At 53.1% G+C, this 121,849-nt stretch overlaps 5 protein-coding genes, 1 non-coding gene and 1 pseudogene across 10 annotated transcripts; 4 read left to right on the top strand and 3 right to left on the bottom strand.

The window, feature by feature from the left end:
• Positions 1-1,261: 1,261 nt before the first annotated feature.
• LOC122901480 lies at positions 1,262-1,377 on the bottom strand. Its single transcript, XR_006383498.1, has one exon. It is a non-coding gene; the product is annotated as a U5 spliceosomal RNA (small nuclear RNA).
• A 33,835-nt stretch (positions 1,378-35,212) lies between these two features.
• LOC122899072 lies at positions 35,213-40,616 on the top strand (annotated as a pseudogene).
• Positions 40,617-41,554: 938 nt separating this feature from the next.
• NPPB (natriuretic peptide B) lies at positions 41,555-43,030 on the top strand. Its single transcript, XM_044236282.1, has 3 exons — positions 41,555-41,778; positions 42,010-42,265; positions 42,827-43,030. Exons 1-3 carry the CDS (start codon positions 41,662-41,664, stop codon positions 42,841-42,843), a joined length of 390 nt encoding a protein of 129 aa, XP_044092217.1. The 5' UTR covers positions 41,555-41,661; the 3' UTR covers positions 42,844-43,030.
• Positions 43,031-52,258: 9,228 nt separating this feature from the next.
• NPPA (natriuretic peptide A) lies at positions 52,259-53,544 on the top strand. Its single transcript, XM_044236739.1, has 3 exons — positions 52,259-52,378; positions 52,480-52,806; positions 53,533-53,544. The coding sequence occupies exons 1-3, from the start codon at positions 52,259-52,261 to the stop codon at positions 53,542-53,544; spliced, it is 459 nt and encodes a 152-aa protein (XP_044092674.1).
• A 2,336-nt stretch (positions 53,545-55,880) lies between these two features.
• Positions 55,881-87,176, bottom strand: CLCN6 (chloride voltage-gated channel 6). Of its 2 annotated transcripts, XM_044237174.1 has the most exons (23): positions 86,907-87,176; positions 86,042-86,101; positions 81,004-81,069; positions 80,610-80,675; positions 77,963-78,029; positions 74,572-74,678; positions 73,883-74,009; positions 73,162-73,229; positions 71,897-71,955; positions 70,755-70,887; positions 70,052-70,165; positions 69,566-69,732; positions 68,891-69,017; positions 66,465-66,591; positions 66,020-66,173; positions 65,756-65,915; positions 65,558-65,664; positions 64,384-64,570; positions 63,385-63,542; positions 63,058-63,214; positions 61,203-61,310; positions 60,971-61,096; positions 55,881-58,808 (listed from the first exon to the last, which is right to left on the bottom strand). In XM_044237174.1, exons 1-23 carry the CDS (start codon positions 86,991-86,993, stop codon positions 58,728-58,730), a joined length of 2,613 nt encoding a protein of 870 aa, XP_044093109.1. In that variant the 5' UTR covers positions 86,994-87,176; the 3' UTR covers positions 55,881-58,727. The 2 variants fall into 2 exon arrangements, 1 of the variants encoding a protein (XP_044093109.1); XR_006383116.1 differs by lacking the exons at positions 55,881-58,808; positions 60,971-61,096 and having other exon boundaries at positions 61,224-61,310; positions 63,058-63,180.
• A 98-nt stretch (positions 87,177-87,274) lies between these two features.
• Positions 87,275-101,378, top strand: MTHFR (methylenetetrahydrofolate reductase). Of its 4 annotated transcripts, none has more exons than XM_044237172.1 (12): positions 87,275-87,366; positions 89,933-90,178; positions 91,932-92,170; positions 92,944-93,054; positions 95,529-95,722; positions 96,428-96,678; positions 96,972-97,106; positions 97,316-97,496; positions 97,739-97,921; positions 98,877-98,978; positions 99,884-100,003; positions 100,330-101,378. In XM_044237172.1, the coding sequence occupies exons 2-12, from the start codon at positions 89,946-89,948 to the stop codon at positions 100,543-100,545; spliced, it is 1,965 nt and encodes a 654-aa protein (XP_044093107.1). In that variant the 5' UTR covers positions 87,275-87,366; positions 89,933-89,945; the 3' UTR covers positions 100,546-101,378. The 4 variants fall into 4 exon arrangements, with proteins under 4 accessions (XP_044093107.1, XP_044093105.1, XP_044093104.1 ...); XM_044237169.1 differs by lacking the exon at positions 87,275-87,366 and adding an exon at positions 89,544-89,659; XM_044237170.1 differs by lacking the exon at positions 89,933-90,178 and having other exon boundaries at positions 87,313-87,366.
• A 5,119-nt stretch (positions 101,379-106,497) lies between these two features.
• Positions 106,498-120,808, bottom strand: C2H1orf167 (chromosome 2 C1orf167 homolog). The gene is given in 13 exon segments (XM_044236738.1): positions 106,498-106,834; positions 107,695-107,839; positions 108,272-108,324; positions 108,791-108,931; positions 109,644-109,798; positions 109,907-110,093; positions 111,643-111,829; positions 112,373-112,617; positions 116,833-116,969; positions 117,638-117,845; positions 118,439-119,004; positions 119,006-119,751; positions 120,739-120,808. Coding segments are annotated over 13 exon segments (3,177 nt in total).
• Between the last annotated feature and the right edge of the window lie 1,041 nt (positions 120,809-121,849).

Genomic DNA, 121,849 nt, shown 5'->3' with positions numbered 1-121,849 from the left:
ACAGATATGGTTCCCAGATGTTTCTTTTCCTGTTTAAGCAATTTGTTAGCTGGGCCATGGTCCTCTATACAAAGGGGCATCAAAGGGTTCCTGGGTGGCTCAGTGGGTTAAGCCACCAACTCTCCGGTCTGGCTCAGGTCAGGATCTCAGGGTCATGAGACAGAGCAGCGCATGGGGCTCTGAGCTCAGCGTGGAGTCCTCTTGGAACTCTCTCTCCCTTTTCCTCTACCCCTCTCCCCTTCCTCTCAAATAAATAAATAAATATATCTTTAAAGGGGGGGGGCATCAAAAGTGCCCAGGAAGGAGGAAGGACGTACTGGCCTGGGAGGTGGAGAAATTCAAGGAGGGAACTTTGGGATGCCTTCCCTCCCGCGCTTGCTGGTCCAAACACTGCTAGTTTTCTTGCCCGGGATTCACCCCCTCCCTCCTGGAGTCTCACACCATGAGCAGGCCTCAAGGCTGCCTTGGGGGAAAGACTACATTTCCCAGCCTACCCCACACCCCGGCGGGATCCCAAAGCTAAACTCTGGCCAGTGGGATTGGTTAAAACATTAGCTTCCTCTCGAGTTTAATCAAATCCATTCTAACCACGATTGAAAGCCTTTCTCATTCAGAGTTTTCACAAGTGATCCAGCGCTGGTTTTAATGAACTTATCAGGAAAACCAAACCGACAGCAGTACTTACAAACCTGTTATAGGAAAAACAGCCAATTACGCTTCAGTTGTTTGAAGCTATTTCTTGGAAAGCTCACAGTAAACGCGACCCTTGCAGCCAGGATCAGAAAGGTGCTGCGCCTGGACGGCATTCCCCTCCTCGAAAAGCGTGCGAATAGGTATGCCGCGGTCATCTTTTACAAAAAAGCTTTATCCAAAGTCCGGGCAAACCAGGTTAACTGGGTGTTCTCTGCTGCGCAAAAATGCCTGTGCCAGCTTCCGCGGGGGGCCCGGGAGCGGGGGCACGTCGGCGGTTTTCTGCAGTTGGGGTCCGCTCAGAGGATGAAACTCAGATTTGCACAAGGGTTGTGAAAAGAAATTGTTGAGAATCTCCAGCAAGCGCGCCCAAGCACGCAAAGATCTGAAACACCGGGAAAAACCACGTAAAAAAGTAACAAATTTTAACGTATAAACTCCTTAGCATTTACAACAACAAAATTTTTATTACTAATAAGCTAAGCCGTAGTGCAAAGATGCAAACAAACCTAACAGCCAAGTTGTAGCACCTTTTAAAAATCAGGAAGGTCTTTCATTGAACAGCATCAATAGCCTTGCAAGCGCAAGGCCTCAAAAAATTGGTAAAAAACTCAGAATTGTTCCTCTCCACGGAAATCTTTAGTAAAAGGCGAAAGATTTATGCGATCTGAAGAGAAACCAGAGTATGCCCTCAAACCTCCGCACACGTTCCTCGGGTAACTGTTACCCCGAATACAGTGATGGTGACTCTTTGCTCGAAAGAATTACTGACTTCTCTCTTTTTTTCGGACCATTTTGTGACAGTAGCCTTATTCTGGGGGAAAAATAATTCAAAGAAAAAGTGAAAATCGAGTCATTTCTAAGTGAGAAATTGTCCGGTGTGCAATGCATTTTGGGTATGCAAATGACCGTTCGCCGTCACGCCCCCGTTCCTGGAAATGCCTTATTTAACGGCACGTTCGTTTTCCTGCCGGGACTGGGACTACCGCCAGGGGGCAGAGCGGAAGACAGATTTTCGGGATTATAGATTTGAGTTTGATCCAACTAGAAAGTCTGACTCTGTTTTATAAATTTTGACTGCAAGTAAAAATGTCTTTTGTCCTCAAATAAAACAAAAATAAAATAAAACGTGGAAATATTTACATTCATTCAACCACAATTTGCTGAGAACTGCATTACACTTTGTGCTGGACTCAAGGAATAGAGTGGAACCCCGACGTTTCATCCGCAAGGAGCGCGTATGTGACGGCGGAGCCAGGTGTGCATGGTGACCACTGGTGACGGACTGTTCAGTGCCATCTGGGCAGAGCATTCCACGATCCACAGAAGTAGGGCGGTGAGGGTTCTAGGCAGTGCAGAGAGGACAAGTGCCAGACGGCTGACATTGCAAAGGTGTGAGCTTGGGTTTACCTTGAGGGCAACAGCGAGGCACTCAAGAGTTTTAGGAGAGGGGCGCCTGGGTGGCTCAGGTCAGGATACGGGAGTTGTGGGATGGAGCCCTGCATCGGGCTGCCTCCTTGGCAGGAAGCCTGCTTCTCCCTCTCCTACTCCCCTCCCCCCCGCCTGTGTTCCCTCTCTGGCTGTCTCTCTCTTTCAAATAAATAAATTCTTTTTTTTTTTTTTAAGATTTTATTTATTTATTTCACAGACAGATCACAAGTAGGCAGAGAGGCAAGCAGAGAGAGAGGGAGAAGCAGGCTCCCCGCTGAGCAGAGAGCCAGATGTGGGACTCGATTCCAGGACCCTGGGATCATGACCTGAGCCCAAGGCAGAGGCTTTAACCCACTGAGCCACCCAGGCATCCCAAACACATAAATTCTTAAAAATTAAAAAAAAAAGTTTTAAGAGAGACCAATGAGATCAGATAAGTGTTTTAAGGCAGAGGTTCCCTCCACGTGGTTCCCAGACCAGCAGGTCAGTGTCACCTGGATTCCTGCCAGGGTCCCCAAATTCTTGACTCTCTCCCCAGACCTGCTGGATCTGAAAGGCTGGAGGTGGGGCCCTGCAAGCCGGGATTGCACGAGCCCCCCCACGTGACTCTGATGCAGCCTTGGCTGACAACCACTGTGGGACAACCATTCTGGCCATTGTGGCCACCCTAGAGACAAAGAGTTTGGGGGAGGTGAATTAGGGAGCTGAGCACTGGGGGTACCTGGCTGGCGCAGTGAATTTTGCATCTCTTGATCTGGGGATCATGAATTCAAGCCCCACGCTGGGTGTAGAGATTACTTAAAAGATAAATAAAATCTTAAAAGAAAAAAGAAAGGAAAGCTGAGCATTAAAGCCAGACAGAAATGCACAATGACCGACCTGGGGGGCCATGCCTGGGAACGGGGTTGGTGGAAGAAATCTAGGTGGGTCTTTGGGGGTTGGTGGCATGAATGAGGGGTAGGTGAGGCAGGAGCATGTGAAGGGGATTAGGAAGACCCCAGGGGAGGGGTAGCATCACGAAAACCAGGAATGGGGGCTGCACAGAAGTCAAGGGCAGAAGGAAGCGGTCTGCTGTGGGAAGTGTCCACCAGAGATCAAGTAAGGTGGGGACGGCAAAGGCCAGTGGGTATCATGGCAGGGAGGTCCGTGGCCTTGGACAGAGACCATTCGGAGGAGTGGGGGTGCTGGAGACTTCCAGCAGCGGGGAGCTGATGAAGGAGGGAGAGAGGGGCTTGGGTGGAGAGTGAGGACTCCACAGGGACAGCTGGGAGGGGTGTGAGGTCAAAGGAGGTGCTTCTATTTCTTGGTTATCCTGGGAGTGCCCTTTACATTTCTCCCTTGATGTTCTCCTTCCTGGTTCTCAGTCTCTAGCCCTGATCTTTCCCCAGGGATTTCTCTGAGCCAGCAGAAGCCTTTGTCTTCGCACCCAAAACTAGAAGCCAGAGGGGTGTTCGCCCCCTTTTTGTGCCTCCTCCCATCCAAGGCTGACCCACTTGGGTTTTGTGCCTCACCCCACAAAGACCCTGCCCCTCCCATCAGACCCCCTCAGCATCACCTGTCTCCCCTCCCTGCCATTGGATACCCGGGTACCTGGATACCTGTCAGGGCTTCCTTACATCCCAGCAGGAAAGAGAGAGGGGAGACCAGAGACAGAAAAACTCCCCAGACCCCATCATGCTTTCCTCTTGTGGAGTATAATAACCACCACCAACAAACACCACCACCACGACCACCACCACCAACAAAACTCCTTACTTTGTATTTCTCTTTCAGAAAAAAAAAATCTCTCAGAAATCACTTTATTAAACCCAACTTATGCTGCTTTGTACCTACTTGGATGGCAACAGTAATAATAAAGGAAATGACATGTTGGCGAGGATGTGGAGAGATTGGAAACTTGTGCTCTGTTGGTGGGAATGTTAAATGGTGCAGGCGGTGTGGGAAACTTTGGAGGTTCCTCAGGAAGTTAAACACAGAGGTCCCTGGCAGGCTCAGTCCAAGAGGCAAGTGACTCTGGATCTCACCGTTGTGAGTTCGAGCCCCATGCTGGGCATAGAGAGTACTAAAACAAAACAAAACAAAACAAAAAAAACTTAAAAAAATTTAATTCAATATGCTCTCCTAGGTATGCATCCAAAGATTTGGAAACAGGGACTAAGGCATTTGTACCCCTATGTTCATAGTAATAACATCCATAGTGGCCAAAATGTGGAAACGACCCAAGTGTCCACCAACAGATGAATGGATAAAATGTGGTGTCTCTATCTAATATTATTCAACTTTAAAAAGAAGGAAGTTCTGATCATGTTATGACAGGGATGAACCTTGAAAAGATGTTTGGGGAAAGAAGCCAGACACAAAAGGACATATCGTACAATCTCTCTTCCATAAACTATTGAGAACAGGCAAATTTATAGAGGCAGAAAATGGATCAGAGGGTTTCAGGGACTGGCATAAGTGTGGGGCAGGGGGGATAAGGAATTAGTGGGTAACAGGTACAGAGTTTCTGTTTGGGGTGATGAAAAGTTTGGAAAAAGTGGTGATGTTTGCACAACATTGTGAATGTATTTAATGCCTTGAGCTATACACTTGTTACAATGTATAAATTTTGTTACAATGACAAATTTTGTTACAAATTAAATTGTTACAAAGACAAATTTTGTTACATATATTTTACCACAATAACCAAAAAACCCCATACCCTCCTGAAGCCACAAGAGAACAAGTCAACCTATTCATTTTATTTTATTTTATTTTAAACATTTTATTTATTTATTTGACAGAGAGAGATCACAAGTAAGCAGAGAGGCAGGAAGAGAGAGAGAGGAGGAAGCAGGCTTTCCACAGAGCAGAGAGCCCGGTGTGGGGCTCGATCCCAGAACCCTGGGACCATGACCCAAGCCGAAGGCAGAGGTCTCAACCCACTGAGCCACCCAGGCACCCCTATTCATTTTATTTTTAAAAATATTTTATTTATTTTTTTGTCAGACAGAGAGAACCAGCACCTGCAGGGGGAGTGGCAGGCAGCGGGAGAAGCAAGCTCCCCAGCAGAACAAGGAGCCAGATGCGGGACTCGAGCCCAGGACCCTGGGATCAGGACCTGAGCCAAAGGGAGCCACTTAACCGACTAAGCCACCCAGGTGCCCCCAACCTATTCACTTTAAAATAAATCTTAAAAAAAGAAAGAAAGAAAGATACTTACTAACCTTTACTGTCAATGCATTTACATCAAGTAGGACAATATTGAATTACTTTTCACATTAAGACTTTTTTTCTAAATGGCTTAAGTAATTAGACAACACTTCCCAATCTTAAGACAAATTCAAGCATCAGAGTCTTGAAACGTGCATTTTTCATTAGGTGAAACTAATGGCTATAGCGAGAGGGTTCTTATTTTCCTTTTCATCTCCACTTCCTCACTTCTTTTATTCATTAAAAAAAAGAACAATCAGAGGGCACCTCGGCGGCTCAGTCAGTTAAGCATCCAACTCTTTAAAGATTTTATGTATTTATTTGACAGAAAGAGACAGTGAGAGCAGGAACACAAGCAGGGGGAGTGGGAGAGGGAGAAGCGGGCCTCCCGCCTATCAGGGAGCCCGGTGTGGGGCTCGATCCCAGGACCCCGGGATCATGATCTGAGCCAAACGCAGACGCTTAAAGACTGAGCCACCCAGGTGCCCAAGCACCTGACTTTTAGTCTCAGCCTGGGTCTTAATCTCAGGGTTATGTGTTCAAGCCTCATGCTGGACTCTGCACTGGGATTGGAGCCTACTTAATAATAATAATAAAAAAAACCATAACAAAATATTTCTAATTCCACTGAAAAGTATAACAAACAAAATGCACTTTGCACTTGGATCTAAGAGGTGTCAACATTTTTCAAATGTGCTTTAGGTCTGTTTTTATTTTATTTTTTTAAAGATTTTATTTTATTTATTTGAGAGAGAGAGACAGTGAGAGAGAGCATGAGTGAGGAGAAGGTCAGAGGGAGAAGCAGACTCCCCATGGAGCTGGGAGCCTGATGTGGGACTCGATCCCGGGACTTCAGGATCACGCTCTGAGCCGGAGGCAGTCGTTTAACCAACTGCGCCACCCAGGCGTCCCAGGTCTGTTTTTAAAAATAAACAAAATCTGGGGCATCTGGGACTCAGTCGGTTAAGCGTCTGCCTTTGGCCCAGAACTTCAGGGTCTGGGATCAAGCTCCACATCAGGCTCTTTGCTCAGTGGGGAGTCTGCATCTCCCTCTCCCTCTGCCTCTTGCCTCTCTCTTTGACTTGTAGTATCTCGCTAATAAATAAATAAAGTTTATTTATTTATTTCTCTTAAAAAAAACCAAAAATAGACAAAACCATATGTATAGCTGAATCCTGCATTTGCGCTTCCCCATCTCATTCGCTCCCGTACACTGACGTTGTGCTTTTTAAAGTAATGTTTATATTTAAATCCTTTTTCAGTTTGCCTTCTTCACGTAACATTATGTTCTCAAGATCTATTTGCGTTGCTATCTGTAGATCTAGTTCCACTTTATGTATTTTATCTGTTGAATCTTTTGAGTATACCCTAGTGCCCAAGTAAAACAGGACAAACAGGTCAAGGCAGGCAGTTGCTGACCAGATTACATCTTCCAACCCCTGTACCCTGATTTCAGGTCTCATGGGAACAGTAGGAGCGTGTGGGAGGCTGAGTAATAGTGCCCATGATCTCTCTGGGTTCTGATTCCTGGAAACTATCACCTGTTCGCCTTAAAAATAAAGCTGCCAGTTATTTTACCAGCAAACATGGGCTTATTAGGGAATAGCAGACGATCACAATCTGGGACAAGCAAAGCAGGGCAACACAGTAAGCACGCCTGGAGAACAAAGAACAGGACCTCTCCATTGGAAAGGATGCTCTAAAGGAAGTCTACTGGAGTAACCGGGAGTTGGAAATATAGTGGCTTGTCATTGGCTGAGCCGTGACAGTCTTTCATTGGCTGGGTTGTTGCCAGGGGCAGGGGAAACCTTTCCTGCTCCTGCTAGGGTAGTAAAGCAGAGCTCAGGTGGTTTGGACCCCTAAGGTTCCTTTCTTCCTACAGGGTCTGCAATTGAGGAGCAGGAAGGCGAGAGCTCCCCCTGCTGGCATCCCGCCATTCTTTATTTTTTATTTATTTTAAAAATATTTTATTTATTTATTTGACAGACAGAGATCACAAGTAGGCAGAGAGGCAGGCAGAGAGAGAGGAGGAGGCAGGTTCCCTGCTGAGCAGAGAGCCCGATGTGGGGTTCGATTCCAGGACCTTGAGATCATGACCTGAGCCAAAGGCAGAGGCTTGAACCCACTGAGCCACCCAGGTGCCCCTCCCGCTGCCATTCTAAACAGGTTTTCCCCTTTACTAATTTTCACATACCTCATACAGCAAAGGGGACTCCACAGATGCGATTATGTTAAGGATCTTGAGATGGTCCTTATGAGGAGGGCATCAGAAGGAGATCTGACCACAGAACAGGAGAACACGGTAGCAGAGATGGCCGTGATGCGCTTGGAAGATGGAGGAAGGGGACGTGAGCCCAGGAACCCAGCGGGGGCCACTAGGAGATGGAAAAGGCACGGATTCAGCCTCGCTTCCAGAAGAAACCAGCCACACCAACAGCTTGACATTCGCCCAGTGAAACAGATCATAGACTTCTGACTCCAGAACTGTGAGAGAATAAATTTTAAACCGCTAAGTTTGTGGTCACTTGTTAGAGCAGCAATCGGAAACTAATGAAGACAGCAGGGGTCCTTTTTCCTGATGCTTAAGAGTATACATTTTTTAAAGACTTATTTATTTAAAAGAGAGAACAGAGGGGGAGGAGGGAGAGGCAGAGGGAGAGAATCTCCCACAGGTTTGGACCCCACAATCCAGAGATCATGAATTGAGCTGAAACCAAGAGTCAGACCCTTCACCGGCTGAGCCACGCAGGTGCCCTCACTGCTTTCTTATATGTAAAGTTGAGCACCTTTTTGTATATTTAAGGCCATCTGCATGCATTTTAAGTTTGTGTCTTTGCTCATTTTCTATCGGGTTTCCAGTCTTTTTTCCTCTCAGTTTTTCTTGGAAACCTGCACTACCATCTCGTAGCTTCACATTGCAGAAAGGGAAGGTTTCCCCATTCACTTTACAGAACTCTTTATTATGGATGTTGGTCTTTATCTGCCAGGTAACTCACTAGTATTTTCTTATTTTTTTTTTTAAGATTTTATCCATTCATTTGACAGACAGAGATCACAAGTAGGCAGAGGCAGGCAGAGAGAGAGGGGGAAGCAGGCTCCCCGCTGAGCAGAGAGCCCAATGTGGGGCTCCATCCCAGGACCCTGGGATCACAACCTAAGCCGAAGGCAGAGGCTTAACCCACTGAACCACCCAGGTGCCCCTCACTAATATTTTCTCCCTATTTTTTCATTTTCGCCAAGCAAAAATATTTTTTATTTTTATTTATTTATTTATTTATTTATTTTTATTTTTTAAAAGATTTTATTTATTTATTTGAGAGAGAGAGACAGTGAGAGAGAGCATGAGCGAGGAGAAGGTCAGAGGGAAAAGCAGACTCCCCGTGGAGCTGGGAGCCTGATGCGGGACTCCGGGATCATGACCTGAGCCGAAGGCAGTCGTCCAACCAACTGAGCCACCCAGGCGTCCTATTTATTTATTTTTAAAAGATTTTATTTATTTATTTATTTGACAGAGAGAGATTACAAGTATGCAGAGAGTTAGGCAGAGAGAAAAGGGGAAGCAGGCTCTCCGCTGAGCAGGGAGCCCGATGCGGGGCTCGATCCCAGGACACTGAGATCATGACCTGAGCCGAAGGCAGCGGCTTAATCCACTGAGCCACCCAGGCGCCCCTTATTTATTTTTTTTAAGAGAGATGGAGAGAGTGAGTGCAAGTAGCGGAGGGGGTGGTGGTGGGAAGGTCGGGCAGAAGGAGAGAGAGAATCTTAAGCAGGCTCCACACCCAGTGCAGAGCCCAATGTGGAGCTGGATCTCACGACCCTGAGTTCAGGACCTGAGCTGAAATCAAGAATCAGATGCTTAACCAACTGAGCCACCCAGGCAGGCCCAAAAGTATTTTTTAATGGAGTCAAATTATTATTTATTTTCTATAGACTTTGAGTCATAGTTAGAAGGAGTTTCCTCAGGCATATTATAAGAAGAATTCACTCATTTTCTTTGTATGGTTTCTTTTTTCCTCCATTTTGTTCTCTGTGTGTTTGAAGTTTTTTCTGATATGTGGTGTCAGGTACGGATCCAATTTTTTATTTTTCCAAATGTCTGGAACTGCCAGTAGAAGATAAGCTACAATATTCCTAAAAACTTTGGTAGAATGCACCCCTAACCGTTCTGGCCTGGGGCTTTGGGGCTGTAAGTACTTGGACTATCATATTAATTTTTCTTATTGGCTGTCAATCTACTTTACATGGTTAGTTTTTCTTACGCCAGTTTTGACATTTTATGTCTGGATTCTCAAATTATTGCTTGTGATAGTATTCATTCGATTTTAAAAAATTCATCAGCGTTATTCTTCACAGCATTTTCCCCATACAATCCCCATCCCTACCAACCCATTCCCCGCCAGCAACATCCTGCATCAGAGTGGTCCAGTGGTTATGATTTATGAACCTCCTGCTGCTAGGAACCAAGGCGATGCTGACACCGATCCTGGTTTTTGGGGCGCGCTGCTGTCCAGCAGGATGGAGACCCCTCTGTCTGGTGGCGCAGGGCAGGGTGTGTGTCCGCATGCCTGATGTGAAACGGAATCAGGCTTAGTCTGTGAGCTCTGAGTGGAGACGGCGGCACAAAGCCTCCATGTGTCCTTGGAGTCACTGCCCAGCTTGCAGTCCTCAGGCATCATCTCTTAGCTGCTTTGGCTCCTGGAAGACCTGGAAGAATCCCTCCGAACTCTGAAGACCAACCCTGATTTAACTCCCTTGGTGGCCTCGAGGTTCCTCCTCCAGGCTGGGCAGCTGTGCCCACGTGGTGTGAACAGCAGGATCACGGTGTGCTGGACCACGGTGCCCGCCTTGGCTATGCTTTGATGGTTTCTGCGGCACTTGAGGCTTGCTGGGGGGCGGATGTCAACCTCCTCTGGCCCCAGTTCAGGGGGCAGCCTCATCTTCCTGCTTCTTCCAGTCTTTTCATCGCCGGCACTGGTGGGGGTATGGCTCTGTGGGGCTGGGCAGCAAGACCAAGGTCAGCCTGTTGGTCAGCCTGAAGGTCAACCTGTTCCTAGTGGCCTGAAGGTCAGCCTGTTGCTGGTGGCCAGCCTCCTATATCCGATCATTCTGGCTTCCTTGGGGGAAGAGGACCCATTGGGCCAGGCCTGCACCCAGGGCCTCTGAGCACTGAGGTATTGAGGTGGGAGTGGGGGCTGGCTGCCACAGGGGCGTTTCAGTTCTGTGGCATGCAGGAGAAAGCACGTGGTGGCCAAGATCTAGGAGCGGGAGAGGCCACGGACACACAGGGCGTCATGAGCATGGCATAGAGGAATAAAACCCAAAGTTTAACAATAATCCAAAACGTTTCACATCTGCTTCTTGAGTCCCTAGGGGGCACAACGCACAAAGTCTCTCCTCTTAGGCTCTCTAGCCACAGCCCAATCCAGCGGAGCGCTGCATCTTTCAGTTTTCAATCCCAGGCCTGCCTGTGGTTTGCCAGACAGCTTAGGGCAAACGTGCCTGTTCCTCACTGGGTCTCAGGCTCCTTGGTTGCGAAGGGGGTGGACCTCCGAGGTCATGTCCAGCCTCGTGTCCCTTCCTCCCTCCAGTGACCATCCTCTCGGCCATCGTGGGCCGCCTGCACACTGCTGCAGCTGGTGGAGATGCTCAATAAGCAGGACGTGCGCTTCGATCCCGTTGTCTGGTCCTAAGACACCTGCTAGGCAAAAGGGGCGGGGCTGGGAGGGCGCCGGGGCGGGGTCTAAACCCGAGCACGGGATCGGGTGGGTGGGGCTGGGGCTGGGGCCAGAGGCGGGGCTTGGGGCGGGGCCAGGGGCCAGGGGCCAGGGGCGGGGCTGGGGACCAAAACCTCAGCGGGTCCCTGGAGCCAAGCGCCGCTCGTCCGTTGGCGGGATGGTCGGCGTCTCGTCCTTGTGAGCGGCCTGCCTGAGCCAAACGGGAGTCACGCGCCGACGAGGTCTCTGAGATGGCCCTGGACCTGGTGGCCGCCGTGCGCCACCGGCCATCCGAAAGGCTGGAGGGGAGGCGAGGCCCACTCGGGTGCGACCCGGTGCGAGGGCGCGCGGGGGAGGTGGGGAACGTGGGCAGGCGGCCTTCCTGACGGAGCAGGGGACACCCCCGGCCCCGCGCTGCTCCGGGGCCTGCAGCCCCTTGCTCGGACCTAAGCCGGCTGCGCCGCGGCCCCCGCTCCTGCCGCGCAGCCCCCCACCCCTCGCCGGGCTCCCCACCCGCCCTGCGGCACCCGATCGTCGTCCTCGCCTGCTGGCCGCAGACCGTGGATTCCAGAAGTAGAATAAATCACTTTGTCATGTGCTGTGTGCCCTTGGGCGGCTATTTCTCTTCTCTGAGCCTCAGTCTTCTCATCCGGGATGAAAACGTGTTTCACAGACCGGATGTGGGGATTACGTGAGGAAAGTCATCCAAAGCGCCCAGCAGAGACCCTCAGGAAATGGCAGATGTGACTGTGGTTCCCGGGGAGACTTTCTCTGCCCACTCCCACCGGGGGGACCTCTGCTCAGTCCTCCCCCACCCAACTTGCTCTCAAACTCCCCCTCCTCCCTCTGCCAAGCTTATTGGGGTCCTGTCCCCCTCTCTGGAGACGCAAAGGGACCTTAAACTCAAGCAGGCAGCACCCATTGGCCTTCTCACCTGTCTACCTGCTCTCATCTGCGCTGCCCCTACTGCCAGAAAAGCACCTCCTGAAGCCCACTTTGCCCTCAGAAGGCTTCTGCATACACGCCCAGCAAACCCAGCTTGATGGTTCATCAACTGCTAATATACGGCACTCTCCTAATATACGGCACTCTCCGCTCTTCTAGACCAGCCTGTTGTCCCAGGGTCCTGACTGCTCCCTTCTGCTCTCCTTTCTCATGGCATCCCTCCCTTATCTCTCTCCCGTATAAATTCCACCCTGCCCCTGAGGCCCAGCTCACGTGCCTCCTCCTCCAGGAAGCCATCCTTGGCCCTCTAGCCCAGGTGTTCTTTTTCATGGCCCACGTTTGGCATGGAGCATCTGCTTCCTGGCATTCTTGGGATGTTCCTGCTGTGTTCTGTCTCCCCAGAGAGGGAGCCAGAGGCCATGTCTTCTCCGTCTTGGATCCTAGGGACTGAGCATATGCCCCCACACAGCGTAGGAGCTCAGGAGCAGGTTTGCAGCTGCCACCTTGCTAATAAAGACGGGTATCACCCCAGACCTCGTTCTGCACTCTGGGATGATGAACCCCTGGCAGATGTCCAAGGTTTTTATCCCCTGGATCACTCTTACCACAAAGCCTGCCCCTCCCTTGGTGGCCTCCTTGTTGGGAAAACCCTGGGAGTCTCTGGCCACCTCCTCCCACTCCCCTTCCCCCCTCTCCCTTCTCCCAGAAAGCGGACATTTTCTAGCCACACCTGTTTGCCTCGGTTGGTAGAACATGCGGGTTTGATCTTGGGGTTGGGTATAGAGATTGCTTAAATAAATAAACTTGAAAAAAAAAAAAAGGAAGCTGACGGAATGGGCAGTAAATGAGTTGGTCAGTATGGAGTTTCTCCCTCTGTCACGGCAGAGGCTTCTTGGCAACAAACATTATAGGGTCCAGAACGACATCCCAAGCCCAGATTCAAGTCCCTCAGGGGCACACAGTCCCTGGTCAGCAAGTGAGGGGGGCTAGGGTTAGCTCAGGAGGACATTGGGCTGAAAGCAACTGCTACAAAGAAAGGGGCAGAAAGTGGGGAGGAAGCGAATCCACCATGTACTCTAACCCTGGGTCCAACTTTCACATGCATGTGGGCCGCCTGGGGAGCTCATGGGTGCATTCGGATTCAGTAATTCCTGGTTGGGCCCTGATTCTGCATTTTATTTTAAAAGATTTGATTTATTGGGGAGAGGGAACATCCGCATGCCAGAGAGAGCACAAGCAAGGGAGAGGGAGGAGGAGGCTCCTGACTGAGCAGGGAGCCTGATGCAGGACTTGATCCCAGGACCCCGGGATCATGAACCAGGCTGAAGGCAGACGCTTAACTGGCCGAGTCCCCCAGGTGCCCCCAGATTCTGCATTTCTATTATTCTCCCGGTGATGCTGCTGGCCCATGGGCCACTTTTCGAGCATGGCATTGTAGTGGGACTATCTGAAGACCACTTCCTTTCCTTCTGCCCAGCCCTCTTCCTCCATCGAGATGCCCACCCTCTCTGTCCCTTGGAGACCCCTCAGCTTGTGTTGCTAGAGGGGAGGTTTTTAAAAATTTCATTAAGGGGTGCCTGGGTGGCTCAGTGGGTTAAAGCCTCTGCCTTCGGCTCAGGTCATGATCCCGGGGTCCTGGGATCGAGCCCCGCATCGGGCTCTCTGCTCCGTGGAGAGCCTGCTTCCTCCTGTCTCTCTGCCTGTATCCCTGCCTGCCTCTCTGCCTACTTGTCATCTCTGTCTATCAAATAAATAAATAAAATCTTTAAAAAAAATAAAAAAAGTAAAAATTTCATTAAAAGCCAACTGTTTAGGGTGCCTGGGTGGTTCTGTCAGTTAAGCAGCTGCCTTCAGCTCAAGTTGTGACCCCAGGACCCTGGGATTGAGCCCCGCATCGGGCTCCTTGCTCTGCGGGGAGCCTGCTTCTCCCTCTCTCTCTCTGCCTGCTGCTCCCCCTGCCTGTGCTCATGTGCGCGCGCTCTCTCTCTCTCTCTCTCTGTGTGTGTCCAATAAATAAATAAATAAATAAATAAATAAAAACTTAAAAAAAGGCAACAGTTTAAAACAAAAGAAATGGTTTGTATTTGGGAGTTTATAACATAGGAATGAAATATACCACATTAATAAAGAGGGAGGTTAAACGGAATTAAGTGTTTTAAAGTATTTGCCTTTTACCTGAAGTGGTAAAATATTGATTCTAGATGCACTCTGGAAAGTTAATGACACATATTATAATCCTTGGAGCAATATAAAAAGGGATAGTTTAAAAAGCTAATAAAAAGAATAAAAATGGAATATCAAGTTATTCGATTAGCTTTAAAAAATTCAACAAAAGAGTAGCAAAGAAGAAGAGAGGATAGGGGCGCCTGGGGGGCTTATTGGGTTAAGCCTTTGCCTTCAGCTCGGATCATGATCTTAGGGTCCTGGAATCAAGACCCGCATTGGGCTCTCTGCTCAGCCTGGAGCCTGCTTCCCTCCCTCTCTCTGCCTGCTGCTCTGCCTACTTGTGATCTATCTTTCTCTGTCAAATAAATAAAATAAAATATTAAAAAAAAGAAGAAGGATAAATAGAAAACACATAGCAAACGATGGACTTAAATCCAACAGTATAAGTAATTGCATTAAATCTAAATGAATTTAAGACCAGAGGTTATCCAATAGCAAGACTCAATGATATGTTACTATACACAGTACACTTGATATGTAAAGACACAAATAGGCTGAGGCTAAAAGGATGAAAAATTAGGTACCAGTAAGCATTATAAGTCTTGTGTCATTGTATTAATGTCAAACAATGTAGATGTTAAGATAAGGAATATTGTCCAAGATATAAAAGGACATTCTATGATGATAAAAGGGTCAATGCACTGGGGAGACATAACAATCCTAAATGATGATTCACAGAGTTTCAAGGAGTAATGAAGCACAAAGTGACAGAATCAAAGGGAGAACACTAAAGTCTTATAGGGTATGTTGTCTGACCATGAGAGAATTAAATTAGAAATCAAAAACCTTAAGTTATCTGCAAAAGCCCTAAACACTTGATAATTAAACAACACCCTTCTAAATGAGTCCGTGGTCCAAGGAGAAATCAAAAAGGAAATTAGGAGCTATTTTAAACTCAATGGTAATAAAAGCTAAAGCATAAAAAATAGTAGGATGTGGCTAATGTCCTTAGAAGGGAGTTTACAGCTTCAAATGAAAGATTTAAAAATAAATATTCTAAGCTTCCACTTTATGAAGCTGGAAAAAGAAATGCAAATGAACCCCAGAGTAGGGATTAAGATGGGTCATAAACCTAACCATAAAAGCTATGATCATAAAGCTTCTAAAAGAAAACATAGGAGAATATCTTCATGACCGTGGGGTAGGTGAAATTTACTTAGAGTGAGCAGCAAAACACACTGCATATAAAAATAAATAGATCATTTGCATTCCACTAACCGTAAAAATGTCTGCTCATTAAGCCAGTGAAAATAAAAAAGCAAGCCACAGACTAGGAGAGAACATTCCCAATCCACACATCTGGCAGAGGACTTGCATGCAGAATATATAAGGAAATCTGTAAGTCCATTAATAAAAACAGAACCTAATAAAAACTGGGCAGAAGATCTGAATGGACACTCCCAGAAGATATAGGAAAGCCCAATAAGCACATAAAAGGTCCTCAGCATCATTTCTCCTTAGGAAAATAGAGATTAATACCACAGTGAGGGACACCTGAGGGGCTCAGTCGGGTGAGCATCTGACTCTTGATCTCAGCTCAGGTCTGGATCTCATGGTCCTGAGTTCAAGCCCCGCATTGGGCTTCATGCTGGGCATGGAGTCTACTTTAAAAAAAGAACAAAGAAAAACAAAACCACAATGAAATGCTACTTCACACTCTTGAGAATAGCTAAAATTAAGAATGCTTCTCCAAATGTTGGTGAGGACATATGGTATTGGCTAAAATAAAGCTGTGTGTGCTCAGGCTCAGAATAACCTCCAGTAATGGAAGCAGTGTGGTATTGGTCCAAGGAGAGACAAATAAACAAATGAAACAAGACGGTCCAGAAATAGAGGTACACGCGTAGTCACCCGATGTATAAAAACCCATAATTGACAGCTCATGCCTTTTTTTTTTTAAGATTTTATTTATTTATTTGACAGACAGAGATCACAAGCAGGCAGAGAGGCAGGCGGGGCGGAGGGGGGGGGAGGAGAAGCAGGCTCCTCGCTGAGCAGAGAGCCCGATGCGAGCTTCAATCCCAAGACCCTGAGATCATGACCTGAGCCGAAGGCAGCGGCTTAACCCACTGAGCCACCCAGGCGCCCCTTGAAAAAAATTTTTTAAGGAGGACTCTAAAAACATTTTTCCATGAAGGTAAAGACCAACAACTTCATTTAAAATATTAAAATGTAGTCCTAATAAGACTCCATGAAGAAAGTTAAAAGGTAAGATCACCAGGTGGAAAAACAAATTTGCAAAATATAATGGGGCAAAGGATTTCTATCCAGAAAATATAAAGAGTGCTTACCAATCAATAAGAAAATGGCAATCGTCTACGGCCATACCACCCTGAACGCGCCCGATCTCGTCTGATCTCGGAAGCTAAGCAGGGTCGGGCCTGGTTAGTACTTGGATGGGAGAAAATGGCAATCTACTAGAAAACCGGGAAAAATTTTAAAAATTTTAATTTTTTAAATTAAATTTTAAATTAAATTTAATTTTAAAATTTAAAATTTTAAAAATTTAAAAATCTTCACCACAGAGGATATCCAAACGGCCAATATGCACATGGAAAGTGTTCAACATTATTAGTCATCAAGGGTATGTAAATTAAAACCACAATGAAATATTGTTATGCACTTAAGGGAATGGATGAAATGTTGAAAAGCTGACAATAGCAAGTGTTGATGAGAATGTGCAGCACCTTGAACTCGACTATGTTGCAGGAGAGAGGGTCCACTGGTAAAGCCATTTTTGACAAAATATATGGAAGTATACATTCTGCTTAACACAGACATACCCCATGACCCAGTGTCTCCATGTGCACGGGTACATAACCCAACAATGTGTGTGTGTGTGTGTGCGTATGTACCAAAAGACATGGACAGGCATGTCCATAGCAGAATTATAACGGAAGACAACGCAGATGGTCACCAACATCACAATAGACAAACAGTACATTCATAAATTTAAACATCAAGAAAGATGGGATCCCAAGGCACGAGACTATGTGGATGAACCTGATGAACTTGACATTGAGAATAAGGCGACAGACACAAGAGTTTGCCCTGAGTCATGCCATGGATGTAAGTTCCCCAAACAGGCAAAAGCAATCGATGATGATACAAGGCAGAATGGTGCCTACCCTTGGCTGGGAGGGGCCATGAGGGCTGCTTCTGGGCTGGGCTGGGGATGCTGGGAATGTGCTGTCCTTGAGCTGTCTTGTTCACTGCAGAAAACCACTAAGCCCTATATCTTGTGTATGTTTATTTCAATAGGAACGTTTTCTACATGTATAATGCTTGAACAACCACAAAAAGTTTAGGTGAAACAAATATGGCAAAATGATGATGGGTTGACGAGGATTCTTACGCTATTTTTTTATTGTTGTTTTTATGATGTTTGACATTTTTAAAAAGATTCTATTTATTTATTTGACACAGAGAGAGCACAAACAGAGGGAAAGGGAGAACCAGGCTCCCCGCTGAGCAGGGAGCCTGACGTGGGACTCCATCCCAGGACCCTGGGATCATGACCTGCGCAGAAGGCAGACATTTAACTGACTGAACCACCCAGGCACCACTGTCTGACATTTCTTATAATTAAAGTCAATGTCAACTACCATATGGCACAGTTATGAGTCAGAATTGGTGTTGGCTGTGCCAGCCGGGGGACCCAAGAGGCTTGGGTAGGTTTTGTTACAACCCCATATCACAGGTGGGGAAAGTGAGGCTCAGAGAGGTTAACTAACTTGATCCAGATCACGCTGCTGTTAGATGATGGCCCAGGCAGCTGGCTCCAGAGGCTGCCCACTTACTCCCTCGCTCCCTGATGCTCCTCCCTTTGTGTACTAAACAGACTAAGGCAGTCAGCAGGACTGGGTCCTGGAGATTTCCATCTGGACAGAGGGCTCTTGATGCTGGCGCCTCCCCCTGGGTTAAAGCCTCTCACCCTCCCTCCCTCACTGGTCACAACCAGTGTCAACCAGACTATATGTGTAGTGTGCTGGGTGTAGGATTTGGCAGAAAGTGTATGTTAACTGTGGCAACAACCCTGGGTCTCTTCCTCTCCCTCCATGGGGCTGAGTTGCCCTCTTGTCCCAGGTTCCCCAGGGCCAATGTAACCCCAGGGATGGCAGTAGGACCCAGCTGACCCCTCTAATCTTGCTCTTTGGAACCAAACAGCCAGGGCATTGTTCAGAAAACTGCAGAAAATTGCTCTGTTGGGGGGCCTGCCTGGCTCAGTCAGGGGAGCATGTGGCTCTTGATCCTGGGGTTGTGAGTTCGAGCCCCACATTTGGTGTGGAGTCTATGGAAGGAAGGAGGGAAAGAAGGAAGGAAGGAAGGAAGGAAGGAAGGAAGGAAGGAAGGGAGGGGGAAGGGACAGAGGGAGGGACAGAGGGAGGGAAAGAAGGAAGGAGGAAGGAAGGGAAGGGAAAGGAAGGAGGAAGGGGGAAGAAAGAAAGAAAAAGAAAGAAAGAAAGGAGAGAAAGAAAGAAAGGAGAGAAAGAAAGAAAGAAAGAAAGAAAGAAAAAGAAAGAAAGAAAGAAAGAAAGAAAGAAAGAAAGAAAGAAAGAAAGAAAGAAAGAAAGGAAATAGCTTTGTTTCCATGCTAGAGTGATTAGCCAGCCTTCCTTCTAGCCTGGCCTTCAGCTGCAGACACACCTCCATCCATCCATCCATCCATCCATCCATCCATCCATCTGTCCATCCAATCCTTCCTTCCTTCTTCCCTTCCTCCCTTCCTTCCTTCCTTCAGTCCAGCTCCAGCTTTGAGCCTTCCAACTATAATTTTCTAAGTTTGTGGAAGGAGGAATACCCACACCTGTTTGTAGAGTTAAGTATAGGAGCTGCTACTGTATGTCCAGCAGGTGGCGCTGAAGGCTCTCCTCTCACCTGGGTGGCGCTGCCAGCTCTGTCTCTGGGAAAGAGCCAGTGGAGGGGCACCTGGGTGGCTCAGTGGGTTTAAGCCTCTGCCTTCAGCTCAGGTCATGATCCCAAGCTCCTGGGATTGATCCCCGCATCGGGCTCTCTGCTCAGCAGGGAGCCTGCTTCCCCCTCCCCCTCTCTCTCTGCCTGCCTCTCTGCCTATTTGTGATCTCTATCTGTCAAATAAATTAAAAAAAAAAAAAATCTTAAAAGAGCCAGTGGGTCAGTCTTGGGAGGAAGGCGGGCTGTGGCTCAGCCAGAGGCGGACTGGGCTCTTCTCCACCCCCTACCTCTAGGAGGCAGGTGAGGCAGGGGACTCTCCTAAGACATCTTGGTCCTTGTGTGGGTGTTTGTAGGAAGTGCAGGCGGCCTGGCCCCCTCTAGCCTGGGATCAGCTGCACAGGGGTCCAAGCCAGCCTCATCCTGTCTCCCCTGAGACTCCTGCTTGGTGTCTTGGAAAGGGCATAGAACTTGCATTAATGTGGACCCAAGTTCAAATCCCAGCTAAGCCTGTTGAGGGCTGTGTGACCTTGGGCAAGTTGTTTCATCTCTCTGAACCTCAGTTTTACTCATCAGTAAAACAGGGTAACAGTGCCGAAACTCAGGTTGGCATCGGGGCTAAAGGGTCAGCTTGCGAAAACTCTGGATTGTAACAGGTGGTCAGCAAGTGTTGGTTCCTTCTCCTGGAACCCCATAGGCCTGGAGTTGGTGACCTGTCGGCAGTCAGAGCCCCGCCCGGGGCTGGGTTTCCTACTTACTCCACACTGTTCCCTGAGCAAGGACAGAATTGGGGTCCTGGTAAGGCGGAACTGCGGGGTGGGACAGGGAACATCCCAGAAACTGCTTCCTCCAGGGCACTTACAGTCACACTGATATCTGTCCTCCTCTTGAGGGACCGAGCTGGGGCATAGCATCCTGATTTTCTGATCATCCCAGCTTCTTTTATAACAGGGCTGGAGGGAATTCTAGGGAAATTCTACTTCAAATATACTTGCTTTTCTAGAACAAGCTTGGCAAGACGAACATCATAATGTCTATATATGTGACCTTAGAACAGAAAAGATCAGGGATTTTTAAAAAACAACAAAACCGAGTCCTACAGGTGGGAGATTTCCGTCTAGTTTGCTTGGACAGGCTGGGCCTGGCCTGCGGCAAACTGGTGGCCGCAGGTTTCTGAGCAGGGGCAGCAGAATGTCAGGGGCTGGGCAGAGCCTCTGGCGTGGGGAGACTGACAGGACCCATGTCCTGAAGCCCTCCTCCTGTATGGGGGGGGCGGTGCTGAGCTGGTGGGGGAGGTGTGTCTTTGGTCCCAAGTGGCTTCTCCTGGGTCTTCTTTCCTGCACCAATAATGCCGGCTGGTTTCCAGTAAGGGTCTGCAGCAAACCAGTTTGCTCCTGCCCCATGGGATGGATGAGCCCAGTGGGAGGCATCTGTGCTGCCTGCCCTTTCCCCACAAGGGATCTCCAGTCTCAGGGCTTTGGAACCCCAAGAGGCAGGCAAGCCCCAGTGATGTGAGGACCCCCTGGGACGTGAGACCCAGGGTGGTGGAGACCCAGGAAGCCTCCAGATGGAGAAGGTGGCCTTGGAGGTAGGGTGGGGCTCAGCCTGGAGCTCCTGGGATTGACGCTGGCCATGTGCCCGTCACTGACGCCCTGTCCATCCCCTGACCCTTTTCTGCATTCCACCGGCCAGACCCAGGGAGGGTGGGGCAGCCTTCGGAGCTGCGAATCTCTGTGTCACATGCTCCACCGTGTCACATGCTCCACCGGCGCCTCCATAGTCTTATCCCTGCCCTCAGCTTTTCTGGGGTGTGGAGAGCCTGGAGCGGGGAGTTCAGGTAACAGGGTAGGGTCAGCTCTCTTGGTGCAGAAGTGTGGTCAGTGGCTCCCACTCCCCCACTCCTTCCCTTGCCACACAGCCGTGACCTTTCCGAGCAGAAAGAGCACCCCTTTGGCAATCAGAGAGATCTGATTTTAAATCTGTGCTCTTCCACGGCCGTGTGACGTTTGCAAAGTGCTTTATTCACCCAGGCCTCAGTTTTCCTCATCTGTCCGATGGACACAGCGACCTGCTCTGCCTGCTTACAGGGTCAGGGTGACAATTACACAAGATCATGTGCTTTGTCAACAGGAAATGCTCAAGCTCACAGCCCATGCTGCCTCCCCAGCCCTCTCCACGGCTGGATACCACCTGCATACACGTTTGTTAGAAACTCAGCACTCAGGAAAAATGTTAAAATGTTTGGCGAAGATTTAAAAAATCAGAATTTTGCAGGAGATTTTGAATATACCACTGCACGTGCTAACACAGGTGTGGTCCCCCAGGAGAGTACTCAGGTGCCACTGAGCTCTCCCTGTGAACAAGGTTCTCCAGGTCCCCACACCCCTTTGTGCAGCCTATTGTGTCCCCAGCACTGAGGTCAAGGTCAGGTGCTGTTTGTCACCCGGCTGGCTTTGGTCCTTGCACTACCCGACTAGCCTGGTTAGATGGGTTTGCAACAACTGTATTAGTTACGTGGGAAACACCATCAGTCCCTCTGGACAGGTTTTTTTTTTTTTTTAAATTTAATTTATTTATTTGAGAGAGAGAGAGAGGAGGAGGAGTGGGGGGGAGCAGAGCGAGAGGGAGAAACAGGCTCCCAACCGAGCAGGGAGCCCGATGCTTCCCGGGATCATGACCTGAGCCAAGGGCAGACCCTTAACTGACTGAGCCACCCAGGCGCCCCAGAAGAGTGGCTCTTTATCGACTTTTTTTTTTTTTTAAAGATTTTGTTTATTTATTTGACAGACAGAGATCGCAAGTAGGCAGAGAGGCAGGCAGAGAGAGAGGAGGAAGCAGGCTCCCTGCTGAGCAGAGAGCCCGATGTGGGACTCGATCCCAGGACCCTGAGATCATGACCTGAGCCGAAGGCAGAGGCTTTAACCCACTGAGCCACCCAGGCGCCCTCTTTATCGACTTTTTATTGACTTTTATCTACATTCATTTTTCTTGTCCTGACAGTCAAGGCTGCTTGGATGAATCTAGACACTTTGGGGGTTTGAAGGAGGTTCCCAAGGCCCGATGTGTTCTGCTCTGGCTGGACGGAGCGGCCTGCGTGGTCTGACTCAGTGCACTGCCTGACCCCCCGCCTCTGTCTTCCCTCCCAGCTCTACCCTGGTCTGCACGTGGCCCAGGAGCCCACCGCAGGAGCTGGGACTCGGGCCCCAGGAAAGAGCTCCCAGCGCTCGTGAGCTCTCTGGGGAAGCCCGTGGTTGTGGCAGTTGGGCTCTGGCTGCAGTGACAGGAGGCCTAGGAAGGCCCGCTCTGGTTTCCTTCTTTGTGACGTGTCCACTCCCAGCAGGGCCGTGGGTCCTGCTGGAGAGTGCCCCGGGAGGCCTGCCGAATCGTGCTTCCCAGCAGCCCGTCACTCAGCCTGCTGGTGCCTCTTTAGAAAGCTCTTCTGCCTCTGAGCACATGGACCTATCCAGGAAAGGGCAGCTGGCCCAGCTGGGCACACACCTGCCTGTTTCCTGGGAGCACCTTCCTTGGTCTGGCTGTGCGCTGAGGCACGACTGACTGACTCCCTTGACGAGGCTGCAGCTCCCTTCCGGGAATGCCCCCTGGATCCTAGAACTTTGGAGCTCTCCGTCTTCTCCCAGATGGGTTTGCTGCGTGACCGCAGGCAAGCAGGAAGCAGGATGAGCCCTCTGGCCTGCTCTCCTGGGAAGCCTAGAAGAATCTGGGACGGGGGCTGGGACAAAGGCAGTGGAGGCAGGGCTGTTCTGAGGATCCAAGGAGGACCTGGGTTCAAATCCCGTTCTACCCCTTGGCGGCCCCACAACCCTGGGGACAATAGCAGCATTCCCCTCACTGGGTGGCAGAGAGGATAAATGGAACCGTGACCACGAGGGCTTGGCTCCACAGTGAGTGCTCAGGCAATAATAGTAATCATTGTTATTAATACAAGGATGGCAGACCCCACTAGAAAGGACGATAGAGGCTCCCCTGGGTCAAAGGATCAGCTCACCCACACTCCCTACAGGTGGAGGCTGGGTAGGGTTAGTCAGGCTTGATTTCAGGGTAGTAGGGACCAGCATCTGCGTCACACCGGAGCACGGGTGGGCGGGGACAGGGAAGGGGCGCCAGGGCTGAGCTCTGGCAGCTGCTGCTTCCCTGGCCCGGTGGGCGCTGAGCCGCTCTCTCCAGAGGCCAGTCCTCTGGGTCGGGTCACATGAAACACACAGCAGGGGACTCAGGTCCCTCCAACAAAACCCATACAAGGCTTTGGGCCTGTGCTTACCGCCCCGGATCACAGGGACGCAGGGGGTTCACCTTCTCCAAGGAAGGGGCAGGGACAAGAGGGAAAACAGGGAGCTATTTCGAGAAGGTGTCGAAGACCGGGACACTAAAATTAGACCCTTGGTTCCTAAAAAGACACTGGCACCAACCAAGGCCCTGGAGAGGGGCTCTTCAGTGCGGAATGTGACCCCAGGAAGCACTCCCGCAGGCCTGGGCAATGAGGTCAACCTGTGGGACCAAGGGGGCCGCCCAGTGGCTAGTGGTCATGGGCCCCCCTCCCCCCAGCGGCCCTGCCTGCAAAATTCTGAGCCGGTTCCAACAGCTTCCTGTCTGCGCCAAGCGAGCCAGGAAGGCGAGGGGGCAGAGCCGCCCGTTCCTGGGGCTGTCTGACCTTCCCAGCTGTGTTTTTCCTTTTTTGACTGTCCCTTTGTCTCCTGTGCTTTCTGCTGCATTCTGGGTGTGTGTGGGGGGCGGGGAACCCCATCTTGGAGCCTGGCGCTCCAGGGGCCTCACTGGGAATGTGAGCCAAAGAAGGGCCTGGGGTTCCAGCCAGGTGGCCCAGGCCTCCGTTCCAACCCCCAGGGTCAGGGAAGCCCCCTAGCCCTGGACATCCTTCCCCTGTCTCCTCCTCAGCCCCCACGCCTCACCGCAGCCCTCAGAGATCTGGCCTCACAGGAAGCTGGTGAAGTCCTAGGAAGCTACTTCCTGGGTGGCCCGCCAGGAGCCCCCCGGCCCCACCACTCTGAGTCGGCTTGTGTCTCCCTCTCCAGCGCCAGGACTTGGTCATTTGCCCTTCCCTATACTCTAGGGTGTTCTCCATGGTGGGGAGGGGGGCAGCTGGGATCCTGTCACCACACACATGGGAATTCCTTTAACTCCTGCTCATGGCCCGCAAGCTACAGTCTCGAAGGCCCCACAAGGTCCAGACGGCTCCCTGTCTCCCCACGGCCCAGCTCCATGGCAATCTCTTCCATTCTGCAACCCACCACGTTCTTTTGATGGAGCCTGCCTCCCTGCTCTCCTTCTTCTGTCCATCTTGCCCAGCCGAGCCCCCTCGCTCACCCTCAGTGGCACTCAGTGGCAGGACTCAGAAAGTCCTGCCCGGGCCAACACCGGGTCAAGTCTCCTTTCTGTGTGTGTGTCTGTAGGGCCCTTTCCCCTGTGGCCTGGGTTCCTGGACTCTCACAGAGCAGACAGAGCAGACAAGCAGGTGGGCCTTCAGGCAACGCGCGGGCCAACCGCTGACATTTTCAAAGCGAAAGTAGGAGAAAGCCATGAGGAAAATGACATGCGTGTCTTCGCCAAAGCCTGGCGCACTGGGTTTCCCCGGGAGTCTCTCAGATTCGGGGACCGATGAGGTGAACCCAGCCCGAGGTGACTCCTACTGCCGGGTTTGCCTAGAACACACAGGCAAGTCTCAGAAAAGATGTGTTCGATTGTCCAACGGCCTCCAACCCAGATTCAGCCGGGTCCTTCCCATGACTCCGTCTGAGACGTGCTTGTCTGGGGAGTCCTGGCTGGGGTCCACCACATTTCATGCTCAAAAGCATCCTGGTTTGGATTTTGTGATGTGATTATGCTAGGAGGTCTATCTATTAGGTCTACATGTCCATATAGAATTGTCTGTAAGATCATGAACTTGAAGCACCGTTGCTTAATGACTTAAGCAACAAAGCAGGAAACGCACAGTCGTGAGCGGACATGAATGTGCTGGTGTGTGAGTGAGCGCTCCAGGGGCAGGGATAGAAGGAAGGATCAGCGCCTGTATCAGCAGCTGGCCCGGGAGGCTCTCTAAGGGGGCACCAGTCCTCGGCGGCCCTCCCTCCCCTTCTGAGAGGATGCTCTAGCTCTCCTGCCAGGACAGCAGGCATGTCCGTCTTGTAACGATGCTGGTGGCTCGGCGGCCGTTCTCCCGTCATCCGGGCTCAGCTAGCGGTGCCTGCTGGGCCACGACGTGTGGCGTGGAGACCATCCTGCGTGGGGCAAAGCCAACCCGTGGGCCGCCAGCTCAGGCTCTCGCCATGCTTGCACCCTTTGACACACCGCCCCCAGTCCCACACGGGGCTAAGGCATCCCTGGAGTGTGGCAGAGCTGCTGACCGCACTTCAGACGCCGCATGTGACCCACCGCGTGGCTCGCTCAGGACCTGGGTGAGAGGAATTGTGCTGGGTGGGCGCCAGCACCGCTCTCCAAACTGTCCAGTGTCTTCTAGCCCAGCTCTGAGAAACCCAGCATGGAGATTCTAAGGGGGAAAGCCAGTCCTAAGTATCCATTCCTCTCGATCTTCCTGGGACAGTAGGACAAAGCCGTCATAATCACGATAAGGGTGGTCACAGGAACACCCAGTTGCTGAGGATTGTGCCGAACCGTCTACGGCAGGCATCATCTCCCTTAGTCTTCGGGAAAACCCCGTGAGGTGGGCACTATTGTTATACCCATTTCATGGATTGGAAAACCCGAGGCTGGCAGATCTGGGGTGATTTGCCTAAGATGGCACAGCAGGTGGGCGGTAGAACCAGGATTTGAACCCCAGTCTGTCGTTCAGACCTCCGGAGCCCAGGGTTCTCCTCCTAATTACTCGTCTATTAGTTTCTACCACCTGTGTGGCCCAAACGAATTACTCTCTCCAGTAACAAGACGAAACAAAGCAGAACAAAAACCCCACCACACCTTGGCATGCGCTTACTTAGACTGATTTATTATTTATTATTATTTAGTATTATTGTTATTATTACTAAGTAGCATTATTTTAAGTGTTATGAGCCACAACCAAATGAAGCTTCTGGAAGCTGAAGCCTTACTTCAAGGTTGGGTGCCGGCCCAAATTTCCCCTGTTTGTAAGGTTAGCAGTTATATTGTAATGACCTCACTTAAACTTGATTATCTCTCAAAGACCTTCCTTATCTCCAAATAAGGTGACGTACTAGGGTTTGGTACGTCACTGGGGTTTGGTACATAGTGACCTTGAGTAAGTCACTTAACAGCTCTGTGCCTCAGTCTCCCTGTCCATGACATGAGGTTGGAAGCAATCTTTTCCTCCCCATATTGTTGTGTATAAAACACCACAAGGAAGAAAAACTCTGCAGGTGCCTGGGTGGCTCAGTGGATTAAACGTCTGCCTTTGGCTCAGGTCATGATCTCAGGGTCCTGGGTTCGAGCCCTGCCTTCGAGCCCTGCGTTGGGCTCTCTGCTCAGCGGGGAGTCTGCCTCTCCCTCTTCCTCTGCCTGCCACTCCCCCTTGCTTGTGCTCACTCTCTCTCTCTCTCTCAAACAAATAAATAAATAAAATCTTTTTTTTAAAAAAAAAAAGGAAGAAAAGTGCTGGTTGGTGCACTGCCCAGCTCCCAGTTGGCGCTCAGGAACACAGCGGCTGTGACTTCCTGGGATGAGCTCAGCCAAGAGGCTGCAGGGACAGGAAGGACCTCAGGGAGCTGCTGGCGTGGTCAGGCCTTTCCAGGGGCATCTGATGCCTGCCCTGGCTCTGGCCCACGCTCAGGCTCCCAGACGGTGCTGGACTTGGCTTTTACGTCTCTGGGTGAGGGATTTGGAGGGCCCACGGCCAGGCTTACCCTCCTGTTGTCCAGCTGGAGCTTCTCAATCTGGGTACTGTTGACATTTTGGGCCAGATCAGTCTTTGCCATGGGGGCTGTCTTGTGCCTTGTGGGATGTTTAGCAGTGTCCCCGGCCGTGCCTCCTAGATGAGGGTAGCTCTCCCTCTCTGGTCATGACAACCAGTGATGTCTTGGACACAGACAAATGTCTTCCAGGGGTTAAGACCCTGCTGGTTAAGCTGGCTGCTTTAGGAAAGGCCCTGATGGTGCTGCATCTGGAATCCCGCGCCCATCTCTATCGAACCACAGTCCCCACCCCAACCAAGGAACATTCTGGAAATAGGGGGGTTGGCCTGCACCGGGGGAAGACAATCTCTACCACAGTGGACCCACTCCATATCCTGAATGAACCATCCTTCCCAATCCGGCTCCTGCCGGCCTGGCTATCTGGGGTCACCTCAAGGTGACTGTGGCCTGGCCTGGGCACGGTGGCCAGGGCTTGGCTGTAAACAGACAACAGGAAGCCCAGAGCAGGGCTGGGCCCAGGGAGGCCGGGCCAGGAGCAGGTGTGGACAAGCCCGCTGACAGGCCGGACTTATCAGGACCAGAGGCCAGGGCTGCAGAGCGGCAGGTTGTGGGGCTTTATCAGCCGTGAGAGTGACAGAGTCCCAAGCAATCCAGCCGGCCAAGGGCGCTGACAGCCAGGAGCTGTGGGACGAGGCTTCTGTTCCCCAGCCTCCGGGATCCCAGCAGGGGCACAGGCGCACTTTGCAGGGACATCTGCAGAGAGGACAGGATGGTGGAGAGAACACAGAGGGAGATGAGCCTTGCTTTTTTCCCACTTGCCTTCAAAGACCGAAGCATGTGTTTGCGGTATCAGAGCTGATGCCTCCTTGTTGCAACAAGTTATTTTAAAAGGGGTTGGGACACAGGGGGGCCTTGGGAGAGAAAGGAGAAGGTGCGTGGGGAGAACGGTGGGGGGAGTGTGGGGGAGCAAAATCCCGTCTCCCTTCCACTTCCGCAGCCCACTGTCTGGTCCTGTGGCCCCTGGAAGAAATGACAGAAGACGCGCTGGCTTAGAACCTTCCGGAGACCAGATGTCCGAAATCCCGATCACTGGGCCTGCAAGGTCCCACGGCCTCCTCCCATTCTGCGTGGTCCAAATCTCCTTTCATCTCCTTCTTGTAAGGACACCCGTGACTGCATTGGGGGCCCACCCAGACGGTCCAAGCTAATCTCCCTCCCCACCTCAAGACCCTCACTTAGTTACATTGTGAAGTCCTTCTGTGCCCATGGAAGGTGACACAGGGTCCGGGGATTAGGCTGTGGACATCTTTTGGAGGCCTTCATCCCCTCTCTCCCTCTCGCTGCTCCAGCCCGCTGGCTTTCAAGCAACTTACCCCTTCCTTCTGTGAGCCCTGGCCTCTCCCCCTTTGCCCAGATCCCTTTTCCCTGGACTCTTGGCTGGTTCTCCTTCTTTGGGACTCTACTCCAATGTCACCTCTGTGGAGAGAACTTTCCTAGTTGCCCTCTCTGCCTGGCACGGAGTAGGCGCTCAAGGCAAAAGTGTTGAATGAAAGAGAGGGAGAGAAACTCCATTCTGAGCACCTACCGGTCCTGAAGGGGGAGCCTGGCTTCCTGAGCCTTGGGCCCTTCTCTGAGCCTTCCCTACCTGTGTTCTCCCCCCTCTGGACAGAGGCTGAGCCCCCCAGGCCCAGCTTCCCCAGCACCGGGAATGCTGGCTCCATGGTGGTCAGAGCCTGAGGCTTCTGTCTACTTTGGCCTAGGGTAGGGGGAGAGAGGGCCTTGGCCTTTGCCTGGCCAGTGCCTCCAGACAAGCACAGTGGGTGGGGAGGGCCCGCACCCATGTCCGCCGTAGGCCCCCGGCCAGCCAAGCTCACCCAAGGACAGTGTCTCCCGCCCAGCCCAGCAGCACCCACTGTTCGTGCCGCCCAGGCCTGTCCTTCAGGCCTGTCTTCCCCGCTCATCCCAGAAGCCCCCGAGTTCTGAGTGATGGGTGACAGCAGACACGGTTGCCACCGCTCACCCACCAGGGCCTTCAGGCAGGGCATCTGCCCTTCCCATACCCCAGAATGATAAACACAAGAGCCAGTATTTTTGGAGCACTGACTTGGTTTCAGGCTCTGCTCATTTCTTCTTCACTATAAGTGAGATGATGATTCCCTTCAACTCATAGAACCGTTCACAGCCCCGGGTATGGGCTCAGTAACATTAGCTTGGCTCCTAGGGCCTCTTAGAGGACTCCTGGTCTATGTATCTGAGCTCGGGAAGTAGGGCAAGAAGGAAGGAGGGAGGGGAGGGAGGGGAGGGAGGGAAGCAAGAAGCTGGCCTGATAGCCTGGAATGATGGCCTTATCTCCCTGGCCTCATGTTCTCTTTCTCTTTAATTGTGGGGGTTGACAGTGGTTGATTTCCCAAGTCCTCTGGTTCACTTGTGTATTTTTGAGGCTGAAAGCGTCCGAGCTGTCCTGGTCTCAGAGACCAGCCCAAGAGATGTGAAAAGTAGTGTCTGTACCCACAGAAGGGGGTGGGTCCTGCGAGTCCCTCTCTCAGGGTGCAAGCGGGCCCCTCTGTACAAGTGGGCTGTGTGGTTCCAGAAAGAAAGAGTGTTGGTCGGCTTTATTCCCTAAGTGCGCCCACCCTGGGGACATCCTTGTCACTCTCCTTCCTCACCAGAGTTTCCTCCTGGGTGACATGTGCCTGACCCTTCCCCAACGCCCCCCCCATCAGAGTAATGGGGGTGCAGCACTGTCTGCCCTGTCCCCAGGTTGCACCCCTGGGAGGATCCGCTTCTCCACGGGGAGTTGTCTCTCCAGCCTCCCCTTTGGGGGTGGGCAGTGGGAGGTGAGCAAGTCAGCCTCCGAGGAATCATTTTGTGCATGTGGCGGGGGGTGGGGGGAGCTCTGGGCACTGGGGTCACAGAATTAGAGACAGATGAATGGAAGTCAGACCTTGGTTGTGTCACTTTGCTATGAGTCAAGACCAAACGACTTCATGTGTCCAGGTGTCATGCTCTGTGAGGAGGGGAGTCCTACATCCCGCGGTTCCTATTTGGTCCTAGGGCTTAGAGAGTGCTGTGTAGTATAGACACCCTATAAGCGGTTGCTGAAGGGATGAATGGATTCCTTACTTTCCTCATCTCTAGAATAAAAACTGTGACGACTACCTGTATTATAGTACACCTGTATTAGTTATCTGTTGCTGCGTAACAAAGTAGCCCAAGCTTACTGACTTAAAAAATAGGTATTGATGAGCCCATAGGTTCTGTGGATGAAGAATTTGGGGTGACTGAGCCTGGCGATTGCCAGCAGGATGTCAGCAGGTACTGCAGTCTCTGAAGGTTTGACTGGGGCTGGGGGATCAGTTTTCCTGCCCCCCAAAATGGGTACAGCTGATTTCTCAGCGGCAGTTATATATAATAACTACATGTTATATATGGTATTTCTAAAAATAATGGGCGGATTGCTCATTTGAATCGAGCATTTGTTTTGTGCAGGTCCTGCGATAAGCATCTTACATATATTATTTTCTTAATTTTTTTAACTTTTATATTTTATTTATTTGAGAGAGAGAGAGTGAGAGAGAACACAAGCAGGGGGAGGGACAGAGGGAGAAGAAGATCCTTTGCTGAGCAGGGAGCCCGACATGGGACTTGATCCTAGGACCCCAGGATCATGACCTGAGCCAAAGGCAGATGTCCCTTACATATGTTATTTCATTTAGTCTCAAGCACCCCATGAGGTAGGTGCTGTTATTACAGACAAGGCAGAAACTAAAGTAGCTTGTCCAAGTACACAGCTAGCATTTGGTTGTCAGTCGCTGTGTAACAAATTGTCCCAAACTTAGTGGCTTAAGCAACACCAATTGTTTTATTCTCTCTTATGGTTTCTGTGGGTCGAGAGTTTGGGAAGGGCTTGCGTGGTTTCAGTTCAGGGTCTTTGATGCCGCTGTGGACGGTGGCTGGAGCTGGAGTGGGTAGAGCTGACCAGGCATTTCTCTCCACAAGGCTTCAGGGTTTCTCCAGGTGGGTTAAGTGGGGCTTCTTCACAGCTCTCCGTCCTCCAGCACGGGTGTCCTGGTGAGCAAAGCAGAAGCTGCTTCACCGTCCATGACCCTGCCTGCAGAGTCAATGTTCCTTCTGTCATAATCACGATCCTGCCCAGAATCGAGGGGAGGGAATGTGGACCCCGTTTCAATGGGAAGGACAGTTCAAGTCCCATCGTGGGAGGAGCATGTCGCGTGGAGATCTCGTAGCCATCTGCCACATTGGTGAGAGGTGGGACAGGAGTACCAGGCAGGCTGACCCCTAGAAACCAAACCCTACCTTGCTCCATCCACAGTGTTGCCCATTAAAGGCTAAGTCTCCCAGAGCTGTCGGCATAAACCCATGGACACAGAATCCAGACCAAAGACCCCTTGTAAGTACAAGATTCCTGTGGCTTCTTCCTGGGCTGCCACAACACAGCACTGCAAACCGGGTGCCTTAGAACAACAGAAATTGATTCTCTCCCAGTTCTGGAAGCTGTAAGTCTGAGATCAAGGTGTTGGCAGGGCTGTGCTCTCTCTGAAGGCTCTAGGGGAGGATCTCTCCTTGCCTCTTCCAGCTTCTGGTGGCCGCTAGAAACCCTTGGCTTGTAGACACACTGCTCCTAGCTCTGCCCTCTGTCTGTATCTGTGTCTATTCTCTTCTTATAAGGAGACCAGTCATGTTGGAATTTGGGTCCACCCTATTCCAATATGATCTCATTGGAACTAATTACAACTGCAAAGATCCTATTTCCAAATAAAGTCGTCTTCTGAGCTTTTGGGTGGACATGAATTTTGGGGGGAGGACACTATTTAACCCAGAATGATGTCCCTGTCTGACTTTCCAGTCCCACACATCATTCCCTTTTAAATGAGGGAACATGGCTCCACCCACGGGGACAGGTCCCTAAACATGTCCAGGAATATGCAGCTAGCTTCCAAGGGCCTGGAACTCTGAGCCCACCTGGGGATGGCCCCCTTCACTGGGGAGGAATGCTAAGGGCAAAAAGCCAACCAGAAGCCTTTGGCACTGTGCCAGCACCTCCCCCTCTTCCCATGGTGGGAAAGTCACGGAGCCACGTCCCACAGAGCCGGCCCTGCTCCTGCCTGACCCTCCCCGAGCACAGGGTGTCCTCTCCTTCAACAGCTCTATTAATAGCCCTCATGTGGATGTTCTGGGGCGGCCATTCATGATCTCGGCCTCACGTGTGTCCCCCACTCCAAGCCATTCATGAGTGTGACCCTCTGGGCTTGGGCGGCTCCCTCCCTCTCTTCCTGTGCCCTTTCTCTGTTTTCTGTTCCTTCCCTCCCTCTCTCCCCTTCGCCATTTTCAGAGCCTGCAGGATCCAAACCACTTAGGAGCTTGTCCTTCAGAGTGACCCCACTGATTCAGAGGCTGCTGTGTTCACGTTCCCATCGTACTAGGAAGAGCACAGTGTCTGCCTGGTGGTGCACCTGTGCAGCCCTCCCCAGGGACTGCGGTGTGAACGGCGCCCCCTGTGGGTGTGCGAGCAGCAGTAGGAAGCCATCCTTTCCCTGCATGTAAAGGCCCCTCTTTTGCAGACACACCCATCGCTTCGGTGAGCCTCCCTGACTCCACTCACCTGACCCTTGGGACAAAGAATGTCAGTGGCTAGAGTCCTGCTGGGGGGGCATCCACTCATCGGCATTGAGACCCCTGAATACGCTTGTGCCTTCAATTCAGTGACTCTTTTTCACGTATGTGTCCCGAGTGAAATAGCTAAAGAAACCAAGTACAGTTTTTCCCCGGCGGACATCGGGCAATGTCTGGAGACACTTCATAATTTTGGTGCGGGGGATGCACTGGGATGTTGTGGGCGGAGACCAGGGACCCTGCTAATACCCTGCAGTACGCAGGACAGCTCCCTTGACCCCGACAAGGGATGGTCTGGCCCCAAATTCTATAGGGTGGAGGTTGAAGAACCCACATCCAAAAGGACAAAAAGCCGACACACGTAAAGATTTTACAGCAGCATTATGTTTTTTTAAGTTTATTTATTTTTTTTTAGTTATCTCTGCACCCAACATGGGGCTTGAACTCATGGCCCTGAGATCAAGAGTTGCGCTTCCGAACAGCCCCATCATGTAAATTAACAAAAAAGAAGTCTAGGGGCGCCTGGATGGCTCAGTTGGTTAGGTGACTGCCTTCAGCTCGGGTCATGACCCTGGTGTCCCGGGATTGAGTCCTGCTTTGGGCTCCCAGCTCCATGGGGAGTCTGTTTCTCCCTCTGACCTTCTCCCCTCTCATGCTCTCTCTCATTCTTTCTCTCTCAAATAAATAAAGAAAATCTTAAAAAAAAAAAGAAAAAAAGAAGTCTAGGCACTCTATATCAAATTAGAAAATAATTATATTAAGAATATTAAATCCAGGGCGCCTGGGTGGCTCAGTGGGTTAAGCCGCTGCCTTCGGCTCAGGTCATGATCTCAGGGTCCTGGGATCGAGTCCCGCATCGGGCTCTCTGCTCGGCAGGGAGCCTGCTTCTCGCTCTCTCTCTGACTGCCTCTCCATCTACTTGTGATTTCTCTCTGTCAAATAAATAAATAAAATCTTTAAAAAAAAAAAAAAAAAGAATATTAAATCCAGGGGCCCCTGGGTGGCTCAGTGGATTAGGTATCTGCCTTCAGCTCAGGTCATGACCTCAGGGTCCTGTGATCGAGCCCCATTCTCTCTCTGCCCCTCCCCCACTCATGTTTTTTCTCTCTCTCTCTCAAATGAAAAAAATCTAAAAAATCTAAATCTAAAAAAATCTAAAAAATCTAAATCTAAAAAAATATTAAACTCAATGGATTATAAAATGACCATTTAAAAGATTAAATGAGGGGCACCTGGGTGGCTCAGTGGGTTAAGCCTCTGCTTTCAGCTCAGGTCATGATCCCAGGGTCCTGGGATTGAGCCCTGCATTGGGCTCTCTGCTCAGCAGGAGCCTGCTTCCCCATTTCTCTCTGCCTGCCTCTCTGCCTACTTGTGATCTCTGTCTATCAAATAAGTAGATAAAATCTTTTTAAAAAAAGATAAATGACAAATTCCTCAAATGATTGAACATATGACCTATATGACCCACCTATTCCACTCCTAGGTATACACGCAAGAGAGATGAAGATGCATGTCCTCGCAAACACTTGTGCATGAATGTTCATAATGCTATTATTATTATTTTTTAAAGATTTATATGGTTTTTTAAAAGGTTTTATTTATTTGACAGACAGAGATCACAAGTAGGCAGAGGAGCAGGCAGAGAGAGAGGAGGAAGCAGGCTCTCCACTGAGCAGAGAGCCCGATGCGGGGCTCGATCCAAGGACCCTGGGACCATGACTTGAGCCGAAGGCAGAGGCTTTAACCCACTGAGCCACCCAGGTGCCCCATAGTGCTATTATTCATAATAGCCTGAAGATGGAAGTAATTCTACAGTGGGTGAATGGATACCCAAAATGTAGTATGTCCACACAATGGAATATTACTTGGCTCTAAGAAGGGTTGACTTTCTCGTCCATGCTACAACATGGATGGATTGAAAACAGTGTGCTAAATGAAAGAAGCCAGGCACAAAAGGTTATACACATATGACCCCAATTTATATGAAATATTCAGAATAGGCAAATCTGTGGAGGTAGAAAGATCAGTGGTTGCCTAGGGCTGGTGAAGGGAGGTAGGGGATAATGGCAAAGAGGCATGGGGTTTCTGTGAGGAGATGAAAATGTCCCCAAATTGTCTATGATGATGTTCGCATGTATCTGTGAATACAATAAAAGTTGTTGAATTGTATGCTTTATTTTTTATATAAATATTTTATTTATTTGAGAGAGAGAGAGAGAGGGAAGGAGCAGAGAGGAGGGGCCGAGGGAGAGAGAGAGAAGCAGACACCCTCTTGAGCAGGGAGCTTATGGGGGGACTCGATCCCAAGACCCTGGGATCATGACCCCAGCCAAAACCAAGAGTTGGATGCTTAACCAATGGAACCGCCCAGGTGCCCCGAAATTGTAGAGGGAGGGGGAAGCTTCAAGGAGTAGCTATTCACCTCCCTCCCCCACTAGGGTAACACAGGGAAATCACTGGGATTATTGAAATTTGGTAGTTTGGAGGAGAAGCCCCCCTGGGGGGACCCAGCCTGCTGAGAATGGAGAACAGCAGAGGTGCCTGTGGCCAGCTCTGGGAACAGGGAGGCCTTAGAGTAAGGGAGAGCACACTCTCTTTGACCTTCAACACTCAATGGCCCTCACGTTATTCGAGGTAAGGTTAGCCAAAGTCCTAGCCAGGAGGCTGTGCTCTGTGGAGCCCACAATACCTCACTGAGCCCATTTCTTATTATTCCCTCCACTCCCAGCGCTGGTCTCTTTGCCATTCCCAGATGTGCCAGACGCATCATAGGACCTTGGGACCAGCTGTTGCCTTTGCTAGGCCCATGTTTGTTTGAGACTGTCCACACTTTTGCCACGTGTGTGGCCATCCAGGCTGTACTGTTCCTGTATGTCTCCAGCTGCCCCAGGATATTGACATGGACTCTGGTGATGGGGTCACCCACACTATGCCCATCTATGAGGGGTACACCGTGCCCACGCCGTCCTGTGTCTAGACCTGGTTGGCTGAGACCTGATGGACAACTTCATGCGAATCTTCAGGGAGAATGACGTCAGCGTCAACACCATGGCCGAGCGGGAATTCCTGTGTGGCATTGTGGAGAAGCTGTGCTACGTAGCTGTGGACTTGGAGCAGGAGATGACCGGCTCTGTGTCATCCTCTTCCGCAGAGAAGAGCTGTGAGATGCCCGTCTGGCAGTGATCATCGTTGGCAGTGAGTAATTCCAGTGCCCGGAGGTGCTCTCCCAGCCCTCTATCCTGGGAATGGAGTCCTGTGGAATCCTCAAGACCACTTTCAACTCCATCATGAAGTGTGACCTCTGTGCTAACATGGTGCTGTCTACTGGGACCATCACGTACCCTGTTGTCATTTTGTCTTGCTCGTCTAACAGGGTTGGGGAAGTCTTGCCCTCAAGGACCCACTTTCCTTCCTTCCTTCCTTCCTTCCTTCCTAGATTTTATTTATTTATTTATTTGTCAGAGAGAGAGAGAGAGAGAGTGCAAAGCAGGAGAAGTGGCAGGCAGAGGGAGAAGCAGACTCCCCACTGAGCAGGGAGCCCAATGCAGGATTCGATCCCAGGAGCCAGGGATCATGACCCAACCCAAAGGCAGACACTTAACCAACGGAGTCACCCAGGCATCCCTAAAGGTTTTATTTCTAAGTAATCTCTATACCCTGAGATTAAGAGTCACATGTCCCACCAACCAAGGCAGCCAGGTGCCCCGTGTCCTTTTTCCTTTCTTAACTGACGTTTTCCTGACAGAATACTGTGGGTTGTTACTTGCCTTGAGTTGAAAAATGGTTTGCTTTTACCCCTGTACATTTATTCCTTCTTTTGATTTATGTAAGATTTTTGTATGCAATTTTCAGTTCTTGAAGACATGACAAATTTTGGTTTTCTACCGTCATGCGAGAACATTTGGGCCCAGCAATGCATCATTGTGGGAAGGAAATAAAGTGCTGCGGTAAACCAGAAAAAAAATTAGACAGCGTTCAGCTCTCTAGACCTTGGGCTTTTACTAAGGGTTGTGATGTCTTATTCTCAAGAAATATTTCTTTTCTTTTAAAGGTTTTATTTATTTATTTGACAGAGAGAGACAGAGAGAAAGAGATCACAAGTAGGCAGAGAGGTGGGCAGAGAGAGAGGGAAGCAGGCTCCTCACTGAGCAGAGAGCCTGATGCGGGGCTCGATCCCAGGATCCTGAGATCATGACCTGAGCTGAAGGCAGAGGCTTAACCCACTGAGCCACCCAGGCACCCCTCAAGATATATTTCTAAAAAAAGGGGGTGCAGTTTCTTTTGGGGACTGGGTCAGTTATGGAGATTTGGGTTGGGAGTGACAAAAATCTAACTTAAATTGGTCTAGGCAAAAAAAGTGGTGGGGTGGAATTTATCAGCTCGCATAACTATGAAGACCAAAGTAGATGAACTTTAGCATTTGTGGGTCCGGGAGTTCCAATGATTTCACCAGGATGTCGGCTAGAGGCACAAAATGAATACAGGCTTTTCTGGAGGTAGTGGGGAGGAACCTGACCTATTCAGATTTTGGTTTCCTTATGAGGTTATAGAAATGAGAGGCAGAGGCAGGGGCGCCTGGGTGGCTCAGTGGGATCTCTCTGCCTGCCTCTCTACCTACTTGTGATCTGTCAAATAAATAAATAAAATCTTAAAAAAAAAAGAAGTGAGAGGCAATCCCTCCATTACACTCAGATGCTTCAGATATTACTGGTGAGGCTGGGCACTGGATGGGAAGAGTTAATAGCTATTTCCTCCCAGGCTAGCAAGCTCAGACCTCCCTCTGATAACCAACAATTTGAAGATGCACTTCAAGGGCAGAGAAGAGCTGCACACTCAGGCTGGTTTCCAAAGCACCCCCAACACACACACACACACACACACACACACACACACACACACCCCTATGCATGCACCTGCATTGACACCACGGCTGTGAAGAGTCTGATGGCCCTTCTGTAGGTGTTTTCTGGCTTTTGAGAAAGTCTGAACATCATAGAAGATTGAGACACTAGCGGGGGCTGGGAGCAGGTGAATAGACCTAACCATGAACTAGGGGCAGCTGACATTTGCAGGGCTTCTGTACCCATGAGAAGTCCTTGTCTAATTCCTTCATTCTACACAAAGGGAAACAGAGTCCCAGAGCAGAAGTATGCCTGGCGTAAAGCCAGACCATGAGATAGCTGTGAGCAGAGATGTACCACCTGTTGACTCCTTGGGCAGTGCTCCTTGCTTCCTCCTTCCCCTTCCCCTAGTGGTCAGTGTTCTCATGTTGCCCTCTATGGCTGCCCAGGGCTGGAGGTAAGAGTCAGAGGGAAACTGTCCCAGACCTTCCCTTTTTTTTCAGCTTCTTCCTTCTGCCAAGAGCCTAGATGTTACAGACTGAATGGCTGTGTTCCTTCCCCCACAAATTCATATGTTGACATCTATTTCCCCAATGTGAAGGTATTAAGAGGTAGGACCACTGGGAAGTGATCAGGTCATGGGTGTGGAGCCCTCACGATGGGATTGGTGCCCCTATAAAAGAGAAATCAGAGAACTCCCTTGTCCCTTCTGCCATATGGGGTTACAGAGGAAAGAGCTGCTTACGAACAAGTAAGAGGACTCTCACCAGACACTGAATCTGCCAGCACCTTGATCTGGGACTCCTAGCATCCAGAATTATGAGAAATACATTTCTTTTGTTTATGAACCACACAATTTGTGCTCTCTTGTTAGAGCTGCCCAGATGGACTAAGGTATTAGAGGTGGGAGCTGTCACCTCTGCTCAGGATGCCCTCCCCATCTTCCTCCTCATGGCTAATTCATTCTTATCCTTCAAAACTTAGCTCAGTACTACCTTCTTCAGGAAGCTTCCTCCTCAACTGAGCATTCCTGCTTGTGCTTACGGAGTGCCTAGGACTCTCCTGTATTGGTTGCCACATCATCCGGCAGAAGGGGCGGTTGTAGTTCTGTGACTGTGTCTTTCTCCATGCACTGTCCCCAAGAGCAGAGTTTGTCTTGTTCATGGTGTTCCTACCTCCTAATGAAGGCTTAGTTTTATCTGCAATGTCCCATTCCCTTCTCATGACAATCCTGTGATGCAGACATGAGAAAACACGAAAAGAGGTGAAGTAACTTGCCCAAGATCATATATGTAGCAAAAGGTTGAGGTGGTGTTGTATGCAGGGAGTCTGATTCCAGAGTCTGGACTCCAGACCATTGTGACCCCCAACCTTTGATAAAGGTTTTTGAATAAGTTAAGGGGCTTATTTCTTTCTCTGCAGTCGGCACCTAGCACCTAGCACCTAAGGTTTGACCCTGGCAAGAACCAATTCTGCCACCACAACCACCTTCACGGAGGGCTTGGGCTTATTAAGTATCAGGTTCTATGCTTAGCATTTTACACACACTGTGTTAATTTTGTATTACTACTGAAACACATTCCTGCAAACTTAGTGCCTTAAAATAGTATAAACTGATTTCCTTATAGTTCTGGAGAGCAGAAGTCTGAAGTATTCTTTCTCAGTGGGCTAAACTCAAGGTGTTGGTAGGCAGGCTTGTGTTCCTTCTGGAGGCTCTAGGGAAGAATCTATTTCTTTGCTTTTTTTAGCTTCTGGAGGCCACTTACACTCCTTGGCTCATGGGCTCTTCCTCCATCTTCAAAGATGCCAGAAATAGTGTAGACTCTTCTCTCATCCCTGACCTGTTTCCATCCTTCCATTTTCTCTGACTCTGATCCTCCTGCTTCCCTCTTATAAGGACCCTTGTGATCACATTAGCCCTCCCCCATAATCCAGGATCATCTTTCCACCTCTAGATCCAAGGTGCAAAGCCCCCTTTGCCATGTCAGGTATTCTCAACATATTCTCAGGTTCTGCGGATTAGGGCATGGACATCTTCGGGGGAACATTATGTAGCCTCCACATATACCATCTCACTTAATCCTTATGCAGTAATGTTGTGACAATGATGGTATGATTAGCTCCACTTAATAGGAATGGAAAGTGCATGGCATACAGTAGGCACTTAATAAATGTTTGTGGGGATGTTCTGGTGTGGGAACTAATTGATAATATATTGTTCTTCACTGGACAGAAGATCCTGGAGGTTGTATCCAGTCCTGTGTCTTCCTTAAAATCTTTTCCACAATCCCATCTGCTGGGGCAGGTGGAGGCTCTGTCAGAGTATCTAGCACTGAATTATTTTCCCTGGCCCGACTCCCTCCCTAGTGGGATCACAATCTCCTTCAGGGTGATTATATTTCTAATTCTTTGAATTTCTAATTCTTCCCATAATGCCATGGGCTTTCACAGACATCATTTTCTCCCTTGTAGTTCTTGAAAGGAGGGAGCATGTGTTCAGTTTGCAGGAGAGTAGGTGAGGCACAGGTTACATGCAGAGTCATTTCTTGATAGGTGACTTCTGACTGATGGACTCTGTCTTGCTCCCAACACTTCTGCCATCCAGCATTAGGGACTCTCTATGTTATCAGCAGCCTCTGACCCTCTGGCTCAGCTCTGCAACTGATTGGATTTTCTTGTCTCTTTCACTGACACTTAATCTTTGTATATTTTTTTCTGTGGTGCATGTGTGAGCTCGCACACACAACTTTCTATTCTGTCAGCGATGACAGTGGATTAATCCAGTTTTTTCTTTTAGTAGGAACCCCTTGCAATGACCCTGGCAGTGATTAAGAGAGTCAGGTCTGGAGTCAGACTGCCTGGGTTGCAACTCAAGATTTACCGTTTATCAACTAAGAAAGCAGATTAATTCCTCTGAGCTCAGTTTCCTTGTTTGAAAAATGAAAAGCAGTAGTATTTTTCTCATATATCAGGCAGATGCTATTTTTCTAAGGTAAGATATCTGTTTCAAGGTCACAGCTTCTGCCCTTTGCTGCCTTTTCTCTATCACCCATATCCCATTCTCTCATCCTGCTGCTTGTCAGCACAAGGCATCTGGAAGGGGTGGTGACATCAGTCATGCATGCTTTAGGGGGATTTAATCTGCTGTGTCTCTTTCCAGGACCATTTTTCTTTGATGCCTCATTTGTAATCACAGACAGGAGGTCCAGACCATCTGTTAACGGGAATTAGGTCATTGGTGATCAGATGAAGGAGGCACTGGGGAGGGGCACGCCTCACACTTCTAGTGTTCCACCAAATAGATAAAAATCTTCCAGTCACCTTTGCTTTTTCCGTCCCATGTTGTCTTGGTGGGGGAGAGGAGGTGTTGGCACCTGGGGGAGATTTGATAGACAGCATTCCTGGGTGACTTCATCTCTGGGCTTTGCCTCTCAAAATTCCAACCAAATCAAGCTCTACCGTTTAAGGGATAGAAGCAGGGTCAGCATTCCAGAAGTTCCTTGTCATGCTCAGGCTTTTAATCAGATGACATTGGAGAATGCACATCCTAGTGCAGGCTGTTTGTGAGAGGGTGGGGAGGGGTCTTCGAAGTCCCTACTCCGTGCTTGTCTTTCTAGCTAGACCTGAACCGAGGAGAGAAAGACCTCCCGGCGCTAGGTTTGCTCAGAGGGATCAGCACCACGGACAGCGGCCGAGCGCACCCTCGGCCCCATCCAGGCAGGCGAGGGGAGGGAAGACGCGCTGCGGTGCTGGGGCGTTGGCTGGGGCTGTTCTCGCTCTGAGTCACCCCGTGTGCCCCGCACTTGCGTCGAGCCGCGGAACGCCGGAGTTGCCTCTGCCCTCTCCAGGAATTGTTGGGGATGGGTAGGAAAGGCCCCAGGAGTGTTGCAGGGAAAGAGAAGCAGGAGGCAAAGGACCTGTTGATGTCTCCCGCGCGCTCCCGCCCCCCGGCCAGGCCCATTTCTATACAAGGCCTGCTCTCCCCAGCCTCCACCCCCGGCGAGTATGGTCGCACGCGCGGAGGGGCGCATTCCCCCGCCCTGAGCTCAGCGGGCGGGAATGCAGCCGATAAATCAGAGATAACCCCAGGCGAGGGATAAAAGGCCGACGTTGGCGAAGGATCCAGGAGAGCGCCCGCGGGACCCGAAGAGGTGAGACGTGACCTGGGACGAAGCGCAGCAGCGGCGGCGACAATCTCTTTCTCCACTTCTCTCCAGCGACATGGACCCCCAGACCGCCCTGCTCCGGGCCCTCCCGCTCGTCCTGTTCTTGCTACTAGGAGGTCGTTCCCACCCGCTGGGTGGGCCTGGCCCCGCCTCCCAGCTGTCCGCACTGCAGGTGAGCTCGGCAGCCGGCCTAAAGACCACGGTGGGTAGTGGGAGTTCAGGGGTCCTTAGCTACTGTCCCAAGAGGTCCTCAGTTTACCTGGGAAGTAGTGATAAGGGAATCAGAAAGTGAATGGGTGCCAGAACTCCATACCCACGGCGGTTGGTTCACTTGGGTGCCGGTGAGGGCGGGTCTCCCCAGGTGCCGGTTCCCTGAGGCTCAGGCTATCCCCACGCATTGCAGGAGCTGCTGGACCACCTGCGGGACACAATTTCAGAGCTGCAGGCCGAGCAGACGGACCTGGGACCCCTCCAGCAGGACTACAGCCCCACAGAAGCCTGGGAGACCCAGGAGCAACCACGTGCCAGGGCCCTTGGGTCCAGTGACAATGTCCTCCAGGCCCTGAGAAGACGACGCAGCCCCAAGATGATGCGCAAGTCAGGGTGCTTTGGCCGGAGGCTGGACCGGATAGGCTCCCTCAGTGGCCTGGGCTGCAATGGTAAAGCCCCCTCCCTGCCTCCTTGGGTCACCCTCCCCCATACCTGTGGGTTTCACCACTGGAGACATTTTGGGGTTTGCTGTCTCCAGGGAACACACTGAGGAACGGACATCTGGACGCTACTCTCTCCTGTTGACAGTCCTTAGGGCCATGGAGTGTCTTTCTAGAAATATTAAATGTGGACACCATTGAGTCCCAACCCCCCTTCTAGCCACCTCCTGCCTCTCTTACCAAAAGGGGCAGAACCACCTTAGGATGAAATCCTGTCATTGTCTGGCAGCCTCTCCTTGGAGCAGAAAGAGTCCTAAGCATTTTCCTCCTGGCTTCCCCTAACCTGTCTATAGCCACAGAGGCAGAGGTCAGGATCACCAGGGCGACGATGATTCTCAGTTTACAGATGAGGAGACTGAGGTCCAGAGAGAGGGATTATTCCAAAGCCTCAAACATCCAGATCAGCTGGGGATGGGGGATGGTGGCAGGGATGGCCCCTGGGGCGGAGAAGATCAGATCCTGCCTCAGTTTCCCTCTGATGCCATCATCACTCTTTCTCTCTTCCCACAGTGCTGAGAAGGTATTAAGAGGAAGCCCTGGCTGCAGAGACCTGCATCTGACTCTTCAAAGGCCCCCCTGAGCTCTTTGAGGCAATTTGTATTTATTTGTATTTATTTATTTATTTATTTCAATCATTTTATGTAAGACGGTTCTGACCTCCGAGCACAAATTTTCCATGGTGAAATAAAGCCAACATTATAGATTCTTTTGAAACTAATTTGTCCCAGTGCATTGAGTAATAAATCATTTAAAAAACAAGAACTAGGGGCGCCTGGGTGGCTCAGTGGGTTAAGCCTCTGCCTTTGGCTCGGGTCATGATCTCGGGGTCCTGGGATCGAGTCCCACATCAGGCTTTCTGCTTAGCGGGGAGCCTGCTTCCGCCCTCTCTCTCTGCCTGCTGCTCTGCCTACTTGTGATCTCTCTCTCTGTGTGTGTCAAATAAATAAACTAAATCTTTAAAAAATGATTAAAAAAATAAAAAACAAGAACTAAAAACCAAAAAACCCAAACCTTTTGTTTTCATGAAGATTCCAAAAGTGTCTTAATGGTGGGGTAGGGAGATGGCATCAGGGCTGGTCAAGCAGGGTTGGGGCAGCCTCTCTTCTCTTGAACGGTTTTCCATGTTCTGAAATGTCTATAAATACCTCAAGCATTCAAGACACTTTACAGAAACTGCTTCTTCAAAGCTGGTAGTTGCTCCCTGGGAGTGGAAATGGGCCTTGATACATTTGTGCAAACGAGGGTGTATGTCAGTATCTGCTTCCTAGTATTCCCTCTGCCTGGAATTCTGCCATCGGAGGTGTTCTCTCTTGGTGATGGCTGTTTCCAGGAGGTCTGAGCTAAAATCTCAAAGATTAGGGGTGGTGTGTGTGTGTGTGTGTGTGTGTGTGTGTGAGAGAGAGAGAGAGAGGCTTATATGCATTTCTAAATGGGGATGAGCCCTCTTTTCTTCCTCGAACCTCAGCTTCCAACATTTAATTCATGATGTCTCCCTGTCAAGACCTTTAAAACTCAGAGTTTAATAGCATTTTCATTTCCCAAGCCCAGAAGTTTAGAAGTGTCTGGCCACAGGCCCACTATTTTAGGGTGCCCCTCTTCTGGGGGATCAACATCTTCACTTCCTCTCTGCCTCAGAGAGAGGAACCTCTCATGCTAGGGCAGAAAAGGGGACAACTACCGGAATCCTACTGTGTTGTTTTATTCAGCAGGGATTCCTATGGGGGTCCCTGCCCTGTACTCTATACACCCCCCTTCCCCTTGCATCCTGTGTCCCAGACATCCCGGGTCACACCCCACGGCTTTCAGGCCTCTCCAGACCTCAGCTCATGCTGTCAGTCCCTTTTGCCCAGGATGTCTTTTATGATCCTAGATCTGCAGAAGGGACAGGACTATTCTTATCCCCACGTGATGGATGAGAAAACTGAGACCCAGAAAACCAAAGCCCCTTAGCTGGCAGGATGCGGCTGAGAATGCCAGCCCTGAGACGTGGGCGGAGAGACGAGTGACTCTTGACCCTGTGCTCTCTCCCTTGCTCCTGGCCTTGAACTTCTCTCTCCTAACCTTCCTGCTGTTCTCAGCCAGTATTTCTTTGAGGGAGGGGAACTGCTGCAAGTGGGCTGGGCTTTGTGTCGTTCTCGTCAACTCAATGTTGGCCGGAGGTTATGGATAGCCACTGATATCTATTAAGATTTTCTCTCTCTTTTTAAAAAAGATTTTATTTATTTATGTGACAGAGAAATCACAAGGAGGCAAAGAGGCAGATGGGGTGGGGGAGGGGAAGCAGTCTCCTCGCTGAGCAGAGAGCCCGATGTGGGGCTTGATCCCAGGACCCTGAGACGATGACCAGAGCCAAAGGCAGAGGCTTAACCCACTGAGCCACCCAGGCACTCCATCAATTAAGATTTCTTAAATGAGCCTTAGGAGTGAGATCCTTTCTAATAAAATCGTGAGCCATCTTTGCCTCGTGTGTCCGACCCGGGGAGGGCAATGAGGACTCAGTGTAGTGAGCTTTCATCAGGGCCTCATTAGGCTCCTGGTACAGGTCTGTTAACTTGTGTAGTCCTTACAACAAATCTACGAAGAACTCTCATTATCCCCCATTTTAACAGAAGGGAAACTGAGGCACAGGGAGGTGTTGTAATTTGCTCAAGATCTTTCAGTTAGCCAGTGGCAGAGCCAGGCTTTAAGGCTACAGAACCTGGTTTAGCATGCAGGTCCCTAACCACAACACCCCTGTCCCCTCCCAAGTCAGTGAATGAGGCTTGCTGGTGGGAGGGAGAATTGCCCTCCTAATGGCATCACTCGGTTCAATTGCCTGTTGGCAACCTCTTCCCTCTGCTCAGGTGATGAAGGCAGACATCTCCCAGAGCACCCACTCCCCACATCCAGCCAGCACTCCAGAATTCTTCCCGGTGAGTCTGGCTCGTCCCTATGTAGGCCTTAGGTGATAGAGTCTGTATGTAGGATACATCTGTTTCTTGGACCTTTTCCCCAAACAAAAGTCTGGGAAGGAGGACTCCAGAGAGACCTGCAAGGGAGCCAGATAAGTCTGCTGGAGGATGGGCATGGGTAGCCCGACGTACCCCACGGAGCCATATCCATTGAGTTCCCCATTGTTCTGCGTTTGCAGGAAGCAGAGCACACAACGCTCTGTCTACAGATGCCCTTTAAACCCTGCCCTCCCCAACCTGTGACCCTGGCCCCTCCAAACGTTCCCCAACATAACTGTAGCCATGGCCATAAGCTCCCTGACTTCCCTACTATTGACGTTGCCCAACGAGCCTGCCAGATTATGTCTCTCCATAAATGCTTGTCGCTATAATCTTCCCAGAAACAAGCACTGGTGATCATAGCGCCCAGGAGGCCTGAGACCCAAGGCTTTGGAGCTGGAGAGAATTTCAGTAGAGGGTGGACAAGCTTTGCTGGGTGCCAAGTGTGGAGGTTACAAAAGTCAGGACAACACTGGGACTTCCTTTCGTGCCACCGACTGTGCACCTGTGACTCTCAAGGGCTCAATGCTGAGTCCTTCTCCATCCCTCTTGTGGCAGCTTTGACCCTTCTGAGAATCTGTGGCAGGAAAAAAGAATGTATTTTTCCTGCAGGGGCAGATCTAAACAGAATCACACTTGGCCACCTGTCTTTGCTCATGTGGCAGCTCTCAGCCTTCCATCTTGGCCTCTGGAGGACTTTTCAGGCACTCCCCTTAGCTTTAACAACCAGTCCTGTTTCACTAGGTGACCCATTTCTCCCATCGGCTCGGGAGCCAGCCCCGTGCACCTGCCTGGATGTTCTGGAACATTTCTACAACCAAACTCCGGACCTGCCCTGGGACCCTGGCTCCCACTCTCATGTGGATAGTCTCCTGTCCTCTGCCTGCTTCTACCCAGCAGCACTGTGCTTTTCTGCCCAGTGATTTTCTCTGGCAGCCCCAAGCCCTCTTGGCTCCCGTCGGGGCAGGCAGGCAGTGCTGGGGACTTGACAACTACCAGGAGCCACACTCACCAACATCTGGCAGCAGGCGGCACTCAAAGACCCCAGCACCATTGATTCGCAGGTGGCATACATCTTATACGTGTTCTCAGAGTGCAGGGACAGGAGATGGAGCTCCGCTTGGCCGTGGTGGTCACTGACTTCCTTCTTTTCCTAGTCACATCCTCATTCTGCTGATGTTTCCTGGGATTGTGTCGGAAGGAAACTCCTTATCTTGGATCCTTCTCTCAGGTTCAGGAGAACCTAAACTAAGAAACTCCCAGACGGTTAAAGCTTCTCCTGGGACTCCGCTTCAATGAGTAGAGCCCCAGGAATCTGCCTGAACTCCGTTCTCTGGCTGAACCACCCTGGCGGGCACTGTGTCCACTCCACCTCATTCCTGGCGTCTCCTACACACAATCCTTCACTTCCGTTCCTGGTCTCTGCTCTCACCACTCACGCTGACATCCGCTCATCAGCTTTCTAACTTTCCTCTCCACTTGTCTGGTTCTTCCTGCATCAAGGGAGAGCCCTGGACCTTCATGTTTCAGCCAGAGGGTGACCCCTCCTTCCCGTGAAGACCCCAGGGAGGGCAAGGAGCAGTGGTGGGCTCTCAGGTATGTACCTTGGAGAAGTGGGTGGGTAAGAGAGGGATTTAAGGCAAACTCTTTGTTCCAATCATTCAGAAATTTTTAAAAAAGAATTTATTTATTTATTTGACAGACAGAGATCACAGGTAGGCAGAGAGGCAGGTAGAGAGAGAGAGGGGGAAGCAGGCTCCCCGCTGAGCAGAGAGCCTGACGCGGGGCTTGATCCCAGGACCTTGGGATCATGACCAGAGCCAAAGACAGAGGCTTTAACCCTCTGAGCCACCCAGGCGCCCCTAGAAATTTTTTTCTAATCAGGGTGTGTCAGATCTGGCTTGGTGCTGGACTAGCACAACCGTGGAGACCGGCTGCGGACAAGTACACTGCCTCACGCTTGGCCTGTATCGCTGGCTTCCCAGAAAATGCAGCAATGGCTGCATTGGATGCATTCGCAATGGCTGACCTGGTTCTCATAGCTGCTGTCTGACCGCCCTCTCCGCCTCCATGTACCACTCATCCCCGTCCCATGGCAGGCGGGATTCCCTGGCAAGGAGAGGTTGCCAAGGCAGTTCATGAGTGGATGGAGTCTCAGGTTTCCCCAGCCACTACCTAAGGGAGCTGAGTAATGCAGCCCAGAGGGAAGGGGAGTTCATGGCTTTGGGGCAGGACTAGGGTGAGGGTGGGCTTGGCACTTGACCAGTGAGAGGCAGGAGTTAGCAAGGACCCCACAGACAAAGTGTCTGTTATGGATTGTGTTCTGTCTAACCAAAAGACATGCTGAAGTCCTAAACCCCCAGAACCTCAGAATGTGACCTTATTGGGAAACAGTATCACTGTAGAAGGAATGAGTTAAGATGAGGTCTGGGGGTGCCCGGGTGGCTCAGTGGGTTAAAGCCTCTGCCTTCGGCTCGGGTCATGATCCCAGGGTCCTGGGATCGAGCCCCACATCATCGGGCTCTCTGCTGAGCGGGGAGCCTGCTTCCTTCTCTCTCTCTGCCTGCCTCTCTGCCTACTTGTGATCTCTGTCAAATAAATAAATAAAAATAAAAATGTTTAAAAAAAAAAAAAGATGAGGTCTGACTGGCGTGGGGGCAGCTCCTAATTTAATATGACTGGGGTCCTTACAGGAAGAGCAGGGAGAAACACAGAGAGGGAGGACGGCCATGCGACGACAGACGACAGAGGCTGAGATTGGGGCGCTGTGTCTACAAGGCAGGGAGTGCCAATGAGCGCCGGCAGGTGCCAGAAGCCGGACGAGGCAAGGACATCTCCACCCTACAGGGTTCAGAGGGAACATGGTCTCGATGACACCTTGATTCCAGACTTCTGGCCTCCCGAGCTCTGAGGCCCCCCATCTCCTGGTACCTGTGCCCTTGGGATGTCCCTTCCAGGACAAGGAGGTTGCGAAGAGCTTACATAAGCTCTCTCTGGACCTGAGGAAGTCAGCTGCATTTCTCCGGAGAGGCCCACGCGGCAAGGAACTGACCTCCAGCCAACGGTCGTCAAGGAGCTGCGGTCTCTCAGCTGACACAGGAGTGAACTTGAAAGCAGATCCTCCAGCCAAGCCCTGAGCCGACGGCAGCCCCAGCTAAGGTCTTAACTGGAGCCTCCAGGATCCCTGAGCAAGGGACCCCAGCTGGGGAGGGCCAGATTCCTGACCCACGGAAACTGTTTGGTAAAAGATGTGCCTTGTTTCAAGTTGCTAAGGTTTGGGGTCATTTGTTACACAGCCATAGTTAAATAATACACACTCTCTCATTTTTCTTTTCCCCTCACTCCTGCTTCTCTTGAATGGAACTGCCCCCACGCTCATAAAGCTTTAGCAACTGGACTTTTGCGTTGGGCCTTGCTTTCTAGCGAACCTGTTGCCAACTTCCAGGGCCAGGGACCTCCAAGTTGAACCAAAGAAACAGAACATCATTTTAAAAAAGATTTTATTTATTTATTTGACAGAGAGCGAGAGAGAGAGAGAACATGCTGGTGGAGTGACATGCAGAGGGAGACGGAGAAACAAACTCCTTGCTGAGCAGAGAGCCCGACATGGGGCTTGATCCCAGGACCCTGGGATCATGACCTGAGCTGAAGGCAGACGCTTTACCGAATGAGCCACCCAGGCACCCCCAGAACATCATTTTCAAAATCAGAAATAACCATCCCCAAATGTGCGTCAGGGTCTTACGAATTTCTCCCAACTGGAGCTTCTGTGTTAGACCATTTGTGTCCGACAGAATCATACCATGGACACCAAGGATTTCTCATACCGATTTTGGACTTGTGTTGCATTGCTGGGACCGAAGCCGCCCGCAGCATCCCCACGGAGGATCCTAAAACGGAAACGCTGAGATGGACACCAAGAGAAGCCGCAGTTCTGGGGTCTCCCACCCATCTGCGACGCTCCTCCCGACATATGACTAAGACAACTTCTTTCCAGTGATCAGGAAATAAAGGCTTTTGATTTTTTGGTTCGTGGGAGAGGTGGGGGTGGGGGGTGGATCTGGTTTTCTGTGCCCTTTGCTTTTCTTCTGTTTCACTCCTCCAGGCTCGCTTCTAAGCACCGTGTTAAAGATCGACTCCTCCACATTCACACCCCCTCCTGCCTCCCCCCCAGGTTGAGCAGGGGCATGGGAAAGAAGGGAAATTTACATCAAGCCATTTTCTGTTTTAGGCACAAATCAAAGGTTTTTCTGGGATTGAGGTAGTAAGTGTATCTGAGACCTGTGTCCCACTAAGTCTCGTCAGGGTGGAAGGGGGTGTTGGTTCTATAGGAAGTCCTCTGGGCAGCAAAACTGAATCTTCTTTCTCTTGCCACTCCCCTTCCACAAACAAACAACAACAACAACAACAAAACCCCCCAAAACAAAACCCAAACGAAACTGAGCAAAACCTTCTGGCTTGTAGAAGAGACTCAGACACTAATGCCCTGGCTTCCGTTTCGGTCTGGAAGAGGGACAGTGACTTTCATAAAAGGAGCTGGGAAATTTCTGCAATTCTCTTCCTGGACCCTAGTGCAGCATTTCTGCTGGTCCTTGGGCCACTGACAGACTTCAGAAGTGGCTCAGGACAGAGGAGCGGCACCGGCCCTCTGGGGCCGAGCCACCTGCCACGACGCCCTTCCGGTAGCCGCTGCCTGTCTGAAAGGGCATCTCCAGGAGACAGGCCGCGTGACGCACGCAGCAAGGAGCATCGGTTCCCCCAGTGTGGCTGCTCACTGAATCCTCTTTGCTAATAATAACCCCCGCCAACGCCAACGGAGCGATTAAGCTGTGAGCACATTCCAGGGGCTCATCAGGATACGAGGGGTTTTAACCCCAGAGTTCGTATTCAGGGTTGCGCCCACTTGGGATTTTAGGTTCGGTTCCGCTGACCCAGGTAAGGTTACTGGAGAGGGCTCCTTTCTCCTTAGGTCTTAGACTAAAACCACCCTGGACACCTCTTGTGACCTCCAGCCACATACTGCCCCAATTTCATGTCCTCCACAGAGCAGCCTCTCTACCTGATCGGCCAGGGAGTGCGTGCAGCCGGGGAGGGGTCGGCTCAGGGCAGACCTGGGCATCCCACACGCATTTCCTGAGTCCCGTGGAGTACGTCAAAACATGTCAGGTGTGCCAACAGATCGTGGGGCTTGGAGGACCCCTTCCTTGAGGTGGTCTACACACACACACACACACACACACACTTGCCAAGGGAGTGGGAAGGGGAAGGAGTTGTTCAGAGGCCGCCTGGCAGAGTGGGGGCAGGAGGGTATTCAATCAGGAACTGCACTGAGAGGGCTGGTAAGGGACCATCATGCTAAGTGACAGCAGCTGCATCTGTATGATGGTTAGGACTATGGGCATCCACGTCAGACGCCGGGGTTCAAGTCCTGGCTGTGTGGCTTAGGAGCCCAATGACCTTGGTTGGGCAAGTGACGTAACCTCTGTGGATGGGAGCAACACCACCTGCTTCGTGGGGCGGCCAGGACAATTAGGTCATGCACATAAAGCTTTCGGTAGAGTTTCTGGCCCGTTACAGTTGGTCAATGAAGGCAACCATGAGTGCCGTCCCGCAGCTAGGCAGCGAGCCACAGCGCGTTCATGCGTTAGTCGCTCAACTGACAACCTGGAGAGGTGGGTAGAGCAGGTTTTTACAAATGGGGGCAAGAAGGCGGCGACGATGTGTGTAACTTGGTTTGTGTGGGGCTGCAGTGAGGTCTCTCGACCTTTCGAATGCATGTGTCGCCCCCCCCACCCAGTACATGTGCATCATATAATAGGCTAGCACGGACGGCTGAGCTTAGGGGACGGGGGCCACACATTAAATGTGGACAGCCGTGCTCCCTGTGATTTCTCCCTGGCAGCCAGGAAAACGGAGGCCTTGGTGGTTCATCACTCACCCGGCCTCGCAGGGGTTACATGGAAGGTGTTAAGGGGAACCGTGTGCCCTCACGTCCCCCTCACTCCATCGGCCAATTCGCCAAAGGACTTTTCCCGGGAGGGTTGGGGGTTTAGAAGCTTCAAATCCAGAGTCTGAGTTTCTACAAGCAGCAAGGGGATGGAATGAAAATGTTGGTGTCTCTAAGTGCCCACCTCCCTCTACATGGTGGAGGGGAGGGAGGAGACGCTTGGCAGAAGGACGGTTCTGTTTCCCAAAACTTCTCTTGGTATTTATATCCGGGAGCGGAACCCTTGGGACACTCATCCCATTTGGTTCCCAGCTGACTTAATGCTCTAAAAAATAACTCCCTCTTCACCTGACCGCTGGGAGTGACTGCCAGGAGGGAGGGCATCCCAGTTGGAGGGAGAGGGCTGCCCTCACGGCTGATGAGTCAGGTGTGAGGCCAGCTCGAGCATCTGGACTAATTTGTCCCGAGCTGCAGGCCGCCTGCCACTTCCTCCCCACCCGCCCTTATTTGGATGCCCTGACAGCTGAGCCGAAAACCAACTGGGGGAGCTGGGCGCGGGCCAACTGTCACCCTCTGTCTCCCTGCCTGGGTCCCGTTGCCGAGGAGAAAGAAGCCCCAGGCATCGATGTAAGATAACCAAGGACTCTTTTTTGCTCTTCTCACACCTTTGAAGTGGGAACCTCTTGAGGCAAATCAACAAGAATGTGGCTCTTGCAGCCGAGGGTCCGGGGCTGTTGGGGCTGCTCAAGGTGGAGGGGAGTGACAGGCTCTGCCGGACTGATAGCTTTAAAAGGCCATCTTCTGCTGCTCCTCATTCAGCTGCTTTATCGCTGTAAGTGACAGAATGGGGAGGGTTCCGTCCCTCTCGTGCTCTTCGAGAGCTGGGGGGCTATAAAAAGAGGAGGCGCAGGGCAGCTGGGAGACAGAGGCGGACGGAGGCTGAGAGGGGAAAGGAGAGGACAGAGAAGCAAGCCGGCACCAGGCCACTCCTTGAGCAACGCCAGCATGGGCTCCCCCACCGTCACCGCCAGCTTCTTCCTCTTCCTGGCATTTCAGCTCCTGGGGCAAATAGGAGCTAACCCCGCGTATGGCTCTGTGTCCAACGCAGACCTGATGGATTTCAAGGTAGGGCCAGGACAGGGGTCCCAGTGTGGGACCAGGGGGCTTTGTGACACTGTGCAGGTCAGTGAGACCTCTCTCTTTCCCTGTGTGTTCCTTTTGTAAAGAATTTGCTGGACCACTTGGAGGACAAGATGCCTTTAGAGGAGGAGGTCGTGCCCCCACAAGTACTAAATGAGCAGAATGAGGAAGCTGGGGCGGCTCTCAGCCCCCTCCCTGACGTGCCTCCCTGGACAGGGGAGGTCAACCCAGCCCAGAGAGATGGGGGTGCCCTTGGGCGGAGCCCCTGGGACTCCTCCGATAGATCTGCCCTCCTGAAAAGCAAGCTGAGGGCACTGCTTGCTGCCCCTCGGAGCCTGCGGAGGTCCAGCTGCTTCGGAGGCAGGATGGACAGGATTGGAGCCCAGAGTGGACTGGGCTGCAACAGCTTCCGGGTAAGAGGAGCTGGGAATGGATACGGGATGGGGAGGAAGGAAGTTGTGGTTTCACTGAGACTCAGACCTTGTCAAAGAACACCACCAGAGCATGCCTCCTGCAGTAAAGAGACCAGAGTAAAGTTTACTTCCTTTGAAATGTTTGTCTCAAGTTGGGCCAATGACGTCATCCTCAGCTACAGGCTGCCAAGGACATGCCAAGGGGAAAAAAGTTACTGCCACGAGCATTGGGAACCTAAAATGTTCATGGGGCCAAGTACCCATCATTCTGTTGATTGGGAGCTCATGTTTCTCCCCAGAAGTGTCAGATCCCAAAGATTTCAATGATAACGACCAGGGCTGGGGCAACTGGGTGGTTCCAGCCCTGGTCATGATCTCACAGGTTGTGGGATCAAGCCCTGAGTGGAGCTCCACACTCAGTGGGGAGTCCGCTTGAGATTTTCTCCCTCTGTGCCTCCCCTCACTCACCAGCACGTGCATGCCTGCTCTCTCTCAATAAATAAATAAATAAATCTTTAAAAAAGAAATAAACACCAAAAACAAAAGAAAGGAAATGACCAGGGTTGATTTATGACTTCTAATGAGCAACTTGTGCCCCGGTTCATGAAAGTTCCAGGGTCGTCAGGCTGGAATGGGAGCGGGTGGGGGGTGAGCACACTCCTGTGAAGTTGACTTTTCTAAGAGGACCACGTCACCAAGCCAAATTTGTCTCTGTTCTCTTTGTAGTACCGAAGATAACGGCCAGGGAGGAAAAGGCGGGCCAGGCCCCGGGGCAAGTTTCAAGTGACCCTCATCCCTTGGGGATCTCTCACTCAACTTCGTCACATCTCATTGCCATCAAGTCGAGCCATGACGAGCACCGTATTCAAGCTGCAGCCTCTTGTCAACGTTTCTCACATTTTATGCTAAATGTAGATAAAGTGGTTTAATTGTGGCTTCCCCACCTCTCCCATCTCATGCACTTAATTTTAGGATAGACACTCACCTGTTACTGAAAGCGGTTTGAAAGTGAATAAAGTTCAGCACCACGGACAGAAGCCAAAGGTTTGGTTGGCGTGATTTCTTTCTTTTTCTCAGTCTAATAACCCGGTTTTCCTTTTGTGGCAGAGAAGAAGGCTGTTTCTTTCTCCTTCCTTTAAACATAATAAGATTTATTTTGGGTTGCAGTTTTGAGTTCACAGCCAAATTAAGCGGAAAGGACAGAGATTTCCCATAGACCCCCTGCCTGCACACACGCAGAGCCTCCCTCACCAGCAACAGCCCCCAGATTGGTGCCTTTGTTAAGCAAAGTGAAGAAAGAGATGTTTGCTTTGTTGACAAACTGGCTTTTGGGTACTTAATTAAAAGGTAGCCACCAGCTTTTTCTAATTCCGGTCCCAGGTACTTGGATGGGTGAGGGGTAGGCTGGTGGGAGGGGGGTGTGGGGGGGTGGAGGGGACCGGAGAAGATGCCATTTCTTTGTATCTGCTTCTAAGAAGCAGAGAATACCAGGCACCAAGTTCACCCACAACAGGAAGCCATGCTCTACTCTACACATCCCCCCTCCATGTCAGAATCTGACATTCTTCCAACCCCCTCCCCTCCTCTGGTCACCGACATGTGCACTTTTCCGGCCCTTGTTTATCCTGTCCCTTCCTCTTGTAATGCCATTTATCCAGTTCTCCCGAGAACATTCTACACAATCAAGGCTCATGGACAATGTGACTTCGTCCCTGAAGCTGTACTGATACTACGTGCTCGGTATGAACTCAGCTCGGCACAGTGGCATTTTGTGTTTAACAATTATAATATGACACAATTTGCCCCGGTAGGTGGTCATTTCTCTGTCCCTGGATTGTAAACTCCTTGAAGGTTAATGCCTGTTCAGCACCACTGCAGGACATGGCCTAGTCCGTGCTTTCTAACATCAGCCCAATTGTCTTATTCTTGCATAGAAGTCAGGAAAAGGGGGAGTAAATAGTCATTCACTCTTTATAGGGGGAGGGTGAGGCCAGAAATGAGTTGACAGGGAGTGGAGCGGGGGTGGGGTGGGGTGGGGTAAGATCTCTAATCTAGGGGCGCCTGGGTAGCTCAGTGGGTTAAAGCCTCTGCAGGTCATGATCTCAGTGTCCTGGGATCAAGCCCCACATCGGGCTCTCTGCTCAGCAGGGAGCCTGCTTCCTCCTCTTTCTCTGCCTGCCTCTCTGCCTCTGTGATCTCTATCAAATAAATAAATAAAAATCTTAAAAAAAATATTTCTAATCTAACCACTTCCAACAAATCTCTTCTTCATGTGGACTTTGAACACAGAAAGGGGTGGGGGGGTGGACCAAGAAGCAAAGGATTGGTATGGACAGGAGCAGATGGGAAAAATTTCCAAACATGGCTCCTGAGGTCCGGGGAGTGGGAGCTGCTAGGAGGGAAGTGTGGGGAACTGGGCAGTCTGCCAAGGGGTTACCGTGACACGGTGGGTCCTCCTCAAATGGAACGGACAGTGCCAAATGCACAGATAGTGTCCCTGGAGTTCAGGAAACCCGAGGACAGGTGGAGGGGGACAGCACTGAGGGAGACCATTTCTAGTGCTGGTGGAATGGCAACTTGAGGCAGATCAGCTGAAGACCAAGAAAATCCGATTTCTGGCAAAATAGAGAGCAGAGACAGATGGCAGCACAGAAGCCAGCTCCAAATGTCTACAGCCTTGGCATTGATTGTACTTCTTCTGGTTGGGTATCAGGGAATCTATGAGTGGGGCAGACTCCTAAACACAGCACTGTCAGAACACACACAGCTCCTCCGTCTCCTGCTGTGGGCAGCAGTAGCTGAGGGAATGGGTAGGTTTTTATGGGAGGAAAGCATCTGCAAATGAGATCACGTGGCATTGATTTGAAGGGGGAGAAGACTGGGAACTTCGTGATTTTTGCTAAGGACTAAGTCGACAGCAGGTGGACCCCCGGAATGAAGTCTTGCTGGCAAGGCTTTAGAAGGAGACCCCTGAGCCTGTCAATCTACTCTCTGGCTTTGTGATGTTTACATTGTGGAAAGCGTAAAATGAAAATCACATACCACTCCACAACCAGCCCCATGGAGACAAGTGGTTAAAGGAGACAGATGAAGACACTTTATTCTGACATGTTACGGTTACAATGAGAACTTCCAAGTTCCAAAAGTTCAAATAAAAATAGAATTTTACAAATTAAAAAAATTACAATGTATGTACACAACAGAATTAGCTAGTATTACTGTCTAAACCAACAGCGCGAACAGAAAGGAAGCCTGCCACGGTCGGAAGCTGTGGGATAATACTGCACATCGGCACTACAGGGCCCCGGACAGAGCTTTCGGCTTTTCCAGGGGCTTGCTTTCTTTCCGACGGCTGTGTCAGAAATGTCAAGCAAGCAGGCAAGCGTCCATCCCAGCCAGGAACTGTTTGTTAAACAAGGTCATGAGCAAATCCTTCCGGAGCGCCAAGGTCCCAGGGTTGGGAGGGACTCTGGCTCCCTACCTCCCAGGCTCCTCAGTTGGGGAACGTGAAACACCTAGCGGGAGACGGGCAGGCACACAGAACACCGGCCTGCCGGCCCGAGCCCCCTGCGGCTGTGCATGTGGGCGTACCCCACCGCCAGGGGGCGACGGGGCTGGTAATAGGTGAGACATGGACAACGTGGGTTTCTAACTATCAAAGGAGTGAGGCTTCCAGTTATTTTTTACAAGTGGGGCAGTGGTTCTCTTTGGGCTAATCCGGTAAGGGCAGACGCCCACGGACGACAAGAAGCAATGTGCCTTTCCAGACGGGCCTGAGTTTGGGACCTCGTGGCCGTGCAGTCAGCTCATGCGGAGGGAGGCGCGTGCATTCTGCCAGTCACCTCTGGGCTAGTCTAGTGGGGATGAAGTGTCTGGGGGCTGGAAGTGCAGGGGCGGTAAATTCCAACAACATTCACCCAGGGCGGCCTCGAGACAGACAGCTGGTGACCCCAGAGCCCTGGAGGCCAGACATTCCCCCCCACGCAGGACCTTGGTCCTGCCAGTTTCACTGAGGTACGGGAAGAGGGGATTCGGTTTCTGTGACAGGCGGTCCTGACTTCTCCTGACTTGGGTTTCCCTCTTGATAACAGGAACGAGTTCCGCGGCCTCGCTCTGGGTGCTGCCTTAAAATGAACTGGCGGCGGGCTGAACAGGATCACATTCAGAAGCGCTTGCCTTTTTGGTCCTTGTGATTTCCCCAACTACTTACTGGGGGCCCCATCCACATTTCACAGGTCAAATGCATCCAAGGAAGCTGCAACATTTAGAAGTCAAAGTATTTTTGGTCAAAGAGATAAGAAAATGGGAAGGATGGACTGGGGGGGGAGGGGGGAGCCAGGTAGAAAGATCCTGAAACAGCCGCCTCACTTAGGGGAGCAGAGGGTGCTGAGCACAAGACCTGGGTCGGCCCTAGTGAGACGGGCGCCTGCTCCCAGACTGCACGGTAGTCTTGGCAATGGAGGTCGGCCCAGGGCAGAGGGCGAGAGGACAGCGCTGTCGAGGGCAGGCACCCATGTTGTCGGGGAATTGCCACAGTTGACAAAAAAACCCGAGGCAAACTTAAATGCAAATAAATGCTGTCTTGAGTCCCAAAGCACATCTGCCACTGGGTGGCATGACCCCAGGCCTAGGGTGTGGACGCAAATCAGAGGGAGGGCACAGAGGTTGAGAGGAAAGTAAGTGCAAAATAGCCGAAACGAAGCGTTCGCTCTGGGGGCCCCCAGCCTGGAGAGACAAAGAGTCTCCTTTTCCAGGGTTTGTGCTCGGGCCTTGGGGCACGTGCTGGTGGGGGTTCCTCCCACCCCTGTCCCCTGGCAGCACAGTTTCCATGGCTGGGCCCCTGAGTGGGCCGGGGATGGCTAGTGGCGGGGGGTCAGACAGGTGTGTGACGGGCACACGCCCTCCTCCTGGAATAAGCCATCTGCTCTGTCCTAATCTGGCTTCTAGGCCGTATCATGTTCCTGTAGTGCTCATTGGCCCAGGACTGGCTTCTGCCCGTCTCAGATTTAACGGTATCATTCCCCAAAGTCGGGTCAAGCAATATCACAGGGTGCCCTTTTATCTAATGGGGCGGGGGGCGGGGTGGAGACACCTGGGCCGTGGCTGCATCTCCAGGAAGACACGCAGAAGAACTCATGGGAAGTCAGTAACTCGGTGCAGAAGGGAGGGACGAGGGAATGGGCCACGGTAAATGCTAAAAACTGGGGCGACTCTAAGTTGGACCATCCCATCAGACTTCTCCTTCAGGGACAGTCCGTGGGACTTGTGCTTCTGGAGGGCGGCGCTTCTGAGGAGGCAAGCCCAGAGCAGCAGCTCCCCCTGGAAGCCGTGTTTCCCTTCAAATAAACTGGGCACCTGTCAAGAGTCCCAATGCAGGAAGGCCCCCGCGACACATGCGTTATCTCAGTGGCTCAGTCTCTAAATTTGGTAATTCCCTTAATTTTGCAACTGGCTTTCGCCCCAGCACTTGCCTTGGCCAAAGCCCCTCCTGTTACAGTTTAAGGCAACACCTGGGTTCCCTAGGAAAGCAGCAGCAGAGGGCAGGAAACTGCTCTGGGCATCACTCCCCCGTGGCTGAGGCCTGATGCCCCCTCTGGTCCTGGCACGCATCGGGTGGAGGGGCCTGGGGCTGGGGCCCAGGCTGGATGGCAAGAGAGCAGGGAGCAGGAAACAGGAAGATACTTGCTGAGAAGATCAGACAGGCCCAGGCTCTCGCGGTCCAACATACCATCCCCAGGACCGCTGACCGCCGAAGTGTTCCATGATCGCAGGCTTTCCGAGCGAGTGGGTGAGTGGGAATCTTCAGTGTCCTGAACAGCCTCAGCCAGCTGTGGTGGCGAAGCATGAGTGAGCCGCCCCCTCCCCCAGGCAGCCCCAGGACAGGGCGGGCTGGCGTGTGGCAGCGAGGCCGAACCGGGCTGTCAGATGGTTTGGTAATGCTGCCGCAGCCGGGCCTGCAGGAATTCGTAGGTCAGGTTGTGTCGAGTGATGATCCCAACGATCTAGGACAAGGAGGAAAAGACCCCCGTCACCGCAGAGCAAACCTGCTGGGGCAGCAACAGAAGCAGACATGGCCGGCCCGGCGCATCACCGTAAGCAGGGGCGACAGAGGCCCGGCCTGCAGAGTGCTGGGACAGACGTGACAAGCCGGTCACGTTGTGCACTTCGAGAATCTCCAGTTTCCAGGTGACAGGAAGATCGACAGGTTAACTAGGGCTCGTCACCTGGAGGCTAACGGGACAAATTCCGCTCCGAGAGAAGTTTTAGTTGGGCCAGCTAAACTCTGAGTTTTCAACAGAACACACGCTCACTAACCTTCTCGGTTCCCACCACCCGCCGCTGGCTATAAGCACATATGCAAGGGACACAGACTGATGCAGGCTCCCGAGCGGCCGAGGCCCCACGACCCCGCCGCAGCTCATAAATACCAGGTCTCAGCACCACCTGAGTCCTTGTGATGCGTGACTTATAACAGTACACATGTACTTGGTCTTCACCCCAGCTCCTGGCGTAAAGCTCTAAAAGCTTGGAATTAAGTAATAAGAGTAAGGAGTAAGGAGTAAGGACGTCCTTTACCGTTCATAACTAGCCCCTTTTAGCTCTACCTGAGCTTATGTGCATGACAAAAAAATTGTGAGAAAGGCCCTAAGGATGCAGCCCCCATCCCGCAGCCCCATCTGTGGGCGGGGAAGGGCCGGAGGCTGACTCAGTCAGTATGGCCATGATGTGATCGATCACGTGTACGTGCACAACAAAGCCCCCGATGACATTCCTCAACTACGGGGTATGGGGAGCCCCACGCTGGCGAACACGGACGGTGCCAGGAGGGTGGGGTGCCGGAGGGGGGCGGGGAAGCCTGGGTCACATCCTTTCGTGGTTCCCGATCATCTGGTAAGTAAACCGATTGCCTGAGTTCTAGGAGCATAGGGTCATGGGAATCCCCAAAGTACAGCCACCTGGCCAGAAACCCAGGGAACAAGCTGGACTGTCGATTGGCATCTGAAGTGGCGGGGGCGGGGGTGGCAGTCGTGTGGGGCTGAGCCCTTAGTGTGCGGGGCCTGATGCCATCTCCAGGCAGATGGGGTCAGAAGGGAGGAAGGCTGCGGGATGTCTCGCCGGCGGGCGGACAAACAGAGCTCTTCAAGGCTGCAGCCGCCGCCGCTCACGTCTCACTGACGAAATGAAGCATGTTAGAAGGGCCCTGCTCTTTCAAGGAACAGTCTGACCCACGGCAACCAAGCCCACGGAAGAGCAGGCTGGGCAGGGCCAGCGTTCTGCCCGAGGACCCCACCCACAGATCTCTCGTGTCCTGGAGGGCAACTTGGCGACAGACATCAAAAGCCTCAAGAGGGTGATCGGCAGTGACGTTTAACTACGCGGCCCCCAGCCGGGGATGGTTGGATAAGCGACTGGACAGCCGGCCATGGGGATGCAGTCGAGCCCACGGAAACACTCTAAGTGAGTGTTTCCTGCCACAGAAAGATCTGAGCCACGAGGGTATTAAACAGTACAGGCAGTGGTGACGCGCTAAGGCGGCACGTAAATCTCCACTTGTAGGTGCAGAGGGAAAAAGACAAAGGAGCTACCTTTGTCTACCTTGGGAAGGCAGAGTGGCTACCTCTAGAAATAAGGGGTTGGTACTCATTTGTCTGTATTTTGCTTTTCTATTTTTTAAATAACCAAACAATAACTGTGTAACAAGAAAAACAACTGAGTTCGAAAAAAAAAAAGGAAAGTCTGCAGCACTGATTACTAATTGTAGGCAGTTGGATCTTCTAAAAGACTCTAAGCATTTGTTTTTTATACTTTCTAAGCATTTTGCTTGAAATTCTCTTATTTAATGTCATAAATCCCCAGAACGGGTGGGGAATGGACCCTTGCTCCAGGAGGCGCAGGCCTGATGGAGGGTAAAGAAGAGGAACCTTGGGGATGACCGGCCTATGCTCTTCTGCAGCAGCCATGACCCTGGCGACACCTGCCGGCCGAGGGGACAGTGTGCTTCAGAAACACGCAGGAGGCAGGGGGTACAGGTCCTCCAAGGGCTACAAAAGAGCTTTTAGGCCGAGAAACCCTGCTGGTTGGGAAGCCTGACTCACATGCAGCAGGGACAGGTTCCTTCTGGAAGGCAGGCGTGGCTGTGGGCACAGCCGGAAGCCGGACTCACCTCTCCCACAGCATTCACCACAGGCAGGTGCCGCAGGCCCATCGTCCTGAACAGGTTGAAGACTTGGGAGACGTGGGTGTTAGGTGAAACGGTGAAGGGCGAGGGGTTCATGTATGGGGTGACATCCTGCAGAGAAGACCACACGAGTCACCCGCGGCCGCCGGCGCCCTTGCCAGGATGAGGCGTGAACGTGCGGAGGAGGACCCCGCCCCAGAGGCCCGGCCCTGCTCACCACAATCATGCGCGGGTTCAGCAGCGTCAGGTCCAGGTCGTGGATGTCGGGGTACCGCGGGTAGTCCTCAGCCATCTCGGCGTAGGAAAGGCGCGGCTGGCTGGCGCTCTGCAATCCCAACAGAGACAGGTCCTTGCACCCAGGACGGCCACCGGCAGGGGCGCACTTACAGCCCCTCCCCTCTACGTCCACACCGCCGGCCACAGTGCCACCTGGCGCGAGGCGGGGCGGAACCGGGGGCTCTGCCATGACAAGCCCTGGTCTGGAGCCAGTTCCCAGCCGGGCCTCGCTGTGCCCCGCTCAGTGAGTCTCATCTCTCTCTGACTCGGCCTCTCCTTGTCGGTAAAACGGACCTGGCTTGTCCTGGAGCCCAAGTGGGAGAAGAACTAATAGGTCTTAGGTTGACGTGTGTCCCTCAAAAGATGTGTGTTGAGTCCTAACCCCTGCTACCTGTGCCCATGGCCGCATGGGAAACAGGGGCTCTGCAGACCCGAGCAAGTTCAGATGAGGTCAGACAGCCCTAGGTTGGGCCCTAGGACCAACGACTGGTGTCCTTCTAAGAAGAGAAGAGGACACAGAGCGAGAAGAGCATGTGACAACAGAGGCAGGGACTGGAGGAACCTGTCTAAGGTCAAGCAGGGCCGGGATGGCCGGCAGCCTCCACAGACCAGCAAGGCAGGGAGCCATCCTGCCCTGGGGCCTCCGGAGATCAAGGCCCTGCTGACGTGCGCACTTGGTAGTAAGACCCTGAGGACTGTGAAAAGAAAAAGTTTCTGTCGTTTGCAGCCTCTGGATTTGTGGCAATTCATCGGACAAAGCAGCTTTGTCACGGCCCTGCATCCCGAGTCTTCTGGATTGCCCCTGCGCCCTCACTGGGCACCTGGACGGCCACCCAGGAGCAAGAGCTGAGCCAGGAGAGTGCTTCGGGAAGGGAAGTCTCTGCACAACCTTTTCAGGTTCCTTCTAAAGGGGCTGAAGTGCGTGTGGATGGGTGGGTCTTCAGGTCACTACAGGGACCACTTTGAACAAAACACCCGCCCTCCTTATCTCTACAAGAACCAAATGGAAGGAGGAAAAAAAAGGAAAATTACAAAAGAATTAATGGAAGAACTTTAAAAAAAAAAAAAAAAGGCCTGTAAAAAAGTTCATTTATACCAGAAATCCAAGTGTAGAAACTACATTAAAAGTCTATAGGTGGGAAGCTGGGTGGCTCCGTCGGTGAAGTGTCTGTCTTTGGCTCAGGTCATAATCTCAGGGTCCTGGGATCAAGTCCTGCAGTGGGCTCCTTGCTCAGTGGGGAGCCTGCCTCCCCCACTCTCTGCCTGGTGCTCCCCCTGCATGTGCTCTCTCTCTCTGACAAATAAATAAAATCTTAAAAAAATAAAAATAAAAACTCAAGAAAAAAAGAAGTCTAAAGGCTTGGGGCGCCTGGGTGGCTCAGCGGGTTAGGCATCTGCATTCGGCTCAGGCCATGATGCGAGGGTCCTGGGATCGAGCCCTTTCAGGCTCTATGAGCTCCATGAGGAGCCTGCTTCAACCTCTCCCTCTGCCCCTTCTCTCTCTCACAAATAAATAAAATCTTAAAAAAAAAAAAAAAAAGTCTCCAAGCCAAAAGGACACTTGACAAGCAGTGCATAAACTAAGGGGAGGGTGACTGGGGGTGCCCCCCACGGTAGAGTCCCCCGGGAGGCACCGAGCACAGCAGGGGCCTGTGGGGCTGCACATGCCACAGCACAGCCAGCCGCCGGCACCGGGCTCCCCGAGTACTAGCTCTCGGCACCCCCCGAGGCACTGGGGCTGTGCTCCCACCACCCTTGTGCCTTCCCAAATCCCGGCACAGAGCAGAGAGACTCACTGACTGGCTTTCCGAGTAGCAAACGCCTCGGACGAGCAGGGTGACGAGCTGTGACCGCAGGATCAGGCCGTGGAAGGTCAGAGGGCGGAAGCGCTCCTCCATGGTCCAGTCTTCGCTCGGGGACTGGTCAGGGTATAGGTTGGGGTAGGGAGTGTATCTATTACGTAGAAACCAGACGCTGCCTAGCACACCCGCAGCAGGATTGCTTCTCGCTCCCCCCCACTGCCCCAAGAGAGCCCCCGAGTCCGGAAGCTCAGGGGCTGTAGCCGCTGGCCCTGGCCCTCCGGGAGCCGCGGGGGCGGGGCGCGCAGCGGGGGGTGCTCTCACCTCCGCTCCAGCATCTGCTGCAGGAGGTCCTCCTTCTCCGCTGGCTCCTCGGAGGGGAGGTGTTCGTCACACACGTTTCGCAGCTCACTCGATGGGTACGACTTCATGGACTGGCTTCGTCGGCGCTGCTCGCCAGCCCGGGTCAGGATGCTGGATTTCTGGGCGTAGGGAGGGGTGACGGGGACAGGGGTTTCTACCGGGCAGGCCGCAGATGGCTGGCCACGGGCACACACCCATGGCATCCACGCGGCTCAAGGATGCGGGCGGCAGTGGAGTCGAGCGCTACCCACGTAGGAAGTGCAGGGCATCTTCACGGTGGCTCGGGGCAGAAGGGCTGCTCTCTGAACCTCAAGGCCTGTAGACCCCGCGGGATCTGCCTGCCCAGCTTCCCTACTCCTTTGGTATGGGGACAGCCCCTCACTCTCCAGGGGCAGCCGCTCTCCTATGCCGCGGCATGGAGGGATTGAAAACGCATGTGCCCTGGCCCCCAAAGCCACAGGGGCTCACGGCCTGACTGAGGGACTCTGCCCGCACCTGGATTTCAACTCAGGAGCCAGAGCTAGCGCCCCTGCCTCCCAACACCCCAGGGTGACTGCGAGCTGCCTGCACACCCGGCGGGCCACCTCTGATCCTCCAGCTCTCCTGTCGGTCCTGCAGCTTCCAGCCGATTTCTTTTTCTGTCTTAAGTAGGCCAAAGTCCACTTCTGTCCCAGGCAACCCTAGAAACCTCCTGATACCACTTACACGCCATAAGAAATGGTGATTAAAACAAAAAATCCATCTGCACGCTTGCTAGGGTGAGATAGGACACATGTCCTGACGGTCTAACGACATCCACACTCGCTATCATGTCTACACTCCCTGCCGCACAGAACAAAGAAGCGGATTCTCCCTGAGAGTCCACCAGTGCCCCCATCTGTGGGGTGTGGCAGGCGCCAGGTCAGCGCGTGCGCCAAAGAGCGGCTTATTTCTCACCCACCGTCTTCTTGGGTGCTGTACCTTGAACTTGATGTTGTTACTGATGAGCTGGTTGCCCTTCATGAACTCCTTCTCGTTGCCGCGGTTCTCCGTGACCACCGGGAAGGCGTGGTGGACCGTGGTGCGTAGGATGCTGACCAGAGACTGGATGCGGGTGTGCGGGTACACGTAGGTCAGGTTGGGCTCCATGATGTCACTGGCTCTCAGCCTGGGGGACGGAGGGAAGCCGCCCCACCTCACGAGAGAGCCCGTGGTATCCCAGGAGCGAGCCCCGGCTCCCCTGGGCGGCCCGGACCACCGCACTCCCTCTTCTGAGCCAGCTCGAATGGTTCTTTGAACACACGCATTCCTCTGCACTTCTAGCTTGTGCTAACGCCCTTCCCTGCTCTGCCAAACTGGTGGGCCTTTCCTCAGCTCGATACGAGATGTCCCCTCACCACAAACCCTATCGACCTGCCCGGTGATTAGCCACCATCTCCTGAGCCCTCCATGGCACGTTCCTCATATGATCACTGAACTGCTAATGATACTACTAGGATTAAGAAAAGAGTCAAGTCCGGGCCGCCCCTTTAAACCAGGTGGCAACCACAGGTCCCACAAACCTGGCCTCTCCCGCTCATTTACGTGTCGCCTCCCGCTCCATCGCGTGGCAGCGACCGAGCGGAGGAAGTGAAATGGCGGCCAGGTGGTCCAGAAAGCTACAAATATTTACCATCCGCCCCCTTACAGAAGTTTGCTGATCCCTCTGTTGGACCACGAGGGCCCTGTGGGATCCCCGCACACAGGAGCCCCAAACCATTTGCGGGCTGCTGGATAAACTGGCGGTTATGCCCAGAAAAATCCCTGATGACATGACATTTCGTGGGGCACGTGTGACGCAGGCTGGCTCTCATTTGTGGGGCTTAGCAGACCCGCGGCAAAAGCGTGCAGTCAGAATACCCCGACTGAGTCCTGCTTTCAGGTCCCACCAGAAGGCCACAGGAGCCACACCCAACGATGCAGGGACCACACCAAACCCACCTCCATCCCCCAGTTCCCCGCCACACCCAGCCACTTCCTGTAGCTATCTACCGGTTCACCGGACCCCTACCCCAGAATCTTCATCACCACTTCCCACCCTGATGCACACAGCCCTCACAGCCCAAGATCATAAACTCTGAAACCAGAACAGACGAGAAGGAAAGCACAGTCTCACTTGTCCATTTCCGCCTCCGTCTCCCATTCCAGGAGTGGGACCCCTCGCAAGCCCACATGGATATCATAAATGCCCTTGTTGAAAAAGTCCCCTGTCCATTTGGCCACCTGAAACACAAAACAAAGACTCAAAAAGAAGCTGCTGGGGGGGGTGCACTTGGCCCTGCACTGGAGACAGGCCTGGAAGGGGAGCACTCACCATCAGAGTGATCATAATGGGGAGCCCGTAAGTAATCTCGTTGGTAGACTCGATGAGGATGACTGTGAGACTGATGGTCATGCGGACCACCCCGCCCAGGAATGCTGCGGCACCGATCAGGGCGAAGGTCCCCGAGTAGATGTGGCCCAGGCCGATGTAGCTGGGCAAGAAAGAAGCCGAGACTGCGGCTTGGAATCACAAGGTTCGTACACTTGCGTCCGTCCACACCCGGGCATGCTCACACGCACACACGCGCACACTTACCTTTTAAGCACATTGGCAACTAAACGTCCAAAAGCAGCTCCACAAAGCAGGGAAGGCACAAAAAGGCCACTTGGAACCGAAATGCCGTAGGTCCAACACGCGAGCAGGAAATAGAGGGCGAAGAACAGGGCCAGAGTGACGGGGCTGAAAGTACCTGCGACGCAAGCACCCACATGAGTCCACCACCAGACACCACCAAGGCCCACCGAGCTGCCCTGACCCCTTCCAGGTCCTTCCACACCCCACCGGTTCAGCTCCAACACTGGAGGCAGACACTCCGGCCTTGTCTGGGTTGCTGGTACAAAGGAAAAGTCCTATTTTGCTCAGAACTGAGGGTAAGCCTGGCTGTGTCTAGAGGCCAACAGCAGGGCCAGAGGAATCATCATCTGTTCCCTGCAGAAAAAGATCAACCACCCCAAGAACGGGCAGGCTCACAGGTACTCACTATCCTGGTGGAAAAGCTGAAGGATGGCAGACTCCTGGGGATTGAAGAAGAGTGTGGCCATGTCGTTGTAGGTCTCGTTGGGACAAAAGAAGGTTTTGATACTTGAGTTGACATCTTCTGATGTGACCTAAGATACAGGAATCAGAAAGTCAGTATGAGGTCCGTACGAAGTCAGAATACTGACCACGGCGCTCAAAGTCTCAGAACGGGAGGTCTCCAGTGAGGTCGAGAAAGTGTGACTTGCAAACTTTACCCAGAAATGAAACAGGTGGCAAAAAATCGATCTCTAGCTAAAGCAGCCAACTGTGAAACTGTATTCTTTACGGTCTGAGAATGAAGGGATCTGGACGAGGGCTCTTGAGCCACCACAATGAAATTCACCACAGATCCGGCTCTGCTCCGGCTCACAGTGCCCAATTTTCTAAGTGCTACTGCTGGAAGTTTGGCCCGAGAGCCCCATGCAGGGTGAGATGCGGATGGGGACCGGCAGATGGAGCCGCCACGAGAAGCAGGGCAGCGCCCCCTCCTGGAGGAACCTGGGAGAGAGGAGCAGCCAAAGGAGCAATGTGTGTGGCTCAGGAAAGAGGCAACCATGGAACGATCCACAACGCAGCATTTCACGGACTGTGTCCGGAGGAATCCCAGCCCTGAGGGCTCCCTGGAAAGAATCCTGCAGCCAAACGGCTGAGATGCATCCTGGCCCTTGCTGGAGATCAGAGAACCAGCTGAAGGCAGAGCAGAGGTTCCAGCATCAGGTGGACTCGCCTCGGACTCGGCAACTGTGGGAGCGGCAGGTCATTCCAGGAAGCTTCGGCTGCCTCCCCTGTGACATGCAAGTAATGCTGACCTCATGGTGTGTAGCACTAGCTCAGATCACGGTCAAGACCTTGTTGTGTGGGGCGCCTGGGTGGCCTAGTGTGTTGTGTCTGCTTTCAGCTCAGGTCACGATCTCGGGGTCCTGGGATCAAGGCCTGCATCGTTGGGCTCCCTGCTCGGAGGGAGCCTGCTTCTCCCTCTCTCTCTGCTGCTGTCTCTCAAATAGATAAATAAATAAAATCTTAAACAAAAAAAAAGACCTTACTCTGTCTCCATTTTCTCCCCTATAAGACGGAGATAATAATACCAGCCTATGGCAGTGGTTAAGGACCCAATGAAGTCACGTCCGTGAGGTGCTTAGTGGCACGGCGGGCACCGACCTGCATCCAAACACTTGTGACACACACAGAACTGTCAGCACCCTCCGCGGGCCTGTACTGGAGCCACTCACTCAATCCTGGCTAACCCATCGGACCACAGGACTCTTCTCCACTCGTGTGTGACTCACGGGCACCAATGCTCCGCAGGACATGTTTGGAAACAGCGCTCTGGTCAAGGACGAGGTGGCCTCAGGACCACCGAGTAGCGGGGTGCTGTGCGATCTCCATAGAGAGCCGCTTTGTAAATATTTTCGATTTTGTACGCCACAGTCTCTGTTGCACCTTCTTCTTTTATCTTCTTAAAATACTTTTTAAAAACGTGAGAGCCATTCTTAGCTCGGGGGCTACAAAAACAAGCAGGAAGCCAAAGGCCAACCTGGCCCGCGGGCGGCAGTCTGCCAAGCCCTGATCTAACCCACGCTGCCATTCGTGGACGTTTCTGGGGAAGCCAAAAGGGGCGGCCATCCAAGATGAAGCCCCCAATGAGGCCCCGAGGGGTATGAGCGGCTCCTCAGGGACAAGAGGACGACCGGCTACTTTGGGGACACCCCTGAGCCTCTACCCTAGGGCCAGAACCATGCCTCTGGCTGACCACATGCAGCTCTAGGACCCACAGGCTTGGACCAAAAAAATTACAGGGCAGAGTGAGCTCCAATGCCTCCCTTGCTGCCTCTGCTCTTTCAGGGAAAGGTTCCAGAAAACACTATTCTATATACTCCTAAGAAGAGAGAGGAGAAATGGAAAAAGAACGTAAGCCAGTCAATGACCTAAACCCAATAAGAAAGAGCGAGGAGATGCCAGAAGAGCCAGCTCGCCGGTCACCCTGACGCAGACATTCCTTTCTCCCCGTCTTAAGGGCGATGCTCACAATTGTGAGGCTGGGGGCACCTTTCGGGGTTGAAGAGGTAGAAGAGGCAACTGGGGCTCGTCGAAGAAGCGGTGGTCTGCTTCCTGAGCTCGGCCCCAGTTAATTTTGTTCAACAGGAAAAGAGAGGGAGAGAGAGTTCCGCTCTGTGATGGCTGTGAGTCCACGTCAGAGGGAAAAAGAGCGTCGCCCACCCTCTCTTCTGGGACAGGCTCCCACGGTCCTCTCTCAGCCGACTGACACGGCCGTGGGGGGGGGGAGGGCAGGCAACACGCAGCTATTAGCAATCCGCAGAGGTGGGTCACCCATTTCTGGATGCTCCCTCTCTGGGGTCTAGCACACGGGCAGCAGGTGCACAGGGTTACCTGGAGCTGGAATGAGTCATTACCGATTTGACTCGAAGCAGACATCTGTCGGCATTCCCCTAACACCATCGAGGCCAGAAACACCACCACGGTGGTTACCACGGACACCAGGAGGCTCTCCAAGACTCTAGAAAGCAAAGCACAGCTGTTACCCTACAAGATAAAAAAGACACCCCAGCCTCAGGAACTAAAAACACAACCCTGTCGACTCCGACCCTCTTCTCCCCCAAGAGCCCGCACACACAGCAGCCCCGAGCCAGCAGTCAGGACCCGTGCGGAACTTGTCAGCGACTCGCTCCGTTCTAGCAATGTGCACGTCAACAGTGGGTGGCCAGGAACGTGGGCGGCTACACCCACGGCATCTCTGAGGAACAAAACGGGCTTCCACTTTAGGTCCTGGGCCTTGACTCGCACCGACCCTTCTGACTTCGCCATGTGTCCTCGTGGCCGGGAGGCAAACAGCACCCCTGATATGAACGAAGCTCAGACAGTCTTTCAGCCCATCTGACAAATGGACGGGATCTACAACCCTCTCTCCATTTTTAGTCTTAGACATGAAATCAAAGCTGGCGTGGGAAGTAGAATCCGTTCCTACAAGTGCCTTCCTCGGGAGAGACGGCCTGGCCCACACGAAGCTCAGGGAGCCACGGCAAGCTGGGGGAGGCGAGCAGGTACCTGACGAGCTTAGGTTTCGGGTGCACGTTTCGCATACGGTATTTTGCAAGCCTCTTGTTCAGACAGTTGAATGTGGCTCCCAGGAGGCCCCCAATGACCCCCATCACGACGAAGAAACCCAAATCCATAGCTGTCCAGAGATGACATTTTTTATCAGAGTCAGAGCACTGAGAGAAGGGGCAAGGGAGGGAGAGAGAAAAACCAGAGTGCCCATGAGAACAGGAAGGGACAGAAGCAGGGAAGCCAGAAACAAGCAGCGAGCCCACTTTCCATCTCCGCGAGTCATTACAGAGCCGGACGCCTGCGTACACCGAGCCCGGAGCACGCACAGGAGACTCCGGGGGCAAAGAGACCCACCAGAAGCTCTGCCGACCCTTCCAACCACCGCGCTCTGCTACTTCACTTGAAAACAATTTTCAGGTGTAAAGTAAAAACAAAAACAAAACCAAGAAAACCCCTCCAAAACTATGGAAGGATGAAACATACCTTAAACTCCCCAAAGTTCAGCAATCCGGGCAGCTGGAAGGAACCCCAACTTCCAAACTGAATCCCAGAACGGAAGAAGTTGAGGGTGAAGGTGGCAGACATGGAGCAGAAGAGCTGGGAGAGCGGGGACAGACAGGAGAGAACAGTCAGGAGGAACAGGACCGACCTTTTCCCAGGCGCAGCCTCAGAAACCCTCCCCGCCACCGAGAAACCCACACGCCCGGGTTGGACACAGAGCTCTGGCCGCCACTGCCCTGAGCCCTCCTCGGGGGCTAAGACTGCGAGACAGGCTGTGAGAAGTCCGTGTTAGCTTATTGCGAGAGTCTCTTCATTTAGAGCCTGTTGTGGACTAGACCTTGAGCCCCAAAAGGAACAGTGACCACAGTACTAGTCTGAGGGAGGAGGCTAGGGAGTGCTCAAGGCCAGATTCTGCCGCTGTCTGCCCCCGTCTCCCGTTTTCAGGCCAGATGGTTCATCAAGAGAAGACAATGGCAGTGTGATTTGCAGAAGATGGGAAAAGTACAGAAAAGTCTACGGTTTGGAGATTGTGTGTCTAGAGCAGAGGAATTTCTAATAAAGTCAGCCCTCCTGGTGTCATCAAAACAAAAGGGGACCGCACCAAGTCAGAGATGTCCACTTTAGTTCTGGGGGGAGGTGGATTGACTAAATTTAAGGAGATGTGTTCACTAAAAGTCCTCCTTACCACTTTCCACGTGAGCCCCTGGTTCCAGAAGGACGAGCCCTCTTCCAGACTGAACAGGGTACCCCCGATAGGGGCCCCGAACGCTGCAGCAACTCCAGCAGCCGCCCCAGCGGACACAAAGTCCCGCTTGTCTCTGTGGGGAGAACAGAGAAGTGATTTACCCAAAACAGTTCTCAGACCCCGAAAAGCAGGTGTTCCCTTCCTTGTCTACCAACAACCTGTCTCGTGACCCATGAACAGTCAGGGCTTCCGGAGGCCAGGTGTCCGCTGAGGCAGACTCCCCAGCGAATATGCTTTCCCTAAGAGCGAAACCCCCGCCTTAGTAGGAGGGCTCCTGACATCGGGCCACTCTGAACGTGGGATCTCAGCCACTGGCTGAGGCAGCAGAGCCCAGACTTCTGTCAGTCCCTGCTGAGCCACACTCTGACCAGATCTTTCTCCCAGAAAGCCAGAGCAGCAGTGAAAACGCCAGGAATGGGTAACGGCGACCCGCAGGGACCCCCACAGGAGACGGGGAAGGCGGACGACTCTGAACCTTGGCCTCGATTCCGAAGGCCGAGTGGGGTGCGCACGTCAGTGACCCGCAGGGACCCCCACAGGAGACGGGGAAGGTGGACGACTCTGAACCTTGGCCTCGATTCCGAAGGCCGAGCGGGGTGCGCACGTCAGTGACCCGCAGGGCCCCAGACAGGAGATGGGGAAGGTGGACAACTCTGAACCTTGGCCTCGATTCCAAAGGCCGAGCCGGGTGCGCACGTCAGTGACCCGCCTGGATCCCACAGGGCGAGAATGTACCCAGAAGAGCACCTTCCAACCCAGAAAGGGGGCAGACCAAGTACATTATTTTGGAATATAAGATACATTCTTGATAATACACCTGTGGACTTCCCTGGTCGTGTTTTCAATACCGGACCGCGTCTTCCTCATTGCCCGAGATGGGTCTAGGCCTCATATCACAACAAAACAGAAGCCCCGAAGCCGGCCTGGCCCTCGTGCTTACTTTCAGAAGCATCCCAACCCCCCTCCATTCCGACAGGTGGGTTCTGCACACAGCCTGTCCAGTAGGGCAGCCTGGGAGCCAGCTATGGAGACCGCAGTGGGCACTGAGTAGGCAGCAAACGAACCGGGTCGGGTTTCCATACCTGTCGCTCCGGAAGTAGGGGAAGTTAAATTGGATCTTCCGTAAGGACATGCTCTGAAACTAGACAGAGAGAAAATAAGATGAGGGTCGGGGGAGGGGGGGAGGACGGGCGCAGGGACCACAGCTGCAGGAATCCCAGGCGCCAGAAAGTTCCCTTTGTTTGGGGACACTTGGGCAGATGTGTCGCAAGAAGGAAGAGGCCAGAACTGCAATGTGGGGGGAAGAAAGACGTTACTCCTGGAAGGAACTTCTTTTCCTGCCCCCCCGACTTCTAGGATCTTTGGAAATCACGGTTCACGTCTGGTACACCGTCAGCAAGACAGAGAAAGGGGAACTCCTGAGGGGAGGGAGGAACTGAAAGCTGCTGCGGAAGATGAAGCAGGCTCTGCTCGGGGCCACACTCAGGACGGAGGGGCGCAGAGCCGGCTTCCAGCGACCCCGGCGAGTGCTCACGCTGCGGCCCTGTCCTCACCTGGCCTCCTCCGCCTCGCAGCTCACCTCTGGGAGGCCAGTGCCTGAGGTAAAGGAGGGGAAGCAGTGGCGAGAGAGACCGACAGACGGGCTCTGGACGACAGTCTTCTCTCCTTCTCTCCTCCCACAGCCACGGTGAGTCCCTCCCCTCAGAGCACGAGAGTGAACGTCTCCAAGGGGCGGTTCAAAGAACAGAGACGTCCCAACCTTGCAGCTGGGGAGCCTGAGAAACCCTTAAGAAGGGGGCCTCTGGGGTCCCGAGCCCGTTCTAAGCCTCGGTTTCCTCAGTGAGGATGGGGAGAACGAGGATAAGCAAACCTGCGGGGGGTTTAAAGAAGAAAGAAGCTGGACACAGAGAGTCCGGCTCCGACAGCATGTCGGCAAACAGCGGTCTGGGGCGCCTACGAATGGCCTTGCTATAGACCTGGGCCTGGAACCATCTCCGTCGGTGCTCCCAGCCCCTTGGGGTTTGGCCTCGCAGTGGTGATCCACGCCCGCCTGACGGGCCGGCGCTCAGCTCTGGCTGCGGGCGCACCCGCTGACTTCCATTTGAACAGACTTTGTCTACGTGCCATCGCTGCTCTGAGTACGCGGCAGGGCCTTGTTAAAACCCAGGGGTACCAGTTGCCCCTCTCTGCTGGGTGATGGGACAGTTTCACACCCACCCAGACGGACATCAGCTTCCAAGGCCATGTTAGATGCTCCCAATGGATGTGTTGCGAACTCAACCATGGACACGGCCCTGCCCGGGGGCCCCTGCTGAGGGCTGTGTCCTCGAAGCCCAGCAGCTCTCACCTGAGGGAGGCCGGCTCCCACCACCGCTCCGCTGTGGATCATGGGGCCTTCCTTCCCCACAAAGAGCCCTGGGAACAGGTGGAAAAGGAGACGACCATCCGTCAGCACAGAAAGCTCTCTCGGTTAGGAGACCCTTGCTAGGCAGACCTTTCTCTCGACAACCGTACAGCAGAGGCGAGTATACATGATTTTGTAAGAGCAAGAGTCAAATTCTCATCAAATCAGAAAAAATATTCCTTAATATGAGCAGTCAGAAAACTAGAGCCTGTGGGCCAAGACAGGCTCAATGCCTGTTTCTCCAGCCAGGGCACGAAGAATGCTTTTTACATTCTCACGTAGACCTATTTCAAATGGTTAAACACGTAGAAGTCCCGACATCCTATCTCCCATTGTGCCTCTTGGCCCATCGGGCCTAAAATATTTGCTGTACACAAAAACCTTGCTGACCTTCCTAAAAGCCAACTCCACAAGCCAACTAACCAGGGTTTCCCCTTCAAAACTAAATGTGTGTGAATGTCAGGGTAACTTGACTGACTGGTAACTGACTGGTAACTGACTGGTAACTTACGGGCCTACATTTAACCCATCAACAAAGACTGCAGGGATCCGTTTGAGGGCAGGCCCTTCAAATCCAAATCTACTGAATTCACACACACAGCACTTCTTGTCACCTTCCCCCCTCGGTACTCGGAAGGCTCGAAGTCAGAAAGACCCTCCTCACCTCCAGCCACACTGAACAGCACTCCAAAGACTTTGCAGAGCAGGGTCCGGAGACGGACAATTCCGGGCACCTTCACACCATTCAGATAGCATTTGATTTCAGGGATCCCGGAACCTGCTGCCACTGGCTAACGGGGGAGAGAAGGATGCCCGTGAACTCGAAATCCACCGGCGCTGGGGCTTACCTGCAAACCCTGCCGACGAGGGGGAACCGACCTTCTTCCCGAGCAGCGTGAGCATCACCTGGTGGGCCTGTTAACACAGATGCTGGGCCCCGCCCTGGCTCCATCCCTGTCAAGTGCCGGGGCTTCCGCAGCCCCCGGGGGCCTTGGCATCTACCCTGGCACTCCACTTCCGGAGATTCGGATCTCATTCACTTGAGCTGGGTAGCAGCCATTTTTAAGGCTAATTTTAAAGTATTTTAAAGTCACTTAGAGTCATTTTTAAAGTTGCCCAGGTGATTCTAATGTGCGGCTGAGGCTGAGAACCCCCCTCCTAAGGGGGACTTTCCTTCTGTCATCTCACCAGAGGCAGAAACCTTTACTTTCACAAACAGCTCGAGGAGCGGGAGAGGCCACTTTCTGTAGGAATCTATATCCCAAGCCTAATTCAGTTCACTGACATTCCAGAAGGGGAGATGGAGGAACCCAAAACCTCATCAGCCAAAACGCAACACTCACACCGCCTCACCTCGATCAGGACAAGAATGCTTGCCAAGAAGACGAAGGTCAAGTTGAAACCCAAGAGCTCAAGGAGGGAAAGGGCGAGGCAGCCCTTTTGGCTGCATTCCTCCACCGCTACAGAACCGGGGTTAAGGAAAACACGCTCGCCGGTCAGGGGCATTCCTGCCGTCACTGGCAGGAAATGGTGTAGCACCTCTTCTTTTAAAACATATTGGCTGCTTACTGCAGATCTTCCTGCTCTCGATATGTAAACTTAAAAGACATAAACAAAAACAAAAACTCTGTCTGAAGGGCACCTGGGTGGTTCAGTTGGGTAAGCATCAGTCACAACTCTTGATTTCGGCTCAGGTCACGATCTTGGGGTTCTGAGATCGAGCCCTGCATCGGCTCCATGTTCAGCGGCGAGTTTGCTTAAGAGTCTCTCTCTCTCCCCGTCCCCACCTCAAATAAATAAATAAATCCCCCCTCCACTAAATCTTTTTTTTTTAAACTACTTTTTTTTTTTTAAAAGATTTTATTTATTTATTTGACAGAGAAAGATCACAAGTAGGCAGAGAAGCAGGCAGAGAGAGAGGAGGAAGCAGGATCCCTGCTGAGCAGAGAGCCAGATGCGGGGCTCGATCCCAGGACCCTGAGACCATGACCTCAGCCGAAGGCAGAGGCTTTATTTAACCCACTGAGCCACCCAGGCACCCCTCCACTAAATAAATCTTAAAAACAAACAAACAAACAAAAAGAACAACAACAAAAAACCTGCCTTGAAAGATCTTCTACAGAAACCATTTTCTAAATTTATTTTTATTTTTATAAATATTTTATTTAAAAATAATCTCTACACACCCAACTCACTATCCCGAGATCAAGACTTGGATGCTCCATTGGCTGAGCCCACCAGGTGCCCGGGAACTATTCTTAAATTATGAAATATGGATGTGGGGAACACAAAGGCAAAAGAAATGTAGAAAAAATTAAATCCCCTTACAACTTGGCTCGGCAAACACTTGAGACAGGCAGCGTGACCTTCCTCAGGCCACTTGACTGCACCCATGTTTATGCTTTGCTAGAGGCAAAAGGCAACCTTAGCTGGATGGTAGCCTCATCTCCAGGATCCTGTAAGTCGTAAGTCGTCTTTAACAAATGAAAATCCCTTTGGAAACTTCCTTTATCTCTACTGGTCCTCCCCAAGATACAAGTTAGCAATCATCCACCAAGCACATGGCCCACTGATGGCCATCCGAAGGGTGTCAGGACTAAGGCTTCACTGGGCAGTACTAAATCACCTTATCTTAACAGCAGCTAGCCCCTCAACGTCCTGCAAACCTTGCTTCCCCAATTCCTTAAAGATCTAACACTATTGCTAACCCCTCCCAATTTAAAAGTATATAATCAGTCACTGCTCACCATCCTGGTACAGCTCTTTCTGCCCACAGGCCTTATCCCCGAGCTTTAATAAAACCACCTCTTTTGTACCAAAAACTTCTCAAGAATCCTTTCTCACCATTTGCTCCTGGACCCCAACATTTCAAATCAACACTTGAAATATCACAAAAAACAGTAACAGCCTTCCCTCCACATCCTTCACATTGACAAATCTTGGTGTCAGGCCATATTTGCTCCAAGTTTTAAAAATTAAAATGTTAGATACCATTTAAAAAAAAAAAATCCAGTTTCCTTCTCTCTCTCCCCTGGGAAAAACCACTAACCTGAAATTACTGTGTGTCGTTTTTTTTTAAACTTTATTTTTACGTAATCTCTATACCCAAAGTGGGGCTTGAACCCACAACTCAGAAATCAAGAATCACGGGCTCGACCAGCTGAGCCAGCCAGGCCCTCTATTCCCTGTGTATCTTTAGATGCAGCCATTTGTCGTATGTGCTTCTAAAATGAAAATAATGTGATTGCACTTTATGCATATTCTACACTTCCCTTTCTTCTCTCCTTCAACACTGAGTTTTTGAAAATTCGCCATGTTGATAAACACAGCTCTGGTCCATTCATTTTAACTTCTGCATAAAATGATGCCATATGAACACACAATTTTTCTGTTCTCCCATTTGGTGTGATTTCACCTCCCTGCAATCACAGAGCTGTAATGAACACTTTTGCATCTGTCCAAGGTCCACATGAGAAAGGGGGACTTAGGAGTCAGGGGAGGTGTCCCTTGCTACCTATTTAATTTACATCTTTAGTTAATGGTGAGGGGAGCCCTTTTCTACAGGTTTATTTACTGACCATTCCATTTCCTCTTCTGAGAATTGCCTGTTCATACCCTCTGCTCATTTTGCTATTGGGTTGTTTGGGCTTTTTTCTTTTTGAGCTGTAGTTCTTCTGGTGTTCTAAATACTAATTAATTGTCTCCTAAATGCAGTGAGTTGCCTCTCCTAGGCTGTGGATTTGTTTTCCACTTTCTTTATGCTGTTTTACTGTCATGGTTTGGGTTTTGTTTGTTTGTATGAAAAACAAACTTGTCATGGTCAAGGTTATTGATCTATTCTCTTTCACTCTGTGCCTCCTGGAGTTTTAAGAAACTATTCCCTACTCTTGACATCACATATTAGAGTTTTGTTTTGCCTATTTACATCTTCAATCCATCTGGAATTAATTTATGGTGCGAAGTAGGAATCTGTATTTTTCCCGATGAATATCCAATGTCCCAGTGTCTTTTATTAAGTCTGTCTCTTCCTCACTGACTTACAACATTAACTCTGACATCCACCCTACTTCTCTATATGTATAAACCAATTTCTGCTCCTGTTATCTTCCACTGGCCTAATTGGGAATTCCTGCACCCATAGGAAATGGTTTCAACAACTATATCTTAAATTATGACATTGAGTAGGGCAAGTGCCACGCTTATTCAAAACTGTCTTGGGGCGCCTGGGTGGCTCAGTGGGTTAAACCTCTGCCTTCGGCTCGGGTCATAATCCCAGGGTTCTGGGATCGAGCCTTGCATTGGGCTCTCTGTTCAGCAGGGAGCCTGCTTCCTCCCCACCCCCACCTGTTTCTCTGCCTACTTGTGATCTCTGTCAAATAAATTAAAAACAAAACAAAACAAAAAAAAACCTGTCTCAAATACTTTGGCCCTTTACTCTTTCCAACAAATTTAGGAAGAGAATTTTCCAGTTCCACAAAAAAGTCTATTGGAGTGGTGATTGGGACTACACTGAATTTATAGATGATTGGGAAGAACAGGCATCTTTGTGGCATTTATGTCTTACCAACCTGACTACGAGGTTCTCTTAACGACTTCCTGTTGTGTCCTTCGACGATAAATAAAAGCTTAAGCCAAATGGCTAATAAACAGCTCTTCTCTAAATCATGTCTCCTGTTCTCGAGACAAGAAAACAGGGTCAGAAACTGCTGACATGTGGGAACACCAAGAGCCGTGGAAAGGATACATGTCTGTACCACTCCGAACTTGAGCTGGGTGAAGAGGCGGACAAAGAAGTCCACAAAGAGACCCACCTGTGAAGAGAAGGCGAACCGTCACTCAGTTTTTCCCCTCGGTGGCACATGCACTTCACCCCAAAGCTGTGAGCCCCCCTGGCCTTTCCCGGTTGGTACACACACCCACGGCACCAAGAGGCAAAGAGTGAACGCCTTTCCTGCTAGTCACTGACGTGTCAGGAGATTCCCTGCCAGCCTGGCCCTACCGCCCCTCCAGAGGACAAAAGAAGGGCGCACACGCAGCTAAGCTGAGAGAAGAGGAGTAAAAGAAAGGGAAAGGCTGCAGGAAAAGATGTGAAATCCAGGAAGACAGTCCCATGACTAGAAAAATCACCCAGAACTGGGTGAGGGTCTGCTCAGCATTTTCCAGAGGCAGTTTCAGAAGAATTCCAGTAACATCTTCAGGGATTCTTAGATAAATAAGCACATAACTTAGGATATTACTTTGAAAAACACCCTTTACTCAGGTGTATATGGCTTTTGCATATTTGTTATTACTATTTTTAAGTCACTATTTTGATTTGCAGCCAATGGTTATCCTGGTAAGGCAGAGAAAATCACTCATAGTCCAGCAGTCCACGTTAAGCCCCAAGTCTTTGCTCTGGGCTTCATGGGGAACTGGAAAGGCTTGTTATTTGGTGGATTCAGGATCAAAGGCTTTAAGCCTCTGGCCTTCCCTCAAGCCAATGCCCCGAGGCTTTTAAACACTGAAGCAAAAGGTTGTGACAGATGGAAGGATAAGAGAGCCAGCAGGAAAAGGGCTGGTTGCTAAGTTATAAAGGCAAATCTGCCTTCCAGCAGCAAGAGGGGATGTGAGGGGACATGAGGGGACGTGAGGGGACATGAGGGGACATAAGGGGACGTGAGGGGACTGGAGAAGTTGCTAGCATTGGTAAATGGAGTGTGATAGGAAAGGAGCAGAAAGAATAACAAGTAGATGACTTGTGATTATGCCTATTACAGGGAAATTTCCAACCAGAAACATACATAGCAAAACAGACACCTTGAAATTTCAATATAACAGTTAAATCCACGCAAGTTCTCCCCATAATAGAATGTTATCAAAGAGGCCTTCTGAATGCCCTTTGTCTTAACTAGAAAAATGTTCCCAGGACCTCTGAATTTACTGCAGCAAAATTTGACAAATGCTAGGAAAATAAAAACTGGTCAGCCTTTATGGCTAGATCATACTAAATACGGGATTACATCCTATGGGTATATCACGCAGAGTCAAGATTGAAACTTGAGATAAACAGGCTGCTGCTTAAAATATATATGATCTAGGGGTGCCTGGGTGGCTCAGTGGGTTAAGCCTCTGCCTTTGGCTCAGGTCATGGTCTCAGGGTCCTGGGATCAAGCCCCGCATCGGGCTCTCTGCTCAGCGGGGTGCCTGCTTTCCCCTCTCTCTCTGCCTGCCTCTCTGCCTACTTGTGATCTCTCTCTGTCAAATAAATAAATAAAATCTTTAAAAATAAATGAATAAATAAAATCTTTAATATATCTCTATATATATGTGTGTATATATATATATATATACACACACACATGACCTGTTATGCGCTGACCGTTTGTGTCCCCGCCCCCCAAATTCAACTGCTGAAATTCTAACCCCTCCTGGGATGGCATTACAAGGTGGGGCCTTTTAGGAGGTGACTCAGTTCTGAGTGTGGAGCCCTCGTGAAAAAGATCACTGGCTTTATGAAACACCCAGAGAGGTCTTGCCCCCTTCTCCTCTGTGAGGACACAGCCAGAAGCCAGGAAGCGGGCCCTCACCAGACACTGATCTGTGGGCACCCCTGACCTTGAGCTTCCGGCTTCCAGGACTGGAAGAAATAAACATCTGTTGTTTAAGCCCCCTGCAAGTCTATGGTATTTTTATTAGAGCAGCCCGAAGGGACAAAAGCAGCCTACCTGAACACTGTAATGATAGAAATCAGATGTGACAGATATCATTTTGATTGGCTGCTGACTTTTCCAGTTTCTCTTCCCCAGTTTTAAGTGTGGTTAGGTCAGCAGTTAGGATCCCAGGCCTTGTGCTACTACACAATCTGGCAGTGTTTCATCTCTTCTTGTCTGTGATTCATCTGTGAGCAAACGGGCTCCAGAACCCTGTGCATTCGGGCACATTCCTCTACCCACAGCTGCCAGCTCCACCTTTTAGATAAAACAAGCACCGTGCGGGACAGAAGTCCAGGACAGCACAATAAATTCACTGAGATCGATGCTGTCCTGCTTACTGGCACGCCACACTAAAGGAAAGGGTGTAACGGCTGGTTTTGTTCCACTGTTCTGCTTTTTCCCTACAGTGACCTCAATTTCCATGCAGTGCTCCCCTGACTACGTTGTCCACCTGACAACCATACCGTATCATAAGACCTTGGTCCTGCCCAGGCCTTTGAGTGCTTTAAAGAACACCAGCGCTGTAGGGTTCACTTTCATAAAGCCAAAGCAAGAGAAGTGCCAAAAACAGTGTCAGGATTGTTATTTGGGGGAAGAAGAAAGGCAGTCTCACTTATTAGGACAAATGACCGCCCCTCTGACCCACATGCCCCCACCCTGCCCACCAGGCGCCCCCCCCCCCGTGCCCCGCCTGCTCACCAGCCCAGTGCAGACTCCAATGGCGAACACCATCATCCACTTCACCGCTTCATACCTGCGGCCTTTCTGTTCACACAGGGAAAGACAGACTCAGGTTCTTATATGGTTTTGTCAGCAGCAGGGAAGTAGCACATCCTGGCTAACCAGTCTTAGGCTAAATTTCACAGAGACAGCAAGCCTGGTAGTGGTATCTGTATGACAGGTGCTTTGCTTTCCCAGAAGGATGAGCTCTAAGAGCCCAGGCCAGGTGCACTGAAGTGGGTACTTTGGTTGGCAGAGGTCTGAGGAAAGGGGCTGAAAGCCATGGGGTAAAGCTATCTACGGGGACATTAAGATGGGAAAGGGAAGCCGCTGTAAGATCTATTCAGTCCCAAGAGATTAATAAGGGACTCACCTTATTATCCATGGTCTCCAAAACTTCCAGGTACGGGTCATTGATACAGCGATCATAATCCAAACTCTAGAAGAGAAACGGGAGTGAGAAAGTCACAAACAGGAAGAATCACGGAAACCTGGAAAGGAGTGATGCTTCTTCAGGTTCCTGCTACTCGAAGTGTGGCTGGGCAGGGCAATGGACCTGCAGCACCCCAGGAGGAGCTGGTTGGAAATGCAGATTCTCAGACGTCCGGACCTGCCTCAAGGGAGTCTGCGCTTGATGCACACGAATGTTTCGGCAGCGCGGCTGCAGGTTCATGCTTCGGGAAAAGCTTTCAATTACCTACCTTTGAACTTCCTGCTTCTGCAAAACCTGAAAAGACCTCCAGCTACCACCAGCGTTACCCGACTTAGCCTATTACATGTACGAAAGTTTCAATTCACCGGAGCCAAATTAATTTAGAAAATCATTTAATTGTAAGTAACTTCCGTAGTCAGCTTCTACGAGTTCTACGAGGAAGAGGTTAGTCACGAGACAAACCGACGTGGAGACTATTCTGAAAAGCAACTTTCAGTTCATGTTAGGAAGAGGAAGGGATTTCACGCAGCTCCTGAAAGTACATCTCCAGCCATGTTCCTTTGACTCTCTTTTTTTTTTTTTTTAAGTTTTTTTTTTTTTTAAAGATTTTTTATTTGTTTTTTATTTGACAGAGAGGGAGGCAGAGAGAGAGAGAGAGAGAGAGAGAGGGAAACAGGCTCCCTGCTGAGCAGAGAGCCCGATGCGGGATTCGATCCCAGGACCCTGAGATCATGACCCGAGCCGAAGGCAGCGGCTTAACCCACTGAGCCACCCAGGCTCTCTTCACAGAACACAGATATTCTGCAAAAAAAATCTGCCTGTGTGCCAGAGACATCTTGAGAAACAATTCAAAGGAACTAATTTTATTTTTTCTATGTTTTCTAAGAGAAGCAGCCGTCTGGCAACAAAGGAAAATGGTCTGCTGTGTTCTCTCCTTCCTAAACCTGTTGCTACCAACACATCAGCTGCTGAACAAACGAGACATTGTGGCCACACTCTGAGCATGACTTAGCAGTCAGCCGAACACAGGTGTGACATGTGACAATCTGTTCCATCTACATTTATTCCCAAAGTCCAAATCCCTTTTTAAAAAAGGGGCATAAGGGGCGCCTGGGTGGCTCAGTGGGTTAAGCCGCTGCCTTCGGCTCAGGTCATGATCCCAGGGTCCTGGGATCGAGTCCCGCATCGGGCTCTCTGCTCAGCAGGGAGCCTGCTTCCTCCTCTCTCTCTCTCTGCCTGCCTCTCTGCCTACTTGTGATCTCTCTCTGTCAAATAAATAAATAAAATCTTTAAAAAAAAAAAAGGGGCATAAGCAGGCGGCTTATGAAATCAATGATACCCAAACACAGGAGACTATATATTAATAAGGTTAATTATGAAAGATCCAAAGAGACAAATGTGGAAAATACGCAAAAATTATTAAGTAAAAGAATGGGATGCCTAACACCAGAACATCAATCTCTTCTTTTTTTAAAAATTGAATTTGACAATTTGTAAATATGTACCAAGGGACTATAGGACCTGTTCTTAAAATGAGATATTGTTTCATTCTCCTTTGTGATGACTAACTCCCTTCTATTTCTGTTGTATTCTGCTCTTTGTGTGTGTGTCGGGGGGCGCAGGGGGGAACAACTTTAAAAAAAAAAATTTGTATAGGTGTTCTGCAGGGCTGCCCAAGGTAATGAGGTTATAAATAGCATGTGGTCAAAGGGGTAAGCAGGACTGAAAGGCAACCCAAGTTCAACCAGGAAGGTCACCTCAGTGCTTACACAAGCAGCACCCACAATGGGCCTTGAGCTAGGGGAGCTGTGTGGCCCAGAGGGAGAGGTCCTTTATTCTAAGTCCTCTGCTCTGAGGGATGCCTTTTTCTAATTCAAAAGAGCAACACGGGATGTGACCTGCGTGAAAACACCACTATTAACAGCCACCCCACAGATAGAGGGTTATTGCTAATCAGACCACCTAGTATGAGAATGGATGTCAAACCAGAAATTCTAACGTCACTCCATTAGGTGCAGTGAACTCTTAGTGAGGCAGGAAGGAGAAAGAGCACATTTTAGAGAGATTTTCAACAGAAGGGTTTTCTAGTTGATCCCTAGTCAAACCTGAGCAGACTTTTCAGAGTAAGTGTCTAGCTAAATTTGCTCTGATACAAAGTAAATGTTCTGAAGAAGCTCTTACTTGAAGATAGTTCACTGAGAAATATTAATGACTCACATGAAACATTAACCCATAAAATTTACATAAACATGCGTATCAGGTGAACGTAAATGCATTACAAATACAAGTGCACTTTAGTAAAAGGAGAGATGAAGCCTTGGGGACAGCAGGGTGAATGGAGCAGAGAAGCCATGGTGAGCTCCAGGGAGTAGAGGAAGGTTACCACAAAGTTCTTGTCACGCTCACACAGTCAGGGTGACATCACTGGGTTCAGTGAGGGAGTGTAAGGTAATAGCACAATATGGGGCTTCTTCTAGTAATTCTTGCAAACCTCTCAGCTATGTGCAAGGAGACTAATATTTTAGAAATATTGGAAAATACATCAGTAGATATCATGCTTTTTGATTCTGATTCATTAAAAGCATTCCCATCAGTGTAGCGTATTTAACTATACCATGGTAGAGCAATTGGCAAATTCCAGAGTCCTAAAAATTATTCTGTCAAGTAAACTGCAAGGGGAAAAAAGATGAAGGAGGAATCTTCTTCAAAGATGAAGGGGGGCGCCTGGTGGGCTCGGTGGGTAGAGCTTGCAACTCCTGAACTTGGGGTTCTGAGTTTGAGCCCCATGTAGAGGGTCGAGATTACTTAAAAAAAAAAAAAAGTTTAAGGAAAATTTAAAACATAATCAAACAAATGCACTGTGAGGACCTTATTGGGAACTAGAGCCAAAGAGTAATAATAAATAATAATTAATAATAATTTTAAAATTACAGAACATTAAAAATTATACGACATTTATAAGACAACTGGAAAATCTGAACACTGGATATTTAATATCAATGCATTACTGTTAATTTCTTAGGTATGAAAATGGTACTGTGGTGTGCTAAAAAAAAATCCTTGTTCTCTAGAGATGCAAGTTGAATTATTTATGGGTGAAATGATGTGATGAGTAGAATTTTCTTCAAAATAATATGGGAAGGATGGGAGCCAGAAGAAACAAGGTTGGGCATGAGCTGAATGAATGTTGAAACTGATGAGTATAGGGGGTTTCAATATACTATTCTATCCATTCTTCTTTATGTTTGAAATTCTCCATGATGAAAGTTTTTTCAAAATTCCATGTTATACTAATAAATCCTAACAGTTCCACAAAATTCTACAGCAAAAGATAAAATATTAAAAAAGAAAATTAGTCTGAGTATGTTATTGCCCTAAAATATTGAATTTTTAAAGTCTGTCTCATAGACTTTTTTTAAGGTTTTATTTATTTATTTGAGAGAGACACAGCATGAGCATGAGCAGGGGAAAGGAGGCAGAGGGAGAGGGAGAAGCAGGCTTCCTGCTAAGCAAGGAACCCCATATGGGACTCAATCCCAGCACCCTGGGATCATGACTTGAGCTTAAGTGACTGAGCCACCCAGGCACCCCTCTACGTGACACTTTCAAGAAAGCACTAAACATAGAAGATTAATCATACTTCTTGGAATTGCTCAAAGAAGCAATTAAAGGGACGCCTGGGTGGCTCAGTTGGTTGGACGACTGCCTTCGGCTCAGGGCGTGATCCTGGAGTCCCGGGATCGAGTCCCACATCAGGCTCCCAGCTCCATGGGGAGTCTGCTTCGCTCTCTGACCTTCTCCTCGCTCATGCTCTCTCTCATTGTCTCTCTCTCTCAAATAAATAAATAAAATCTTTGAAAAAAAAAAAAAGAAGCAATTAAAGATGAAGAAGAAAAGAATAGTCAAGACTAGTTCACCATATAGAAAAATCAGATTAAATAAATTGTGGCATAATAAAAAAGTATTCCTCAATTTTTAAAAAACTGTGGTAATGTATTAGCAATAGAAAGATTGTTTTCAAGTTGAGGAGAAAACATGTTAATATACGTAGCAGAATCTCACTTCTGTTATTTAAAAAAAAACAGGAATGTAAGCATGGAAAAGGGTATTCAGTAAAGTTCATAGTTATCTTTTAGTGGGTGGGGTAATGGGTTTTTCTCTAAATTCTTTTTGTAATGGCTTAACAATTCTCTATCAGAACCATGGCCTGTTTTTGTTATTTCAAAAGTCACAGAAACATTATCAGAAACTGATTAAATGATAAAAAAGCAAACTGGTTTGGTTTTGCTCCATCAGTGCCGGCCTTACTAAACACACACACTCTTAGAATCCCATTCTTGAACTGGAACTACAATCCAGAGCACTTCAGAGAGGGACACCTGGGTAGCTCAGCTGGTTAAGCATCTGCCTTCTGCTCTGGTCATGATCCCGTGATCGAGTCCCACATCCGGCACCTTGCTCAGCAGAGGAGCCTACTTCTCCCTCTGCCTGTTCTGCCTGCAGTTCTCATGCTTCTGCTTTCTCTCTGTCTGACAAATAAATAAAATAAAATCTTTAAAAAAAGAGAGCACTTCAGAGAGAAGCTGTTTGGGCAGGAAAACAGTCATTTGGAAAGTTCTCTAAGAAGAGAAGGAAGATCTCCTGTCCCACAGCTGTTATGATGAGCACGCACCATCAGCTGCTTTTACTCTCAGTCTCTAATTGTAAAAGTAAACAGTTTAAGGGCAAACATGCTCTATCGAGGTTAAGGTGCCACAGATCTATGAATGCATAGAGACACATCAGACCCTGTTTTGGGGTTACGGTGAGAAAGGGCTTGTCAAACAGTCCCTTTCAGAGAGGGAAATTACCTCTTACCCATTCACTCCCTGGGCGAGATCGTCAAAGACCATCCCTCCTTACAATCCTAATGCTTCTGTCTGAAGTGACCAGCTCCCTCACTGCTTTTCTTACCCCAGGCAGCAACTAAGAATCTCACCTCATAGTCTTTCCTTGGCAGGATCTCATCATCCTCCTCCTGAGTTTCTCCAAGAATGGTCTAGAAAATAAATCCACAGGATGGCTAAATGGTTAAATATCAAATGATTAAAAGTAGAAAAAGACATAAATATTTGCTAAAATTTGATTGCTTATTTCCAAACCATCTAGAACTATTATCAAATGGGAACAAGATCTAAAAAACCCCCCCCAAAACCCAAAAAACACTTTTGGGATGGGAGTCATGTCGGCGGCTATAGTCTTCCAGGTGAGCTCTTCGTTTCTACTGATAGGTTCTCTAAATAACCACTCTTGTCTTCAGAACCCGTCAAAGATCTCCCATGCCAGATAAAGGAGAAAAAAATTCAGGATCCATCGGACAATGTACTGAATCTGAAAACAGAAGGGACCTGTCAACTCTGGGACACAGCAACTCAAGTTCTCCCAGGGTGCTTTGCAGAGGGAAGCTGGGTTACCAATGACCCAGAAAAGGTGAGGGATACAGTCAGAAAGGGCTGGAGAAACTAAGCCAGCCGCTGGATAAGCACCGAGTCCGGTGAAGGGGCTCATTCTGACAACGCTCGCTTCATTCAAAACTCCTTTCACAGGGAAATAAAAGAAAACGTGGATGGGATTAACCGGAGCGGGCCTGGATTCTCCCGCAGATACCAGGGAGGGGTTATGAGGAAGACCCGAGACTTGGGCACGGGAAGGGATGCAGATGCTTCGAGAGCCGAGGATGCGGTGCCCGGGCCCCGCCCGCTGCCACCTGAGGCCCCAGCTCGGCCCGGCCCCACCCCCGGCAACGCCTCTCGCCGTCCCTTGGCAACCGCCCCCTCCCCAGCTGGGCTCCGCCCGTTCCTTACCAGCTCCTCCGGGGTGCGGGTCTCACGCTCACCGCAGCAGCAGCACCACCTGCAGCAGCAGCACAGGGACCCCCTGCACCCCGCCATCTCCCTCCTTTACTGCCACTCTGGAACCCTCCGCCAACCCCCTCCCACCCAGAATCCACGCTTCACGTGACTGGCCCCCGACAGTGTCACGTGGTCCTCTCGAGCCTGGGACCGAGACAGGGAGTGGCTGCAGACGGGTGGGGCGAGGGCTCGCGTCACATGACGGTGGAAGACCCTCTTCCCTTGGGCGCGGCCATGTTGGGGACGGACTTCCGGTCGCTCGCAAGGATGGTTTCCGCCCTCTGGTCCCGCCTCCCTCGGCAACCTGACACCCGCTCCGCGCCCCGCCCCCCCCAACCAAGCCGGACGCTCCCACACACTGGTCAAGCAGCTGCTTCGGGTGCGCGCGTTCTGAGTCACCCGCGACGGGAGGGTGAGTGGAGGCGAGGCGTGGGGTCACTAGGGAGGAATATCCGGGAAGTGAGGCCCACCCACCCGGGGGCGGGGAGCGAGGGGGCCGGCCCGCCCCTCTAGGCGGTGGGCTTCTGCCGCTCTGCGCGACCCCTCAGTTGGGGGGCTGGTGTAACCGCCAATGGCTGAGACCCCCAGGGACTTGCAGCTGTGAACGGAAAATTCGCCTTCGGTCCCCGTGGACGGAGGAGACCCCGGGGAGGAGGCGGCCCTGAGACGGGGGTGGTGACTCAGCCCCCCGGGACTGGGTCTGGGCCCGCGTCCCCGCCCCCACCTTGACCCAGTGACCGGGTGACTCGTGGTCTTCCAGCAGGGTGCCGGAGGCGTCTTTCCGGCTCCGGTCTTTTAAACTTGCCTCCCAGCTGAGCACCTGTAGGCCGCTGGTACCGCAGTGTCCGGCGCCCACTGTGTCGGGCTGCCCCAGGTGTGAGTTTCGTGTTCGCGCACTGCACGGTGCTCGGCACAGATTAAACAAGTGGTCAGTAAATGCAGAGGGTTATTTTGAGAACAGAGTGACAGCGCTTGACCCATTGGCGCTCACTGAGTGCTGGCTGTGATGACTGTGCTGGGCATGGGGGATGCCACAGGCAGGATACCGCGCCCTGTAATCCACAATTACAACCCTATGGCCCCGTGGGAGTCCAGCTTTCAGATGGGTAAGAAGTGATGTGAGGAAGGAGGCTGAAGAAGGCACGTGCCTGGCACTTACTAGGAAGGCAATAAGTCTGTATTAAATCAATGAAAGGGCAGGTAGTTCTGTTTCCTCCCCCTCTCTTGGTTTTGTTCCAGCAGACAATTAATGAGCCACTGTCTTGAGTTGAGGAGAAAAGCCAGCTAGGCTGATCTTGATTTTTCTCCCTTTCCTTACTCCTGTTGGCCGTCCCTGCTGAGAAGCTGGAGTTTTAGATCAGGATAAAAAATGGGCGTCCCTAGGAAGAAAAATCGTTGCTACAAGTGTTTTTACTCTGGTCTTGACTTTGGGTGTACAAACTGGTGTTTTGTGCCCCTGTGTGTGTTGCAGGGGACAGGAGCAGTAGAGTTCATCCATTTCTCAGGAGTCTAGGACCCCCACGTTAAAAAGCCCAGCTCAGGGGCGCCTGGGTGGCTCAGTGGGTTAAGCCACTGCCTTCGGCTCAGGTCATGATCTCAGGGTTCTGGGATCGAGCCCCGCATCGGGCTCTCTGCTTGGCAGGGAACCTGCTTCCCCACCCCACCCCCACCCCCGCCTGCCTCTCTGCCTACTTGTAATCTGTCAAATAAATAAATAAAGTCTTAAAAAAACGAACAAACAAACAAACCCTGGCTGAGCAGTGACTATCCCTTGAAAGGAATGAACTTGGCCTGGTTGTTCCTCTGATGCCCCGTGTCACCACACAGAGGATTTTCACTGCTAAAAGTGCGTGTCTGCCCACGGCTGTTCAAGAATTCTGTTCTTTCTTGTTTTTAAGTATTTGTTTCATTTTCCCCACTAAACTGGCCAGTGATGCCGTGCCTTCTGCTGGCCTGCCTGTGGTTGCCATGGCTTAGGGCTTCGTATGTGGTGATTGTGCAGTCACTGTAATTAACCAGCTTGCGTGGTGTGTGTACGGAGAACAGCCTGGAAGGCAGGCATGGATGCAAAAGCTTTTTTTCTGAGTAGGACACAAATTCATGCCCTTAATTAAATTTGGGTCCGGTTACTTGTGGAACCCAGCTGGTGTCAAGGTCTAACCCATGACAATTCGTGCCACTTTTTGGAGTAGCACGAACTTAGGAGAAGTTTGGCTCCTTTGTCCTGCCCACACTCCTTCCATCCCGTGTGCAGACAGACTGTTCCAAGTAACAGGAGATGTTCCCGACAGGGCCAGACTGAGCTCTGCCTTCTTTGGAGAGGAATCCGGTGACCCTGAACGTCAGTTGGCCCCCTATCTACCAAGCCCTGCAGTCTCCAGTCAACATCCCCCTCCTTCCATCTGGCTTCTGCAACTAGAGCCTCAGCCCTCCCTCCCGCCTGAAAGCCTTGCCCCCGCCCCCTTGCGCAGGGCCCCAGCTAGTCTGGCTCTGGGCTCTTCCCCTGTCATTGCTCCCTCCGCCCAGAGGAACACACTCGCTGGGGAAGTTTCCTTTTGTTTCTTCCCCACCCACTCTGGGTCCCAGCTGGCGGAGATGGACCATCCAACACCCAAGGTTCTCCCTTCCAGATCCCGCGGCCCCTCCCTAGGACCGTGGACTTTGGAGGCTGGCAGGGTGAGGTTCTCAGTGCCACCCTCCATCAGGTAGCTGTCACCGAGGATCCATGGGCGGAAGGAGCATGTTTCTGTGCCGGGTGGGGGCTGGTTTATGTGGAGCCAGGCGGCTGTGGAGGGCAAAGCGTCGAGGGAGGCAGCATAGACAGTCACAGCTGTAGTATGTGGAGCCACTGGGTGGGGGCATTGTCACCCTTACCCTCCTTGGCCTTCTTCCTGCTGGAAACGCTACATCTCACTTGACCCTACTGCTCCGGGACTTGGCTGCCTGCCCTCTGACGCTCCCGCCTCCACTCCTTGCAGTCGGAACCTGGCCATGGTGAACAAACCCAGAGGGGATGGCGGCCCCCCTCCCCGCTCAGAGGGCAGCAGCAGTGGCAGTGAGAGCTCTAAGGAGAGTTCGAGATGTTCCACACCTGGGCTGGACCCGGAGCGCCACGACAGACTCAGGGAGAAGATGAGACGGAGGATGGAATCTGGGGACAAGTGGTTCTCCCTAGAATTCTTCCCTCCTCGGACAGCCGAGGGGGCTGTCAATCTCATCTCAAGGTGAGCTAATGTAGTTGGGGAGGTGGGGTCAGAATGAGGGGCCCCCCCGGCGGAGGCAAAGCCACAGCCCTGCTGCAGGGAGGGTCACACTCTGACCCGGCAGGAAAAGGCAGCCAGCAGGGGTGGAAAAGAGCAGGGTAGACCCAGGAGCTGCCGCTTCTCAGCTGTCCACAGAAGTCCCTTGGGTTGTTTTTAAAGATTTTATTTGGGAGAGAGAGAGAGAGCATGCTTGTGAGCAGGAGGCAGGAAGAGGGATATGGAGGCAGGAAGTGGGAGGCAGGGAAAGGGACAGGGAGGCAGGGAGAGGGAGAAGCAGACTTTATCTGGGGTTTGACCCCAGGACGCCAGAATAATGACCTGAACCAGAGGCAGACGCTTCCACCCTCTGAATCAGCCAGGTGCCCTGCATCTGGAATTTTTAAGACACATTCTTCAACGAGTTAAAAATGTTGATTTTCTCGGACTGCGTTCTTTGGTGGAACTTGGGACTGACGCATGAATACAGTTTAGGAAGTCATAAAGCAGTGGCTTAGAGAACATTTTCAGTAAATTAGGAATTTGACTTAAATACCTTTCACAATTTAGAAGTGCCAAACGAATTACATTAGCACCTTATGATTTGTGGTTCCTTTTTTTTAAGTTTATGCATTGTACCACTTGCATTTTTCATGTGTCACTCTGGAAGTTTTGAAGTTCAAAGACACGAGAGGTTTTTTTGTTTTTTTTTAAATAAGATTTTATTTGATGGGGGGGAGCATAAGCAAGGGGAGCAGCAGAGGGAAAGGGAGAAGCAGGCTCCCCATTGAGCAAGGAGCCCGATGTGGGGCTTTAATCTCAGGACCCTGGGATCAGTGACCTGACCCAAAGGCAGACACCCAGCCCACTGAGCAACCCAGGCAACGCAGGCGCCCATGTTATAGCTGGTCAGTCAGGCGTGTGTGCACATCTGTGGCTCTTGAGTCTCGTTCAGGAACCGTGGCCGTGTTCTAGAAGCCTGCTGGCTGCTGCACCACAAGGAGGCGGGCAGGGGGTGGAGTGTAGCATGAAAGAAACTTGTGTCTGCTCACCCTCTTTTTTCCTCTTCCTAGAGTGAGCCTCTGCTTGCCACTCAGAGAGTTCCCCATACCTTTGACCAGCAAAATGTCTGAACTCACCCAAGATAATACAAGTGCAAGCACTTTGAAAGGCTGCAGGCTGCCCGCTCACAAAAGGGTTGCCTTGTTGATACCAGTTATCTCTGCAATCATCCTCATTGGGGCGCCTGGGGGGCTCAGTCCATTAAGCATCTGACAGCCCAGGCCCTGATCTCAGGTCGCACTCAGTGGGGAGTCTGCTTCTCCCTCTTCCTCTGCCCCTCTACCCCCCTTCATTTTCTCTTTCTCAAATAAAATCGCTAAAAAAAAAAAAAAAAAAAATCATCGTTGTAACAGGAGTTCCCATTGACTGAGTGTTCAGTGTGTACCAAGCACTGTTGGCACTCCAGGGGCTGTGGAGCCATCTATGGTAATATTGTCACAGTGTTATTATTATGAAGTGCTGTTCTCTGGCACATTTTTGAAATGGGGAAACGGAGGCCCAGTCAGATTAATTTTCCCAAGTTCACACAGCTACTAAGTAGCAGCGCCCAGATAGGAGTGTGGGTCATCGGGTTATGACTTGCCTGTGATGTCTCCCTCCCTCCCAGAGCCCATGGGAAGGTGGTGAAGGGCCGTGTGCTCTCAGGAGCCCCTCTTCAGAAAGAAATTACCTACAGGTTTGATCGGATGGGGGCAGGTGGTCCCCTCTTCATAGATGTGACCTGGCATCCAGCAGGGGACCCCGGCTCAGACAAGGAGACGTCCTCCATGATGATTGCCAGCACCGCCGTGAACTACTGTGGCCTGGAGACCATCCTGCACATGACCTGTTGCTGTCAGAGCCAGGGACAGATCACAGACTACCTGCACAAGGCCAAGCGGCTGGGCCTGAAGAACATCTTGGCGTTGCGGGGAGGTGTGAAGCCAGCCCTCTGCTCACTGGGATCTTGCTTCCTGGAAGGCCTCTTCTGTCCCTGGAACGGCTTTTTACTTTTCTCTGGGGCCCCCACTGAGCAGCTCAGCGTCCTCTCCCATTCCGTGGTGTCCGCCGGCCTTGTGGGTAGTGAGCACGGTCGGGCCGTGCAGATGGACCCACTTCTGGACTCTTGGCCTTGGCATCGGAGCTCAGTCAGGACTGCGGCCTTGCCTGATAGCCCACTGCCCTGGCTACACAGCTCCAGCGATCAGAGAGTGCAGTTCTGGCACTGATCCCCGGAGGGGGAGGGGGACAGTTCCTCATACCTCTGGCACCTGTTGTCATCATGCACCTGAGTGTGGGAAGAGGGACCTGGGTGGGGCGGTGCTCCCCACTAGGACTTACCTGGGAACTCCTCTGGGAGGCAAGAGCTCCAAGAGGGTGGGAGGGGGAACAGTGGGGTTGGGGGAGGTGCCTGAGCACACCCAGATCTGGGGAGGGAGGGGGTGCCACATACTCCAGGCTAACTGCAGAGCCGCGGCTGTCCCCTGCTTGGCGCTGCCAGCACATTGCCTGCGGAGTCAGTGCTCGGTGAGCACTTGCCGGGATGGCTGCATCTTCCAGGCCGCCACTTGCCAGTTGCTGTGCTGGGAAAATCAAGGCTCGAACTCAGAGAAGCCGGTGGCCCCTGAGGTGGGGTAGGGAGAAGGATCATAAAGGCCATCTGGATCGTGGGTGAGACCCAGTGACTGCGGCCTCTGCCCCCTTTGCAGACCCCGTGGGTGACCAGTGGGAAGAGGAGGAGGGAGGCTTCAGCTATGCCACGGACCTGGTGAGGCACATCCGGAGCGAGTTCGGGGACTACTTTGACATCTGTGTGGCAGGTGAGTGGCTGGGCCTTCCCAGCATGGGAGGACAGGGAAGGGAAGGCGTGACATAACCAGAGAGGCACAGAAGGCCGGCCGGCATTCAGTTCAGGACCCAGTGACCCAGGCTGTCGTGGGCCTGCACCTGTGCCGGGGGAAGGAGGCTCAAGAGCTGTGTCACACTGTCCTCGCTCTCATTCTGTCATCCACCATCTGCCAGGCTGCCACCGGGCCCTTAAGTTTTTAATCCCTTTGCCTTTTTATGCTCTTAGCTTGCTTCCCAGCCCTATTCTTTAAACAAAAAAAGGGATGTTAAGACGGCGGCGGGGGGTGGAGGGGTTGGGGGGGTTAGGGGGCCAGGGAATTTCGGAACCCTTGTCAGGAAACGCTATGTGACCTCACAAGGCTCTGGACCAGGAAGCAGTGAGAAACCAAGGCCTCCCTCGTTCGGTCTGGAGCCTCAGAGTCCCCCATCTCTGCCTCCCACTGTGCACGTGCTCCATGCTTCCAGGAGCTCTGAGTGTAGGCTCTTGCACACACGTGACCTGCCACCAGCTCCCGAGCACACACAGTCGCTTCCAGCCAATAGTCCTGCCAGACTGACGGGTCTCAGAGTCCGCTCCAGACTTTCAGGAGAGGGCACTGGGCCGGCGCAGCTCCTGTTCCAGGGGCTACAGCCAAGAGGCAGGGCTCACCTGCTCAAGATGGATGCGGTGGCCTTCCCTCTTAGCCCCACTCGCTGGGATTGGGACTTGGCTCCTCAAGCCAGGGCTTGGGTACGGTGAGGCAGTGTGTGCCGGGTCGCAAGAAGTCCAGGGATTACCTTGAATGTCATCCCGACGTGACCATTTTTTCCTCAAAACTTTCTTGGAGAAATCATACCATTTTTATTTTTTACATGAAAACCAACATGGCTACGTTCTGAAGTAGCACAGAATAGGGATGTGAATTTAAGAAACTAATCCACGTGGCCTCAAAGAAGCTGTTGCTGGTGGCTTTGAATTTAGTCCTAGGCCCCCGTGTGCACATCCGCTCTTCACAGTCAATGGGGCGTTTAGGTGAGTCTGGGAGGCCCCAATGAGGAGTTAGGAGCGAAGTGAGCGTTTCCACCTGCTCAAGCATTCCCTGCTGACACGGGCCGCCACCCTCCCAGTACATCGGGGAGCACGCACATATGCAGTAGGTGCTGGGTGGCCGTGCGCGGGGAAGGGCCGGGCTGTGAGCTTGCAGGTGTGGGCCTGGGGCTCTGCCTGTGGTAAAGCAGACGAGCGGGATGATCCGGGTCAAGACTCCACGCTGGCTGTGACCGGAAATACAGTAAACGGGCAAAATCTAAATGTAAGCAAATGCTACGTGTGTTTGATGGTAATTGAGGATTTAGAGCTATAGTTTGAGCTTTTAAAAACTCCTTGTTTTTGAAATCGCTGCTGGAAAAATAGCCTTATTGAAAGTGAAAAATGGTGGCTCAGTCCTCCCACCCCTTCGCCTCCTTATATCCATTTTTTGATGACTTGGGGTTTCTGCAGAACAGAAAGGCCTTATCACAGCAAAGCAGCTTGGCTGCCCAGCAGCCCGGCTCAGGGTCCTGCCCAGGGCTTGGGCTCAGGAAGCCAGCACTCCCCTGTAGCTTCCTGCAGGCCTCCAGTTGTCCTTTGCAAATACCGACATGGCTGCTTGTGAGTTCAGTTGCTCAGGAAAGGAAGCAAACACAGGGGTCACGGAGCTGGTAAGGAGCCCAGGTGACAGGGGGTCCTGCCTCCAGGCAGTTCTGGAATCCCGCCCTTGGCATCCTTGGCACGCGTCTCCAGAACCTCATTACTTGTTGGTGGGGCTGCTCCTTCCAGGATCAGGCAGCTCTCTGGGACCGATCCTGGCTCTGGGATCAGAAGCCACACAGACTCGGACTAATAAGAAACTTGAAGGTGAATCCCTGTTCCCCTGCGACAGGCCTCTGGGCTTTTGGAAGTAGTTCCGGGGTTCTCTCCATTCTCCCCTTCAGATGGAATGTGCCTACCTTCTTCGCTTCTTCCCTGGGCAACGTGGTTTCTAATGTCTACTCTCTTGGACCCCTGAGTAATCTTCGTGTTAAAACAAAAGCATGGTTTTGAATCCAGTGCCCAGACTCCAGCCTAGGACCCCAGATGCTGCCAGACCCGTGCTAAAAGTGACATTTTCCCTTTTCTGTGGCCCCAGCATGCCAGCCGGATTTGCTTGGCGCTTGCCATGGACCTGAGGCAGGACAGTACAGGGAGTGGGTGCCATCCCTCCCCCCAACTCTTGGGCAGGTCGCCCTAGGCCACCTCTCACCAAGGGTCATGGCTAGAGTGAGAAGCACAGCCGCTCACCACCTTGGCCTGTCTGCTGCGGTGTTGCAGGGGTCAAGAACCTCTGAGGCAGAGGGCTCTCTGCTCCCAGCTTTCCGGTCTCTTCCTCACTCATTCTGAGCATGTATGTGGGAGCCAGCCTCTCCCTACTGTCATCCCTGTCGGCAGGTTACCCCAAAGGCCACCCCGACGCAGGGAGCTTTGAGGCCGACCTGAAGCACTTGAAGGAGAAGGTGTCTGCAGGAGCCGACTTCATCATCACCCAGCTTTTCTTTGAGGCTGACACATTCTTCCACTTTGTTAAGGCTTGCAGCGAGATAGGCATTACCTGCCCCATCCTCCCCGGCATCTTTCCTATTCAGGTGAGGGTCCCAGGAGGTTCTGTGGCCTCTCTCCATCCCTCTCCCAGCACAGGCCAGAGCCCTGGCATGAAATCCAGTGCCTGATGCTCAGGAGCTCTCCCTTCAGATGGGTGCAACATGCCTCCCCACGATGGTCCCCTTTGAGCCACTCCCCCTGCCCCCAAAACAGCACCAGTGTCTGTTCGAGGGACCTGCTGACCAGTGTCCCTAAAAGGGATTATATCTTTCATTATAAATCTTGGTAAAAAATCAGTGTTTCCCCAAACTTGACTGTCATCAAAATCATTTGAAAAACTTGTTTTGAAAGGTAGATTTCCAGATCTCCTGTCTGGAGGTTCTGATTTAATAGGTCTGAGGTGGGGCCTGAGAACTTGCATGTTACTTGTTAAATTTTACAGGTGGTGCTGATGATCAGTGCAGCTTGGGAGCCACTGGCCTTGATGCGCACCAAGTTATCATTTAACACACCTAGGGGCAGAAGGGCTAGCTCAGCCCAAGGGCGGGAATGCTGTAGGCAGCTGCTACACTGAGTGGAAGAAGCTGGACAAGGCGGGGGTACTCCTACAACCTGGACTGGCTTTCTGAGTCACTCTGTGTGACAATACAGCTGGCCGGGAGGTGTGGTGGGATGGAAAGGGTGGTAAGTATTTCGGGGGAGAGACGGGCTGGGAGACGGCACCCCATAGCCCTTTGTGTCTCGTACAGGGCTACCATTCCCTTCGGCAGCTTGTGAAACTGTCCAAGCTGGAGGTACCGCAGCAGATCAAGGACGTGATTGAGCCGATCAAAGACAATGACGATGCCATCCGAAACTATGGCATTGAGCAGGCTGTGAGCCTGTGCCAGGAGCTTCTGGCCAGTGGCTTGGTGCCAGGCCTCCATTTTTATACCCTCAACCGCGAGATGGCCACCACAGAGGTGCTGAAGCGTCTGGGCATGTGGATTGAGGATCCCAGGTGACGCCACTGGCCCCGAATTTGGGCCTGGGAGGCACAGAGGAAAGTCAGATGGGCAGACAAGGCAGAGAGAGGTCACAGAATGAGCAGGCCCTAGCAGTGCTGGCTACCGTGGCGATGCAGAGGGGTGTCTGCCATGGCTAGCCGAACACTTAGGCTTCTGTCTTAGTAGGAACTCCATGCATAGTCAGATCAGAGAACTCCGGCTGATTGCTGTCCCCACTCTCCCCAGCCCTGCCTTTCCTGCTTCCTCTAGCCTGTCCCTTACTCATCCTGTCTCCATCCTCACCCAGGCGTCCCCTACCCTGGGCTGTCAGTGCCCACCCAAAGCGCCGGGAGGAAGATGTCCGTCCCATCTTCTGGGCCTCCAGACCAAAGAGTTACATCTACCGCACACAAGAGTGGGATGAGTTCCCCAACGGCCGCTGGTGAGCACCCGCAGGCAACCCATTGCCAGTGCATCCTGTTTCTTGGGAGGGAGGCAGAGGGAGTTTGCCTGCTTATTGGCGTGCTGTTTGGGGAGTGGTGTGGGACAGGATTCATAGGAATGCCCCTTGGGCAAGTGGGCACAGCTGTCCCTCTGTCAGGAGCCCCAGGTCAGGAGTATGCCTTGCCCTCTGGGCACCTTCTCTGCCAGGGGCAATTCCTCCTCGCCAGCTTTTGGGGAGCTGAAGGACTACTACCTCTTCTACCTGAAGAGTAAATCCCCGAGGGAAGAGCTGTTGAAGATGTGGGGGGAGGAGCTGACCAGCGAAGAAAGCGTCTTTGAGGTCTTTGCACACTACCTCTCGGGAGAGCCCAACCAACATGGCTATAAGGTGAGTGATGCCGGGGTGGGTTCCTGGTTAACCCCCTTCCCTGTCTCCCCCTGCCTGTCCCCACCCAAGCCTCCCATCTCTGTCTGAATGGGGCACCTCCGCCAAGAGGAGGGTGAGCTGGGAAGTCCCCACCTGGGACACCTAGAAGGGCTGACCGACGCACAGGTGGAATCTGCGAGAGGAAGGGCGCCCAGGGTGCCCGGTGTGATCGCCGTCCCAGCCTGGCTCACCCTCTGCCCCAGGTGACTTGCCTTCCTTGGAATGATGAGCCCTTGGCGGCCGAGACCAGCCTGATGAAGGAGGAGCTGCTGCGTGTGAACCGGCAGGGGATCCTCACCATCAACTCGCAGCCCAACATCAACGGGAAGCCGTCCTCCGACCCCGTCGTGGGCTGGGGCCCCAGTGGGGGCTATGTCTTCCAGAAGGTGTGGCAGGGACACACAGGGCTGGCCCACCTTGGCCGGCCCCTGGGGGTTCCCTGGAGATGGGGACAGAGAAGTTCCCCTCCCTCCCTGGGGTCTCTTTATTCTGGGGGGGCAGAGGACGGTGTGGACAGGAGTTCCCGTGTTTAGTCAGACCTGGGGATGCAGGTCACTTGACTGCCATGCGCTTTAGCTGTCTCTTCTGTAAAAGGCAGAGAGAGCCTGTCATGCTCTGGGGCCGAAATGAGCAAAGCACGTGCTTGGCACGTGGGAAGAACGACGGACGCATTCATGAATGGAACTGCTACTGGTGTCCCGAGTTGACACCTTTCTCCTAGGGCGCCTGGAGTTAAAACGCTATTCTGGAACTGTAGCCGTGGGCGCTGCAGTTGGAAAGAGCTGGGTTTTCAGTCCCTGCCCCGCTGTCTCCCTTAAGTGCAGCCCCACGGCTCAGCCTCTCCTGACTAAGTTTCCTCATCTGTGGGATGGGGGTAGCCATGCTCCCCCTGCAGGCCACGAACCCGGCCTCATCCCGGACAGGCCCTCGGTGCTGGAGAAGCTCTGGGTCACTGTTAGCCTCTAGTGAATGGGGCAGCTGGGATGTGTTGGGGACCCTCCTGTGTCTCAGCTTACCAAACGGGCCTCCCGTCCGGCTTCTGAAGCGGCTTCTCCGTGGGGCCTTCCCTGGCTGGGAGAAGGGAGGCAGCTGCCCCTCAGACCTGTCTAGACAGAGAAAGCCCACATGCATGCTCCCCTGCTTGCATTTGCCCGTTCTCAGTTGTGATTCGGTCCACGTGGCCGTGCTAGCCCCAGGGCCTCAAGTCCTGCCACATGTGTCTGCGAGGGCGCCTCCCCGGGGTGTTGGGGGGTCCAGTGTCCAGTTGTGGTGCACACAGAGCAGGGGTATGCAAGGACTGGGTTTGATATGTTGGGCTCCGCCCCCGCCACCCGCCCATAGGCCTACTTGGAGTTCTTCACTTCCCGTGAGACGGTGGGGGCGCTTCTGCAGGTGCTGAAGAAGTACGAGCTCCGGGTTAATTACCACATCGTGGACGTCAAGGTAGGCCAGCCCCGGGCTTTAGCCAGTGTTCAGCAGGCCCCACGTCCAGGGGCTGAGGGCACCATGTTTACTCCATCCGTCTGCAAGCGCTGAGCACCTAGCCCTGGCCAGGCGTGGTGGGAACATATGCCCCGAGCCAGGCCCTTGCTCTCAGCCCAGAGGGCCCCCAGTATAGGGAGGGGGCCCAGTCCATGGGCAATTACAAGTCGGGTTGCACTTTTAATAGTAAGGTTCAGTATGGGATGCTGGGGACCCAGGGAAGGGACATCTAATCTGGGACGTCAGGGAGGGCTTGGAGGGGTCCCCTGTGGTTGGAATCTTTGAGGACAAGGAGCAGGCATCATGGGGAGTGGGCGGAGGGCTGCGAAGGTGTTGTCTGCGGGCCTGTGGGGACAGTGCTGGGTGGGTTCAGAGTAAGGCTAAGAGAACTGACTGTGCTGCTGGGACTTGGGGTTTCCCCCAAAGGCCAGAGGGAGCCTTTCCCAGCAGCAATGACTTGGCTCCCCATTTTGTCATAGTCAGGTCACGGTGGACGGGGTGTGGATAACAGGACCAGGGAAGACTAGAATCACAGCGGCCCTTGTGTCAAGCCGAGTAGCAAGGGGCAGCCTGGCTGGGCAGACACACAGCAACAGATCCACAGACCCGTAAAGGGAACCAACAGGAGCCAGCAGGACGTCCGGATGAGGGGGTGTGGAACTAGGAGCACAGGGAGGAGGAAGGAGGTGCCCCGCCCTCCCCTTTCCCGGAGCTTCAGGGCTGGGAGGGGCAGGTGGAGGGGAAGGAGCAAAGCCTCCTCCACCACCACCACCCACCCCTGCGAGTTCCCAGGCAAGAAGATGACTGCAGTGTCTACGCTGTCGCTGTCGAGGTCTGACCACCCTCCCACCCCCGTCTGCCCTCAGGGTGAAAACATCACCAATGCCCCGGAGCTGCAGCCCAACGCGGTCACTTGGGGCATCTTCCCTGGGCGGGAGATCATCCAGCCTACGGTGGTGGATCCTGTCAGCTTCATGTTCTGGAAGGTAAGGGGGCCAGGAGTGGGCGTGCCCCACACACCCAGCAAACCTTAAGCGGGAGGTGTCATTGGGGCCGCGTTGCCAGGGCAGGTGGACTCCCCTTCCTGGCTGGGTCCTGACCCTGACTCAGGGTGTTGGGTTTCTGGGCTGGAGGTGACTTTGGCCGGGAGCCTTTGTTCCATTCCTGGAAGTGTCTTGTGGAGCTGCTTAGAGGCCCTTGGGGGGAGGAGCGAGGAATGTGGAGCCCTGACCCGAGGGCAGCTCTGTTCACCTTGCCTGCCTGTGTGTGCACACGTCTGTGCGTCTGTGTGTGCGCATGCGTGTGGCTGCAGGATGAAGCCTTCGCCCTGTGGATCGAGCAGTGGGGCAAGTTGTACGAGGAGGAGTCGCCGTCCCGCATGATCATCCAGTACATCCACGACAACTACTTCCTGGTCAACCTGGTGGACAACGAGTTTCCGCTGGACAACTGCCTGTGGCAGGTGGTGGAAGACACATTTGAACTTCTCAACAGGCCTGAGCCAGAGCAAGATGCACAGGCTCTGTGATCCCGTACCCTCGTGGCCTTAGCCTGAGGCCCCTGCCGTCCTGCCTTCCTCCTCCCCAGGCCTGGTTCTCCCGGGGACCCCTCTTCTCCAGCATATCTCCCCCAGCCTCGGCCTCCACTCCTCACGTGATGATGGCAGCTAGACTGGTGTGAGGCTTCCCGGCTCTGGCCGGACCGGAGTCAGCCCCACGGGGGAGCTTGGTGTTCCTCGCTCAGCCTAGAGTGCGTGCACCCTGAGGAGGGCACCCTGTCCTGCTGAGGACTGTGGTGCGCAGAACAACATCCTGCCTGAGAAGAGAGGGCAGTTGTTGCTGACCCAGCCCTTGGACCAGGGCAGCCGCTAGGAGCGGCCTGGGGCTGCCAGTGACCTTGCACTAGGGACCTGCAGGGCAGCAAAGTGAACCATGGGTGGCAGGCATTTGCGGCGCTGCGGAGCGCCCAGCGGAGGTGGTGGCTGCTGGCATGTCCGCTTGTGGCTGGAGGGGCAGACCCAGCCCTGCCCACCCGCTTGGAGCGCCACCCGCCAGGCTTCTAGACAGGCCTTGGCCTGAAGCCTGATAACGCCAGCATTTCTTGGCGCCCGACCCCCACCCCCGCTGCCTGTCTGCCGGAGAGCCAGCTAGGGCTTTCACTTTTCTCCTGTGCTGCTTTTCAGAAGAACTATTTCTGTATTCTGGGGTTCAAGAGGGAAGGTGCCTTGTCGAGGTTAAAGGCATCTCAACCCTTCTACTTGGTAGAGCCCTCGACCTGCCCTTTATCCCTTCTGGCCACGGAGGGAATACCCTGTCTGTTAGTGTCAAGGGCAAAGATAAGGCTCAACAGAGCGGGACTGACTTCTTCCTGGCTTATTTTTTTAGATGGGACTTCTTACTGCCAGCTGCTTCTGACCCTCTGCGCCGCCTGCTCCCGAAGCTGTCTGCCTGGCACGGCTCCCCAGGAGTCAGTCCTCGAGCCCCACTGCCCAGGGACAGTGACTGCTAGATGTGTAGAAGCTGTTCCCTGTCCTGGTCCCAGTCCCTGCCTGCTGGTCTTCACTGACTCAGCAGGGGGTGGGGGGGTAGGTGTCCAAAGAACAGCCTGATGGCAGAAGAGGCAGCCGGGGTCACGGGTGTACCCTCTTCACTTCTGTCCCAGGGTGGCTGGCTGAGGCAGAGGGGCAGCTCTTAGGGGACACTGAGCAAGAGAAGCAGCTGGGACTAAGGACGGTGTTTATTGTTTTTCAGAGCTCAGAGAGCTGGCTCCCGGGTCACCAGGCAGTGGGATGTCTGGTGGCTTGGGCCTGCACTGCCCTGATGGGTGGGGCGTTGTTCCTTCCTTAGGGAGGCTGGGCTCAGTGTTGTTTTTCTTTCCAAGGGAACAAGTCACAGCTGCAGCTGGGTCCCCTGCCCCACCATGCACGCGGGCTCGAGCAGCTTCCAGCCTACTCCCGGGGTTCCCGATGCCCGCCTGGCTCAGGGCTATCAGACTGCTGGTGCCAGGAGCTGGCGCCACTTCTCAAAGACCTGGAATTAGGGAGGAGGAAGGAAAGGCTATTTGGCTCCCTCCTGGGTCTGCTGTCTGGGCTAGGCTAACACCTGTGCCCAGTTCCTTCTCCCCCCCCCCCCCCCCCCCGCTGCCCGGTGACACCCCCCCCTTCCCTCCACCCCAGCCAGCCAGCCAGCCAGCTCTAGCCCCAGGCCAAATGCACAGGCTCAGAACAGATCTGATCTGTGATCTCGGAAGCTACGCTCAGAGCGGGGTGGATAGGGATGGGGCACTCAGGGACCCATACCCAACGTGGGCTAGTGTGAGTGGCAGATCTGCTGTGGCCAAGGCTCGTGCCCACACGGAGTGGGTAGGACTGGGCTGAGCGCATGATCACCAGCTAAATGGGGACCCAAGCTGTGTTTTCTCTAATGGAACAGACACCTCCCCCGAAAATGGAGGGGCCCAGCTCCGAAGAGCTGCTGAGGGGTGGGAGCTACCCCCATACCTGGGAAAGGACCTGGCCACTTTCTTGCTGCTGTAATCGCTGAGCCACCCACAGCTGCAGAGCCCGCCTCCGCCACACCCGCCAGGCCTGCGTCAGGTGCCACTGCCTCAGCTGTGGGAGTGGGGGGTAAGAGGGGCCCAGCCAGCCCCTGCTGCCCCCCTGCCCATCTGCCCCTCTTCTGCGTCTTTCCCTTACAGCTCTGCAGCACCACGGAGAAGGGGCTGTGACAATGCGGGTGTCCCCTAAGGTGCGTTTGCAGATCCTTGCACCTGACCCCAAGCTTTCAGACTTTGGTCCGTACATAGACCAATATGCTTTGAGAGACTTCATTTCTAGGGATTAGGGTTGAGGACGAGGGGAGCTGCGAGATCAGCTTGAGGCTGGGGAGAGGGTGCCACCCACTCACCAGCCTCCGTGCCAGCTGCTCGGCACCCTGAACATGTACCCAGTGTCTCCATGCTGCTGCCAGGCTCCGGGCCCGCTGGGAGCCGTGGAGCCGGGAAAGCAGTGCCTCCCGGTGCCAGCGCTGCAGGTATTTCCTCCTAGTGGGGAGAAGCCCTGGCATGCACCCCGATAGCCAAGAGCATCAGGACCCCTTAATGACCAGGGAGAAGGGCAGAGCCCGGGATCCTCCAGGAGGGAGCAAGGAGGAGAGAGGGCCCAGCTCCAGCCCGGGCTGAGCCCCGCCCCGCCCCCGGGGCCCAGCCCCGCCCCGCCCCCGGGGCCCAGCCCGGGCTGAGCCCCGCCCCGCCCCCGGGGCCCCTCGCGCACGCGCCGCTGCCCTAACCCCAGCTGTCTTCTAGCCGCCTCGCCTTGCCCTTGGAGGGGTGGGGCCTCAGAGTAGCGGTCGCTTCCTGGTCTTGTAGGCGGCTGGCCTGGGGCCTGGCCCGCGCATCCAGGCCGTTGCCACCGGCGCCGGAAGGCAAGGCAGAGGGGGCGCTCTCTGCCGTCTGGAAAGAAAAGGTTAACAAAATCTGTACCTAAAAAGGATTAGCCTCGTTGCTGGAAGCCGATTTCCAGGCCTGGGAGATGTCTGGCCCCAGGGACTAGTCTCCTTACTCTGAGCCCAGGAGACTTCTCTCGGCTTCCTCTGTCCCCCGTGGTTGTGGTGCTGGCTTAGGCCGGTTAGTGTCCCGTAGCCGTGGGCCTGAGGAACAGCCAGAGAGGATAACCTGAACCCGATGGGCTTGGACCCCCTGCATCCCAGGCAACGTGGCAGGGTCCTTCCTGCCCTGCCCTGCCCTGCCCAGAAGCGGGCCTCCTCCTCCTGTGTGGCCCCGAGGCTCCCAGAGGAGGCAGGGAAGACACCTGCCTGTAGCAGGGCCATCCGCACACACCCCTGCTGCCTCCCCTGTCCTCAAAGCGCGGCCAGGGTTGGAAGCGGAGGGGCGGACCCATCATGTCCACCGCCTGGTGAGGGCTCACCTGTGCCAGTGCAGTCCGTCCCCACTTGGGTTTTACAAAGCGAGATTACCTGCCTGACTCCGGAGCCCAAGCCCAGCTATGGCTCTGCTACAGACCAGGGGCTCTCAGAGGGCCTCTGTTGCATGGGGAGTCCTAATACCAGCTTGTGCCACCTGGGGAAGGCTGCCTGGGTGCATGTGTTCCTGTGACAGGGAGAGGGGCTGGAACCAAGCACTGTTATTCTCCCCGGCATTCACTTTTGGTTTTAGTACGCCTCTTTTTCTCCATCGGCACAGGGGATTCAGACTGCCTTTGCTGATAAGAATGGAATGTTCAGGGCATCTGGGTGGCTCAGTGGGTTAAAGCCTCTGCCTTTGGCTCTGGTCATGATCCCGGGGTCCTGGGATCGAGCTCCACGTAGGGCTCTCTGCTCAGTGGGGAGCCTGCTTCCCCCTCTCTCTCAGCCTGCCTCTCTGCCTACTTGTGATCTCTGTCAAATAAATCTTAAAAAAAAAAAAAAAGGAATGTTAATATTTTTAAGCAGACCAAAAGTAAAATTGGCTTGTGACACGGATCTAGAAATAAAATGCCGAGTCCCCAGATACTGCTGTTGCCACCGCCCCCTGTGCGTGTGAATATACGGGTTCTGCAAATAACCAAAGCGAGGCCCTTTCAATTCCGTTTTAAAAAACAATGTAGGGGCACCTGGGTGGCTCAGTCGGTTCAGTGTCTGACTCTTGATTTTGGCTCAGGTTATCTCAGGGTGGTGAGATGGAGCCCTGCCTCAGGCTCCGTGCTCAGTGTGGAATCTGCTTGATATTCTCGGTCCCTCTGCCCCTCCCCCTGCTTGCACTCACACGCGTGTACTCTCTTTCTCTAAATAGGATCTTTTAAAAAAACAATTTAATCTTTTTTCTAAGAACCTTTCTAGAATCTATTACATGCTTCCCGACATTCTGAAACAGGACTCTGGATGATTCCTGTACATCTTTAGGAACCTGCGTGGCCTGCCAGTAACTGGGGCTGTGTGTCCTCCAATGACATCTTTAGACTGCCATGAGGTGTCCATTCTTGTGCCTGGCTTCCATTGCGGCCTCTTCAGTCCTGTTTGCCATTAGGCTCTTGTCACCATTTGCAGGTGTCAGAACTAAATGCCTCCTTTTTTCTTTTTCTTTTAAAGGTTTTCTTTTCTTTTTAAGTACTCTGCACACCCAACGTGGGGCTCGAATTCGCAACCCTGAGATCGAGAGTCCCGTGCTCCACCGGCTAAGCCAGCCAGGTGCCCCAGAACTAAGTGCTTCGGGTCTGGAGAGGGACTGGTGGTTGTCTTTGAGTGGAGGGAGTTATGAAAGAAACATTTCCTTTATACCTCCTGATTTTCCTGTAGTGAGCAGGTTTATTTTTTCCAATAAGGAATAAAAGGGACTTGGCTAACAGTTGCTCCTATCCCCATGTACCCGACCCTAGGCTGCACCAGGATACATATGAGTTCAAGTGTTTGTCTCCCTAACAGACTGTGACCACAGTATTTGTCTTTGTGGCGGACCTGTGCTGGGCTGGCACTTAGTAGGTGCTCAGTAAATGTTTGCTGATGGACCCAAAGATGGCAGGCTTCCAGAGCCGGGAGGTGGTTCTAGAACGTGGTAGGGGTCGTGTCCCTACCAGTGGGTCCCCTGGATAAGCGTCCAGCCACGCTTGCCACCATGGGCTGAAGTAAGCTGATTCTGAGGCCACTGACCCACCCCACCTAGGCCGGCTCACCTGCTTCCACAGGGCTGGAGCTGGGGTCCGCGCTAGAAGGCGCCCTCTGCTGGCCACCCTGGGCCACTGCCTGAGGTCAACAACCTGGGCCTCCCAGGCCTTCCCCTGTGGTTCCAACCGCATACTGAGCAGCGCTGCCTGCCACTGGGCCCAGTGGGTCCACAGGAGGCGTCTGGATCCAGCCTGCTGGAACTGGGTGATGGCGGCTCGCTGGTCACGGGCCCTGGCTGCTGACTGGGCCCAGGCCTCTAGGATCCTGGGACAGAGGGAGGAGCCCACGTGTGTGAAGCGGAAGGTAAACCCTTCCCAGCCAGTGCCCTGCTGGATCCTCCCCTCATCCCTCTTCTGGGGAAGTTGGGTTAAAAGAGGCCCAGAGAGCAGCAGAGCATCACACCCCAGGGACAGAGAGCGGCAGTCTTGCTGTCTTCGCCTTGCTCTCCCTCATAAGAGCACTGTTTAATGAGCACCTGCCGTGTTTCGGAGCCCTGAGCCCAGTGCTCCCACGCACTCCCTAAGGCGGGCCTGTTATCCTTCTCTGTCCTTCAAAGACTTGCTCAGAGGGGGGTTGCTCTGCTGGAAAGTGCGGGTCTGGACTTGGACCCCAGGACGAGCTGCGGTCGCCTTTTCCTCTGACCCCAACCTCCCGAGCCCCATCGCCAGCCGCCACATACCCTCTACCTCTGCCAACAGCAAGCCCAAGGCCCCAGAAACGGACTCAGCTGGACGCCCTGTGTGGGGCTGCCCGCAGGCCACGGGCACCCACCTGCCACTCAGCCTCTGGGCAGCACAGGCCCGGCTGACCCGGCATAGGCCGACTCACCCACCCGCTGGGTCTGGCACGGGGCCACTCTCTCTTCTGCCCGCCAGCAGGCCTCGCAGCACCGGCCCAGAGCCGCTCGTCACGCTACGAAGGCCTGCTGGGCCCGGGCCCTGCTCGGCTGCCGGTGCACCCGGCCCCCCCGGCACGTAGCTTCTGCAGTGGGCCACGGAGGCCCGGGCCACATGCCACTTCTGTACCCAGGCCTTGGCTGCTCGGGCATCCTGTCACGTGGCAAATGTGGCCCCCACGGCCTTTCTCGGGCCATCCTGAGAAGCTCCCATGGCCGGGACCACCCCTGTGTCTCTTTTGATTCCACGCCAGGCCTGGAAACGGCTGAAAAACAGGAGCAGAGGGAGGGGCCCAGCTGGCTTTCGGCGTCAAAAAGTCCCATTTATTCCAAATCGCATCCACAAATCCCCCCACTAAGTGGCCTAGTTAATACGTGATTTTGCATACACGACCCTGTGCCTTCAGCACGTAGGCACGATTGTGTAACGGGTCCAAGCGCCAGCTTTGGTCCAGGGCCTCCACACGCAGACGGACTCAAGAGGGCAGGTGTCCCCCAGAGGTCATGGGAACCTAGCAGGTATGGGGCAAAATCCCGGGGGAGCAATGAGGTCTGGTCACCCCTCACAAGCCCACCCGGGGGCAGAAGGCCGGTGAGGGGAGCACAGTGTCCACTGTTCAGGTCTGAAAGTTTGGTATCGGCCACTGAGCCATCAACGGCCAGCCGCCTGTGCGGGGACACCGTGAGCATCTGCGCATTTGTAGCTGAACGGTGGGAGCAAGCATCACCCGTTCCCGCTGCTTCTAACTATGCATGAGCAAGCGCTATTTTACTGGAACATCTCTATTTTCAGGAAGAGTTCACTCATTTGGAAACTGTACAGAGCAGAACTTCCCTGTGCTCAATAAGACACGGACGTGATGTCGGGACACACGTAATGGTGGGTGTTGGAGGCAGGGACTTCCCCCACCCTTCCTGTGTCCCCTCAAACCAAAGGACTGACCTGGCTGGGAGTTGGAGACTTGGGGCTCATCAGGGCATCGGGTGGGCACCTCTCGAACAAAGCAGGTAAAGGAGTCAATGGTCACAGGTCTATGGCTCCTTCATTAGGTCCCCTGGGCTTTATCTCTGTTTTTTCCAGAGTGGGGATAACCGCTCTCATCCTCCCAGCCCTAGGCCCACCCACCTGTGAAGTAGACGCCGCTCTGGGGAGGGCCCTGGGCGTCTCTGACGAGCTGCCGCCTGCCGCCAGTCCTGGAACACGGACCCCCTCAAGGCCCGGAGATGTACCTGCACCCACGTCCGGTACCTGGCATGCAGGGACTGCTGCCCTGTGACCCGAGAGAGGCTGAGATGCCCCCGGGCCTTCATCCCAGCCTCGCCCCTCAGCCCCGGTAACTGTGGGCCCCTCCTCGGACGGCCCTCTGCATGTGACCCAAGCAGGGACAGAGGAGGCCGCTTAACCATCTGGGTTTAAGTGCTTGGGTTCCAAGTGTCCTGTGATGAACAGGCCAACCCAGCTCACGGTTTTTCATTTCTTGGAAACGTTCAGGGATCAGGACAATTCACGTAAAAATCTGGATTTCCAGCTTTTCCTTGAAAGCGAGGTCAGCATAATTGGACAACGATTGGGCTGGAGAAGCAGCTGTCCTCAGTGGACAGGACAGGAACTTTCCAGAACAACCAGGTCCCCAGCCACCAGCTCCCTGATATATGTGTTGGTGACGTGGGAAGCCTCGGAAACGGCCCCCAGTGCTCCCCACCTCCAATGCTGGGCTCTGAGGACACCAGGACTCGGTGCTCAGGCCCGTGACTCCTGAAGGCCGGTGAGGATGAGGATGAGGGTGAAGAAGATGGCGGTGATGACGACAGCAACACCGACTAGGAACTGAGCTCTGAGCCAACAGTGGGGGGTGGTGTCCTAGACTCCCCAGAATCAGTCTCTGGGGAGGGTGCTGCTGTGATCCCATTTTACGGATGAGTAAGCTGAGGCTTGCAGAGGTTGTGCAGCTTGTGTAAGGTCCACACAGCTGGGGAATGGGCGGGCAATGTCCAAGCCCCTGGTTCTGCTCTGTCTCCCCCCACCGCCGTCCTGGGCGTGCTCCACGAGAGTCCCATCCCTGGCCTCTGCAGGAGGGCACAAAACCCTGGGTCTCCCTGATGGACCTGGCCCTTCCCTCCCCTTCAGTGACCCGGCACTGGGCCCTGACTTACTCTGCCAGCAGGAGTGCCAACGGTGCAGGGCACCTCGGACCCGTGTGCGGTCCCGTGCCCGAACCCACCGCTCCATCTCTCGCCCCTGCGCCAGCCGCCGCCGCCACAAGCCCAGCGCGGCCCTGCAGCTCCGGTTCCAGGCCCAGGCAACCGCCAGCTCTCTCTGGGCCCCTTGGGCTGTGGCCCAGTGGCTCCAGCTGAGGAGGGTGCTAGGAAGGGTGGGGAGGGGAGCGTCCACTCTGAGGATGGTCACTGCTGCCCTGGGCTCTCCCAGCCACCCCCTCCCTCAGGAGCTTGGAGGGGGCACTTTTCTCCCTGCTTCCATCATGGGGGAGCGTGGCTTGCTGGGGACTGGACTGCTCAAATGCTACTCCGAGTGTTATAACAACAGGTTAGGGAGGAGATGGGATCACGGATCCCAAGTCCTGAGTTTAGCCACTAGCGATCAACACTGTTATGAACTGAGTGCTTACTATGTGCCAGGCCCTGGGCTAGGGGATTACGTGCCCCTACCTTGTGGATGCCCACTGGAGTGACTACTGTTATTATCCCCATACAAATGGAGAGATGGAGACACAGAGAGGGTAAGCAACTTGCCCAAGATCACAGAGCTAGGGAGGGGCAAAGCTGGGATTAGAACCCAGGCGGACCCAAGCACTGTGCAGCAGATAAATGAATGAGTGAGTCACAGCTTCAAAGTCTCTGGGAGAAACGACTGGCGGGCTGGGAGGGCAGGAGAAGTCCAGAGGACCTGAATCTGGGTACCAATGGATTGGAGCGTGGGGTGGGAGCCCTCTGGGAGGCAGACCCCAAAGGGATGTGGGAGTAATGGGAGTCAGAGTAATGGGAAGGGGACTGGGAACAGGATGTCCACAGAGCGGTGGGCGGCGTGGCTCACCCACCATGGGGAGGGATCCCTACCGCCTCTGCAGGGTAGACTGGTGCCTCCTCGCTGCACCCCGGGACTGCTGAGCCCGCGCCTGCCAGGGCAGAAGGCACTGTGCCCTCTGCCGCTGCCCAGATGCCCACAGAAGGCTCAGTGGGAGGGTCTCCAAGAAGGTGGGGGTCCTGGAAGCCTGGGAAAGGAGGAAAGGAGTATTGGGTCCTCAGGCCCTGCCCTGTCTCCACTGTCTCCTCCCACCTGCCCCCCCCACCCCAGCCCATTCCCACCCCCTGCCCCTCACCTTCTCTAGTAAGCTTCGGGGTGGGCTGCCGTCCAGCAGCGGCTCCCCTCCCGGGATGCTGCCCAGGAGCTCTGGGGCCAAGGTGGTCCTGGCACTGTCTGACGGGGTGCTTGGACCCCACACCCTCAAATGCCACCCCCTCAGGATACGCTGAATCACCTGCCGCCTCATGTCCTGGAGGAAGGAGCTACAGGAAGGGGCAGGTGAATCTCCGGGCCCCAGCCTCACTTCCAGGCTGATGGGGCTGCCAAGCAGGTGCTGCCCCCAGCCGGGTCTCTGCCAGAGCTGGTCTGGAAGGGGCCACCCGTGCCCAACACCAGGCTAGAGCATCACCTTGCAAGCCATGCACATAGGGGACTACGTGGAGGGCTTCAAGACATACTCATGCCCATTGGGGTCCCACCCCCCGGAGATTCTGACTTAGCAATCCAGCTGCAGCCTGGGCTTTCTGACCTTTCCAGGGCTCCCAGAGTGACTCTCATGAGCATCTAAGGCTGAGGCCACTGCTTTCTACAACTGTATCAGCTTGCGATCCTTGCCACACTCCTGATGGGACGCGGAGCTGGGCCCCAGACTCAGGGGACCATGCATATGGCCACATCAGTACTTCTGCCTCTGTTCAGTTATGTAGATAGGGAAACTGAGGCCTGGTGGAAGGCCATTTCCCCAAACTCCAAAGAGCAGAAGACGGGGGATCCAAAAGCTTATTTTAGAGCACAGGACAGCCCCAGCTATGTCGGAAGGAGATAGTGACTGTTCCCTGGTGCCCAAAGGCTAGAGGATGGACTATAGGAGGGAGAGCTACATTCTGAGGGATCATGGTGAACTGAGTTCCCTCGGAATTCTAGGGGCTTCATTCAGAGAGACAGAGGGTCCAAGTGGACCAAGTGGGTGTGGGACGATGGATACTTGGCATGTGGCTTTGTCTTCTTTAAGAGTTTATTTATTTGAGAGAGAGAGAGAGAGAGAGCATGAGTAGGGGGAAGGGCAGAGGGAGAAGCAGGCTCCCCAATGAGCAGGAAGCCTGACCTGGGGCTTGATCTCAGGACCCAGGGATCATGCCCTGAGCCGAAGGCAAACACTTAACTGACTGAGCCACCCAGGCATCCCACTATGGGGCTTTCAACTTATCCCTGCAACCGCTGGCTTACATTCTGCTTGACATTCCACCAGGGCAGCAGGCCCTCCTGATCCCCATCACCCCTCCCCCGCAGCCACCAGTCTGGAGTCTGGGTCCCAGCACTTGTAGAAAAGCAACAGCGACCCAGAGAGTTGCTCCTAACTCACAGTATGATTTCAAGCAAGTTGCTCGGCCTTCTGAGCCTCAGTTTCTCTAGCTCGGTAATGAGGCAGACAGGGGGACTGGGGACCATGCCTCCAACCTGCCAGACCACGGCAATGCAGGCACGGTTCCTGCCACCAGGGGGCTCCCACCCATCCTGGAGAAGAGCAAGCAAGCTCCTGTGTTTGCAGACTCCTGTGTTAACCAGCGTTTGTGTCCCCAGCTAACCCATGGCTCCCACAGCTCGCTCTCTGCTCAGGCACTGTCTCCAGGCCCCTGGGCCACCTCCCCGAGCCCTGCACCAGTATCGCAGCATTCTGGGCCCAGGGAGGAGGGATGCCCTCTGCAACAGCCTGGGGAAGAGCAGGACCTGGCCCATCCCCCATGGGGCACTTCCCAACTCCACTCACATGCCCCCACCCCAATCCTGGGTCACAGGCTTGCAGACACCTACTCAGCCCTCTGGCGCTGGGACAGCCGTGTCCTCCAGAGCAGCAGCACCCGGTGCAGGGCCAATCTCTTGCAGGCTTCCTGCAGGGAGCCCCTGCCTTGCTCCGGGGGCAGCCCCTGGGCCCGAGCCAGGACTCCCAGGCCCTGGGCTGTGGCCTCTCCGGGCGCCGAGCTGCAGAGGGCCGTGTTCCCTAAGGACCCATCAAAGGATGAATCAGCTGCATCCAGAGTGACCTCCTTCCACCCAAAGCCCTTGGTGGAACCCGTGGCAGCCTCAGCCCGCCCCACCCCTCCTTAGGAACTCCCCTCCCATGCACTGCCCCCACCCACAGCCTCCAAAACCTCCCCTCCAAGACACCGCAGAGACCCCCATCTTCCCCTATCAGATTCTGGGGGAGGGAAACAAGGGCTGTGAATGAGCTCCCAGATGAGGAGCTTCTGAGAGCAGCGACCACATCCCCTCCTAGCGGAAGATGGAACAAAGTCTCTTGCCTAGAGCAGCTCATGACCCGGAGCAAGGATGGGGCCCAGCCAAGGCCTGCCCGCTCTGGGGACCCCTCCTGGACCCTCCTGGGCCATCAGACTACACCCCCCAGAATGCTCCGGGTACCACCCCCCCCCATCACGAGAAGCCATCAGTTTCCCTGGGGCCCACCACAGAAGGAGCTTAGGTGACAATGTTTGCTGGGGTGGGAGGGAAAGGGAGCCCCTCAGTCTGCCCCTTGCTCGCTCACCCGCCTTCTGGCGGCAAAGGGACAGCTGGGTCACCTTCGCTCCATCTGAGGCCCGGAGCTGTTTCATCCACATCCACTGTTGCAGACATAACCTCAGGGTCCCTGCCCGGCGGCGGGCCAGGCAGTCCCGGTACCGGGCGGCTCTTAGCATGAACTTCTGCCAGGCCCCAAAGCACCTGGGGAGCCAAGAGAAGGTGCTAGTACTCGTAGTAATGACGGCAGCGACAGCCACCTGCCCTGTGCCACTGTTGAGGCCGGCGACAAGCCCCTTCACACTCTGAACCTGTTCACACCACCATGCCCTCACCCCTGGGTGCCCGGATGGCCTCAGCAGCCTCCTATCTGGCCTCCTGCATCCACTCGGGGCCCCTCCAGGCAGTGGCGACTCCGGGGCCAGAGCAATCTTTTCCCAAGCTCAAATGCCGTCATTTTACTCCCCTGCTGAAAACCTCCAGCGCCACCCCCGCCCTGTGCCCCCTGCCTTGAGCTTAGGACAGAATGTCAGCTCCTCAACACCACCTACAAGGCCATGCATGATCTGGCCCCCGCTTGCCTTTCCATCATCACCTTAAACCCTCCCCTGTCCCCTAGGCTCCCCACCTTGGGCTACCAAGGTGTCCTTTGAGTTTCCCACGCTCCCCTGTCACGGGCCTTTGCCTGCACCATTCCCTTGCCCAGTGCTCTCCTGCTGGCTCTCCCTCAACAGGCCAAGCATTCACCCTCACATCTCCATGAAACTGTGGTCAAGCTCAAAGTTCTCCTAGGAAACGGCACTGGTGGGGGAGGGGGTCACCTAGGTGGCTCAGTGGGTGAAACATCTGCCTTGGGCTCGGGTCGTGTTCCCGGGGCCACACATGGGGCTCTCTGCTCAGCCGGGAGCCTGCTCCTCCCTCTCCCTCTGTGCTCTCCCTCCTTCCCTCTCTCTCTCTCAAATAAATAAAAATAAAATCTTTTAAAAAAAGAGAGAAAAAACTTCACGGGGGAATGCAGTTGGCAGGAATCAGACCCAGGGAAACTCTATTCAACCAGCAGCCTGGTTTCCTCCACAGATAAATTGCAAAGAAAAACAAAAACCCAAAAAACTAGAAGGGACCCCAGAGCTCAAAAAGACCTTAACGGCTTATCCACCAACTTTAACATAAGGACTTTATTTGGATCCCGGTTCAAAGAAGCTCTAACAGAATGTGTACCTGTAAAACAGTAGGAAATGTAAAGTCTGACCAGATGTTTTTTGGCATTAAGCAATTAATGTTCACTTTTAAGCGTGATCATGGCACGGGGGTTATGTCGTTGAAAAGAGTCCCTATCTTTTAGAGACACTACGGAAGTATTTACGAGTGAAACGGTATGATGTTGGGGGGGTACTTTAAAATAACGTAGGAGGAGCAATTGGGGTATGGATGAAACAGGGCTTTCAGGAGGTGATTTTCTTTTTCTTTCTCTTTTTAAAATATTTTATTGGGGGGCACCTGCATGGCTCAGTGGGTTAAGCCTCTGTCTTCGGCTCGGGTCATGATCCCAGGGTCTTGGGATCAAGCCCCACATTGGGCTCTCTGCTAAGCAAGGAGCCTGCTTCCCGCTCTCTTTCTGCCTGCCTCTCTGCCTACTTGTGATCTCTCTCTCTGTGTCAAATAAATAAACAAAAATCTAAAAAAAAATTATTGGTTTATTTTTTAAAGAGAAAGAGAGCATGAGCAGGAGGGGCAGAGGGAGGGGGAGAGAGAGAAGCTCCTGGGGACTCCACACTGAACCCAACACGGAGCCCGACCCCAGGACCCTGAGACCGTGACCTGAGCTGAAACCAAGAGCTAGACACTCAACCCACTGCCCCACCTGGGCGTCCCCAGGAGGTGATTTTCTTGAAGCTGGGTCATGGGCACACTGGGGGTTAGTGTCTATTTTCTTTACTTTCATGTAAGATGTAAATGTCGCATCGTAAAAAATTAACATGGGAAAAACGCTCTTACGGGTTTGTGTTCCTTCCCCTCACAACATTTTAACTTAGGGCGCACCCACTGTGATGGCCATGCTTCCTGGGTTGGGGGCTGGGGGCAGCCGGCACCAAGCTCTGCTGAGGACCAAACCCCTCTGCCTCAAGGAAGGGGGTCCCCACTCCCACCTTCTTCCGCTCCTCCCTACCTGCCGAGCCGGGCTCTCCGCTGCTCAGGGTCCGGAGAGGCTCCCCTGGGTGCACATGTCACAGTAGAGCACGGGGCTAGGGGCAGCCTCCCCCTCCTCTGAGTCCTCAGTGCGACCTGGGAGACCTCTCCCTGGAACCCCCTCTCCTGCCAGGCCCATTCCTTCGGATGGAACCACAAGAGGAAGACTGAAGAGCGAGGAGAGAGAGTAGGGAGGACCAGGACAGGAGGAGGCTCTGTCGTGCCCCGTCTCTGGGCGTCTGTGTTCCCCGTGAGTGAGTGATGTCTGAGGGACCCTCCGGTTCGAACACTCAAGCTTCTGCAGGGCCTGAATTAGCATCAACGGGACACGAATACGGGATGTGCGCCTCTCGTACTGTGTGCCCTTGAGCTGGTCACTTAACTTCCCTGTGCCTCACTTTCCCCAACCGTACACTGGGCACAAAGCCTTGCCCAGGTCCCTGGACGCTCAAATGAGATCGTGTCTGGGAAGCTGTCCCAGGAGATGCTCCGTAAATATTCATTCGCGCAGGAGCCGCAGCCCTGCCCAGTGTGGGTGCTTGGGACCAGCCCCGCTCCCTCTCCCCTGTTTCCCCGGGGCCTGTGGGGCCCACAGCTCACCAGCCAGTTGTTGTAAGACTTGCAGCATCTGCTCTGCCCCATCGCCTCCAGCTGGTCTCGGCCAGGCTCCTGCCTCCTCCCCCGGACTCCCTGGACTGCAAGTGAAGTTGCCCAGAGAGAGGAAGCAATGACCTGGGTTGGGCTGAGGGAGAGCGACAATCCCAGCCTGGCCACCTGGCCACCTGGCCGCCACCCACCACGGCATGTGCATAGGTGCGATGAGCTGCCCCCCCCACCCCGTTCTCTCCGTGTCATCCCTGATTATGGAAGCAACTTGGGGGGAGGTTCTGCCTTTGTTTCATTCTCTCTTTTTTTTTTTTTTTTTAAGATTTTAAAAAATTTATTTGACAGAGAGCGAGCACAAGTAGGGGGAGCAGCAGGCAGAGGGAAAGGGAGAAGCAGGCTCCTCCATGAGCGGGGAGCCCGATGCAGGGCTCGATCCCAGGACCCTGGGATCAGGACCTGAGCCAAAGGCAGATACTTGATGACTGAGCCATGCAGGTGCCCCTGTTTCACTCTCTTCAATCCTGTTTGAATTTTAAATTTATTTTTCTTTTAAAGATTTTATTTATTTATGTGACAGACAGAGATCACAAGTAGGCAGAGAGGCAGGCAGAGGGAGAGGGGGGAAGCAGGCTCCCCGCTGAGCGGAGAGCCTGATGTGGGGCTCGATCCCAGGAACCTGGGATCCCAACCTGAGTCGAAATCAGAGGCTTTACCCCACTGAGTCACCCAGGCGCCCCCTCCTGTTTGGATTCTTACCTCAAACGTGTATTCAAACAAATGGCATTTGAGTAATTATTTTATTTTATTTATTTATTTTTTATTTATTTATTTGAGAGAGAGAGACAGTGAGAGAGAGCACGAGCGAGGAGAAGGTCAGAGGGAGAAGCAGACTCCCCATGGAGCTGGGAGCCTGATGTGGGACTCGATCCCGGGACTCCAGGATCACGCCCAGAGCCGGAGGCAGTCGTTTAACCAACTGCGCCACCCAGGCGTCCCTTTGAGTAATTATTTTAAACACGTTTGTTTCATTTACAAGGAGGAACAAAACCCTACCTTTGCTGTAGCAGACGACTAAGGGAATGGAGAGGAAATGGCCAACTTGAATTTCCCTAAGCACTATCTGTTTATTTCAGCATGTTTTTTGGATGAACTATTTATCGATTCTCACTTGGAGCGGTGGTAAAATACACAATACACGAAACTTACCGTCTTAACCATCTCTAAGTGTGCGGTTCGGTGGTGCTCAGTAATTGTGCGACATTTCACTGTTTTTCCTGGGGTTTTTCGTGTGCACGAAAAATACCCAACACACCGTTTTTTAGCCTTTCCCCCCATCTAACATAGCACAACCATTGATCCTCGTCACTAAAACTTCCATGCAAATACCAGGAAACTGCTTCTAGGAAGGGGGCTACGTAGGGAAGGGCGGTGAAAGGTTCAGATAACTCTCTGGGGTGTTTTTTCGAATCAAGCACGTGTTACTGTTACGATCAGAAATAATGCCAGTAAGAGGCAGGTGTGAATAATGCAGCCGTGGACATATTTTTGCACAAATCTTTGTCCACTTCATCCTCATTCTCTTGTTGGGGGGAGCCGGGAGGGGGTTGGGCACTGAGACAGGAAGTGGGGGAGGGGAGGCCACCCGAACTGCCCAGGCCACACTGACCAATGCGCCACAGGGTAGTCCAGGACTACCTGCTTCTCCTGATGGGGTCTGCCACTGGCTTCCTTTCTGAGGGGCCTTGACCTTGTCCTGCTTCAGAGGGTGGGGGTCCCGGCCCAGTCTGGACGTGGGGCTGCCCCTGCTTCTGCTGTAGAGTCCGGGTTCTCCACTGGGGAAGAGAGAGGGAAAGAAGGATGTCAGCGGCAGCCTCAAACCCCAAGAGGAGGCACCTGGATGGGATGTGGGGACAGAAATGTCCGACCGCAGAGCCTTCGGTCTTAACCTGCAGATTGTCTGGCCCGTTTGGGAGTAAATGAATGAATGGAGAGGAGCCTAAGATGCAGTGCTTTCCTTGAGAGGCAACACCTGAAGCTGGGCCCTCCCAAAGCACCCCCTTTCCCAAGGAGGGAAGAACACAGACGTGTCTTGCCAGTCCTGGCTAGCTAACCAGTAGTAAAAGACAGCAACCACCCATACGGCGGAGCGCTTGCTATGTGCTAAGTAGGGTTCTAAGTCCTTTCTCTGTATTAATTTAATCTCACAACAACCCTGAGAGGTAAGTACTATTATTATCATCCCCTTTTGGAACGAAAGAAACTAAGGCACAGAGAGGTTAAGCAACCTGCCCAAAGTCACACAGCAAGAAATTGTGGAACCAAGAAAGTAGTGGAGGCAGGATGTGATCTCAAGCAGAGCTGGTGCAGGTGTCTGGGTGGCCCCCCACCTGCTCTCCCGCAGATCACTCAGGAGGTGCAGAAAAGGCGCCCAGGGGAACACCCTCCCCCGGCATACGAGCCTTTCATCACTGCCCCATGGCCCAACCAGGAGGCCCCTGACCTTCTGGAAGCTCTGGGCCAGCAGGGCCTGAGTGTGTCGCCGCCACGCCACCTCCAGCTGGGCCTCCCCGAGCCTCGGAGCCCGGCGAAGCGCCCACAGGCCTCTGTGAAGCAGCTGCTGGCGGCCCAGGGCCACCGCGGCAGCCTCTGCCTGGCATTTCTGCACCAAGTGCCACCACGCTCTGAAATATCTGGAGAGCCACTGCCAGCTGGGGCCGGCCCGGGGCTGATCAGGGGGGTGGGCCCCACGAAGCAGCTGGGGGCCGCGCCCCACCCGGGGCACCTGCCCAGCCCTGATGCCCCATGCTGCGGCAGGAAGACCAGCTGTGGGCTGGAACATCACCCTCTGTTGGCGGCCAGCCCAGGAAGTCCCCGCCAGGAAAGCTCCCGGACCCGCAGAGTGCCTCCTGGATGGCCAAGAGTGCCAGGCAGCCTTAGAGGTTACAGACTCCCAGCAGCAGCGACAGCAGTCCCCATGCCCCTGTCCCTGGGGCCAGGGAGGGCGCTTACGTTCCCCAGCAGGGGCGGTGGGAAGGGAGTCCCCTCCCCTGGAAGTCCCGCAAGGACCTGCCGCCAGGGCCTGACCTCCATCAGAGGCTCGTCTCCCCTGGCCCAGGCAAATGGGGGAGCAGGTCTCCCAGGAGGGTGGCCAGCCCCCACGCCCCATCCCATGGCCTCACCGGGCTGTCTCGGACTCCAGGCTCAGCACGTTTCGGGCTTTTTTCTTGGAAAGTCAAAAGACATGACACAGTTCTCAGGCTGAGGAGCGAGCAGGACAGGACACACCCTCTGCCAAGCCTGCCTGCCCAACAGGGTAGTGGCAGCGAACTGGCCATGAGAGTTCCCGCAAGGAGCCCTCCGGGGGTCCCCCAGTTCCCATGCCCAGCCTCCTCTGGCCTCCACCTGCACGATGATCCTTGCTGGGGCTGCGTCCGGCGGACAAGAAGCCGCCCTCTCTTCCTCCTCGCGGACCTGCTCCTGCGGAGTCACCTCTCCTCCTTCCCGCCTGGGTGGGACACCCCAGGGAGTCCCGGAGCCGGCTGAAGAGCAGAGTCTGGCCTCCTTGCTGCCCGCACCTCGAGGGAGCCGGGGCATTCCCCTCTGCCCGCTGCCGTATGTTGGCCCCGGGGAGAAGTTCTCTCCTTGCCTCAGGGGCTTGGCCTGAAAGACGCCCTGCTTAGAGTCAAGGAAATCCCCAGTCAGGATCCCCAGCGTGGTCTCTAGGGACGCAGGCTTCCTGCTTGCCCGAGAGTCTGAGAGGGCAGCCTGGGTCCCCTGTGTCTCTGGGAAATGCGCAGTTTCCCCGAGACCTGGTAGGTAGGTGCTCCTTCCTCCCATCCTAGGAAGCACAGGTTGGCTGGGCGGGGGGGTGGGCGGGGATTACCTGGCCATTGCTGGGTTCCTGGCACACCTGGCACCTGAGACGGTTGACTGCGCGCTCCAGGTGTCGCACGGAGGCCAGCAGCTGGAGGACGGCGATTTGGGATGGGGTCCAAACCTGGTTCTGGACAGGGACGGTCAGGTCTTCCAGGGTGAGGGGTTTCCCTCTGAGCCTAGAGGGCCAGCTCCCCAGGCCACACCAGGGTCTGGAGCCTGGCCGTGTGTGCCCACTGAAAGGACCAAAGCCTGCGTCAGGCTGGACATCTGGGCCGGAGGTGTCTGTGGCCAGCAGCTGGGACCGTCTCAGGCTGGACCATGGGCAAGCCAGGGATCCTCGGGGGCGAGGCCTTCCCTGAGGGGTCAGGTGGGGCCAGAGGCGGTGGCTGATGGGACTTCTGCCCTGAGCCGAGCTGGTCCCCCTCATGGTCAGGTTACTCTGCTGGATGGCGAACTCTCTTGTCCTTCCCCGGGGCGTGCCGGTGGGGGGCTGCAGGTTACTCTGCTGTTGCAAGCTTGCATTCATCAACTGGCCAGCTGTGCCCTTCGGGACGGGGCTCAGGCCGGGGCTCCATTGTCCAGCCAGGTTGGTCTGGACTCGGCAAGGCTCCTGACACAGCACGGCCCCCGGGGAGGGGGTGATGGCAGGCCCTCCCCTCTGGGCCTGGCTCGCGCGCACCCACCGGCCATGGTCACTGCCCCGGCCAACATCTCGGCTCTTCAGGAATCTCCGCTGCTCTAAAGAGAAGAGAGACAGTCGTGCCCTGGGGAGGAGCTGGTGGTCAGGGCTCAGGTGGGTTGGGGGTGCTGGTCAGAGACAGGGCCCCAGGTGGGGGGCTCAGGACTCCCCCAGTGGACCGAGGGGTGGTCTGACTCGGTGCCTGGCTGCAAGGAGCAGGGCTGGGGTCCAGGCAGGGAGGAAAGGAGAGGGAAGCGGGGGGACAGCAATGAGGCTGTTGAGGGCATTCCAGGTGAGAGATGACAGGGCTGGGATCAGGGGTGGCAGGGATGGAGGAGGGAATTTGGGGACAGATTTGGATCTGCTGTGGAGGCTCAGAATGGGGGCGGGAGGGAGCACGTGAAGGGAAGAGAAGAGTCAAGGATGACTGATTTCTGGCTTGGGCAGAGGTGATGGGGGACAACCCTGGGGGTTAGAACAAGACCCAACAACACATCCAACAGCTGCGAGGGAGCGGCTCTGGGGGACTCGGGGTGAGGCGTAGTCTCCCCCGTCCCCAAGGCCATTGCACAGTGGGAGATTACGCTTCCTGGGGGCTGCCTAGGAGGACCCGGCATCTGGAGTGGGCCGGAAGACTTGCACCTTTGAGGACAGGAACTAAAGCTCAGGGAGGTTCGGCCACTCGCCCCAGGGTCACAGAGCTAGAACTTGGAGAAAGTGGCATGTGAATCAGAATCTGAATTTCCTCGGGGTCAGCCTCTGTCCTTGGCTGGACCAGCTCTGTCGCCTTCTTGAAGCCCCAAGAGCCTGAGCCATTACCCCAGCAGAGACCACCCTGGGAGTTGGGGGGGGGTCCCTTCTCAGCCAGGGGTCCCAGCCAGGCCCACTCCTGGTTCACTCAGCCCCAGGCTGGGAAGACTTTGTCCTGGCCCTGCTGTCCTGGTCCAGCCGGAATTAGGGAGGCCCGGGGCTGGCCTGATGGGAAGGGAGCTGTGGGCCAATAGCTGCTCCTGCCACACCCAACCCAGACCCATAAAGCGTCTTGCCTGGCCTCAGGGGCACTGCGGGCCTGGGGGGCACATTCTCCTTGTGGCTAGCATCAGGTCTCAGCTCCATAGGCTCCAGGGCAAAGCAAGGTGACAGCGTCCTTGGTCCACACCACAGCCAGCGGTCTGACCTGTTTGATGAGATGGGCTCGGAAGGGCAAGGGCAGGATGCCCGGTCCCTGCCAGGCCACAGCCCAGCCCTGGTCCACCCTCACCCTTCACCAGCATCCCTGGCTGCCCTGGAGCCCAACCCCAGCTGTCCTGGTCAGACCACACCACCTGCTTTCCTTTGAAAATGTCTCGTGTCCTCCAGCACCTGCTCCTTCTAACGCTGACCACAGACCTCTCTCTGTGGCCCCTGCTTCCCAGGCAGCCCTCTCAGGTGTGGGCTCTCTCAGACCACTGGGCCGGGAGAGGGGGCCCTCTTGGCTTCCTGCTGCCGCTTCCCGCCTCCTCCTCTCTCCAGAACACTCCAGTCCGAAGCTCCAGGCAGGCCCTGAAACCAGTCCAGGCCCTGTCCCCTCGTTCCTTGAAACTTTCAGCACTGGCTCACTGTTGCAGTCTCCAACACACACCACGGTTCTTGGCGATCTCACCATCCACACGGCCGACACCTCCCACTCTGGGTGTGCAGAGTCCTCGATCTCTCCTTTCCCACCATCCTGCCCTTTGTCCCATCTCAACCACCTGCTCCCATGCGGCCCCCAGACTCGGTCACCCTAAATAACTGCACCCACTCCATAATTTCGGCTCCAGAGCCCACCCCCACCCTCTAGCACCCGATGCAGTGGTCTTTCCCCCATTAGACCCCATCCTCTGGCCCTGCCGACCTCCGACAGTCCCTTGCTGCTTTGCTGTCTCACCCCTCCTTCCAAGGTTTAACCACACGGCGTATAAGCACCCTTGGCACACCCTCCCTCTGGCCCCGCACCCCTCCTCTCTCTGCTCAACACTCATCAGTACTTTTTGCCTACTGCTGCACGGACCACCTCACTCCAAATGACCACCTTCCATCCCAAGTCAGGGCAAGGTTGTGGGAGACTCACACCCTAACCCCCCCGCCCCGATGCCAAGTCACACTTTCTCCTCTGTCCTCAAACCCCTGCCACCG

This window comes from Neovison vison, chromosome 2 (assembly GCF_020171115.1).
Source record: "Neovison vison isolate M4711 chromosome 2, ASM_NN_V1, whole genome shotgun sequence".
Classification (NCBI taxonomy): domain Eukaryota; kingdom Metazoa; phylum Chordata; class Mammalia; order Carnivora; family Mustelidae; genus Neogale; species Neogale vison.
The sequence above is the reverse complement of the archived record's forward strand: the minus strand, read 5'-3'. Positions and strand labels throughout refer to the sequence as shown.

Excerpts from the sequence above, each read along its gene's own strand:
- NPPB (XM_044236282.1), top strand. The coding sequence starts at position 41,662 with ATGGACCCCCAGACCGCCCTGCTCCGGGCCCTCCCGCTCGTCCTGTTC. Across the intron at positions 41,779-42,009 it reads CCCAGCTGTCCGCACTGCAG|GAGCTGCTGGACCACCTGCG; the intron begins GTGAGCTCGGCA and ends CACGCATTGCAG.
- NPPA (XM_044236739.1), top strand. The coding sequence starts at position 52,259 with ATGGGCTCCCCCACCGTCACCGCCAGCTTCTTCCTCTTCCTGGCATTT. Across the intron at positions 52,379-52,479 it reads CAGACCTGATGGATTTCAAG|AATTTGCTGGACCACTTGGA; the intron begins GTAGGGCCAGGA and ends CCTTTTGTAAAG.
- CLCN6 (XM_044237174.1), bottom strand. The coding sequence starts at position 86,993 with ATGGCGGGGTGCAGGGGGTCCCTGTGCTGCTGCTGCAGGTGGTGCTGC. Across the intron at positions 86,102-86,906 it reads CCCGCACCCCGGAGGAGCTG|ACCATTCTTGGAGAAACTCA; the intron begins GTAAGGAACGGG and ends TTTATTTTCTAG. Across the intron at positions 69,018-69,565 it reads CCGAAACCTAAGCTCGTCAG|AGTCTTGGAGAGCCTCCTGG; the intron begins GTACCTGCTCGC and ends TTTGCTTTCTAG.
- MTHFR (XM_044237169.1), top strand. The coding sequence starts at position 89,550 with ATGGACCATCCAACACCCAAGGTTCTCCCTTCCAGATCCCGCGGCCCC. Across the intron at positions 95,723-96,427 it reads CCGGCATCTTTCCTATTCAG|GGCTACCATTCCCTTCGGCA; the intron begins GTGAGGGTCCCA and ends TGTCTCGTACAG. Across the intron at positions 100,004-100,329 it reads TCAGCTTCATGTTCTGGAAG|GATGAAGCCTTCGCCCTGTG; the intron begins GTAAGGGGGCCA and ends GTGTGGCTGCAG.